Source organism: Gymnodraco acuticeps, unplaced genomic scaffold (assembly GCF_902827175.1).
Source record: "Gymnodraco acuticeps unplaced genomic scaffold, fGymAcu1.1, whole genome shotgun sequence".
Classification (NCBI taxonomy): domain Eukaryota; kingdom Metazoa; phylum Chordata; class Actinopteri; order Perciformes; family Bathydraconidae; genus Gymnodraco; species Gymnodraco acuticeps.
Window position 1 is genome coordinate 727,725 of NW_022992289.1, and position 142,718 is coordinate 870,442.

General features: G+C 41.5%; 3 protein-coding genes across 3 annotated transcripts in view; 1 reads left to right on the forward strand and 2 right to left on the reverse strand.

Annotated features, from left to right (window-relative positions):
* The window catches only part of ak5 (adenylate kinase 5), a 71,546-nt gene extending 61,023 nt beyond the window's left edge, over window positions 1-10,523 (reverse strand). Inside the window, 4 exon segments of the mRNA XM_034207727.1 lie at window positions 3,019-3,191; window positions 6,452-6,619; window positions 8,687-8,873; window positions 10,098-10,523. Coding sequence (XP_034063618.1) covers window positions 3,019-3,191; window positions 6,452-6,619; window positions 8,687-8,873; window positions 10,098-10,157 — 588 coding nt within the window. The 5' untranslated portion in view covers window positions 10,158-10,523.
* Window positions 10,524-13,207: 2,684 nt separating this feature from the next.
* Window positions 13,208-53,720, forward strand: pigk (phosphatidylinositol glycan anchor biosynthesis, class K). Its single transcript, XM_034207728.1, has 11 exons — window positions 13,208-13,366; window positions 13,554-13,607; window positions 13,724-13,815; window positions 14,787-14,922; window positions 15,841-15,952; window positions 18,376-18,472; window positions 20,532-20,649; window positions 21,766-21,876; window positions 25,462-25,634; window positions 38,562-38,637; window positions 52,352-53,720. Exons 1-11 carry the CDS (start codon window positions 13,301-13,303, stop codon window positions 52,466-52,468), a joined length of 1,152 nt encoding a protein of 383 aa, XP_034063619.1. The 5' UTR covers window positions 13,208-13,300; the 3' UTR covers window positions 52,469-53,720.
* A 6,020-nt stretch (window positions 53,721-59,740) lies between these two features.
* Window positions 59,741-106,953, reverse strand: st6galnac5a (ST6 (alpha-N-acetyl-neuraminyl-2,3-beta-galactosyl-1,3)-N-acetylgalactosaminide alpha-2,6-sialyltransferase 5a). Its single transcript, XM_034207822.1, has 4 exons — window positions 106,903-106,953; window positions 101,183-101,595; window positions 70,859-70,966; window positions 59,741-62,583 (listed from the first exon to the last, which is right to left on the reverse strand). The coding sequence occupies exons 2-4, from the start codon at window positions 101,584-101,586 to the stop codon at window positions 62,325-62,327; spliced, it is 771 nt and encodes a 256-aa protein (XP_034063713.1). The 5' UTR covers window positions 101,587-101,595; window positions 106,903-106,953; the 3' UTR covers window positions 59,741-62,324.
* Window positions 106,954-142,718: the final 35,765 nt, after the last annotated feature.

Genomic DNA, 142,718 nt, shown 5'->3' on the forward strand with positions numbered 1-142,718 from the left:
CCTTTTAAATTGCCATACATTAAAGATTGGTCTTTATCTGATTTGATGAGTAAATCCAGTGGCAGTGCATCCTGCTAAACTATCTTAACATGAACATTTTTAAAGTCTGTAATCGTAGCCCAGACTGTCAAACATCCAAGATTGTTATTATGTGGACATCTGTTTGATTTCTGAGGGAACGGAAGTTCAGATAAATGCTGAGTCATGTGACCTTGCAGCGACTCACAGAGAAACAGCAGGAAGGGCTGAGAGTCTGTGATGTTCTTTGAAGCATTTGCAGAATTCAAGGAGTTTCACTGTAACTTTTCGGGGCATTTACATATTCCTTAGATGGTCCGATTTACCGAGCAGGGACGCTGTAAAGAAGATTTGTGAAGGCTATTTTTTTCAACCTTCTCTAGAGTGAGCCATGAAAATCTCTGTCAATATTTTCACTGACTTTTTGTATTTCGAGAGCATGAAGAGAACTCATTTGCATTTATTTGTATTCCAACACTAAATCCATGTAGCACAAAGACCTCTCAATAGTAATGTTAAGGGGGAAAAAGTGTATCCATGTCATAATTTGAATACCCTTCATACCTCTAATGGGTTATTACTTTCCTCATTTTATGAAAATCAAGCTAGTGGGTTATTTTTGATCATGCTTACAGACTAAAAGACAAACTGACGGCCCCCTTGGTGAAGCTGTGAATCAGTAATACACCAATCAACACATCACAAAACAATATCTAAACAAGCACCACTATCATCAAGGCTCCTGTTAGTGTGACAACCATACCCAAGAGTTTCTCATCAGTACACGGAACAATAATCAAGAAACCCAATTTCCTCTGCTCTGCTGGACTAATCATGGCAGGAAAAAAGAAAAACCTAACAGCAACAGAAGTCACTTCATCATAACGAACATGTCTGCAGCTTAGCCGACTTTGCTGTTTATCTCTATCTTTCCTGGGCTGAGATCTGGGGATCGGCCAGATGGAAGATGAGATGTGTGCCAGACGCCGCACAGAAGATGAATGATGAGGTGGGCAGCTATTGAAGATAATTCACGAGGGGACGCGAGCTCAGAACTGCCAGTCACGAATCAGGCGGGGGACGATATACAGCCTAGCTGCATCGCTAATGCATCACAGGGCCCATGTTGACAGTAAAGACCCCTCTCAAGTGTTTTAATAATGCTAATTTAAAATGTGCCCAGACAACCAGAATCACTTAGGTTGTTTAACACCTTTTTATCCGTTATAGATGCTTTTAACCCACGACTTCCTGTTGAAATGTCATTCGCTACCACAGCGGTGTACTTTGAAGAGGCCCTTTCCTGTAGTGTGTTATATAGGTTTTGGTGCATGTGGGTCAAACTCTCAAAAAAATGGGTACTAGTCGAGGGCCGGACTGGTTCAATGTTCATTGCAAAACTTATTGAAATGAACTTCTTGCACATATTAAACCTGGAACTAACAAAGCTTAAATTATTGCCTATAAAAACAACATGAAACATTAAATAATCAGTTGCATTCATTTCTTATGGATCTATCTGCAGCTTTTCCGGAGTCATTTCTTATGAGTATATTTTTCCACAGGCCAACAACAGCTTCAATAAAACTATTTCACTCAAAGAACAAACCAAACATGCCCTGTTGTCGTGAGAGACAAAGTGCAGAAGGAAACATCCATGTAAACTCAGTGTGCTGCTCTGTGATGCTAGTTCAAGCCAGATACTTGGCATCTCGTCTTGGGTGCAAGTTCATCAATGTTTGGGGTCAGGCTCTGAGCGGAGGAGACCCTCAGGATGGAGTGAAGGTGTGCGTGCAATATACCGGCGGGCCAGATCTAATAGTAATTAAAAATGATCCTGTGAGCCGAAATTAAATCCACCAAGGGCCTGATTTGGCCCCCGGGCCTTGAGTTTGACACATGTGATGTAGATGGTAGGCAAAAATCCCAGTTTTCTCTCCCATACACTTCTGGAACATAATCACTATGCAACACTTGCGCTCCTATTGGCTAGCGCTCCAACACATTGTACGTGAAAGGCTAAGGGGCGGGACATCTACAAGTGGTTGACCAATCACAACAGAGTCGGCCAGCTAACCAATCAGAGCAGACTGGGCTCTGGTTTCAGACAGAGGGTGAAAAGAGGTGCTGCAGCACAGGCAGTATGAGACAAATAAAGAGCTTTTTGAACATTAAAGCATGGAAACTCACTATAACTATATACTCACTATAAACTTGAGGTTAATTTACTGGCTATTTCAAGAGCTTTTTGTTGGAATCAGAGCATTTTCAGTAAATATAATTGATAAAGTGTCATCTGAGATAAAGTTTGGAAATGCTATGCTCATCCAATGCCAAAGAATATTCTTAAAAGCTCCACTACTGACCAGGCCTTGAGAGGCAGTCATACCACTATGCATATAACCGCACCAATCATCTTTCTTTGGAAAAAGGGCTAAAGGCAATGAAAATGTCTTGGAAATCCAGTCCCTTTTATCTCTATCTCCATTTAGATCTCTATCTAAATGGCCTTGTATCAATGGCTGGAATAGATTCTTAGAAAATACACTTAAAAAATGATTTCTGCTTATTTGTAATCATCCCTCTGTCGTTGAATCTGTACATTTAAACCATAACCCTAATAATCATCGTTGTCATCTTAATTTCATGGAAGTATAAAGTGTTTCGTACAATGTTTGAATTAATGCGCAAACATCCACGGGGGGTCTGTGCCCATGTATTTTCCCATCTTGAGTAATTACCTCTGCAAACAAGGATGCTCATAAGACAGATAAGAATCCCTCTAATGAGGCCCTTTGCTCATGCTCACTGTGATAATGACCTGCGCGTGACTGGACACACTTCCTCTCATAATCTCCCTGTTAGGAACACACACACACACACACACACACACACACACACACACACACACACACACACACACACACACACACACACACACACACACACACACACACACACACACACACACACACACACCACTCTCTGTTTGTGTGCTACCTGTGGTGCCAGCTCTCCGTTGGTGATGATTTTAGCGATCAGACTCCACTTTCTGTTGCTGGTGGCATTGTGGATCATCTTCTTCCTCAGCAGCTCGCCCACAGACACGTACTGGAAGCCGTAGCGCTCGGCGATCTTCAGACTCTGTGTTCCTTTGCCACTGCCAGGGCCACCTAGACACAGAGGGAGAGTGTTGATGTTTTGGGAGAGATTTTGTGTCTGAAATGTGTCTGTGTGAGTGTGAAACATTGTGTGTGTGGGTGTGTTAGCGGAGGCTGTATTAGTGAGAGAAGCCCAGACTATGTGAGAGTTAGTTTGCGGTGTGTGTGTGCGTGTGCGCATGACTCTGCTTCTGTTGGATCATTTGTGACAGTGTGTGTCTCACTGCGTGACTGTGTGTGTTTTTGCGGGGGAGAAGGGCATGTGGGGGGGGTGGATGGTAGCAAACAGGTATGTGTGAACCTCCTACATTTGCTACCAAATCCTCTTTTTTATCTTTAAATTTCAATTGGAAGAAGGATGTGCAAAGTAACGACAGCAGGAGAAGACAGCTCCCAGCTCTATGGATAGTTTAGAAGACATCCTTATCAATATTTGTCGTGATAGCGTTTGTTTTAACATCTCAAGATGAAAAGGTTCAAAGGTTTTATTGTCATATGCACAGTAGCTACAGTGTAGTGTGGCCCAGGCTCCTCCAACAATGCAACATAAATACATATAAGACATAAAACTATCAAAATAGTAAGTAGAAGTACATGGATGTAAAACAGGACTCAACGCAACACAATGTTACATATAAAATAATCAGAATTCATTCTAAAGTATAAACGGCAAGACAAAAGCATATTTAGTTACATACACGCTGTCAGAAAGTGAAAGCCTTCTATGCATTTCTGCAAAAGCCATCTAACAAATGGAAAGCTGCTTTTACTGCCTGTCATTCCAGGATTTTAGAGAGGCTCCTGTTTCCACAGAAATGTCAACCGCTCCAAAATGGCTGCTAGTATAAAGCCAGGGCTGATCAAAAGTGAAATTATGTGGACGACAAAGTCGCTAGGCCATTTATCCCATCATGGTGTCACTGTCAGAAATGATTTGTATAGTGAAGAGGAGAAGAGTGTGCAGAAAATCATTACAAATCAGTGATTGCTCATAAATGATTCTGTTAATACAGTATAGACAACCTGATTTCATTATTGTGATGCAGTGTTTCCCCTAGGTTTACTGCTTTGGGGGGGTGCTGCCTGAGCGGGGGAGGTGGCATTGGGATATATATGTTTTAAATCCTCTGGAGCAGAGAGAGGAGCTGTGGATTATTGTTATTGATTAGTGCATCAGAGTTTCTTAGGGTCAAAAACACTAAACTCACAACTTCAAATGAAAACGTTTAGTTTATTTAATAAAAGAGCACATGTTCAATGTGAAAAGTGACAGTATATATAGATTGGTTGCAATTTGGTGCTATATATATATACAAAAAAAGATATTTAAAAAAAAAAGATTATTTTTTATTTATTTTTTTTATTTCAGGGGGGGCGCGGGGCTCCGTTGGCGGGGCGCAGCGCCCCTCCACGACAATGGTAGGGGAAACACTGTGTTCTCAGACTGAATCCTGAGGGATAATGATTGATGTAAATTCTGTATCGATGTTTGTCCCAATCTTACCGATGGAGTCAATAATCTGACATTTCGACAACAAATCTTATTATCAATGGATCAGTTCAGTTTAGACAGACTATTAGTTACCCGCAAATTATAAATTCATACATTTCCTTTTACCTGTTTTGATTTGAATCATCGTATTGGTGTGAGTTGCATAATGTTATCTAATATATTGGCTGCAGAAATGCTTGCCTTTTCTTCAATAAAATGAATCCAGTTGGTTCTTTACTTTTGGTGCTCAAAACGTCAATAAACATTTAAAAACCTCAACGGCAATCAATCAATGAATCAATAGGATACGGCTAACCCCTTTTAGTCGCTCATAATATCACTGTTCTTTATATGCTATGGATGCTGGCAATAGTCACACATGTTTTGCCTCTTTGAGCACCACAAGCCCAGTGCTATCTATTTTTATTCCATTATATTCGTGAGAAGGTAGACATTACGGACAATATCTCTGACACTCAACAGCTCACACCAAAGAAATAAGGGGATGAATTGTCCCTGAAGTGTCATTAAAGTGCACTACCTGTTTGATTTTTAATATAAAAGGCCCATGGATTTAGTCAAATATGAATGTCACACATAATAAAGAAGAACAAGTGAAAGTTTGAAAGCGTTAGAGAGGTAATCTAAAAATAAAAAGTGCGTATCCAAAAGAAAGTGCACTTTTATCTCACATCTGAGAGTTTCGCAATGTTCGACCCAGCTTCATCCTGAACGTGTCTTTGTCAGTCCGTCTCTCTCTCTGCAAACCTGACAAACTATTGGCACGACCATCCAAAGAGATGACAGCTGCTGCCATCTTCATTTCCTTAAAAAAAAAATAGGGCACAATGTGCTCACAAAGACGAGATAGGAACTGGCTTTTGTGCTGCGAGGACAAATAACAATCATCCACACTTCAGGGAAACTGAACAGCCAGGTCCAAACAAAAAATCAAAACATGCCGCAGCAGAGGGCTGTCGGGAGGTTTTAAAAAGCTCCAACAGACACCCAAGTCCTTTTCTTGCTTATTTAAAAACCTAAATATACTTTTTTTTAAGAGGGTTTATAAATAGCAGCTTTTTTTCGGTCCAGCTCATCCAGTGTCATGACTCTCATTGTGCAGCTGCCATGCTTAATTTATAAGATTAATGAAAGAGTTTGAGAGGTTAATGCAGGCCCAAGAAGGAAATCTGATTAGGAGAGCGTGAGCGTGAGCGTCGAACACAGGAAGTGACATGCAACGAGATCCCCCCCCCCGCTGATAGCAACACAGAGAGGCGGGGCCAAGTTCCAAATACCGTACCAGGAAAGATTCACACGTACACATACACGTACACACACACACACACACACACACACACACACACACACACACACACACACACACACACACACACACACACACACACACACACACACACACACACACACACACACACACACACACACACACACACACGTACACACACTGTCCGTCCTGGGAGAGGGATCCCTCCTCTGTTGCTCTCCCTGAGGTTTCTCCCATTTTTCCCCCTTCAACTGTGGGTTTTCTCTGGAAGTTGTTCCTTGTACGATGTGAGGGTCTTAGGACAGAGGGTGTCGTTTTTCTCATACTGATATTCTGAACAATCTGTGCTGTTGTATTTGCTGTAAAGTGTCTCTACTGTAGGCTATTTTTATTTTATATACAGCACTTTGGCTCGACCAAAAATCGCTTATAAATGTGCTATATAAATAAAACTTGATTTGATTTGATAATGTGTGTGTGCTGGTGCTGTACCGATGACGAGGATGACTTTGGGTCGCGGTCTGGATGGATCGAACACCTCGTACTCCTCTATGAGCTCCGCCGTCTCCGACAGGTCCGAGTCGCTCTCGATGGAAAACTGGCTGATGGGAGGGAGGCGGTCATACCTTCTGTAGGGAAAATTGGGACTGTCGGGCAACACTGTAACACACACACACACACACACACACACACACACACACACACACACACACACACACACACACACACACACACACACACACACACACACACACACACACACACACACACACACACACACACACACACAAGTATTGATAAGAAAATGTTTTCCAAGCTCACCGTTATCTTAATTATTGTAGTTTTGTGCTTATTCACATTGTATAAAACGATGCAAAGCCCTATTCAGAACAAAATATAAAAAACCATCAGCTTTACCAACAGATGAAGCTGATGTTCGATCCGTTTGGCACAGCTGTCTCTTGTGAATGAGGCATAGATAATAACATATTTACCAGAAAGAGAATCCATTTTGCATGCTTTCCGAGAGTTGCTATATATTTACATGCAGAACCAATGTTATCTTTTTACACTGTATTATAACAATGAGGATGGTATTGAAAATTTTACTGATGACGGAACATGTGCCAGAGATAGATGGAGATATTTTTAAATCTTCAGAGAACAAAAAAGGTTGAGAATAACTGAAGCCTGAAACCCACTTGCCTGAGTCTAAACTTTAGGCTCTTTTTACTTTTTGCACGTTTCTAACAGATTGAACAGTCAATGGCGCAGAGTACGGAATCATTCAAGAAGCGAGACCAGATTTTTCTTCCAGCAAACGTTTGAAACATGGCACGGCTTCGGCTTTCTGCCTAGAGGGGAACCGCAGGACACGTGAATCTCTGATCAGGCTTAATTTCCCAGCAAATAAACGCTGCAGCTGGCATCTTTTTCAGATATTTGAAAGGGATAACTAACTTTATTCAAGCCGTCCGTCCTCAACACATCTTGACTGTCAAGTTCTTTTGTGAAGGAGATGTCAGCCAAAATATGCAAAAGCATGTTTTATTCACTAACAACTTTTCTTGATTCTCATGGCCTTTGTACATTGCTGCCATGCTTGACACGCACCGTCAAACAAAGAAGTGATTGTTGGAATTAAAAAAATGTTTTTGCATATCATACAAATTCAAAACAAGCTTTGCATCTTCCTGCCAGGAAAGCTGTATTACAGTAATGACTCACTGCAGACACTCATCTGTCTTTTCCTGCCACAGGTCAGTGAATGCATCAAAGACATGACGAGAGCTGTGATCTGCATACAGGATTCTGTTTTCTAACATGTTTGGAAGCAGCAGCAGTGGTTTCTTCTAACCTTTGTGTTTTGTTTTGTTTGTGGGCGCTTCGATGCCTCAGAGAGACACTTCTATCGATTTTGGCCCACCAAATCTATCAGGAATGATTGATGCACACGGCTGTGCTTCACAACATGCCTGGAAAAAAGACTCCAAGTGTTTCAACAAGTCATCTACAAAAGGGCTCATGAGGGTTACAGTACAAATGTCGACACCCATTCCTGCGCAAACAGTGAGCCAGTTTTTATTGTGTGGGAGAGGAAGCTGTTTTTCTGCCAGATACATTGGAGAGAAGTCAAATATATGACATTTTGGCTCTTATAGTAGCATGTAATCAACAATTGAAGAAGCTTCAATGTGTGTGATTTGATTCTGGTGTGTAACTTGTGATTTATTGATAAATCAGAAGAACTATTTTGCTTACTCAAAGATAATATAGTCAGATTCTAGTGATATTTTTCATCCGCAACAACAGTCTTTAACCTAAAGAAAGTACAAGCTATAAAGATGGCCACCAGATCTAAACGTTAGCAGGATTTAATTGACAGAATGAATTGGCTAAATTAAATGTTGTCAACTTTCTCCTTAAGATTTGTGTCTGTGCTACCTTTTTAGCTTTTCGTTTTCAACACTGGATATTTTTTTACAAACAAACACTGTGGTGCATCCTCTTAAAGACCTGGAACCACTGTCTACTTTAAAAAACGTGATCTTATTTCAAAGGCAGAAACCAGCATTGTTTTGTCTTCTTCCCCCTTGAACATACCTTGAACAATTAATCGCTTATCAAAAATTGTTGCATAAGAATTTTCTGTTAATCAAATAATCGATTGGCTGATTCATGTTTGAGCTCTAAAGTGCTTCTGTACAATCAGTATTTACTGCTCACCATTTCTGAAGAGGGACCTGCGTGATTGGCCGCCATTCAGGGGGGGAAGGGACTTCTTCTCCTGGCCCACGAAGGTATCCCACCGCACTTTTTCTGGTCCTCCGAGCTCCTTGGCTTTCTTCAGACAGCCCTCCAAGTAGTCGATGGGGTCGTCGGGTCGGTAGTACATCAGACCTGTCAGCAGGCTCTGGAGAAAATAATGAAGGAGGAGGAGGAGGACTTGTTGAGGGATAATGAGATGTTTGTTCAGGCATCATGACACCTTTGTGATCTTGTGTTGCTCTGTGACAGCGACAGCTGCCTTTTATAATGAGGAGAAGTTCTGAAGTGCAGATCATGGTTGCATTGGCTGGTCTCCAACAGGGGAAACAAAACCACCCCTTTTGTCAGAAGCCCATGTAATTGAGCTCAGGTCATCAGGACTCTGTGTTGATTTGTCAGGCTGTTATTGTCGAGAAGCCACAGTGATGAATGTGAGAAAATGAACCGCGCTCCAAAACACAAGTGAATGTTTGTGTGACATTTGCTCCCCCGACCATGAATGTTTTAAAACAATACTTTCCTCTGGGACTTCCTTCCTCATCCCCACCCTCCTCTCTAACAACTCACTCATGAACACACACAGCTTCTCCCCACTGAAAGCCATCCACTGTGCTCATATCTGATAGCTTATAATGAAGATCAGTAACATTACAGTGCAGTTTTGATGATTTGTCACTTCACTCCTCAGTGTAATTTGAACTGGCTGTAAATAAACATGCAGTGATTGCTTGCATTAGCTGCACTGCACATGGGATTGAGTCTAATTAAGTGGATGAGACAATTTACAGTTGAAAATAAATACCTCATTATTATATTTTTCCTCAGAGTGTAATGCTGTCTTTATTGTTCTTGATTGCATTTGACCTCTAATGGTATAATAATCCTGTAGAGACTTCTTTCATATTAAATTGGATAGTTACTTAATAGTATTTTCGTTCTGTATACAATATGGCTAATATTATAATAAATCAGATCATGATACTATTTTCTGCAATAATTGCAATACATGTATTTTTAATGGTATTTTACTATTAATTTGTCATTCAAATGGAATTCAGTCTGCCTCTGAAAATAGATTATTACCGAAATCATTCTTCATCTAGATTCTTAAATCAGTCAAAGAAAAATAAATCTGTTTGGTTCGGTTACAATTTGTGTAATTATCATACATTTCACCATAAAACACAGCGTTCCCCTTCTTCAAACCATTATTTATAATCAATAAGTAAGGACAGTCATCGCCAATCCATCAGCCATAACAACATGTATTGAGGTGTTTGCCATCACTCTCTCATGCAGCGATGAGTCTTTGTGTAAGAATCATACAGCACAATCTTCACATATCATCTCATGTTTCAGAATATCTCACCTCAAATAGTTGAGGTATCTCCCGCCGCGCGAGATACTCCTTGGCATCGTTAGTATTCATTTCCAGTCGGATTTCCTCTGAAATCACAACTTGTCCGGAGCGGTTCTTTGTTTATGTTTTCTTCTCCCGGTGTCTCGGTTCCGTTAGGGTTGATCTCTGTTAACAGCGGACCTCCAGGCAGTTTCCCTTCAGCGCATTTTAGCCTCGTGTGTGGACTTTACAACTGGATTCCTGCAGGCGATGCCACCGCGCCACCTTCCTCGGTGATGCGATGCGTCTCCCCTCCTACAGCTCCTGCCTCAGCGCGCACAGTGTGCCTCCTGACGTTGGCACAGAGGTCGCGCGCTGTGCCAAATAGCGCACGCACCGCCTCAACGTGGCGTTTTTCACACCGGCTACAGTCAGCCCCCAAACTTGTTGGAGAGAAAGATACAGTAATGAACAGAAAGAAAATACACCAATGATTACATATATGGCGGTAATGGTCCAGTCGGAGGTGCCTTTAACCCTCCTGCCGTGTTCGTTTCGCGCCCCTTACTTTGGTTTTCCCGGTCAAATCAGTCTGTTTTAACTGCTCTTTAATTAACACAAAAAACCTGAATCATCACCAAATTGTAAACAATGTCTCAGATTACTGGTTTGCATGAATTACTGCAATGAATATATCCAAAGAATAGACACTTGAAATGTTTTTCAAAATGAACATGTTGATTTGTGGGTGTATCTGATGAATGAACATAATCCATCCCAGGGGCCAGCCATTCAATGAGAGAGGCACAACATTTTAGGGTAAACATTTTTATTTGATTTCTTAATATTTATTGGTATTAACCATGGTATTAACAGAAGAGTCAAATTGTAAGAGATACGGGAGTTAATGGTCCCCAGTAGGTGCTTTTAATTTTGTTTTGGGTATAGAAAACATGTTATTGTTGTTTTCCTCATGTGCTCAGATAGCAAGAAGGACAGAGTTTCACCTTAACCTGTTTGTAACACAAACACAAGGTCCACTTCACAAGCTTTTAATTAAATCTAATTCCTTCCTGGGCATATATTTGTAACCCTTTTGTCTTTTGTCAAGCTATTTACCAAATCCAGAGTAGGTCTTCAAGCTCAATGCACTGGCTCTATTTTAGAAGGTTTTGTCATATAATAAAGCTAATGACACTTAAATCCTGTTATCAGAGATGGGATAAGTCTAGTAGGTAAATATTGTTCAATAACTCTTTTGTCCTTGTGTGAGACCATTGCTTTGTACCTGATATTTTCCAAATGTAATGGCAAAAGCATTCCAACCCAAAATATTTAAGATATAGTACAATTCCTTACGTGTATTTTTTTAATTTGCAACACGAGAAATAAAAAAACAATAAAAAACATGGTTAAATTGTTTGGCTTATTGAAAGCTATTGCACTTGTAGGATTTTAGCTGTTCGGGTTTGCACCCTGGTTGATTGTTCTTATTGTAAGTCTCTTTGGATAAAAGCATCAGCTTAATGTAATGTTATGTAATGTAATGAATTATCTGGACAGAAAATATGTCAGGGATCAAAACATTTGACATCAGGGAAACATGGTCCATTAAATGCATCGCTTCACCACCAAGCGTCATTGATATAAACAGAGATCGTGTCCTCTTGAGTATATATACATATTTGACCAAGACTGGCACGAGCCTCCAGTGCAGCAGCGTGCAAGTGTTTAGCTCCAGGTCGATCACCACTTAACCTGCATACCAATGTTTATGTCTAGTTTAGGTTAAGCATATAAACAAGGGTTCAAAAGTCAAATTCCACTGGATCAAGTCTTCTTTAGGCAACACGAATAGGCCACTGGTTTGCTCCATAGGATTTGATGCTTGGAGGCCACTAATCCTCTGGACAGCTGACTATGTCACCTTGTTGTGTCAGAGAACAACTTTAGATCAGTTGAGCAGCCTCAGTGTGTTGAATCTGAATGACATTGGAAGCATGAGTGAGAATATGTCACTAGTGAGGAGTAATAAATGCTAATTATGGGTTGAATATGGCATAGTGATTAGATTTATGCAACCACAATCTGTTTTGTTGGCGCACTATCCTTGCTTTTTCATTTTCTACTGTGATGTATTTGAAGGAGGGCATTACTATATGATGATATCGATGCAGGCAAAGACTGATGCTGCAGGTGAAAAAGCAGCAGAAGCAAGAGACGTCGGCTGTATTGAAGTGGTTATCAGACCCGTAAAGGCTTTCCACGGTTTCTCAATCTGATTTTGATGCTGCTTTTCAAGAAGACCTTGAACTTGCTGCATTGTAATGTTACATTAAAATTGCATGAAGGATATGTTTTTTTCATAGCTTTATCTTGTACTGCAGGGCTGCCAGACTGAGGCTTCTTCAGCAGAGACGTGACCCGCCTTCTGACATCTGCTGCATGTGATATACAGTACATGTCACTTCTCATTATGAATTCCCTCAGCAATTAGCTGGATAGGCATTTGAATACGAAGCTGTCAACATTACTTGACTTCTAATCTTCTTTTTTCCATCTGCCACATATGACTGAATTATGATTAGCTGAATTAGACATGCAGTCATCTGTGTATAATGCTAACCCCCTTAAGTGTACTTAAAAATGAATTGACACATGAAAAACAACTCCAAGAAACCACAAAACCAAACAAATCCTTACAATACCAAAGTGAAATAACATAAAAGTATTTTTTCCTGAATTCATTTACAACTAGCATGTCATCTGTTTGTGATTTGCACATTCTGTATATGTTTGTATTTCTATGCGGAAAAAGGTTGGAAAAAGCTATAACTTTTTTTGTATTTAGGGCACACATTATTTCAATGAGCACGTCCTGTATAGTAGAACAAAAGAAAACAACAACATTTTCCTGGCACATACTCCATTGTATTTGAAGTTTATCAAAAGCTAAATGGTTAATCACAAAGTGTCTAAACTAAAGTGTCTGACTAGAGATGATGTACCAGCTAACTGTCAACATAACATCTCTTAACAATTAACCATGAAAAAGAGCAGCTATCTTAGACGTTAACTTTATTCTTTCAGTAAAATAATGCATATATTTCTTTCTCCTTCCACATGCTCCATGCCTGCGCTTTTATTTTTGAAAGGAGTTCTACCGGAAGCACTTACTGGGCTGAGTCGCCGGTTTTCACTTCCTTGATGCCCACAGCTAACAGGGCTGCACAATGAAAATACTCACTTTATTCAGCTTATTTGTCACCTATTCATCAGGAAACAGCATCAACATCGAGGTGAGTCTGTATTATTTCACATGCAGCTATTATTATCCCGCAAATTAGTTTGTTTTAGGTTGAATTTCACCTGAAACGCCGTTCCCATGTTAGCTCTCTCTGCTGTCATGCTAGATGTTGTGAGTCTGATTGCTCGTATGAGACGAAACTAATACAATTATTTATTAATTTCCCCTACATTTCTTAGGAAAACGCAGGGCAGTTCTTTAGCAGTGGTCATACAAACAACTGGGCTGTTCTGGTGAGTATTGATTGATTTAAACATTTCATTTGTAGCTAATTGACTTTCTGCATTAATGATGGCAGCAGCGGAAACATGTTTGTGAAATCTGCTTTTCTTATTTGTTTGATGCTCAGGTGTGTACATCCAGATTCTGGTTCAACTACCGTCATGTGGCAAACACTTTATCCGTCTACAGGAGTGTTAAGAGGCTGGGCATTCCTGACAGGTAACTTTAATAACATTTCTGTATTGAAAATGTCTAATTTCATATCATATCTTTGGATACGTAACCGTGATCTTGTGGTTATCTAGAACAGAGACAGATTTAGATGATTAGTCTATTAATCTAAACACTCATCAAAACAACCATCAGATTAATGAGCTATAAAAATGATAATCGATCACAACACTATGGCCAACATTTTGAAAATGTGCAACAATGTAAATACTTAGGTACAGTTCTGGACTCCCATTTGAGCCTCTCTGAAATGACACTGTATATTTATAAGAAATCCTCACAACCATTGTATCTCGCTGTAAGTCAAGACATTTTTTTAATCAGTGTAAAATACTACTATGACAAATGTTTCACTTTCCTCTTCCTGCCTGGCATGGTCAGCTAAACTGTAGAAATACACTTTCTATGATTGTATACATGGCAAGCTAAAAAGTTGGCAAGCACTAAAAGACATTCGATCATACTTTTAAAAAGTAAGAAAGTGACGAGTATCCTGGCAGAAGCCTCATCCTTTATTCTGTCATTTAAAATCTTGAGCTTCTGCCAACTGAAAATGTATTTAAGACATACTTCATCACAAGTGCCATCAGTATTCTTAACTGCATAATGTCTCAGAAGATCCAAGCCACAGATATTAATTCATGATATGAACTGTTGTGAGGCATAATATTTGTTTAACTAACTGCTTGCCTGATTTATTATTTAAACTTCCACCCAAGTAGACATTAAATAAATTATATTATTTAGAGACAGACAGGCATTCAATATATCATCCTTTGTGTGTATGTGAAAAAAGTCTCTTTTTATAAAAAGCATCTGAAAACCAAACCTGATTAAATTGATCAGTACACAAATGTTATTTAACGACACACTGAACCTGTGTTTAGGACAAATGCAGCATTACCTTGTTTTCTAATGTCGTCATGTTTAATGGTCTCTGTTGTTTTCTCGTTCTCCAGCCACATAGTTCTCATGCTGGCTGATGACATGGCTTGTAACCACAGAAACCCCAAGCCTGCCACCGTGTTCAGCCACAAGAACATGGAGCTGAACGTGTACGGTGACGACGTGGAGGTGGACTACAGAGGATATGAGGTCTGTTTGCATTGCAGTCAGAAGGTTATTCACACAAGCAAGCCAGTTCCCCTTTTTACAATCTGTTTCGAAGTCTAATAGCACATGTCTGTCTCTCGAAGGCTAAAAAACCAGATTACTCCACATCTCAAAATTCATACATTTGTTTGAAATATATTCTTACCCCTTTGGCGAGAGTTTTAACCGACATATTCTCTTTTAAACATCAGGCACAGTTAGTACATGTTTGCATATGTTTTCTATTTTATGACATTCATAAAAAGTTTAAAATCTGAAATGTTTGACTTCCAAATCTTGCCGAATGCAAGGTGGATGTATCCATGTAGTGTTTAACCAGCTTTATAGTAACTAAATACTGATATATAATATCACTTGTAGGTAAATATTATACAGGTGCAGTCAGGAACTGGAGGGTGTTAATGTCAACACTGTGAGTCCAGTGTTTGCTCCTTCGTTTGGGCCGGAAATTATTTTATATAATTTGCGTTCTCCAATAGAGTCGCCTCTAGGTGTTGTGTTTGTTGCCACAAGGCAGAGTTCCCTGTAGCGTATCGACTCTTTATCACAGTTTGTTTTTGATTATTTACCCTGCTTCGTGTCCTTTAAATATGAACAAATACCGCGCGACCGATCAATGTTTGCTGTCAAACGGTAATTACAGGCAAGAAAAGCAGATAAAATATCAAGAGGGGGAACAAAGAAGAAAATAATACAAGGTTGATTTTCACAGTTTAATTAAAAGATAGAGCAGTTACCTTATACTGACCCCACTGATGCAGGTGTCCAGTTTTTAAATGTGTGTGTCACTGCTCACTGTTATACAAAGCCTCATTGGATGTGTGTTGAATTAGAAGACGCACATTACATAATATATCACCTCTGACTCATGCATGAATATTGTATCTGTATCCTCCTCAGGTGACCGTGGAGAACTTCCTGCGTGTTTTGACGGGCCGGCTGCCGCCCAGCACGCCTCGCTCCAAACGCCTCCTCTCTGACGACCGGAGCAACATCCTCATATATCTGACAGGTAACTAAAGGACAGATCCACCCTCTCAAACTCCACTGACACTCTCTACTAGGGCTGCACGATATTGGAAAAAACTCACATTGCGATTTTTCCCCCCCTGCGATATGAAAACATACAGGAATTGAAGAAAATACAGTTTTTTGTCCGCAAACCATCCTTTCTTGAACTTTAATGCAATACAATTGGTATTTTTTTAACTATATTTAACCGGATGAAGGATTTTAGTCACGGACGTCTGGATCTTAAGTTATCAGAGCAACAAGCTGAGCTAGCTCGGTTAGCAGCGCCGAACTGCCCTGGAGAAACACATGAAACTACTTTTACCTTTAATCTCCGGGTCCGTTTGCTTTGGAGGTTTGGTTGTGATTGGTGGTTTGCTGTGCATGCAGAGCCAGCATGTCACTCACTCAAGTATCCCTGCGGACATGAGAGCCGCGCGAGTTTTCCTTTTGTAGCAAGCAGCAAAATAATTGTAACATGACGTGTTTGAGTTAATTTGCCTACTTAATATCGCACGTCCTAAAGAAAATAAAATAAAAAAATCGCACGTCCTGCGATGTGAATATCGCGCATGCGTATATCGCGATTATCGTCAAGACACGATATATCATGCAGCCCTACTCTCTATATTTAATTATGATGTAATGCTCAATCAGCTGTTATGGTTAAAGAAGTGTAAATATTCCTTTTACAGTGTCTACAACCCTGCTTTAGCTAAAGAGAAACTACAATGTTTCAGAGAGGGATGTGAGAAAGAACTCCTTATGGTTGTCAGTAAAGTACATGTAGGTAGTTTGTAGCTTATTCAGGGGATTTCCTTAAGAAGCATGCGAGTGGGCCTCTAGTCTAGGGTCCTGAACATACAAATACAATACAGACATACAATAAAATAACAACTTAAATCAAGTTGTTTTTATAAATCACATTTAAAAACGATTTTTGGGCAAGCCAAAGTGCTGTCCATGTAAGAAAAGCACACTACAATAACATAATAACAAAAAGACAGAAAGGACACAAATTTACAGCAGAAATATAAAGACAAAACACAGAGAAATGTCAGGTGTCATGCTCAGCTCTGACTAGAAGGCCAGAGAGAAGTGTCTTCAGTGAAGATTTCAACTTAAGATATATAAAGAATCGTAGCTCATCAGATTCACAGATGTGAGAAATATATAGTAGTAACAGTCTTAGCAGTACAATTAAATATAAAAACAGAGAGAGAGACCCCCAACAGTACATGCCGGCGCAGAGCATTATATTATAGCCAGGTATTGATCAGTATATAATGTAACCAAACTTTCCAGATCTTCATGTAGTTTGTCTTTAATTAATTTATACCTTTAGTAGATGACAGACTCATAGCAGCAACACTCATTAAATATATGGCATATGTTGTCGTTTTTCTAACCCTAATTGTTTCTCGCGGGTTAAGGTTAATATCAGTTAATTCAGTGTTATGATTATATTAAAGATTTGTTTTTCAGGTGAGGTATAGCACCTCCTCTAATTTACATTTCAGTAAAGCTTCAAATAGTTTTTCGACAGAACTGTGTTAGTTCACATCGTGTTTGCTGCTATGAAATACAGTATATTAACATGAGTTCAGGTTGTCTGTGTTCGATCTTTACTGCATCGATGGTTAAAGCTGGGTAGGTCATTCACTTCAGAAACACTTTGTTATATTCCATGGAATGCTCTTAACATCCCGATAGCAATGAATACATGAAATGCTTTGACAATAAATACATTCAAAAATCTCATCTCTGGAAGCCGTGGCGCTGTAAAAAGCACGACCAATCATCTGAGCCGGCCCGGCTAAAGTAACTGGATGGCCTACCTGCCTGTCAGCCTTCCATCCGTGCACAAACTTATCTCGTGCCCTCATTGGTCATGTGCGCGTTCGTGTGTGTTGGAGGAGGGGCTCTGTAAGGAAGTCTGAAGGAAGGGGCAGATTTTTTTTCCGTTGTGTATTTTCAAATTCTAGCGCACTCGAGCTGGTTTCTCCATTCTTACCTACCCTACCTTTAATTAAACCATCCACAAAGCAATTAAGTTGGTCCAGAAGGTAAAATCATTAAGAAGTTGACACTATTAAGTTGTTCGACGGAAAGGTTCTTACAATACGGGAGCTGAAAATTCAATATTCGCAACACTGAGGATTATCTACCCCTTAAAAGGCATGTCACATCATGTGAGTCGTGTTTCTAAACTCTTGAGATTTGTTTTTATAGATATATGTTTGAAAGAGTCTGTTTTTATTTCTTTACATTATTAATCTGTGGCTGCATGCAGGAGAGTTTCAGTTGTTTCTCCCCCACAGCTGCCAGCCGGTTTTATTTTCAGCTTGTTATTTTCTATTCTTTATCTTCTATTTTTAGCAATATGAATCAGAGAGGAATGAATAATATGTGTTTGTCTAACAGGCCATGGTGGAAACGGCTTTCTGAAGTTCCAGGACTCTGAGGAGATCAGCAACGTGGAGCTGGCCGACGCCTTTGAGCAGATGTGGCAGAAGAGAAGGTAAATAAAGCGGAAAATCACATAAAAGTGTGATGGGCCTCGTGCGGAAACATCGAACACTGTGTTCCCTCTGTTGTAAGTCCTCTTCACAATTTCCTTAATTCCCCTGAGGGCCAATTATCTAGGAAGCAAGTCAACACTCATTTAATGACATGTTATATATATATCTCGTCTTTAGGAGCGACTCAGGAAGAGATTGGCTGCTTTATAAGTAGTAATATTTTCTTGAAATGCAGGGCTCTATACAAAATACACATTTTACAGTGTCACAGACTTTGCTCATACACTACCTTGATTATTAATCAGTGTTTAAATGCATTGTGTTTGTCAATGTTTTGGTGCTAGAAGGTGTAGATTTTCAGGAGTAATTTAACTCGAGCTCAAAAATATTGTTTTTAAATACCTCCAGTAGACTTCATTCGGAAACAGTAACGTATTGGTGAAATACGTGCAGCTCCATGTCACTGCAACATTAATATTGTGAAACAGAACTTTTCAAGATGTTTACTTATCATTACGTTCGATCAGTGGCGAACCGTGTCTATCACAACTGGACCTTCTGTAGACACAGAAACCCCTAGATCCTCTGCCTCGAGCCAGTTAACTAGCGGGCCTTCTAGAATACTCTGGAACCGAGGGGAACTCTGGAAGAACACGCCCATTGGCTACAAATCAATATATGATTGGTTGATCAAACTGTCAGTTCAAACGTACGCTCTCATTCAGTGCAACGGCCAGGGCATTCTATCAAGGATGTAGAATACCTTGTTGAAGGATATTCTACCCAGAGACCCAGAACAAGATCTGATTGGTTGCTTTCTTTTCTAACACAAAACCACTGACATGCGTAGTGCATGGTCGGAGAAGGACAAACAAATCAACGTAACACTGTAATATTACAGATCAACAACACAGATACGATTCTCATTTAATATACATTTTATTAAATTGTATTTATATAATTAAATTGATTTTTTGTTTGTTTTATCTGAGTGTTCCAGATGTGAATACCTTGAAGGCCCTGACGGTTCGCCACTGCGTTCGATATATTTAGTTTGCAATTAACTTCCTGATGAATGAGTACATTCCTTAGGTGGAGAAATTCAAATGAGTTTCATCTCACCTGCCATCATCATAAATCATTAAGCATACATGAAGGATAACTGAGTTTTTATTTCCTGTTTTTGTTTTAATCAGGCTCTACTTCTCTCTTCTCTCTTCGCGTCACTAATGCGATGATATTCACAAAAATCCCGACAATAGATAGTTACAATAATCCGCTTATTGTTGTGTTTTTAATCTAGATCCGCTGTCTGTATATTCTCCTCCCTAGAAGCCCAACCTTTTAGACTAATGAAAGCATCACATGAACAGCAAGTGAATAACCATAATACAAATGATTACAAAACCTCTTATGAAGGAAAGGCTGTGTGTGTGTGTGTGTGTGTGTGTGTGTGTGTGTGTGTGTGTGGTGTGTGTGTGGTGTGTGTGTGTGTGTGTGTGTGTGTGTGTGTGTGTGTGTGTGTGTGTGTGTGTGTGGTGTGTGTGTAGCTGTGTGTGTGCTGTGTGGGTGTGTGTGTGTGTGTGTGTGTGTGTGTGTGTGCTGAGTGTGTGGTGTGTGTGTGTGTGTGTGCTGTGTGTGTGTGTGGGTGTGTGTGTGTGTGTGTGTGTGTGTGTGTGTGTGTGTGGTGTGTGTGTGGTGTGTGTGTGTGGTGTGTGTGTTGTGCTGTGTGTGTGTGTGTGTGTGTGTGTGTGTGTGTGTGTGTGTTAAGGGTAGGATAAGTCTCCAGGAAATGCATCTAAGTCAATGTAATGTCCCCTGAAGTGATGTATACATGGTTGGTGTGTTGGTTTTTTCTTGGTTACCATGGCAACTGCATTATGTAAGATGGTTTTGGAGGTTTGTGTAGTGCCAGGTTTTTTTTTTTATTGGAGCAAATGGATGAGAGATATGCCAACTGTGTTATTTCTCATCAGTCCTGTTTGAGAATGTAAATGATCCTGTGTGTGTGTGTGTGTGTGTGTGTGTGTGTGTGTGTGTGTGTGTGTGTGTCTCCAGGTATAACGAGCTGCTCTTCATCATTGACACCTGTCAGGGCGCCTCCATGTACGAGCGGTTTTACTCCCCAAACCTCATGGCTCTGGCCAGCAGTCAGGTCGGAGAGGACTCTCTGTCGGTGAGTTACCTGCCCTCACACGATTAACATTACATTAAAAATCATCCATCAGTTTGTCAGGTTTTCTAATAAGCAGCGTGGTTTCATAACACATTGCAACTCAAGACTAGGACAGAGCAACGTGTTCATACACACTCTCCCCTTAATACAATCTCAAGTGTAAAGAATTGCTTTGCTAAAGGCACAATTAGTCATATCTTTCCAAAAATACTTTATAAACAAAAATGAATCCTTCTGAATAATTTGTTATGACCCGTTAAGTGTGTGTTGAGATGTCTGTATGTGCTGCCCTCTGCTGCACAATCAAACACATCAACCATTACAATGTTGGCTTTCTTACAATTCAACTAACATGATTATCTAACCAAAAAGCGTGGTTTTGGAAAACCTTCGTGAATGTTTTGTATGCAGTTCAGTGTAGAAGAGTAATTTACAGCGTAGATAAGAAAGGCAAAATAAAAATGCACTGATTTCAGGTGAATAACAAACTTCTTATTTTGATCTGTACATAATCAGGAATGTAGCACAACATGGAAGTGAAGCAAATTATGTTTAATTAAATGTGAAAGTGCATTAAAAAAATGTTGTTGACAATGAATGAATGAATTAAGGTTATTTCATTTTGAATATCAAATATTTTACACCCATATCTGCAATACCACAGTGTAGTTGAAGGTGTTGGAAGTCAGTCAATATGGCCGACTGCCAGCACTAGCGAGTTATTTAATTCATACCATACATTAAAATGAAGTGCAGTTGTGAGGAGTACTTATATTTGATCTGCAGTGATCATACAGCGTATTCATTCACAATGCCAAACTTCGCTTATCGGACTTCGAAAGTACATAATTACACACGACGTCAATCCATAACACTTTTTTCGCACATTAAAACAAAGTGGCATGTTTTAGTCCTGATGTATCCTGAGGGTAAAGAGTTATTTGTGGTGGATGAGACATGACTGGGATTTATTTGCTCATCCAAAGGAAATATAATCTTGTTCCCAGTATTGGGCAAAGAAGGATTTCTGAGCCAAAAGTAAAAAACGCATCCAATCACCTAAAGTGTTGTTAGACAATGAATATACAAATGTTTTTTCTTTTTGTCCTCCCACAGCATCAGCCAGATTTGGCCATCGGAGTCCATCTGATGGACCGCTACACCTTCTACCTGCTGGAGTTCCTGGAAGACATCCACCCTGCAAGCAAATCCAACATGAACGACTTGGTGAGTGTGACTTTAACTAATGTCAGAGAGAACAAACGTACCGTAGAGCAGACATTTGGGTTGATTCGCATTTTCTATTCATTCAATATTTTCAAGTGTTTTGTAAACTTACAGTCGAAAACCAAAAGTATTCAATTTGATAAGTGATATTTACTAATCGACTAAGCAATTCACCACTTGTGAACCATGCACACTTATGAAGATATCAGATCAGCATTTTCTCCAGGTGTCGACACACTGATTAAACATTCAGTCTAATTGGTAAACTAAGGCTGCATCTACACGGAGACGAAAAACGAAAAATAACCAAATTCGATATAAAAAAAGTCTTCCGTCCACACGGTATCGGCTCAAGAAACGTGTCTGTCCACACAAGACCGCTCGACCCGCTGGAGACGCTGTAGTACATATGCCGGGCCTGTAAATGGCGCTGTACTTCCGCCACAAAATACACCAAAAGCAGCGAAGAAGACCCCCCGAGCATGGTTGCCATGGTTGCCTGGTTGCCCTTCTGTTTATTCTCCGCGGTGGATTTAGCAACATGTAGTTCATGTAGTTCTCCATGTCCACTTGTTGCTGATGGTTGTGGTAGAGAAGCTGTAGATTTTGCACTAACATCTGTAGCATGGTCAGTAGCAGTACTGACCATAGACTGTTATATATAAATGGACGTAGTGTCCGTGACGTCACCCATAGGATTCTGCAGAGTTGCCGAGAAGCCCTTAAAATAACCAAATTCGATATAAAAAAAGTCTTCCGTCCACACGGTATCGGCTCAAGAAACGTGTCTGTCCACACAAGACCGCTCGACCCGCTGGAGACGCTGTAGTACATATGCCGGGCCTGTAAATGGCGCTGTACTTCCGCCACAAAATACACCAAAAGCAGCGAAGAAGACCCCCCGAGCATGGTTGCCATGGTTGCCTGGTTGCCCTTCTGTTTATTCTCCGCGGTGGATTTAGCAACATGTAGTTCATGTAGTTCTCCATGTCCACTTGTTGCTGATGGTTGTGGTAGAGAAGCTGTAGATTTTGCACTAACATCTGTAGCATGGTCAGTAGCAGTACTGACCATAGACTGTTATATATAAATGGACGTAGTGTCCGTGACGTCACCCATAGGATTCTGCAGAGTTGCCGAGAAGCCCTTAGTAGGCGGAGTCGGCCACTAACGGCTCGACTGTGACGTCAGAGTCTAATCCCGCCTGCTCCAAATAAGGGCAAAGAGGCGGAGCCGAGGCGGGACCTGCTGCCTCCGAACTGGAAGTAAACAGAGCTAGCTCAGGCTAAGAAGCTAAGCTAACATGAAATACATGCATACCAAGTTACTGCTTACAGTGTAGTTCCCCTATATAAACGTTACATTCATAATCAAATGAGACAATCTGCAAGAGAATTAGCTATATTTTGTTATTAATGCTTGTCATTCACACGTTAAGAAAATAAGTACCGATACATAGCAGAACAATTATGGCGATGTTCAGCTTAATAAGCCTTATTAAACATAATTTATTTAGCTAATACTACAGCAAGCGAACCAAGTTTGCGTTTCGCTGCATTCCTTGATCTCCAGTTATAACGACGGACTCCACCGCCCGGACCTAACGGAGCCGCAGTGGGCTAATAATAATAATTCCTTACATTTATTATAGCGCTTTTCCAGATGCTCAAAGCGCTTTTACAAATACACATTACACATATTTTTTATACATGCAATGGTCACTGTGGACAATACCCACAGGAGCAAGTTCAGGTGAAGTGTCTTGCCCAAGGACACAACGGCTTTACAGACGCAGCAGCGGCGGGTTTCACCCCTTGATCTGATGATCATTGCACAGCGCACTGCGCCACACCGTCCATCTTCACGCCTCAAAGTCATCGAGGCGCTTTTACAAGTACACATTGATATCATACATGTACTGTGGACATTACCCACAGGAGCAAATCCGGGTGAAGTGTCTTGCCCAAGGACACAACGGCCTGACGCAGTGCTCCGGGACGCCGGCTGGAGCTAGCCCCCTGCTAATTGGGTCCCCTATTAACATTTGCTCCCGTTTAGCATTATGGGCGTCATAACCATAGACTATAAAAGTCTTACCCAAGGCTGAATCATAAACTAAAATGTATGTATGAAGGGTTACGTCCTTAGCTGGCTAATAAGTAGCAAGCTAAGCTACCAAGCACACAAACACCTGCGAACGGGGTTAACATGTATAATATTATCATTTTAGACTTCTTGGAAGTTCTGTTAGTACATTCAAGCGCACAGCACGACATTTTAATTGTCTGGTATTTGTAACAATATTCCCTAAAAGGCACAATCACCACGAACACGGCTAAAGCTAAAGGGTCAAGTACAGTACTATGACTAACTAACTTTGTAGCCTAGCAGAGTGGACAAGTTGCTGTTAGCTGACAGTGAGGCATGTACGTGTCCATCAAAGTGACCACGCCCTAATTTATGCGAAAACTTTAAGACCTAATATTAATAAAAGGGTCGTGTTGGAAAACAATTCACTCACAGATTCATAATCATGAAGGTGGAATCTAACTATATCGATAATAATATTTATTGCATCCAGGGGTAGAAACATGTTTTTTTCTGCTGTAAAGTTGGGCATTTTAACATGGGGGTCTATGGAAATTGCTCCTTTCTGCAGTCAGTCAATTTAAGTCCTGAGAAAATGGAGTGTTCCTTTTGTTGTTAAGGATGTATTGGTTAACTGAAATAAGTTAATATTTAGAAAATAATTGTGGCAGATTTAACAGAGGATGCAGGATCCACTTTGTGTGACTGTGGCAGGTAAATGCAGTTCATGTGAAAACATTGAGCCAGTTTCCCTCCTCTTCCTCCTCTGCCTGCTGTTTGTGGTCCTAAAGGAGATGAAAGTCACACAGCACTTGAAGCAGAATGTCTGATACTGTGTTTAGGGTTTTTGGCCTTTCACACATGACGGAGGTGATGGGAGAACACGCTGCTTCAGGCCATGGCCGCCCTTTTTATCTTCCACAGTCCTGCAGAGATCCACTGCCTCCTCACCAGGAGTTACAATCAACTCCCCTGAAATCCTCTCCCTGCACTCAGCGCCAGCTAAATCAATGCTCTCTGACTAACGCTTATTATTCTCTCCAATCTTCCTTTTTCTGGAGATGCACTCTTTGTTCTCCAGCTATTTTGTGGATTTAAGGATCGATATTATGGATTTCCCGGAAGAGCCCTCTGTTGTTGTTTTTAATCCAGTCTGCAGAGGCTTGCCCTTTGATGAATCAGAAATTGCCTCCACCTTCTCAACAAAATCCTCCTCCAATTATGTGTTTTCCAATTCTCGTTTGTCTGATAGAGAAAACGCTAACCTCGGTTTAATGATTTTATTTTTTCATTTCATTTAAAATGAAGAGACCAGTCAGACAAAACACTGATGAATCACACACTTGAGAGGATTAACCCACAAGTGGTGACACACCATTACATTACATTGCATTTAGCTGACGCTTTTATCCAAAGCGACTTACAATAAGTGCATTCGACCAAGAAGATACAAACTTGAAGAAAACTTTAATATTTCTGCTTGTGTTTTTTCCCCAGTTCAAAGTGTGTCCCAAGAGTCAGTGTGTGTCCACTCCGGGCCACCGTACTGACCTCTTCCTGAGGGACCCAGGAAGTGTCCTCATCACTGATTTCTTTGGCAGCGTGCGCAAAATCGAGATCACCATGGAAACCATCAACTTGACCGACCCCATCCAACAGGTGGAGCTGAGGTAAGCAGAGTTATTTTCATTTGTGAAGTGTTTGATCTAAACTTAATTTGTTTTTCAATATGGCAATGATTATAATATGTATGGCAAGGGAGATAGAAAAATACATAATGACAATGACTTTATTAGCTGGGTCTTTAAAACGTTAACTTAATTTATTGGACGCCATCTGAAGCAATCGGCCACTCCCAAGGCTCGATCAATACGTCTATACCTAAACCTATTTTGTTTTTATTATAACCCCTCTCTTTGACAAATTCTCAATGTAATTTCTCACCGCCTGATAATGTTCTGTTTATATAGTTGTTCCATTATCGGTGGTATAAGTTTGCTCTGTTTTACAAGTGGTTCAAAGATAATGAAATCATTATTTATTTTGTTTTAATCTTTTTTACAAGTGTATTTACGTTGTGTAAGTCGACCCAAATCAACTAACAAGACTAAACAAATAATATTTTAAAGATAAAACATATTCAGCAATAGAATATATAATAGAAACTAATCCGTATGAACCCTTGTGTTCCCCATACCTCTAAAGGGAAGTGATATTCAAGGTGGATAGTGGACAACCTTTATGTATAAACACGTGAATTGAGGTCTCTTTGCTTTAATTGAAGTGCTGCGGGCAACATTCGTTTTACGTTTGTTTCTCAACCTACTAGACCTTTGATTTCTCTTCGGTCTCTTATTAGCTATATTGACTTCTCTACTAATGACGTGAGTTGCTATGACTACCCTGTAGGTGATTTAAGACCTGCTACGGTTGACCAGGTTGTATGAGGTTAATACAGCTCAATCAGATGGTACTTATAATCAGTTGGTACTTATAATCAGTTCCTGCACTTTCGCAACAAAGTGAGGATCATAATTGGACAGCCTGTGTAGTCTATAAATCAGTAACTCTTCATCAGTGGCACTGAGTGAGCAGCGGTGCTTCTGATTGGTTGAATGTGGCGCCACCCTGTGAGGAATTTGACCGAATCCATCCAAATTGAATTCAGTTCATTCTCTCATTGCATCAAGTCGAGACATGATGTGAGAAATATATTCAGCCACTAGATGTCTGTAGAGAGCTGTCAAACTCCTCTGTGTGAAATATTGGTAACTTTCTCATATTAGTTCCCAGACCCACTAATCCCCTGGAGTTTTTGGAAACGCTCAGCTAATGCACCAAAATACAATCACTCCTCCTTATTTTGGCTCATTAGGCTGAAGGTAAGGAATAGATTATAGTGCTCTACAAACAGATGTGATGGAAATTAAAACTTTATTACACTCACTATTCTATTAATTCCATTAAGATGGGATTTAATTGAACCACTGGGAGGTGTTATAGTGAAAGGACCTCATGTGGTTGGCTGCTAATTAGTAATTAAGAGGTAATTGCCAAACTGATTTTAGTCATCAGCTGTTTTGGCTCTAGGCTAGTTAGTCATTGCACACAACTTCCCCTATTAGTTTATTATTGATTAGAGCCTGACTCTAGGTCTGCTGATCTCATACAACAAAGAAACACAGCAGCGGTGTATCGAGCTGCCTGTTGCCCTCATTCAGTCCTAGAGAGACGTTGCATCTACCATTCTGATGTAAGAACCAGCAATCCCCATTCATTTGATGTTTAACGGAGCTCAGTTTACTGATGCAGCAAAGCACTAGCGGCGTCTTTCTACTTTTAGGGATGATAGAAAACACTATCGTAAAAAGTTTAAAGATGTTAAGGAGGCTTACAGCACTTTCTGTCACAAGTTTTTTGTTAAAGGGGACACTTGTATGCTAATTGTCATGCCTGTACTGTGACATGTTTTGATGCTTTAATGCCATACTGCCTGTGCTGCAGCTCCTCTTTTCACCATCAAAATCAGTCTGCTCTGATTGGTTTGCTGGTTGGCTCTGTTGTGATTGGTCAACCGCTTATGGCGCTTTTCCACTGCGGCACGGTTTAAGCGTGCCTTACCAAACCCGGCCCGTATTTTTTTGCTTTTCCACTAGAGGTAGTTCCGGCTCAGGGCTACTTTTTCAACTTTTTTCTGGCCCCGCAAAATCGAGGTTCTTACCGGGCCAACAACCGGGCTGAATATGCTAAACTAGTCACGTAAACACTCTCGACTGCTGAATGGTCAGAGAGAATCGCTGGCAAGGGGGCTACAACTACAACAAAATGAACACATTTTACCGTGATTTAATTGTAATACACGTTTCAAAATGATGCCGAAGTAATAACATACTGATACAAGTCTGCAGACAGACAGCAGGCGAAAAGCCTTTTAAAATGCGTGTTTTCAGAATGGAGATCGGATCGCTAACGTTATATATGCTTCGTCCACACTCACAACAACGGCCTATACAGACGTAAATAAACCAGCGACTGTATTCGCCATGACACAGACAGTCTGTGGTTTGTACTTGTGTCTAGTTTCTGAACAGATATGAGGAGCTGTGAGCTCTGAGTGCTAACTGCTAACGGCTGATGTTTTGGTTTTGTGGTTCGCATTGAAGATGACGTCACGGCAGTTTTACGCAGGGTCGCTCCGCCTACACTGCGTTACTATAGTTACTGCTCCAGCTACTAAACTGTAATGGAAATGCAGCATAAAGTGAGCCTAGCCTACCAAGGCCTAAGCCGTGCTTGGTCCTGCAGTGGAAAAGCGCCATTAGAGATGTCCCGCCCCTTAACCTACAATGTGTTGGAGTGCTGGCCAATAGAAGTACGAGTGTTACATAGTGATGTCTTTATGTTATACAAGGAGTCCAATGGATTCAGGCATGCTTAAAAAAGCACAATAGGTCCCCTCTAACATGTTGGTGAGATTAATATTCCATTGTGAGTTGGGTGATGGAATATTCTCTGGCAAATTGTTAAAGGAGGTTAGGTATACAAGGATGTTTTACAGAGAATAAAAACATGATTTGAATCACCAGTATGATTATCAAATTGTGTCATGTATTGTAATAGAAATGGGATAGTTTCAAGGTGACTGTATTGCCAGTGTAAACATGTGCAGCTTGCCACACAAAATAACAGAAGGCTAAACAAAGGCATGTTATCCACGGCACGATCACGTACAAAATAGAAATACAGTAGCTCTTTAGTATTCTTGCAGGGTCTTGTATGTAACATATATGTTTTCCCCCTTATTTTTTCTTGGTTACAGAAAATCCAGCTTGATGCACAGAAACACAGAAAAACAAGTGTCTCTCTCTAGATGCTTAAATGATGGGAAAGACCAGATTTACAGTAGGAAATTGGTACTGGGACTATTAACGGAGTATTGATTGGATCAAGTCGAAATAAATGAACCATTAATACAGAATCCAGCTTCTCAGAGACTTGCTGCTTTTCTTTATTATATAGAACTGGATATCTTGTTACAGGCACATTCAAATGTATCTCCTCAGGGTTTAAATCAACATTTATTTGCACTTTATAGGTTATCGGTTAATTAGGCAAAATAACAGATTTACAGTAGCATAAATAAGGATTTGTTGCAGCTCTACTTACAGACATCATCCAACCTCCCCCTAAAATAAAAACCTCTAATATAAATGTGTTTCTAAATCCAGACTGGGCTTGGTTCAACTATTTTTTTTCACTATCTGGATCGTGTCAAAAAAGCAATCACGGAAATTGATCATTATGAGACCTGTGTCCGGCACCACAGGTTAAATTACATAATAGCGTTTCCGAAAGACCTGAACATGGATTGTAGTGAGCTGTGTGTTCCCAGGGAGAAAATATCACAGATGTCTTCTGTAAAAAGCTGTTCTTAAATATAGTGCAGCCTCTCCGACGAGTGCAGCAGGATATTTAGAGAAGATGGGTACATGCGTGTCAAAGTGTGTAAGTCTTTTTCTTTTCTGTTGCTCACTCATCCCTCCCTTATCCTCTCTTCTCCTCCCACACATTTTCTAAACGGCCGCTTCTGCCTCAGAACAAGCTCTTCCATTAAAGTGAATTGCTCTTGATGCAGAGGACATTTGAATGGACCCCACGATTATTTTCATTATTTTCGCGTTCACACCAAGTACTTTTCCTACAATAGTTCATGAGAACTCTTTTAGTTCTGATGAACTAAAGCAGATCGCGTTCAGGTTCACACCGCAATGAGTTCCTGGGGGTGGATTAGGCAAATGAAGCCGCTGACGTCACTTCTTCTTCTGCTTTGGGTTTACTGGCAGGCCGCAAACCACTTCACCACGTATACTGCCACCCGGAGTCCCCGGCCGGAAGTCTCCGGAATTGGGGACCGGCTCATGGAGCTTCAGTAGAAGCTGTTGGGAGCCTTCCGAGTAAATCGCCAGAACGCCGACACCTCCTCATCTCCACCGCTCCCATGTTTTATTTTGTGTTGCCATAAGTTAGTCTCTCTGCATTTGTGCGCTGGACTAATGCTAATAATGCTAATGCGAGGATAATAAAATTGCGGCTTCACAAAACTTTTTGGGAGTTTTACGGGGCGTGGTTTGCAATCCGCCCAGCCAATCAGACATAGGAACCTTTTTCTCCCACGAGTTCCTGGGGCTTTTTGGTGTGAACGCAAATATATCGGTGTGAACGCGGCTATTATACATGAGCTTAACAGTGTAATGTAGTTACTTAGCCATAGGTGCTTATTGACCAAAACATGTCATCTTGTGGGGTCACAAAGCTCCAAAGATTATCATATTAAAGCCAAATTAATCTCCCCCTTTTGAGTAATAAAGTGCATTTAATGTCATTTGTGAGACTGCACCACCTCTTTCCCCCCTCTGGGTGTTTCTCAATGTCGAGGAGGCTTCCTTGTTAGCACATGTACCTCAGAGTCAGTTGCTTCAGAAGCGAGGCAAGAATCCTTCCTAGCCTCGGAAAACGAAGAATGGTGGAACAGGTGTGCAGGTGTGCGTCATATGCGAGGCCCCGCCTTAAATGGAGCACGTTTTCCGCCAAAGATTTTGGAAATTGGTCTGTGCATTGTGGGGATTTCAAAGATCAGAACTAAAGGTCCCATGTCATGCTTTTCCGGTTATTACCCGTCCCCTTTTTAGGCATGTAAACGGTGTGCAGAGTCAAACCCCTCAAAGTACACCCTGTAGCGAGTAAAACTCTAACACCGAAAATACCTCCCCCTCGTTGAAGATACGTCATTGTCCATTGTTTACTTCCTGGGTATCGTGACGTAGGAATGGCCAGTAGCCGCGCCCAGAGCTATGACGCGATACGGTCATGCGTTACCCGGAACCAAATGGACCAATCAGTGGAGCCGTTACGTTACGTCCGCGGAGCCGTTACATTAAGCCCCCGCTGATTGGTCCAAATTGACCAATCCACGGACTTCCTCACACACATTCTCACAGCGTTTATCAACCTTTTTCTTTTTCTAAAAAAAGAATAAAGTGTAAAAGGGTGATTTGTAAAATATCCATAAAGAAAAAGTAAATCTGTTTACAGTTCAGTTTCATCTGGGTGTTGAGAGAGGTTTCCATAGATCTCTTCATGTTGCTCTCAAAGTGCACCAGATTGATGCTTTTAACTTCAATATTTAAAAATAAATCTTCCCGGGGGAGCTTGCCCCCGGACCCCCCTATGTGAGGTCCACACACCACCTATAAAAATAGCACTTGACCCCTGCTTACACCTATATGCCGTGAGCTGATTATCGTGCCTTCATTGTAACAGTCGCGGGTACACTGTGTGTATGCGTGGGGAGTGTTGCAGTAGAACATTCCACTGTAGCGCTGGTACATTAATGGGAAACCCTAAATGTTTGAGCACCCTCTATGAAACGTCAAGCTACCCCACAGCACCCCCAAAAGAAATCTCTGGCGCCGCCACTGAGCCTGACTATTTGTGTTGGGGGGGCCCAACTTTTTTTTCTCTCCAAAGGGGGGGCCTGACAGAAAAAGTTTGAGAACCACTGCGTTAAAGGCAGAGAGTGAAATTCAGTGAATACACGTACTTTACAGAGATGCTGTGAGAAACCAATGTGAGTTTGGAAAATTGCACAATATAAATCTATTCCAGTAGACCTCAACAATGGAATTATGATCAGTGGAAATGGCCATGACATGTGACCTTTAAGACTGCGGAGTCTACACATGTGCAGCCTCGAAATTTCCCACAACGAAGTACGCCGGCCTCGGTAGAATTCCAAGCATCCTGGACATTGGAACAGTCCTTCGGCGGGACTCGATGACATAGTATCCTTGAAATAGTGGCTCTGGAGCAGCCTTCCTCGACATTGAGAAACACCCTCTGATTGAAACCAGAGCCCAGTCTGCTCTGTTTGGTTAGCTGTCCGGCTCTGTTGTGATTGGTCAATTGCTTATAGATGTCCCGCCCCTTAGCGTATCACGTACAATGTGTTGGAGCCCTATCCAATAGAAGCACAAGTGTTACAGCGATGTCACTATGTTACAGAAGTAAACAAAGGAGTCCAATGGAGGCAAAGGAGAGAAACTCCCCCTGGATGGAGCATTGGGATTGTAACCATTGCAGACCATTTACATCAGGGGGGTCAAACTCAAATACACAGTGGGCCAAAATAAAAAAATGGGTACTAGTCGAGGGCCGGACTGGTTCAATGTTTATTGCACAACTTATTGAAATGAACTTATTGCACATATTAAACCTGGAACTAACAAAGCTTCAATTATTGCCTATAAAAACAACATGAAACATTAAATAATCAGTTGCATTCATTTCTTATGGCTCTATCTGCAGCTTTTCCGGAGTCATTTCTTATTTCTGCTGGAGTAATACAGGAGCTGTAAGTGGGGAGGGCCGGTCACATCGGTTAGAATCAGCTAAGTGCATTGGAACATCATCTCCAAAAACATCTCTCTTTACATGGAAAGTGGTCTGAATTGAATGAGAGTATTTCTTGTGCTCACTGAAAAAGGGTGAAACAGCGGTGAGTCCTCGGTGACACATTTTAGAGACATATTTCCTGTAGCAGAGAGAGCTGGCAGCTCACAGGGGGCTCAGCGCGGGGTCGTCTCCGACCAGTTTCCTTCTGTCTCTGTTCCTGTCTATCAAAGCTTCTCCTGCTCTGCTGCACAGACATGGGGAGAAGAGAGACATGCAGAGAAATGGGTTAAAATGAAACGGATGAAGACCGGAACAAAGGAGGAATGACATTCTTCAATTTTTTATTAATAAAGTCACTTCAACTAGGACTCATATCACTGCTCCATCAAAAGACACCTCTGTCTCTGCCCCCTGCTTTGCTGTTTTGGACCGTTTTGAGCCTATGACTCTGTCCTCTGTGCAGGAGATTGTCTCCAAAATAAAACCCTCTGGTTCTCCAATCGACCCTGTCCCTCCTCGATTTTTTAAAGAGGTATTCCTCACTATAGGACCTTTTGTTCTTCACGTTTTTAACAGCAGTCTGCTCACAGGGGTTGTTCCGGAAAATTGGAAACATGCCGTTGTACAACCACTTATTAAGAAACCTAGTCTGGATCCCACAGTTCTTGCAAACTTTAGGCCCATTTCCAAATGACCTTTTATGTCAAAAATCCTAGAGAAGATTGTATACAGTCAACTTCTCGCTTTTCTGGAAGAGCACAAGGTACTCGAGGTCTTCCAATCTGGTTTTAAAACCTTGCACAGCACGGAATCAGCTCTTTTAAGAGTTTTTAATGATATCCTTTTAGCAACAGACTCAGGTGAATGCATTATCCTTTTACTCCTTGATCTAACGGCCGCTTTTGATACAGTGGACCATGAGATCCTGATAGCTCGTTTGGAGCAGTGGGTGGGCATTAGGGGCAAAGCCCTCGAATGGTTTAGGTCGTATCTGACTGGTAGGACTTTCTGCATCAGCCTTGGGGACTCTGAGTCCTCGTTTGCTCCTCTTCTTTGTGGGGTTCCACAGGGTTCAGTGTTAGGCCCCCTGTTGTTCTCCCTGTATTTGCTCCCTCTTGGGTCCATTCTTAGGAAGCACGGTATCGCTTTCCATTGCTATGCAGACGATTGCCAAATATATGTGCCACTTAAAAAGAACGACTTATTTTCAATTAAACCGCTGTTAAACTGCCTTGAAGACATTAAATCCTGGATGTCATGCAACTTTTTTAAATTAAATGATGACAAAACCGAAGTGATGGTTTTTGGTGCCCCTCGGACCACTCCGATAGACCTAGGATCCCTGGGCCACTCCACCAGGCCTACCATCACAAATCTTGGCATAAAGATGGACCCTGAACTCAAGCTTGACAGCCAGATCAAGGCAGTTGTATATAGCTAACAGCTTCTTCCACCTCAGGCAGCTAGCCAAAATAAAGCCTTTTTTAAGTAGTGACCTTTTTGAAACGGTAATCCATGCCTTCGTCACCTCCCGCTTGGATTATTGTAATGCACTATATATGGGGATAAGTGCATCCTCCCTTGCTCGCCTGCAGATGGTGCAAAATGCAGCAGCACGGCTACTAACTGGCACACGCAAATACGAGCACATTTCCCCCATTTTATCTTCACTCCACTGGCTGCCCGTTCATTTGAGGATTCATTTTAAAACTCTTTTATTTACTTTTAAAGCCCTCAATGGCCTGGCCCGCCCTACCTCTCTGAGCTGTTACACAGCTACACGCCCACTCGCACTCTCAGGTCAGCTGATCAGTAGCGTAGAGGGGACCGTGCTTTCCCTGCTGCCGCCCCTAAACTGTGGAACGACCTGCCCTTGCTCATCAGACAGGCTCCCACACTGACTGCTTTTAAATCTCGTCTTAAAACCCACCTCTTCTCCTTGGCATTCAGAAACAAGTAGATTGTTGCTTTTATTTGCTTTCAGTGGTCTATTGTTTTTTATTATATGGCTGTTATTTATTTTTTAATTATTACGTTTATTCTGGTTTGTTTTGTGTTTGTATTTTAAATGTATTTATATTATGTTGTGTGAGCTTATCTCTCTGTTCAGCACTTTGGTCTGAAGGTTTTTAAAGTGCTATATAAATAAAGTTGGATTGGATGAGCCAAAAAGTCAGAAATAATTTGAGCAATAACTCAGTGGGTGAGAAAGTAAAGAAAAAGCAGAACCGGTTGCTTCACACAGCGAGCGGTGGCTCTCTGGGGGATTTTGCCCACTTTGTCAGCAGCTGTCTGACCTGAACTTTCTTTGATTGGACAAAAAAAGGCCACTCTGTCAAACCTCCAGTCGACTGTGACCTTTAGCTGAGAGTCTGCTTTCTGACTCATGACTGTGATGTTACAGAAAAACAGACGAAAGAGAGATGAGTGGAGGCACATACATATGTCAAAACTAGCTCATTTCAATTGTGTTGTATTGGTGCATACAGATCATTGAATGGGTTTGACAAGTGTACAAACCTGTAGGTGTTTCTTTGCCTTTTATGATCTTTGCAATATGTTTTAAATAACTATATCAGTGCTCTTATCGTTGACACAGTTGGATGTTTCTGTTTCTCATAAATTCAAACAAAGTAAACCCATAAGAGTTTAATTACCAGTGTGCACAATACAACTAATTACCCTGAAATGAGATAAAAGGGACCCTTTATTATCGAAACTGAAAAAGAAAACATGGCAATATAGCTTTAATGGATTCGGCTGGCCTGTGTTTTTCTTCATTACTGTCAACAAACCCCCCGTCACAAATATCAAGCTGCACAAATGCAGATTAATTGAGCCCATTACAACTGAGTTTTGTAGTGTAGAGCAAAATGAAACGAGAGTAAATGTTGTTTTTGTTTGAGGTAACTATCCTCAGACATGGATTCTGTTGCTCCACTGAGTCCTTACATCAGTAGGATGCTTAATGTGGGGTTGACACAAAGTAAACGGCTGCACCTGTGTTTGCTGTGATGATGCAACATGTAAGCCAGTGTGGCTCATTAATGCTTTTTTAATAGGTTTTACACCGAGATGGAAGCAGAGCGCTCTGTGGCTGGATAACCAGCGCTGAGTCGCAAAGGTCGCAGGTGTAATGTATCTTGTCTAATAGTAACTAATGAATATCCAGCAACTGGCTTGAAGCGAACTTTTTTTCGTTGTCCTTGAGCAAGACCCTTAACTTACTCCATTTATATAAGTCTCTATGAATAAAATATAGGAATGCATGGCTCTAAATACAACTGGTTTTATTCCTAACTCTCAATGCACGGATGCTTTACGGTCAGGAAGGATTAATAGGCGCTGAGGAGTCTCTCTTTTTACTTTGAGTAGTTTTGCCTTTTTATCCTGATATGGTCTTTGTGTGGATACGAGGATACGGTACTTCTTTATTTGAAACCATGCAGATAAAAGGCATTCAGTCTTGCTGGAGGTCTTTTAGTTAAAGGTGGGGTAGGTAATTTAGGAGAGACCAGCTTGAGTGCGCTAGAATTTGAAAATACACAACCGGAACAAATCTGCCACTTCCTTACAGAGCCCCTCCTCCAACACACACGAACGCACACATGACCAATGAGGGCACGAGATAAGTTTGTGCACAGATGGAAGGCTGACAGGCAGGTAGGCCATCCAGTTACTTTAGCCGGGCCGGCTCAGATGATTGGTCGTGCTTTTTACAGCACCACGGCTTCCACAGATGACATTTTTTTATGTATTTTTTGTCAAAGCATTTAAGATATTCATTGCTATCGGGATGTTAAAAGCATTCCATGGAATATAACAAAAAGTGTATCTCGAGCCGGTTTCTCAAACTTACCTACCCCACCTTTAACATAAAAAAGTAATTAAACAAATCTTTCAACATTTGCACTTTAAACATTCCTTTTATGTCATTAACTTGTAAAAAATAAAGCATAGAACTACAACTCTTATATCAATTAATCAACTTCTTCCTCAACCCAATAGTTTTTTGTTGAGCGAGCGAAAGATATCACAAATGAACAACTTTAAGAAATACTTTTTTTATGTTACACATCAAAGTGTTTGCTAAATGTCTTAAAGAAAGTCTAAAACCTATCGTTCATGCTGCCTGAAGTGGTGTTATATAATAACACATTCATATTGGATATTAAATGATCTGTTTCCTGTACGGTACGTCCACACAGCAGCTTTTCAAAAATCTTGAAAATCTTGGAGCTGGGCGTGTCTGAAAGCTTGGGGATTTTTTGCGAGCAACGCGACCAACAACCAATCATATGAATCTCCCGCCCCCGACATACAAAGCAAAAAACCCCGGGGATTTTATGCGAGCAATATATATATATATATATATATATATATATATATAAACTCCCCAAACAGGCGAAAACCTACCAGTTTCACCCACTGTCTCTGCCACCTCCCTCCATGCCTGGTTCCTCCGGTTTGTATCCCGTTAATAGTTCTGGTCGTAAAGAACCGGGTGATTTGCTACCGTAATTTCTCGTTTGGAATATGAGGAAATGAACTGCGGTCTGGTTCTCCCTGCTTACACGCGGTTTGATTGGCTAGCGCTTCTACTGTCAGAATTGCATAAACGGGATTTGATTGGCTGACGCTTCCAGCTCAGCTTCAAAAGTAGAACATTGCTCAACTTTTGAATCCTGGAAATCTTCGCTTCGCTCCCCCACAATGCAGTTCGGCGAAAAGCGAGGCAAAGTGACGTCATCCCCATTCAAAGTCAATGGGCAGAGAAGCGTTGGAAGATTTGTTTAAAGCTGCTGTGTGGACGTACCGAGCTTCTTTTAGAAGTTTTTTTTCATTCTTCATTTCATTTAAATTTTTCATGTAATCGTCTATTTGAATAGGGACAATGCACATTACATCTTCTTTTCTGTGAAATGGTACTGGATGTTTTATGTCCTTTGTGTGTGCTTATTTCATTATTTAAAGAATTCTTAAGGAAAATAATTACACTATAAAATGGGGAATTATAAGCTTTTTCCAGAGCTCTTTTGGGATGCTGGTTATTTAAAGGTGGGGTAGGTAATTTTGGAGAAACCAGCTCGAGTGCGCTAGAATTTGAAAATACACAGCCGGAAGAAATCTGCTACTTCCTCACAGAGCCCCTCCTCCAACACACACGAACGCGCACATGACCAATGAGGGCACGAGATAAGTTTGTGCCCCGATGGAAGGCTGACAGGCAGTTAGGCCATCCAGTTACTTTAGCCGGGCCGGCTCAGATGATTGGTCGTGCTTTTTACAGCGCCACGGCTTCCACAGATGACTTTTTTTAATGTATTTATTGTCAAAGCACTTAAGATATTCATTGCTATCGGGATGTTAAGAGCATTCCATGGAATACAACAAAAAGTGTATCTCGAGCCGGTTTCTCAAACTTACCTACCCCACCTTTAAGGCCTTACTGATCATGCCACACGAAAGGCCTAAAAGCTAAAGCAGAATGTTTCTTTGTAATTCCTTAAACTGGATAAGAGCTACCAAGATGATTCACCACTAGAGTACTGCTGGAGGTTTGTGAAATCTAATCAATAAGAGATCTGATGTTTGCTGTGTAGCATCAACAACAAACCACCAACACTATTTGGTTTAGCGGCTCAACATTGATTTCGTCATTGATGTTGACTCAGAGTTAAAAGCTAACCAGAGTTAACCTTGTTCATTTGGAGCTCAACTAACGCCTCTAACATTTGACATTAAAAAGGTTGCGTGGGTTGCTTGGTAAAACAGACTTTACATATAGTATCACATACAAAATGATTTCCTGTAGTATTTTTACCATCTGTCTTCTGTAGTGATATACATAGGATGAACTTAATAAGATGATTTGCTCTCTCTACAAGGAGACTTATCAAGAGGAAAACATGGATTTACTTGCATTCATTTGCACTGCATGTCATTGACTCAGCTCTTAAATGGTGTGTTAATCACACACACCTCCTCTAAACACACACTGCCAACAGAAACGCTCAGGTTCGTTCCTCTTCCCGACAGCTTTTATTCATTTCTGAATAATGGCGTCCCATTTAACAAAAGCTTAAGTGCAATTAACTTCAGGTAAAGGCTAACAGAGTCCGTTTTGTGTGTGTTTTGTCTTGCAGTCCTGTCAATGAAGAGCTTCAGATAGAGAAGTACTCCTATGCAGACCAGCTGCCGGTGTCTGAGATCATCCATCAGGTAAGAGACGCACACACACACGCGCACACACTCTTCAGGGTCATTAGGGGTGGGACACTCAAAACAACAAAAAAAAGGTCCTCGATGATATGATCCCGAAATATTTCTTATTACTTGCAATTTCTATTTTTCATTATAATAGCCAAACACACAAATGCATATTATATTCCCCCCCATTGCTCTTTCCTCACCTCGTGTAACCCCAAGAAGAAGAGGGGTACACAATCATTCATAAATCAGTCAAAGTTCAAAGGCTTTGTTTGTCATATGCACAATAGAAACATTAACCAGTGGCGGAGGAAGTACTCCGATTTTAAATAAAAGTATCCATACTTAATTGTAAAAGTACTCTGTCACAAGTAAAAGACCTGCATTCAAAACCTTATCTTGAAATACAAAAGTATTGCTCTAAAATAAACTTGAAGTTCCACGTGTAAAAGTATTTATGTGTAATGGCACATTTCAGAATCGTGTATATATATATGAGGTCGCATTCACACCAGTCTTGTATAGTCCGGTTGAATCGAACCCTGGTGCGGTTCGTTTGGGTCGGTGTGAACGCAGTCCGAGACCTCTGAAGTGAACTAAACAACCGGACTCTGGTCCGCCTAAAAGAGGTGGTCTTGCTAGTGATCTCTGGAGCGGTTCATCGCTGGTGTGAATGCAGTCCGCACCAAAACATAGGAAGCGTAGTATTTACGTGTCACAAGAACGCGGATGTCTTCAAAATCGTTAGCGAAAGAGTGAATCAGAATGAAGTGTTGAACAGTGTCGTGTAAAGTAAAAACAACTATCAAACTAAAATACATAAAAGTCAGAGCCACCTGCCGTCGGTGAAACCCCCTCCTTACGTGCAGAACGTCTCATTATATGTGTTATAATGTTTTGTATCGCACGTTGTCTGATTATATAATCATATGTGCCGTCCACCATAGTCTGTTGATATGCTCTTCAGATTAACAACAGCATGAAAATAACCTGCCGATGCTCCATGGCGGAGGCTCCGGTAGAAATGGCCGGGATTTGCGTTTGTACCCCCTTAATGTCTGACCAATGGTTGAACAGCATTTCCGAGCACATGACTTGTGTTTAAAGTTTATAGCCCGTTTGAATTTTGCCCGTGTGAACGCAAACCGAACCTTCTGAAAAATGAAACAATGTAACAAACTGTGGTCTGGTGCGCACTAGGGCTGCACAGTTTTGGGAAAAAATCTAATTGCGATTTTTCTGACAAATATTGCGATTGCGATTCGAATTGCGATATTTGTTTTTAAGCGTAAGTTTATTGTAAAATGTGGCCATAACTCCGGCTAGGAAGGTCGTATTCCCGTCTCTAGCGCCCCCGCAGCCCGAGCTACGAGTGAAAGAACTAAACTTACATGAAACTTCCGTTGGGTTGCTTTAAAGTCAAGCTTCAGTTTAAGACTCACCCTGTAATAGAAACATGTGATGGAGCATCACTAACCTGACTCAGATGGTTGGTTTCACCAAAGCATCTAAAGCTCCATTGGAAGCCATTTGGAAAGGGCAGGCACTTTCAGAAGCACTTGGCAGGTGATTGGATCAATCTGTCTATCACCTTCTATCATGGGCCACTTCTGATTGATTAACAATGGATGGTACATGTGGAGCACAGCACTTCTGATTGATTAACAATGGATGGTACATGTGGAGCACAGCACTTCTGATTGGTGTGGATGACTGACACACAAGAAAAAAAAAAAAATTGTAAAAAAAAAAAATGTTAAAACAAATTGCAGGCTTTGCGATTTGATAATCGCATCATTTAAAATCGCGATTTCGATTTAAAATCGATTAATCGTTCAGCCCTAGTGCGCATCAGAGAAGCGGACTATTAGGTGTGAATGCGACCGGATTACTGGATTTTCATGCACACAAATCGCCAAACACTACAGGAGAGGTAAACCCCCCAAACAGCATGATAGGGCCTCTTTAACATAACAGTAAAATAAGTATAAATGGTGCAATAGACAAAATGACTCAAATGGGTTGCATACTGTGGATTTGTATAAATAGAAATATACAAAGATCCTCATTACAGATGAACCCTTTTAAGAACATAAAAACATCAAGCTGACTATACATCGTTCTTCGATTCGCCCTTATCTGTGCTCTGGTATATAACCTTCCCAACTTTCTTTCTGTTCTTTCACAGTTCTTATATGATGACATTTTTTCAAATTCAGCAACCTTTTCCTTTTCCGTTTCCCCGACCCTGAATAGCAGGTATTTCTTGAGAACATTTTGCCACCCTATCATTACTGCTGTCTGGGTCCATTTCTCTATACATTGAGAAAGTGCAAACCCAAACCTCCAATTACCTCTCAGGAAAAAAAAGATTTGGACAGAATTCGAAATGTGGACCTATGACATTTATGAGTTAGCTGTTCCTCCAGATGTTTCAGATGTTTGGGCACAACCATCACAACACCTTGTCTCTGAATCCTTTAATTACATGTGAGCACATTCATCTTCATCAAATGAAACACACAAATCTTTCTCCCAAACACTTCTCAGAGTTGCCAGCATCGGTGGAAGAAGTATTTAGGTCTTATACTTGAGCAAAAGTACCAATACATGTCAAAATACTCCATTACCAGTAAAGGTCCTGCAATTAAAATCTCACTTATGTAAAAGTACTGAAGTATTATCATAAAAATGTGCTTAAAATATTAAAAGTAAGAGTCAATCCGCAGAAAAAGTGCCTCAATATGTAATATATTATTAATACATGACATTTAATTGTTAAAATGGTTGCATTGAGTAGTATTTTACTTTATTTATACAGTCTGTGCATCTGATACACAAATTATTTATGTTTACGACTTTCTTTGTTCATTTCTTTTGTCGAAAATTTGATATTTTAACCCGTTTGTACCTCAAGCGATTATTTTTTATGGTTTAATCTTTAGCGATGCATTTTGTTGAAAGTTCATCAGACGTTTTTAATGCTAGATCTTCATCTTTGAATCGTCTCTAAAAGCTGTAAGATAAGAATAGTGAAGTTACCTATGAGATGTAGAAGTATAAAGTAGCATTGAATGGAAATACTTAAATAAATGATAAGTAACTCAACATTGTTCCTATATAGAGCACTTGAGTAACATCACTGGTAGCCAGATATTTACAGTATCTCCCCTAAACACAAACATTTAATAATATTGGCATACCTCATGTCATTCAGCAAACTACCTTCAAGATGTTCTGATCGCGAAAAAAAATTAACACCCATTTTATTTGTGGTGAATCGTCAAATGTCTTTTGTGGGTTCACATGTTTTTTTCAAGACACCTGTTGCTGTTTTTGTATATCGTAGCGTGTCCACACATTCGTCCTCAATTTGGACACAGAACAGAAAGTTATCGGCAACAGATGTCTTTGTGTCGTTTCCATGGTGACGGCTCTTAAGTGAAATGCAAGTGCCTCCTAGTGTCGGTGTGAAGGGGCCACCGTGAAATCCAGCAGAATGGATAGGTAGGATTGTGGCGAGAAATTGTGCATTCAGCCCATTCCCAAATGGATTGTGCCTTTCAATGGAGCCGACCTTCACAAATGAACACCTATTCCTCCTCATTCCACCTTTTGAACGTGTGCTCGGCATTCAAAACACACAGTCTGTGATCTTCCATTAAGAGCCTTTAAAATATACTATTTCTATACTTCTCCTTCAACTCGTGCTGCAGAAAAGTAACAAAGTCACATTCATCTTTGCCACCGGCAAGAGCAGACATTTACGTGGAGCTTACATTTGGGGTTCAGCTGCCTCTGAAAACCCATATTTAAAAACATTAACACGACCATCCTCACAGTATTATCCAATGCTATATCCTAACAGAGATGGATAAATGGTATATCCATTCTGTAGCAGTATTTGATTTCACCTTGACAGCTTCAGTAAGTGACAGTGAAAGCTACATCTTGGCAGGATTTATTTCAGAGCTTTCTTAATGGGTTGCCTGCCCTGCTTATGTACACATGGGCTTTAACCAAATCAAAATATAATCATCAACTTAATGGATAAATCACATCCCTCTTGTATTCACTATCCTCATGATTAGCTTCTGTAATCAATATTTTTATTTTAAAAAGGTGTTTTGGGTATCTGGAGTGCCTCGAAACCCACCAACTAAAGTGCTTCAAGGATACAAATGATTTTAAACTAATTAAAAGGACCCTTTTTTTTTTTTTACCAAAGAGCTCCATCTAGGCTTCTGTCTGTATTCAAGCTAATTGCGTACCTACCCTTCAGCTAGTTGGAGCACCTTGTCATTTCAACAAAGCTATCTTTTTATTTTAATATTTCAAAGTCAGCTTTATTGTCTACATGTGTTATACATACAGAAATCTTGAAATACCGTTTCTCGCAGTCCCACAGTGTGACATATATACATAGAACAAGATACAAAAAGGGCCTAGATAAACGGGGTATAAGACTAAGTAATAGTACATTACAGGTCCCTTGTTAGACGCTTTTATCCAAAGCGACTTACATACATTCAGTACTGTGGGCAATCCCCACAGGAGCAATGTGGGGTGAAGCGTCTTGCCCAGGGACACAACGACATGCTGGCTGCAGTGGGGTTTGAACCTGTGACCCCCTGATTTGAAGTCCAGCACACTATCCACTGAGCCACAGCCTCCCTAGTAGTATTAAGTACTTTTTTTTTTTTTTTAAGACAATCCACAGAACATGAATTAATATTTACAACTTCCATGCAGTAAGTTTGAGCTATAAGCATTCTGTCTAAAACCCCTTGGGATGTCATATTGCAATCTTACATAGGGATAATGAGTAATGACTTCAAATTAAGAACAAATCCAGATTTTTCAAAGGATGTTTTTGCTGAGGATAAATGGAACAATTCAGCTATTGTGTTTCCCACATTAATGCTTAAAAGTCATTTTTCGAAACTAATGCCAATCGTCAAACCTGGCCTTGTGATTTTTAAAGCCACAGCTGCTTTCTGGTTGGTTTCATAAGAACACAATTACCACTTCTCCAAAAAGACATAACATGATACCGTGGCTGTTTTTAATTAGTATGCAGATACTGAGGCATCTAATTATAAATCTGCAAAACAGAAAAGACTCGGTTGGTGAGGATAGATCTGTGGAAATGCTCTTGGTTCTGTAGTTTCTCTTACAAACCTACAGTCGAGGAGGAGTTGCTGACATTTGAATTAACTCTGATGTTCTTCTCCTCTACAATGACTGTTTATACTAAAGGTCAGGTCCAGCTGACCAGCTAAGTTTTAAAAAAAATCGTAGAAGAAGTCTCCGGTTCTGCTGCTGTTAGTCTTTAAAAGGAGTCGCAGTCATTTGGCCCAGAGAAATGAAGCTGCACGGGCCGGAGCACTGTCGGACGCTTATTGAGTATCGAGATGGGAAGCAGGAGGGGTCTCTGCGCCCGGCAGGAAATTGATCTCTGAGAATTGCCTGGAAAATACATTCTGGCCTCAGATCGGCTTCCCACTGCTCACATAAGAAACAACCTCGTCAATAATGTTCTCAACACAGAAGCCATCACACTATTAAAGGTTATTAAAGCCATTTACTCTCCGCCGGCTTCATATATTTTTTGTCTCCATAAATTTCTTTTTGTCTACCCCTACTCGTCTTTCAAATGCACCCGCACGAACAACGCAGAAACAAACTCATCGACCCGGCGAGCCCTGTCAGAGATTTTGATTATCGGCTAGCTCTCCTGCTGGGTGGAGGATGGGAGCCCTGACAGACTGAGTCACCTCTCCCCCCTTCATCATAATCCATCTGCACTGCTGCAGAATGACCAATGTCCAGAAAGCCTTTTGAGGGCTCTCCTCTTTTTGATTAGCTGTCATATTGTGTGCGCCACTCCTCGAGATATCTTTGTTTTCGTGCCACCGTGGCAGCATCTGTTGTTGTCGCTGATCAGATGCACTCATCTGAAGGACCCGATGTGATTGAATCTCATAAGATTTGATGTCTAAAGTATTCCCAAGTGGTGCAATTTCAGCTGTGCCTCCAACAAAAAAACGAATCTTCTCACTGTGTTTATCTTCAAAGAAAACCATTTTTCCATTTCAATTTTTGCCAGTAGACCAGGCGACGGCTTGTAAATAGAAAAGTCATCACAGTGACTGACAGCGGGAATATAAGCCTGTGCTGTATGGAGTCTGTACAAACTTTCCGCGTGTGTGTGTGTGTGTGTGTGTGATTAATGCCCTGTCAATGTTGTCAGCTCGCTCTTGGTGACAGGTTGAGTCCCCTCTTCCCGACACCTTCCCTTCTCACCGCACACATCTCATCATGTTGCCAACACCTGATCACAATATATTCAGCGCTGGAAATAACGAGTAGGAGCTCCTTTTTTCACTCTTGTGTATTCTGCTTTTCTTTTTCATGCCTCGCTGCTGTGAGTTCTGGTCTCTGGCGTCAAATTGTTATTTGTTCTTTTACCAGCTTGACGCCACACCATATGGCTTCAGAGAATTGAAAGTGGAAACACTGAAAATTAATACTTTGCCTCCCTTCAATCCTACGCCAAATCAACACTCTCTAAAAGTGGATGTAGGGATTGTGTGGATCACACGCCAAACCCACTCCGACAAGCTTTTCCTGTGAATGAAAACATTATATCCTCTTGAAAAGCAAAACATGCTTTATGAGAGAATAATACACCCACTGCTTTGTCTGTCCAAGCACTCAAATGTCCGGGTAATACAGTGGAGTGTCCTGGCAGAGAAGAAAGGCTCCTGCCCCCTCATCAACATAAATTTGCTGCAGTTTTCACCTTGACTGTTTGGCAGGGCGTCTCAGACCTCCCTCAACGGCCATTAGCATCCTGGATGACCATGTTAATTAGCTCCAATCAATCAGATGGGTAGCTGTTAATTGATTTTACTTGTGAATTGAATACGCAACACAAAGCGTGTGTAATGGAGGCGTGCTGCTTGAAGTCCTTGAGATGTGAATGGTTCCCTCAGTGAAGGTCAGGTTTGTTCTCTAATTTCTGTGCTTAATATTTTTCTTCAGCCTCCCGTCTTTTTCTTAAGAAGCTGCATCTTTTGAATGTGTGGTAGTGAGAGAAATCTCATACAGAGTAGGCTTGTTTGTTTCATTCCGTGGTCGTGGCTATCCACATTTAATATTCAAAGTAGGTTTTGAATAAGTTATTGAATTTAGGGCTGTAGCATTTAGTCATTTAAGCAATTAGTTTGCCGACAGATATTGAGCAATTTTAATAACAGATTATACGTTGAAGTCATTTATCAAGCAAAAGCTCCTAACATTGCTGGTTCCAGCTTCACAAATCTGTTTCCTGCTTCTCTGTTATAAATATATAAGTATTTCATGTTAAAATAACCGTGTGGGTTTCTGGCTGCAGTTGAGACAAAAGGAGAAATCAAAGATGTGACCTTGGACTTATAAAAGCCTTTCTTTCACATATTACATTAGAGCCTGACCAATACATCGTGTTATAGTTATACGGGGAGAACAGTATGTGTAGATCTGTAATTTTTGAAATTAGTGTGGTATGTTCGGAGGCAGAACAAAAAGTGACCAAACATCGTGACGAAAATGGCATATTAATTACTTAAGTGTATTGGTGAATTTTGTCTGCATATATTGATCACTATTCTGTAAAGAGGACATATTATGCTCAGAAACTCCCTCTGTAGGGAACTTATATCAAACAATACAGGAAAGGGAAAACCCGCAAAAAAGCCTAATCTTTAATAACCAAATACATATTTATTTACTAAATAAATACATTGGGCTGGCTACATTGCATGTACTAAACAAATGATCAATTAAGTAGTTGATTTATTTGTACTAGTTGGAAATGTGTAGTTATCACTCTTGTCCACTGACTTTCTCTCTTTGCTCTTGACATATGCTCCTCTCTCTGCCGGCGGTGCTGACTTGGCTTCCTGTCGCAATTCATCCATCTCCTTTTGCTCTTCCTTACCCGAGAGGCTTGCACTTACATACCCATATATAAATACACACACACACACAGTCACGCACACGTCTTCCTTGCATTGTCACGGAGGTCAACTGCCCCCAATGGCCGCCTACTCCCAGTCGACTCCTATCAACATCGTCTGCTTTGTCCAAGGTTCAAGGTTCTTTATTAGTCATACAACCATAGCTACAAAGTAGTTATGTCGATGAAAATCTTAGGTCACAGGCTTCTCCAACAGTGCAGAAGCCTGTGACCTAAGATTTTCAAACGTCCTCCAGATGTTTAACCCTCAGCTGCTCTTCCTGTCTTCCCGCCGGAACCCTTTGTCTCCAAGGCTGTAGCTGAGAGTGTCTCAACTCACTTTTTATTTTGTAACACTGATCTGATGCATGTAGTGTGGTGAGAAAAGACGTTGAAAATGTATTTTGGACCACATTTGTTTAAAATGAGTGTCGCCTGAACTGTCAGGTCAGTATTCATGTTATTATGTCAGTCTTAGTGGGACAGATCACTGCTGTCATAGCGCTGCGTCTCTTAGACTGTAAAACATGGAGGACGAACACTCAAGCATGCTGTCAAATTGAATTGGGATTTGGGGAGTTCCAGCTAAACAGACGGGTCAAAATCGACAAGCGTTCAACGTAGTGCGAGGAAAATGAGATGCTTCAAAGCCGAACTGCAACCATGGCTGCTTTTTACAGTGAATATAACCATGATTTAGACACTAAATAATTACCTTCATCCTTAAATGTTATATAAGGTCATGCAAATATCAGGGCTTGTAATATAAAGATTGTGTACAGTACTTTTTAAAGAGCTGTTTCACTGCTGCTGCTGAAAAGTGACGCAAAGAGAGAGACACTCGGACAGAATGATATAATAATAACTCACCATAAGACCGAGGGGAACTTAAAAATCAGTTATTTTCTGTGGTTTCATCACTACGAGTGAACCCTTTCAAATTGTCTTTTGATTATTTTTCCTAGAAATATATTGACTGTAGCATCTTTAGGTATCCATTACTAAATGTGCATCAAGTAAACATGAAGAAAAGACCCCTAAACATGAATGTACTTCAAATATCATGGTTCATGTCCATTTCTTTATTAAGAATGAACACTCAACAGCTCTTCTATCTTCCTCTCTGGCGCTCCGTAGGTGCCAAATGAATGGATCAGATTTTAAATATCTCATGTGAAAAGACTAAAACTGTTCTAACTTTGGCAGAAATGACTGTTTTCACCATTCATATTATAGTTAGAAGTGTGAAAATAGAAATTCAGTTCCTTTTTCTAACAAAGGGCTATTTCTGTACCCGGCTCTTACTTTGACGTCAGACAAATTAAACCAAAATGTCTGAGATTTGTTTCTGTAGTTTCTCTTACAAAGCGCTGTTGAATCAGACGCTGAAAATATCCCTTTATAGTCAGAGCTTCATTGTTGCTGCTACTCACTGAAATTTGGTCGAAACGCTCAGTTTTTTCCACCAAATAACCTTCAGCTCAGTATTTGTCAGACACTATCCGCTAGATAAAGTTGATATAGTGAATGAATGGTGTTAGTGAAGGTGCCTTTGACTGGGGGATTGGCCCTTAAAGGTCCCATGTCATGGCCATATTGAAAATAGATTTATATTGTGCAATTTTCCAAACTCACATTGGTTTCTCACAGCATCTCTGTATAGTATGTGAATTCACTCTCTGTCCTACACGGCTTGTTGGAGCTCCTGCCCCCCCCTCCCTGTGAGCCCAGTGTGTTCCGATTGGTCGAGAAGCTGACAGGCTCGTTGCTGCTCGCACACACACAGACACACACACACACTGCTGCTGCAGGAGCAGACAGGCTTGGCGATACAGCGAGAACAAGCGAAACTCATCCTGAGCACACACAAACACTCGCAGCCGAAGTAAAAACAATAAGTGTGTAATATTGAGTAAGAAAAAGGTTTATAACGCTGTGAGCATGGGTCTGCGGAGAGCATTTCTCCGCGATCCCAACTTAGCAGCCCGAAAAACGTTTACCCATTTAAACAGTCGTGGTAGATACCTTGTTTGTTTTAAACATCATAAATACACAAACAACAATGAATACTTACAGGTTCTGTACCCGATTTGGGGAGGTCTTTTCTGTGTTAGTTTTACTCGCTACAGGGTGTACTTTACATGCCGTTTACATGCATACAAACCTTCATAAGACACAAGGGGACGGGTAATAACCGGAAAAGCATGACATGGGACCTTTAAATAAAAGACAACTGGACATTACTTCAAATTAAACCATAATATTACACCATCATTTATTTATTGAAGTACATTTTGTATCAATAACATATGCATAGTAGCTAAATACCAAAACTGTAAAATGGCCATTCAATACATTTGCCTACAAAATGTAGCCAAATTTAACAGCAGACATTTCTTCAGCATGACTTTCAGTTAAAGAGTCTCTCTTATGCTTTTTGGGGTTTCCCCTTTTTTGTAATGTGTTATATACGTCGTTTCTTGAGCATTTAAACGGTCTGCAAAGGCTTTCATCTCCAACTTCCCTCCTTGATTGGACTCGATGCCGTTTCTACATGTGCTGTAACAAGAAAATGTCCCAATGTTGTGTCAAAAAGAAAAGAAAATCTAATCTAATATCCTACAGCTCCTCTCAAAATCACAATATAACATCAGTCCTGTTTTTAAACTCTGATTTTGTTTGAAATAGGATTATTGCTGTTCGTTGTTTGCCAGTAAAACCTGAATGGAAGCAGAAAGTCTTCACCCTGAATGCATCTCTGATCACTCACTGTTTGCGCTTTAGCATTCTGGATGGCAGTGGAGCGTTATTGATTTCTTTCTTGATTGAGCTGTTAAATAAATTTCAAGTCTGCCGTAATCCAATTTTACTCCTGTCCCAGTCTTTCCATGTCTGGAATTGGCAGCGCTGTTGCGTCCTCATGTAGTTTGTAGTGAAAAGAGCAGCTTTAAAGGCCCCCAGAGGCAGGACTACACTCAATGAAACTCACTCTTCGCCTCACATACCAGGAGCCGTAAAAGTAATGAGAAATTACAATAATTTCAACCAGCCTGACTAGTTTATATTCATTACTCTAAGGAAAAACATAATGATGCCTGCTATAAATGATATTTCATGAATAAAATCAGGTGCGATGTGTTATTTAAGACTCGCTGTGTTATGCATCGGGTCAAGTTCATCATCACTGCCTCTCCATTAGCTAACGAGAGACATGTTCTTTGTGTAGCAGGAGCGTTACGGTCAGTCATTAAAAAGCCGTTGTTTTTGTTTCAAACTGACTGGCTGTCTCTCAGAAAGGAGATAAACAGGAAACTGAATATAACTGAAGTGTTCGATGTTCTCAGCCAGTTCTGGGAGCATTTCAGGCGCCAGAAACACATTTTACTGGCATTTGGTGCTCAGTGGGTGGTGATTTCAGTGCTGCACATATTTAACACTTCAGTATATGCCAGTCTCTTTTATGCACCAGTGCTGTCCACTGCACATATGCCAATTCAGCAGTTTTCAACCTCTCATAGAAAGTGTAAGTCAGCAGAAATGTCTACTTGAGTTGTTCAGGTCAATTCACCTCTAAGCGGCAATTAGACGGTTTCAACACCCAAATGCCATCAGTCATCAAAAATTTGATAAAAACGATTCTGTCTGCACTGCAATTGAGTCACTAAACGTTTCAAACGCAATTTCAGATTTTTTAGGTCAACATTATTATTATAAGTCGTATTTCTGGTTCTCATGTAATTCTCTGGCTTGTTATCATGGGCATTTCTTTTGATTCTTTTATTTGTGTTTGTCACTGAAAAAACAATACTATCAATTATTTTTTAGACAAATAATTATTACATCATTTTCCCAAAAGCTATTTTTTCATTTAACCACAGGCTTTTCAACTTTCTTTAAATGTTGTCTGAACTAAAGTAGCTACACAACCTTTCCCACAAATAACATCACCCAAAGATTGTCTCAATTCTGATTTAAAATGCTCTTAAGAGAATAAGTAGAGGACAAATAACACCAGACTTTAATGGCAGAGGTCATTTGAACGTGTGTTCGATACTGAAACATCGATCAGAACAATATTCACTACCCTTTTAGCTCTGTGATGGTTTGTTTCCCGACTCTTCAGAAAAGTAGCCCAGACTGCTGAATGCTGCCTATAGGAGCGCTGTGACGCTAAACCATTACATATGCTGTAAAACCAAATAGAGAGGCGAAGTCCCTCCCTTTCCGGGGGGGCTCCATGGGACCTTATTTCGGAAGAATCATGTATTGAAGTCAATGGAGAGAGAAAGATTATCTTTCGATCCCGTTTGAATTGTGCCACGAATTACACACATGATGTTTGTCAATTGAAAAAATAATTTTGCAAGTCAAAAAAATATAAATGTGTCGTAAAACTGTGAAGTAACACTTTTTTTTGTGAAACCGCTCAATGAACTACATCTCCCATCTCGCACCACACACCAAGACGGCCGTCACGTTGGAACATCTCACTTCTTTCTTTCAGAATGAGGCGAAAAGTATTAAAAGAGGTGAAAATCACTACGAGTCTGGAAACGTTGAGAGCTGTGCATACACACAAGGGGAGTTAGTCGGTTCCGTAAGAGCCAGCATGCAGGACCGGGATTCTGGGATTTGTAGTCTTTCTAGTTGCGTATTTTTCATAGTCTTATATTTCAACAGTTTTACGACAAACTGTGAGTTTTTTGACACGGAAATTATTTTTTTAAATTGACAAACATCATATGTGTAATTCATGGCACAATTCAAACGGGATCGAAAGATAATCTTTCTCTCTCCATTGACTTCAATACATACTTTTTCCGAAATAAGGTCCCTAGTAGATGGGCGGGACTTTGCCTCTCTATCAGTGAGCTTAAAAAAAAAAATCTTCAAGCCTGTAGAATGGGATCGATGTAAGTATAGTGACAATTCCCCATATTATAAACATCTCTTTTCTTATTGTCACTATCTTGTTTTACAATGGCTAGTAATAATGCCCCGATACTAAGCTTTAATGGCGTGGCTCCATATCTTGCTGACACTGTTGGATGGACTTCAGAGAGGCTGAATGGACCCTAGCGCTCATCCCAGATAGAGGAATCCCATCTCCTACGTATTGATGTCGCAGCTTTACTGTATGTTATGAGAGTGTGGCTACTCTTGGTGCTTTGGGTTATGCCTTTTCTGACTGCTGCTTCCTTGCCTCCCTGGATAAAGGCAGCATGTATAGCGAGGGATAACAGAAATCTCTTAAGTGCGTCTTTGCACCCTGTCTATAGCTTTGTCGCCAGTGGAGGAGTTAGGAAGACTTTTTAGAGGTTAAATCTCATCTCTCCGCAGAATATTTCAAATGCATTAGCATATAAATGTGCTCCTTGTGAGATGCATGTTTAATACGGAGGAGATCTAAAAGTATAATCATACACAAAGTGATGATGTGGCAGTGAATGGGACAAACACAAGACAGGGGGGGGGGTGCTGATGAGAATTACCACCCGCTCTTTGTATGAACCATTGTGTGTGTGAGACGGAAGATAGTGTACATAAAGTGTGTGTGTGTGTGTGTGTGTGTGTGTGTCTGCCTGTGTGAATGACAGAATAATCAGCGGTGGCCTTAACAGGAGAAATATACACACCACAGCTAACCTGCAATCTCCCCCCCGCTCCTCTCCACTTTCCTCCCTCATCATCCACACCTTACCTCACCCCTTTTTCTCCCTTCAGAAACCAAAGCAGAGAGACTGGCACCCCCCTGATGGCTTCATCCTGGGCCTGTGGACTCTAATCCTCCTGGTGTTTTTCAAGACGTACGGCATGAAGCACCTCAAGCACATCTTCTGAGGCCTCAGCATTCACACCGCTGGATATCAGAGGACACAAAGTTGCAGATATGGAGCTGAAGGGATATTAGAGGAAAAGGTGTGGGGTGTGACAGGCTTATTTTTCCTGTACAGTGGAAAGGGATGTTGAGCACCACAAATGCTTTTCCAGGAACTGTGTGTTGCAGCTGGTGCCCTTTTTTAGTTTTCTTTTGGGTGATTTCTTTCCGTTGATGAAATGTAAGCATGTGTGTATTTTTCCAAATGTGACCAGGGACAAACACTTCAAAGTCATGCATTGTATGTGCAGTTCCTCAATACCCCGGACATTTTACATGTTGTGTTTTTCTTGGATTTGTATTTATTTATTTTGGTGTGGAAAGTGTGTTTTGAGCCATTCCATTGTAAGTCGGTACAAAAAATGCACTGAATTTAGTCAGCAGATAATTTAATGTATTTCTGAAAGCGCGCTGCTCTACATATTTCAGTAGTGGCGAAAAGCTTTATTGTTTAAGTGCTACTCAGTGTCTGCTCGGTCAGGAGAAGGAAAGTGTGTGATGAGGGCGGCTGATTGGCTGTGAGTGGGCTGTGAAGAGATTACTATTTAATGTCTCTTGTCTATATACATTACACCCCTTGACTGTCATATCACGCTCTTGAAGGATAACAATCGCACGTAATCCCATCTCGCCCGATGGACCCATCCACTTTCCCATTCACCAAATTGCCCCTCCCTGTGGAAACATCCATTAGCTCCCCAGCCGGGTACTCCGCTGATTGTATTCTGGATGATGGACGGCTATTTCGCCGGCCATTCCACGCCCGGCGCTACAGCAGCGATAAGTGAGTGATAACCTAGTAAGCTGCCGGCCGTCCTAAATGAATCTCCTCGGTGCTGTTTACCTCCTTTTGCCCCTCTCGCTTCCCCTGCATGTGTAACTCCTCTGCATTAGGCTCATTGTTGGACTGATTCTCAAAGCATACGGATTGAACCTGCGGTAGTTTGTCTTTGCTCCTCGGTGCGAGGATCATCCACTGTAACTGTGCTCTGCAGCTGAAGCAGAAAATAGATGGGATTGGAAATGAAACCATATGTATCAGAGGGCAGCTGCTGCGTCAGCCACCAAATACCTTTTCTTATGCATTATGTATGCGATGCTTATTTCTTCTTCCTCTCTGCGTATAATTTCCTGTAATCTCATTCTGCCTGGTCCCCTCTCCTAGAGAGCAAGATAATTGTCATACCCTGATTAAAGATGAAACACTAAATTAAATGAATGCTTTTGTTGTTGTTTTCCTTCCATTATTAATCTTTATAGATAACTACCCTTTTAAAGGTGGGGTAGGTACGTTTGAGAAACCGTCTCGAGATACACTTTTTGTTATATTCCATGGAATGCTCTTAACATCCCGATAGCAATGAATATCTGAAGTGCTTTGACAACAAATCCATAAAAAAATGTCATCTGTGGAAGCCGTGGCGCTGTAAACAGCTAGAGTCCAGGGGTCGGCAACAGGCGGACCGCGGTCCGGATCCGGACCCGGACCCGGACCCAGACGCCGACCTATACGGACCCGGAGCTATAATCAATACATTAATAGGGGATTTTTCGGCACCTCCCGCTTTTTTAACGCTGATTTGGGTGACTTGTGTAATTCGTGGAGAACCGAAGAGTTTTCGTTTTGGGGGTGGGGATTCCGTCCGTCCGTCAGTCCGACTGACAGACAACTTCTCACTTCAAAAAAGAAAAAATCTAGACCGCAAATCAATTAAACAAGCGAGTACCTGTTTTTCCTGGCCAAGGACAGGTTACTCACAACACGAGCGTAACGTGTCTTCACGTGGTATATGTCTCGTCTGAAAGGAGTGCTGACAGAGCACCGGAACGCCGCTCCAGCCCTTCAAATATTGCAGTACCCATAAGGAGCCGTACACATGCCGCAGTGTTTGCGTGGCTGTGTCTTTAGTTGTAAGCACAGTGGCGATCTGTTGTTATTAGCATCTGGTTAGCTAGCTATGCTATCGAATTTAAAGAGCTTTTCTACAACCAGGTGGAAGAGAGGCTCAAATAACCTCAGCTCAGTGAGGTTAAGGCACACCTTGATATGATCATTATAGTTATTAATGAGACTAAATGAAAAACAGGTATAAAATACTATATGACAGTGACGAACAAGTTGTTAAAAACAACAAGAGTTTAAAAGGGGAGTGATTTGTAAAATATCCAAAAAGAAAAATCTGCTTACAGTTCTGTTTCATATGGGTGTTGAGAGATGTATCCATAGATCTCTTCATGTTGCTCTCAAAGTGCACCAGATTGATGCTTTTAACTTCAATATTTAAAAAAACATCTTCCCGAGGGAACATGCCCCCGGACCCCCCTAGAGGAGGTTAGGTCCCCCCCAGACACTTAAATCATGTTCACATGGATAGGATACTAAATACATTTGCACACATCTTGTGTCCATATCTTTCTGTTTTGGTGGTCATGCCACACCGTGCACGTGCATGCATACGTGAGTCATGGTGAGATATCTGGATTGGTTGCTTTTTATTTGCACAGCATGAAAGAAAGGTGAAATGAATGGGCTGTGATTTTAGTTTTTTTAAGCAGAGGTTGAGTTCAATAATTTGTACGACCCTCGGAGGATGTTGTAAAAATTGTAAATAATAATAAAACCCCTTGATTTATAACTTAACATCTCTGTCTCCTATTGATCAGAGTATATTATAAAGAATAGCAGTTAATTGAAGCATTATAGCACAGATGGTATATTACGCTGTTTTTTTTCTGCTTCGAATAGTTCTCTTTTTTCACCTACCTGTGTTTGCATCACTGTAACCAATGAGCACCTGCATGTGTGTATGAGAATAGCCCTGACACCATTTCAGCCCAGATCTAAACTCCTGGCAGGACAAGCTCCAGCTCAATTCTCGCACTGAATTTAAAAAAAGCGAGTGAGGGACTGCAATATAAGAGGGAAATGTATGGCGCGTTTCCACTGCAGCGGGGTAGCCCCGTTTAAGCGTCCCTAAGCGTCCTCGCTCAGGCCTCGGGCTGCCTCGCTGGCCGTCCCAGGCCGTGGCGCATTTCCATTACAGTTTAGGACCTGGGGTAGCAACGCAGTGTAGGCGGGGCGATCAGCTTTGTTTTTGTTCACATTTCGAGTTGTTCCGTCGAGCTCCCGCTGGATTTTATCATCCCCAATGAGATGAAGGAACGTCGTCACCTCCTCGGTCGACCACGGTGTGCTTTTCTTATTAGACGTAGCCATTTTTGTAGCTCATCCGTTTACAAAATGCTGTTTATAAAAATGCTGCAAGCTTGCTTCTAAATATATATGCGACGCTAGGGATGAACTTGCGCGCGATCTTGTGACGATTCTCTCTGACCAATCAGCAGTCGAGAGTGTTGACGTCACTAGTTCAGCCCTGGCCCTGGTCTGAGGGAACCACGATTTTATGAGGCCGGAAAAAGAGGGAAAAAGTACCCGCTGGCCGGTACTAGGCTATATGGAAACGCCACCAAAAACCGGCCTGGCCGCTTGAGGACGGTTAAGGACGCTTAAACGGGGCTACCCGCTGCAGTGGAAACGCGCCAAAAGAGAAACTTTAAAATTGTTATGATGTTTAAAGACTGATATTGTTCTATAATCGTCTGAAACTGTTAAGTCATGATGTGAAACGGTTAACAAAAAAAAAGGGAAACTTTATTTTATTTATCTAAAATTAAGCACTTTTAAGATGCACATATTTTCAAAAGCTATTTTATTTATTTTCTCTATTTTATTTTTAAATGCAGCCAGAGAGGAACATTACACATATCCACAGTATTACTGTATATCTGTATAGTTCAATGCTAATTGACAATAAATATTGTTTTTTAATTGTACTTTCTTTATTTGATTGGCAGTCAGTTGTTGATTACATGCAGACGTTAAGCTGCAGGCTACTTCAATATATATCACACTAATTCATAAAGCAAGTTAGACATTTTGATGTTCCGGACCTTTGCACATTTTCTCTAACTGGACCTCGTTGAATATTAGTTGAATACCCCTGAGCACGACCAATCATCTGAGCCGGCCGGCTAAAATAACTGGATGGCCTACCTGCCTGTCAGCCTTCACAAACTTATCTCGTGCCCTCATTGGTCATGTGCGCGTTCGTGTGTGTTGGAGGAGGGGCTCTGTAAGGAAGTCTGAAGGAAGTGGCAGATTTTTTCCAGCTGTGTATTTTCAAATTCTAGCGCACTCAAGCTGGTTTCTCCAAAATGACCTACCCCATCTTTAAGGTATGCCCAGCTCAGTCTAAACTTATTTTAAATCACATATAAACTTAACATCTGTAAACTTTAAATTGACATACAGCTTGTAAATAATCCCCAGTTGCGCTTTTAAAATGTAGTTTCTTTGTGTTGCAGTCTCGTATTTCACAAGACATTGGACCCCAGCCTCTATACACAATCTTAAACAATACGGTGGCAGAAGATGCAATAAATAAATTAGAGCTGACCTATCTCAGATGGATTTGTTTGTTCTTAAACCCACTTCAAAATCAACTCAATTTCCTCTGCGCCTCTCGTTGCTCCTTCAGCACTCGCAGACGGAATTGAATATATTCTCCTTTCAGCCCGGTGATGTATTCTCCTGTCTCCTCTGTCACTATAGATTCAAAATGCTAATAAAGATCTGTGTCTGTTTTCCTTCACACCTGATTTAGTTGGGAGAAAACCCAGTGACAGGACAATATCAGAGCAGCCACCTCCAAAGAGACGCAGAGACTGAGCAGTGGAAGCAGGATGCTCTGAATGTGTCACACAGGTTGTTCAAACGACAAGCTCTATCACCAGTGAACACACACACACACACACACACACTTTGCTTGTTGTCTTTAATGCTGAACAACATTGACATTAGTCCCATGTGGCAGCCTGCTATATTTAATGATTCACGCACTAACACACAGAAGCACACGTGCTGTTTGGAGACGGTGTGCGCCTGACAGGTTGTCCAATTCACAGAACAACTCTGGATTTCCAACTGCTCTCCTGTCAGCCAGCCTTTGAAGTGTCAATCATTCCCAGCAGTGATGATAGTAATTTCAGCAGTCAGAGATTCTCCTTCTCATCAGCAACAATAGCGGTGGCATATATAAAATGCTCTGTGGCTCTTCCAGTGTGGGTTTGAATTTAAATATTTGCTTAGCTCAAACTTGAGAACAGAAATAAAGAACAGGAGAGAGTTCCACATTTCAGTGAAGCCCGGATATGAACAGCTTTATGTTCCTAGTCCAGATTGCATTGTTTTATTTATGCAAACTCAATTTTACACCAAGAACTAACTAAGAAAGCAAAGAAGATCCAGCTGACACAAACAAAATGTGTTTTTTTTAAGCACACAGTAGGAAGTCATTTTGTTATGCTGGAATGCCACGATGAATATTAAAATGCATGAGATCTAAAGTTTATGTTTGGCCTTGAAGACAGTAAAATAGACTTTTATTAATCCCCGTGGGGAAATTGTTGCTCTGCATTTGACCCATCCTGTGTTAGGAGCAGTGTGCTGCCATTTTGAACGCTGCACGGGGAGTCTTGCCGGGACTTGAACTGGTGACCTTCCAGTTGCCAAGCCAAGTCCCTATCGACTTCGCCACCACCACCACCCCAGCAGTTTTAGTAACGGTGCTATATAGCAAAAATCTACGTTCGGTCTCAAAAGGAAGATTTTACGATACGATTTAAAAGCTCCAGAACAACTCACCTTGAGGTGAGTCAATTAAAACACATTTTTATTTTATCGACTTTGCATGGCAAAACAAATCCTTTTTTTTCTTCAGTGAGATATCTCATGGTCTTCATACACCTGTTGTCACATGACCAAAGTTCCATACTGGTACTTACTAGCTGAAAACAGAAAAGCTGCTGTTCAAGACTGAGACCTGGTTAAAAGCTCCAGTAAGTGCACCTTGACTTAAATTGAAGATGTAAAAAATAAAACGCCTACATTTTCATCTCTGTTCATAAGTCTTATGATATTATACTTTATAATGAGAAATCAATCCTCCTTAATGCACGTTAAGAACATTTTATTGATCTGTCTCCCTATTGAATTGTTTATCATCCCCTGATGTTTGCTTGATCTATGTTACCCTCAGTTTATGAGGCTGTACTTTTTCAAACACAAAAGAGAGATGGTCCAGCACTCGGCCATGAAGTCGGTCAGATATGTGTTTTTAGCTCGTGGGAATAATGGCCTTGTGACGCCGCATGTCTTTCATTATTATTTCAGTGTGACTGATGAGTCTGATGTCACGAGCAGACAGGGAGACAGAGATTGAAAAGTAAGAATCACAGCTGCCGTCAGTGGAGGGTGAAGGTGAGTCACTGGCCTCCCCTCCATGTTTCATCTTCATGTCTGAGGGCTAACACACACACACACACACACACACACACACACACACACACACACACACACACACACACACACACACACACACACACACACACACACACACACACACCAGGATTTCCGCTAAGATATTTTCTCGCCGGTCAAATGTCCAGACAGAATTTATTTTACCGGACAAATTTGAAACTTAACGGTCATGTTTCAATAATAATAATAAGAATTGTGTAGCAGAGTTTCCGTTAGCAGGTAATTACCGGATTAGGACCGGATATGCTGATGTTTAAAACTCAGTTAATGGGAGTCATTTTTATATTGCTTCAGTTTATAATCGTAACAGATGGGAAAAATTCAGATTAATTTTTCAATAAATGATTCCGCAAACAACATAATTATTACATTCAAATAAACTACTTGTAGTAGATGAAGTACATTATTCAAAAGTTTACATTAACTTTGAATAATAACACGGGAGAAACGGATCCTCTCTTTTCCCCTCTCCCTCCCTCTCTCTCCTGACAGCCCGTCAGTTCCTCATGCAGCTCACTAAACAGTGGGCGGGGCTTCAGGTGATTATGCAGCAGCTGATCTGATCTCTCGCGTCCTGCGTTTATGTCCTTATCGATCAGATCCAGCTCTCCTGATCGGCCTTTATAGAGAGCACAGATCAAACTATTAAGAGTGAATATCGGCCGATAATGATCGGCGGCCAATCGATAGGAGCATCGGACATTTTGACCGGCAGGTTTTGAATTTACCGATTTTTATTACATTTTACCAGCTAAAAACCGGTAATTACCGGCTAACGGAAACCCTGACACACACACACACACACACGCTTTTACCTTGTTTTTGTTATCTATAGAAAAACTACTGAATGCAGTACTGTTGGTAAACATCTTTTATTGAGTGGAATGACACATTTCCATCATGTGCAAACAAATCCTATTAACAACATCAGTGCTAAATTATTAGTCAATTAGTCCTTCAAAAGGAAATACATTTTTAACAGTTGAGTAACCCTTTGAAAGGCATGTTCGACATGATAAATGGGACTTCTTCTGAGAGTACAGATTGATACCACTGTCATGTCTGTACAGTAAATATGCAGCTGAGTCTGCAGCTGGTTAGCTTAGCATAGAAACAGAAATGAGAGCCAGGCAGTGGTGGAAGACGGATTAAAATCCTATATCAGTTCAAATATAAAATAGTCCTAAAAATACTCAAATAAATGTTCAGAATTCAAGATGTTACTTAACTAGTTTTATCAGCAACATCTACCTAAAGTATCAGAAGGAAAAGACAGCGATCTGCATGATGGCTCCTCTCAATGCGGTAGGATTTTATATAATTCTGTTTTTATAACATACAACATACACGAGACAGTATTTAAGGGATTCATCAATGAAGAGCCAAATTGAGATAAGCGTCAAATAACTTTTCCCTCCTTGGAATATAAGCAGAAAGTAGTATAACAGAGGAATACTCTAGTACAAGTTTGACATACTTGTACTTTACTTATGACAGTACTTAGTTAATATACTTGGTTATATTACACCACCATCCAAAGATCACTAGGTAGTACATTATATTTTAAGTTTTCTTCTATAAAACACAGGTTGATGTTTTATCTTTAGTGCTTTTGGCTGGGACTAAAAGTAGTCAGGCATGTAAGCCCCCGGTAAAACAGCCAATGGTCTTGTCTTTCAATTTTCACTTCATGCTAAGCTACTGTAAGCATCTGCTGGCTTCAGCTACATTGTTACTGTACAGATATGAGAGATAAGTCAAACTGAATATCTGCATGAAGAGAGTAATACCAAACCTTATCCATGAAGCATGAAACATAGTGTTCACTGGTGTCACCTTGTTGATTGTGAGGCTTTTCTCTGTTATACAGTTATACCAATTTAATATCTTTGTCTGTTGTTTGTTCAAAAGCAGCAGTCTGAAAATGTCACCTTGGGCTCCGGGAAATGGTGACTAATTTCTGACATTCAACAATTAATCTAAAATGAAAATAGCTTGCAGCCCAAAAAGACAAGCTGAGTGTGTGTATCACTCCGCTGATAAACACTGCTGTGCACACAGATGAGTAAACCAACACATCTCTGTGTCTCTCCTCGAGCAGCAGGACTCTCAGTACAGTAGCATCACTCCTGCAGCTCTTTGTGATGGATGAAAAGTAATCGCCGCGTCTACGATGTGTGAGCGCCTCTGTGTCTGACCCACGGCATTCCTCCTCTCATTACTTACATTACAGAGATGAGGGGGAAATCAATACGGACTTGGGACCAGAATCATTAAGATAAGCACAGGTCTCTACACTTTCTGCAGACACCTGATTCTTATTCATGGAGGAGAAAATAGAGGATCTCAGATAGAGGAAGGGCTAGTCTACAAGCCGCATACACTCCATCAAATGAGAGGAGAGTGCTATACAACACAATCAAGAGACGAGAAGACGGACACATCACATACTCATCAGTTTAACAAAAAACTGCAATTTTCCTGCGAGGAGATACAGGCGCTGTAGAGTAGGATGGATGGCGCCGCTGCATCCCTGCTCTCCATTTTAATCTCCCACTTGTCTTGTGTGACATGGCTGTGTATTTACATGGAAATCTGGCTTGTAGCTTTATAAATTGCACTATTAGGTGCTGACAGGAGCCCACAAGGCCTTATGATACATACGTACGGGCCAGGAGGCACACACACACGAGATAAAAACTTTCCAGTATGTCACTCAGGCGCGGTGCAAAGTTTGACTTGTTTGACACTTGTGAGTTTACAATGCGCACATCTGAAAGGTAGTCAAAATGAAAGTCAGAAAAGTGATTCATACCGGATTTGTTGCACGGCACAAAGAATCGGATCCAACTTGACCTCTTCACATTTTGAGTACAGAGAGAATTATGGTGATGAATCATACTTGGACTTTAACTACACTATTATAGTTATTCATGTGGCACTGTCTCCAGCACCACATTGTTAGATTAGGTACATTGCAATGGTATTTTTCTTTCAGAGCACTGTGAGCCTTGAATTCTGCAAAGGTCCTTCATCCAGCAGAGGCTTTGTGGAGAGCCCAAACTCAAGTTAGTATCCGCTGCGATCCCTCAGGTACACACACACACCCACAGATACACACACACGAGGAGGATCCACAGTAAGACACTGCATGCATTGAGAGTGTGTAATGATGTTTCTCTTTGTATAAAATCACTTTACAAAGTTGTACGATGGATGTTCAACTTTGAACTCAGTAAACCGAACACACTGCTGGAGCTGGAGAAATGTTCGCACCAAACATCCAGCAGGATTCTTCTTCTGTGGTAACTATATCTTGCCTTCTTCATGTTTCATCCTTCTCTGATAAGTGTCCAGCAGCCTTCAATGCAAACACTTCCCCATCTTTAGTCTTTTTCCTAGATGAATCTCTAAAGTACTTTTCTCCCTCCCAACACAGGTCACGTCTTCTGGGGTACCAGGGGCGCCGCGGTGGCTGTGGCTTCTAGAGTCTGGTTGGCTGGGAGCGGAGGGGGTGTCCAGTCGGGCTGGTAGAAGTGGATGTCAAAAGTCCGAGCCCACTTAGCAAAGACCCTCTTCTCTGTGATGAAGCGGTGGTGGCTGCCCCTCCGCCCGCGCTCATGGGAGATGTACATGGCGCACTCGTCTGGACCCCGCGGCTCGTAGTAGTGGTACGGGACGGAGTGTTGCTGCGGCTCCCTGCAGAAATACAGAATAATTATAATACGTTTATTTAGTGTTGGGAAAATACTGAATGTACTCTCCCAATATCAGAGTCCACATGGTAACAAAGGTATCCCAACTGTAGCTGTGTACATGACAATAGTTGTACCAAATGCTCTGTACTGTATGTGATGACTACTTCCATTCTTGCAAGGATAATAAATACATGTATCCTGATTATTGAAGCTCAAGCTGGTGACGAGTGAACATTTAGTATAGCACCTTTCACAGAAATAGAATTCACAAGCCTTCTACAGAGACAGCAGAGCGGGTGTCAATAGGGGGGGGGCTCCGTAGTGTGGAGCACCACTTGAAAGATACGGTCACCTTTAGTAGCAGAGGGGGTTGACATTTAAAAACGCTTTGAGTCACTTCAGCTTCAGTGTTTTTTATGTATTGTTTAAAGAGGTGGACTGATTCATTTATTTGTTCGTCTCTGCATGGATTACTTAACCACATTTAATAGCTTTTTAAATGCCACCTGCAGCTCATGACTAAATGAAAAAGACAAATGAAGAAACAAAGTTTAAGCATGAATAATGAAAGTTATGACAAAAGAGCCTCCATTCAAAGGGCACGAACAGCCAGCGTTTTATATTCACACGTTACATTATCACATCATGTATGAGTTCTCTTCTTACATCGGGTGGTCTATACAAAGATGTGTTACTAATTGCTGCCTGATTTCAAATATGTAAATCCCACTCCCCGGGATACTTATCATGCACAAACTCTACAACTATAAATGTGGCTTTTATTCTGTTGTTAATCTAGGTATAGATGACTATTTCTTATCAATGTTGATTCAGTAAAACATGTTTAATGAGGATTCAAAAATGTACCTCGTTGGATTTTTTTGGAATGTGATTATGCTTTTTTCCAACCAGAATATGCACCGCACATGCATACACAACAACAAGTCACAGTATAGTAAGTTAAAACATGTCTAAAATGATGGGAAATGTCATTATATACATGTCAAAAAAAGTTTCATAGTATTGTAGGTCGAAAACAAATGTCATAATATAGTATGTCATAAAAAGAAATAAAAAAGGTATCGTAATAAAAGAAAATGTAATATTGGTGATTGGATTTAGTTTACAAAAAGTCAAAGTAAAGTGTCTGAGAAAAGTAAAAAGGTCAGTATAGTTTTCAGATTGGAAGCTACAGTAAGCTAACCCAGCTAGACCTCAGGCTATTCCACTACCCAGCATGCACCAGGCTGATGTGCTCTTCTGTCCGACCGCTGGAAGAAGCACAGACTTAAAGGTCACCTATTATACTGTTTTTCATCAATATATTATAGGTCTCAGATATATACAAACATGTCTCTGAAGTGTTTGGCTCCAAACACCAAACAGATCATTGCATTACCCATAATCCCCTCTGTTTCAGCCCTTCTTCAAAAGTGCTGATTCTCTGTCTGTTACTTTAGATGAAAATAAGGAGCCGCTCCCCACGCCCCTCTGAGAGAGATTTGGTTAAAAAGAACACAATGGTGCTCTAGGAGGAGATTCAGGAGATAAGGTGGGGGGGGGGGGGGGGGGGGGTACCATGGTTGCTGATTGGCTAATGGTTACTCAAGCCAAAACATCGTTATGACATCATAAAGTGGGCAAAATCTGATAAGCTCATTTTCAGACAGGTTTTTATAGAAATGGATCAAAAAGAGAGAGAATCTTTTTTCCTGAAACTTTCAGAGTCTCTTTCCACAGAGGGGACACATGTTGATGTAGAAGAGACATGAAGAAGAGGGGACACATGTTGATGTAGAAGAGACATGAAGAAGAGGGGACACATGTTGATGTAGAAGAGACATGAAGAAGAGGGGACACATGTTGATGTAGAAGAGACATGAAGAAGAGGGGACACATGGTGATGAAGAAGAGACATGAAGAAGAGGGGACACATGTTGATGTAGAAGAGACATGAAGAAGAGGGGACACATGGTGATGTAGAAGAGACATGAAGAAGAGGGGACACATGTTGATGTAGAAGAGACATGAAGAAGAGGGGACACATGTTGATGTAGAAGAGACATGAAGAAGAGGGGACACATGTTGATGTAGAAGAGACATGAAGAAGAGGGGACACATGTTGATGTAGAAGAGACATGAAGAAGAGGGGACACATGTTGATGAAGAAGAGACATGAAGAAAAGAGGACACATGGTGATGTAGAAGAGACATGAAGAAGAGGGGACACATGTTGATGAAGAAGAGACATGAAGAAGAGGGGACACATGGTGATGTAGAAGAGACATGAAGAAGAGGGGACACATGGTGATGTAGAAGAGACATGAAGAAGAGGGGACACATGTTGATGTAGAAGAGACATGAAGAAGAGGGGACACATGTTGATGAAGAAGATACATGAAGAAGAGGGGACACATGGTGATGTAGAAGAGACATGAAGAAGAGGGGACACATGTTGATGTAGAAGAGACATGAAGAAGAGGGGACACATGGTGATGTAGAAGAGACATGAAGAAGAGGGGACACATGGTGATGTAGAAGAGACATGAAGAAGAGGGGACACATGGTGATGTAGAAGAGACATGAAGAAGAGGGGACACATGGTGATGTAGAAGAGACATGAAGAAGAGGGGACACATGGTGATGTAGAAGAGACATGAAGAAGAGGGGACACATGTTGATGTAGAAGAGACATGAAGAAGAGGGGACACATGTTGATGTAGAAGAGACATGAAGAAGAGGGGACACATGTTGATGTAGAAGAGACATGAAGAAGAGGGGACACATGTTGATGTAGAAGAGACATGAAGAAGAGGGGACACATGTTGATGTAGAAGAGACATGAAGAAGAGGGGACACATGTTGATGAAGAAGAGACATGAAGAAAAGAGGACACATGGTGATGTAGAAGAGACATGAAGAAGAGGGGACACATGTTGATGAAGAAGAGACATGAAGAAGAGGGGACACATGGTGATGTAGAAGAGACATGAAGAAGAGGGGACACATGGTGATGTAGAAGAGACATGAAGAAGAGGGGACACATGTTGATGTAGAAGAGACATGAAGAAGAGGGGACACATGTTGATGAAGAAGATACATGAAGAAGAGGGGACACATGTTGATGTAGAAGAGACATGAAGAAGAGGGGACACATGGTGATGTAGAAGAGACATGAAGAAGAGGGGACACATGGTGATGTAGAAGAGACATGAAGAAGAGGGGACACATGGTGATGTAGAAGAGACATGAAGAAGAGGGGACACATGGTGATGTAGAAGAGACATGAAGAAGAGGGGACACATGGTGATGTAGAAGAGACATGAAGAAGAGGGGACACATGGTGATGTAGAAGAGACATGAAGAAGAGGGGACACATGTTGATGTAGAAGAGACATGAAGAAGAGGGGACACATGTTGATGTAGAAGAGACATGAAGAAGAGGGGACACATGTTGATGTAGAAGAGACATGAAGAAGAGGGGACACATGGTGATGTAGAAGAGACATGAAGAAGAGGGGACACATGTTGATGTAGAAGAGACATGAAGAAGAGGGGACACATGATGATGTAGAAGAGACATGAAGAAGAGGGGAAACATGTTGATGTAGAAGAGACATGAAGAAGAGGGGACACATGTTGATGAAGAAGAGACATGAAGAAGAGGGGACACATGGTGATGTAGAAGAGACATGAAGAAGAGGGGACACATGGTGATGTAGAAGAGACACGAAGAAGAGGGGACACATGGTGATGTAGAAGAGACACGAAGAAGAGGGGACACATGTTGATTTAGAAGAGACACGAAGAAGAGGGGACACATGTTGATGTAGAAGAGACACGAAGAAGAGGGGACACATGTTGATGAAGAAGAGACACGAAGAAGAGGGGACACATGGTGATGTAGAAGAGACACGAAGAAGAGGGGACACATGGTGATGTAGAGGAGACACGAAGAAGAGGGGACACATGGTGATGTAGAAGAGACATGAAGAAGAGGGGACACATGTTGATGTAGAAGAGACATGAAGAAGAGGGGACACATGGTGATGTAGAAGAGACATGAAGAAGAGGGGACACATGTTGATGTAGAAGAGACATGAAGAAGAGGGGACACATGTTGATGTAGAAGAGACATGAAGAAGAGGGGACACATGGTGATGTAGAAGAGACATGAAGAAGAGGGGACACATGTTGATGTAGAAGAGACATGAAGAAGAGGGGACACATGTTGATGAAGAAGAGACATGAAGAAGAGGGGACACATGGTGATGTAGAAGAGACATGAAGAAGAGGGGACACATGGTGATGTAGAAGAGACATGATGAAGAGGGGACACATGGTGATGTAGAAGAGACATGAAGAAGAGGGGACACATGTTGATGTAGAAGAGACATGAAGAAGAGGGGACACATGTTGATGTAGAAGAGACATGAAGAAGAGGGGACACATGTTGATGTAGAAGAGACATGAAGAAGAGGGGACACATGTTGATGAAGAAGAGACATGAAGAAGAGGGGACACATGTTGATGTAGAGGAGACATGGAGAAGAGGGGACACATGTTGATGTAGAAGAGACATGAAGAAGAGGGGACACATGTTGATGTAGAAGAGACATGGAGAAGAGGGGACACATGTTGATGAAGAAGAGACATGAAGAAGAGGGGACACATGTTGATGTAGAGGAGACATGGAGAAGAGGGGACACATGTTGATGTAGAGGAGACATGGAGAAGAGGGGACACATGTTGATGTAGAAGAGACATGAAGAAGAGGGGACACATGTTGATGTAGAAGAGACATGGAGAAGAGGGGACACATGTTGATGTAGAGGAGACATGGAGAAGAGGGGACACATGTTGATGTAGAAGAGACATGAAGAAGAGGGGACACATGGTGATGTAGAAGAGACATGAAGAAGAGGGGACACATGTTGATGTAGAAGAGACATGAAGAAGAAGGGACACATGGTGATGTAGAGGAGACATGAAGAAGAGGGGACACATGTTGATGTAGAAGAGACATGAAGAAGAGGGGACACATGTTGATGTAGAAGAGACATGAAGAAGAAGGGACACATGGTGATGTAGAGGAGACATGAAGAAGAGGGGACACATGGTGATGTAGAAGAGACATGAAGAAGAAGGGACACATGGTGATGTAGAGGAGACATGAAGAAGAGGGGACACATGTTGATGTAGAAGAGACATGAAGAAGAGGGGACACATGTTGATGTAGAAGAGACATGAAGAAGAGGGGACACATGTTGATGTAGAGAGACATGAAGAAGAGGGGACACATGTTGATGTAGAAGAGACATGAAGAAGAAGGGACACATGTTGATGTAGAAGAGACATGAAGAAGAGGGGACACATGTTGATGTAGAAGAGACATGAAGAAGAGGGGACACATGTTGATGTAGAAGAGACATGAAGAAGAGGGGACACATGTTGATGTAGAAGAGACATGAAGAAGAGGGGACACATGTTGATGTAGAAGAGACATGAAGAAGAGGGGACACATGTTGATGTAGAAGAGACATGAAGAAGAGGGGACACATGGTGATGTAGAAGAGACATGAAGAAGAGGGGACACATGGTGATGTAGAAGAGACATGAAGAAGAGGGGACACATGGTGATGTAGAAGAGACATGAAGAAGAGGGGACACATGTTGATGTAGAAGAGACATGAAGAAGAGGGGACACATGTTGATGTAGAAGAGACATGAAGAAGAGGGGACACATGGTGATGTAGAAGAGACATGAAGAAGAGGGGACACATGGTGATGTAGAAGAGACATGGAGAAGAGGGGACACATGGTGATGTAGAAGAGACATGAAGAAGAGGGGACACATGTTGATGTAGAGGAGACATGAAGAAGAGGGGACACATGGTGATGTAGAAGAGACATGAAGAAGAGGGGACACATGGTGATGTAGAAGAGACATGGAGAAGAGGGGACACATGGTGATGTAGAAGAGACATGAAGAAGAGGGGACACATGGTGATGTAGAGGAGACATGAAGAAGAGGATTTTGCATAACAGGTCCCCTTTAAGGAATACTACAGTTTTTATTTTGCCTTGTTTGTTTTTCAGCATTTAACGAAAAACTGCATTTCATTGTGCAATCCTGTGTTGCAGAATGACAGGAAATGATCCCTGTACTAAAGTCGTGGTAGAGTATGTCATAAAGTAATGTAATTCAAATGTTATGCTGTAGTATGTCATTAAAAGTCATGCTACATTAATAAACATACTTAGCAGAAAGTCACTGTCTACCCTTCATTAAGAATTTAAATAATGTAAAATGTCGACAAAACACATTATGATTGTCAGTTGGATCACATCCAGTAACATCTGCAGACTTCACTTGTAACGACTTATAGTGATTGCCAAATATGAGCTTAGACAACCATTTGTTCAAAGAAATGAACCGACATCTCTCTCCTCATTATAAGATTGGACTTGTGCCTATACCCAAAATGATTTAATCAATCAGCAGCGGGAACACAGATATACTGAGCATTTTACAGTTTGTTCTTTTTTATTGAGAAATATAATAAGATTTGTTCCTTGTCCAATCAAATCCCCCAATTAAAGCGTTGGCTGAGATGAGCTGTAATTTCAAACCATCAAACTCGACTAATGAGACGCTTGTTGAGTTTGTTGCTATAGGAGCAGGACAGTCCCCCTCAGCTATGTATCCCATAATCCTTTGCATGTGTGCTAAAGGGGAGCAGTGTCATGGTCATGTTATTTTAAACTGCTCAGTGAAAAGAGAGGGAAATATTATTGTGTTCTGAGATTTATGAAAGGTAAAAAATCCCCTTTTCTTTTTTCAAAATACTCAGTGGGAAAAATATCAGTGGGTCTGACCTTGGATTATTTAACCTGGATTTTGGTTTTGTGTTCACTCTGTTTTAAAGTAAGTTCCATTTTGTTTGTAATTGTCTGATTATTTCCATTTCCTCCACATGGCCCGTACTATTATTTTTTCAACCTGAAAGAATCCTAATGTGTCCTTGAAAAGTTGAAATAAAGAAAAGGAAAAAGGATTCCAGTTGCCCCTCAAGCCTCTCAAATGGGCAAACACTCAAATAAATGCCAAAAACCCAGAGAACTTGACAATACTTATCAGAATAAAAGTATGTTAAATAACACTGCTACCGAGTTAATAACTCTACTTTACTCAGTGGAGGCTCGTCCATTGAGGAGAGGGAGGACCATCCTCCCTACAATTTCAGAGAAAAATAAACTTTGAAGAGAACAATAAATACACCTCAATTTAAAAGATAAGTCTGTTAAAATACAGATAATAGCCCTGGCTTTGGGACTGAAATGGGGCTAGAGAGGACGAGCCTGGGCGGGTTTAGCCAGAGGCTCTGGATTGGGCGCCTATATCATCAGTGAACCAATCAGCGGATCTGACTGCGCATCAGAGTGTTGATGGGGAGGGTCATCAGCGATATCAGAGTTTTTTTTAACCGGGGAACAGGGGCGCTGCGCCCTCTTACCAAAATCAATTCCTTGAATTAGGCTTTGATTATGTTCTGGCCCGCCATCTTGCGGCTCAGCAAAAATATTGGCCCAAGGCCAAACTTACTTGCCTACCCCTGCTGTACAGTATGTTGAACAAAGCTTCTTCACACACTGTGCAATGATGTGGCCATACAGAGGAGCAGAGTGAGAGCCCTGCTCTCTCTTTTATCTCACATGCACACAAATACTAAAACTGTGTGAGAAGAATTATTCTTCATTTTTACTAATCTTCAGGCAATTTAAGCAATCAGAAATCATCTCCAGTCACAGTGACATTTTATCTATCAGCTGCCTGAATACATTTAGTTTGAATCTTTCTTATCAGGGCGATGTGCTGCTATGAATTTCTATCCACTTAGAGCGACTGCATTTACACCTCTGCTCAGAGATGGCAAAAGTACACACATCCTTTACTCAAGTAGAAGTACAGATACACGTGTTTAAAAATACTCTGGTAAAAGTAGAAGTATTGACTAAACTTCTTTACTCAAGTAAAAGTAAAGAGGGCTTTGAAATGTACTTCAGTAAAAAGTACCCATAACTAGCAGCTGTTTTAAAGAGTACCTGACCTCCCTTTATATTAATAGAACAATAATGTCATTGTTAGCTAATGAATGTTTCCATGCTGAACAACGGCAACAAGACAACGTTTTCATTGGTCCCTCTTCTTTAGAGAAGCCTCAGTGATGGAGTTAGAGAGCTGATGGTGTTTCACATGCAGCTCCACAGCTCACCTGCAGAAGTCGGGGGCCACCATGCCGTACACGTTGATCCGGTCACACAGCTCCAGGGCGATGGTCATCGTGAACCAGCCGGTGCTCAGCCAGGAGTTAGAGACTCTTCTGCAGAGGAGAGAGGATCAGGCAGTTAGATGGATTTCATGCGTGGGAGATCACGAGGATTAAAAATGTACCTCGTTGGATTTGTATGGAATGTGATAAACTGGGATAGATATTTAGAAAATCTCACATTGGCATATTATGGCAGAATAAAGATTTATCTCGATCCAGAGGTCGATTTTTCAGACTGCAAGATCATTCTTCGCAGCTTCATTAAAATACAAATCTATCCTACGTATCGATGGATACAAATGAACCCTATAAAATAATCAAACCCTCAATCAGAGAGCAGTCTTGGTTTGCATGTGGTGCACAAAGTAGAGAAGACAAAGCTTCAGCTGCAGAACCATCTGCTTCACACTGGAGAGTTTTCAGTCTAGCCCCGAAGAACTGAGCAGAGTTTTCTGAGAAATGCTATTACGAAAGAAATATGAAATTATTTTTACATTGCATTAGATAGTCTCTCTACATTTAAATGCCCATCAGAGAGACCCGTCTCATAGGGTTTCTGTCAGATGAAGTAACATAACAGCCTGACTATCATGCATTTTTCAAGAATCCCTTGTTGGTTTTGAATAGATTAATGCCCCGGCCACACGAGGACGAAAACGGTCGTTTGCGTTAGTGTTTAGTGTCATATAGAACGTTCGGCCACACGAGGACGACCGAATACGGCACTAAACGACTGCGGAAACGATAACGGGTCCCAAGGTGGATTGAACGGCATATGCAACGCTCTGGGGGGTCCAACGGCTCCGTGTGTACGCCCTATACGATCATTTTCTGATAATGATGAGGCAATAGCCCCGCCTCTCCCCACCTCTGCTGCTCACCCCCTCGTCAAAGTAAACTGCACACTGAATTCAGATTATTTATCTTTCTCTCGATATGGACCTAAACGCGAGTGAAGTCTAATCTGACAGGACGGAGACACCTCTCAAACTACCTAAACTAGTTATAAATATGTTTATTTTTACTGTCGGCCGGGTCACTCATTACTGGATCAGCTGCTGCATGAGACAGACACTGACGCTGTCCGAAGAGAGGGAGGAAAAAGAGAGGCTCCGTGTATTTTATTATTATATTATATAGAGTCGTTATTCATTTGTTTTAAAGCTCAATAAATAACAAAGAAGACCTTTGACCGGCACTTTTATAATTTTGTCGGAAGATTTCAACTTTAATACACGTTGACTGGCGAAAAACTCTGCCCGGTTCCCTCGGCCCCCACCGCGGAGAATAAACAGAAGGGCAACCATGACAACCATGCTTCTTCGCTGCTTTTGTGGAAGAAGTTACAGCGCGACGTACAGGCTCCTGCATATGTACTGCAGCTTCTCCAGCGGTTGGAGCTAAACGGAGCGGTCTCGTATGGACAGACACTATCCGGATGACTATTGCGTGTGGACGGAAGCTTTTTTGCGATTGCGTTTGTGCTAATCCTATGCGTTTAGCCGTTTTCGTCCTCGTGTGGCCGGGGCATTAATGGGCTCCAGTCATAAAACTTCAAACACCACTCCTAAAAGGACTAAAAAAACATTCAGTTCAAAGTAAAATACTCAAACTAACATTAAACAAAATAACCAAAACTTTGATTCTGGGGATTTGACAGAAAAATGAATAAATAAGCCCTAATCAAAGTTAGCTGAAAAACGCAGACATAAGAACATGTTGAAATATAAAAGCACACTGTTTATCAGAAGCTTCTGTTATTCAGGCTGTGGAATAAAAACACTTTCTCTTAAAGTCGCCTTGAGAGGGTTTTCAAGTTAACTTTCTCACATTTGGGACAAGCCAATGTATTTCGGGTGTGTTTTGCAGAACTGATGATTAACCGACTGCAAATTGCCTTAATGGCCTGAATGGACAGCTAAAATGTTTTCGTTATTCCGTCAACTACTTTAGTCCAGACTGAAATATATTTACTTTTAAACAGATTTCCATGAAACGTTAGGCAGATATTCATGATCCTCAGGGGATGAACCCTGACAAACTTGTGGCTCACATTTAGGTTTTGGGTGAAAACACTTCATACATATTGAATGTGTGACCATGACATTTAACAATGGATATGATGGATAATCAATGACCATAGAGAAGAAAGTGTATCTTTCATTGGTGAACTCAAGATCTCTTATCTAGCGCCATCATCAGGTTCAAACTTAGATGTTTCCCAAATCTTTGGTTTGTGACCAAATAGCTGCAAAACCAATGACATTCCCAAACGTTTCAGCCATACAGCTATACAGTTAAGATTTAAACCATAAACTGTAATCATATTGTTTTGCTCGCAGACAATCACTGCAAGCGTTCTTCAATTAAATGCGACTTGTAATTGGAGTTAAAGTTGAACGCTTTCTGCAGAGTTGGGAGATCAGTGTCCCAAGATGCCTCCAAAATATGTCAAAGTATGGCTGTAGCACGGGGTAGCAAACCATCAGCATGATGACATTACTATGAGCATGTTAACATTTAGCTCAAAGCAGAGCATGGCATCTAGATCCTGTCTCACAAAGCAGTTGGGAGGAAAACTTGATGCTGGTCGGCTCGAAGCCACATCTGTAATCGCTGCCAAGCAGTGTGCGAACTATACCACGGTCTCCGGGGGAGCCGGGATTTATTTTTTTGCGGGGGGGGGGGGGGGGGTAAATGCTGATCCGTGCATTAATAGCAACAGCACAGACATAGGCCTATTATAAAGAGAAAATCTGTTGCACACGGGGTGGTGCCACAGGTCTACATTTACATGAAACGTCCCGATGGATCATGTTCATGTCAACAGATTTCCCGAGCATGTATGGGCTACGCAAACTTCAATCAACTTGATAATAAATAATCCACGGACCATCAATGTAACGTTTGACTGTTTAATTAAATCAACTTAAAATGACTCAAAAACAGGCTACATTGTTTCACATGGGCTATAGCCTATTATGGCTGTAGCCCACACAGAGCCGAACACACGCGATAAGAGCAGCCAGCGGCACCAACCATGAACAATATTAAATAGTAAAACCAGTGTGAACAAAATAAAAGCACTCATACCAGAAATAAAAGGACACATGAGAGAAAAAGGAAAGGCCTCACGTGTGCAAACTCATTTAGAGAAATTAATTCAACTGGGTGAAAAAGCCATTATTTCACATGAAATGTTGATTCCTTTACTCCCAGAGGATTAACTGAAGAAACAAAAGGAATGGTTTGCCAGTATCTTGGAATACAGTGAAAGCTTTCAGAGAGACATTAAACAGTGGTTAAAAGAGCCACAAGAGGATTTTACCACAATAACTGCTGCTGTGCTGGATATTCCAACAACAGATGACATGCAAGAGGATGTACAACCAAGTGACAGTGTGTCAAACGTGGAAATCGGAAGAAGAGCAACCCGATCACAAAATTCTGCTTTGGGGAAAAAGTCTGCAACTTCTACTGCTTCGTCTGCATGCCTTAAAACAGAGGCTGACTTGGCAGCTTTAATGGCAAGAAATAAACGATTAAAGGACAAACATGAACTGGAGGAAGAGGAGGAGCGAATAAGGAGCAAACTTCAGATGAGGAGGAACGAATAAGGAGGAGAAAGGAGCAACTTCAGATGGAGGAGGATATTGCAGCACACATTGCTAAATTAGATGTGTTGCAAACAGGGAGCATCCTAAGTGGGAAAAGTTCAAAGACAAGGCATTCGGATGGAATGAACTCTTACATTGAACAAAGAAACATTAAACCACAAGTCCTCTACACTGCTAAGGACAATATAAATGCTCCACAAATGTTGCTAAACCAAAGGGAGGCTAGCATTGACTTCTTCGATCCAACAACACGGCCTAATAAGAACATTTCACCTTGGTTCCTTTCCTCAGAGCCAGTATCCCAGAAAAAATCCACTTTGAAAACACAAATGAATTATGGAGATAGCTTGAACGCAAGTGAAGATCAAAACAACATACTGGGCATTATGAGAAAACAAAATGAAATAACCACACTGTTAATACAACAGCAATGCCTTTCATCCTTGCCAAAGAGAGAGATTCCAGTTTTTGATGGCGACCCGTTAAAATATCACACATTTATGAAGGCTTTTGAGAATGGTGTTGAGAAAAACACAAACAGCTACAGTGACCAACTCTACTTTCTGGAGCAGTACGCTCGGGGTCATCCCAAAGGACTTGTTGGAAGTTGCCAGCACATGGATCCAGAGAGGGGATACATCAAGGCTAAAGCTCTAATCCAGGAGCAGTTTGGAAATGAGCAGAAAGTGGCATCTGCTTATTTGCAAAAGGCTCTTTCATGGCCTCCTATAAGAACAGACGATGTTAAGGCTCTGCAAGACCACAGCTTCTTCCTTAGAGCGTGTGCAAACGCAATGGAAGAGGTGCAGTATTTGCATGAGCTTGACATGGCTGCGAATATGATGATCATAATAAGAAAGTTACCTTACCATTTCAGAGACAAGTGGAGAACTGTAGCCTGTGAGCTGCAGGAGAGGAACAGCCGCAGAGCAACATTCTTTGACATCACACACTTCATTGAGAGACAAGTTAAAATCTTAACTGACCCAGTATTTGGAAACATTCAAGATGCTCCCTTCATAACAACAAATACTGCTTTAAACAGATCACAGCCTCGCTCACATTTCGTAGGAACTAGCTTTGCCACCACTGTAGCTCTTGTAGAAAAAGAAACCCAGACAGATACTGAAGGGAAGGAACACATTCTGACAAGATGGAGGACATGTTTGTGCTGCGGAGGAGGTCACACCTTGGACTCGTGCCATCAGCTTGAAAAAGGAACACACAAAGAGAAGATAGGCTTCTTGATGGAAAAAGGTGTCTGTTTCGGCTGTTTGTGTGTGGGGCACATTAGCAGAAATTGCAATAAGCGAATTTCCTGTTCAAAATGTGGCTTCAAACATCCAACCATACTTCACATCCCTTCCAATGAAGCAAGACACAATCCTGCTCAAGCCAAGAATACATCAGAGCTATCAGTGGACAGCGCACTGGTTTCAAGTGGCCTTACAGGGGCTGGTGATGACAATTGTAAACTTCCCATAGTTCCAGTGCAAGTCAAGTCAACGAAGGGCAGCAAGATTGTCACCACCTATGCTTTCTTGGACCCAGGAAGTACAGCAGTGTTTGGTACAGAGGATTTGATGCACGAGCTCGGCCTAACTGGAAAGAAGGCGCAGATTAGTTTACGAACCATGGGCCAAGAAAGGGTCGTACAGTAAATAGCCATATTGTGTTCGGACTAGAGGTGGCTGGCTTAAAAAATGACAATTTCTGTGAACTGCCACAAAGCTACACCCAAGAGTGCATGCCTGCCAGCAGTGGGAACATTCCTAGACAAGCGGACCTACAGAGATGGCCTCATCTGAAATTTTTTAATTTGCCTGAAATAAATGCAGGGATTGGACTGTTGATAGGAACCAATGTTGCTAAGGCCATGGAACCATTGGAAGTCATATGCAGTGTGGATGATGGACCCTATGCAAGCAGGACAATCCTGGGCTGGACAGTGAATGGACCACTTAAAGGAGTGAGTGGGAATGCAATGGACTTTGACAAACCAGAAGTATCTGTGAACAGAATCTCAGTTGTGAATTTGGATGGACCTTGGCAACAGCAGTTCAGCGCAGACTTCCCTGAATGCAGATTGGAGGAACAAGCTGGAATGTCAAGAGAGGATCCCAAGTTTAAGAAGTTTGCAAGGAGAGTGTTTTTTCAGTAAGAGTCGAAGAGGAAGTGTAAAAAGAAAAGTTTTAAAGATGAGAAGAAGCCTCATCTCAAATCCCAACAAAAGCCCTCTCCTTCAACGGCTGCTCAGAAAGGCCCCCGCTGCAAACAAAGAAATGGAGAACAGGATGAAGTGGACCAACGTGCTCTACAAGGCCGAAGGACTCAAAATCAAAGACAACGAGGACATGCTGAGCTCCTCGTTAAAGGAGTGGGGCGATCAAAGCGAGAATATCGTGTAGAAGATGCAGAAACGGCAGGAAGATACGGAAGAACATCCGACATCAGTGACATCTTTTCCACAGTATTGACTCTTTTCGACTGACAGACTTAAATGACACTAAGGATTATCTTTAACTGAGCCAAGGTGGTGGTACCTTTTGGCCTAACTGACTTGTGACTCGTACACAGAAAAGAAGAAGGAAAACTACACATACATGAACTGCAACTGCATGGACTTGATTACTAAGTTATAATCGTCACATGTCTCCCATTTGAATTGTTAGTAATTATTATGTATACTATCCTAATAATTAGAGGCTGGTGTGTAGGAGCCATGATCGCTGTTGATTGGTTGGCTTGGGTCACATGGGTATGGGTGGCACTCATTATAATCCTGTTCACCTGTGTGAGTGTGTGGAAGACAGGGTGACACGGGGCCGTTGTACTTTTTTGTTGACCGCAAGATTATAATTGCTTCGATTATAACAATGTATATGTCTGAGAACAGAGTGTTTTCATTAAACTACCATACTACGAAACAGAGCTTTGGATATCAGCAAGTACTTTTTTAGCGTGTCATACAACAGCAAACAGGCCCGGCCTCAGCCTCTCAGCGACTTAGTTTGTTTCCTGCTGTCGCTACAATTAATAATACAGCTATAGCACAACACAACCCTCTCACTGCCTGGAGAGACGAGACGCGACGCCACACACACACAACTGTTGTGAGTTTTCATAGTATGTTTAATACTTAAAAACGAAAGTTAGTTATAATCAAATATAATAAATTATATTCTTGTATAACCCACAATGAAAATGCTTCATATTTTAGGTTTTCTATAGTTACAGTATAAACAAAACAAAGTGGTATGTTTAGGTTGAGTTTTCTTCCTCTCCTCTGGCAGCAGTCCACAGAGGGGGGGGGGGGGGGGGGCTTCACACTAAGGGGAGAAACATTAGAGGCCAAAGAGAGTTCATGTCCTTTTTACCTCATATGAAAGGGTGTCTTATCCCATAACAGCTATGGAACATGTTGAGGCATGTTCAGCCTTGTACATTATAGGACATGCGCAGTTCTTCACAAATGGGTGAAGAGGAGGAGTTTGTTTTTTTGGGTTTAGGATCCAGTTTTTTTAGCATAAAGAGACTGGTTTTTTGAGAGAGCGCGAGAGAGGGGGGTTGACCCCTGGTAGACTCTCTCCCGGTAGGCTGTGTGCTTCAGAGCTGGGTTAATAGCTCTCGGTAAGGTCCTTCTAGACGGGGTAAATATCTCTCGAATTTATTGGTTGTTGGCTGAGTGGAATGATTTGATGAGAGATGTGTGTATGAACCTTTATAAATACCGCGACCTGTGGGGAAAATCTGGTCCCCCGAATTTTGCGGACAGGTATGGGTTTTTGAGTGTTAATCCGCCGTCTGTGTCGGAAAAAGTGTATGAACCTTTATAAATACCGCGACCTGTGGGGAAAATCTGGTCCCCCGAATTTTGCGGACAGGTATGGGTTTTTGAGTGTTAATCCGCCGTCTGTGTCGGAAAAAACGGTATGAAACAGATGTGAATAAATTGGTGAATGGAAAGTTGAATGCGCTTTTTATTGTCACCGGTCTTTTTACGAGGAAATACCTCTAAATTCTATCGGGAGAATTTTAAAATGTCACAACTGAAATGGGCAGTTGAAATTAAAACATTTTGGTAATAAATGTAAGACTGTGAATTAAAGTTTCATTTGAACATGATCACAGCACCAGGTTTTTAGTATGATTATAATGTTGTAAAGAGAGAAGGTAAAAACCCTGCATTAGTTTGGACCTATTTTTCTTCAAATAAACTGAATCCCACCTGTTGGATTGGGATCCTTTAAAAGACACCTGTGCCCTCCTCTCCTGCTTCCAAGGTAAGATTGCACCCTGCCACACACACTTAGGTAGGAGCACACTCCATTTACTGATATCAAAATCCTTCGGGATCGCTTAAACAGATTAAAAAAGAGTTGTCTGAATTGAAACAGCAGTTAATTGAACCTGGTTCTTCGGGGGGGTTAGGAAGAGGTGAGATCTTGCTGACGTTGGTGGATCTGAGCCAAGCAGCAAACTTACATAGACTCAATCATCTTCGGAAAGGTCAATTAGGAGGTCAGAGTAATTTACCGGAATAAATTATCAGGACCTCTCAAAACTCTAAACATGGCGCCCAACGTGGGGCTCTGTGAAAAGTAATATTTTTACAGAGTCAAAATACAAGAACCAAAACGACCTAGTGAAAAAAGTCGAGGAATACAAATCAGCGAAATACAGGCTGAAAGTCTTGTTAAAATACCTACCCCAAATCCTAGAATATATATAATTAAACCTGAAAGTGTAGTAATTTAAGTTAATACTATTGCACCGGACTGAGGGTTATATTATATCGGATATAGCTGTCTGATTAAAGAAGCTAAAGAAGGTTCATTTTCCCCTAGTCAAATTGAGAAGCCTGTGGTCCCTTTAACACAGGTTTAGGTGGCTAAAGTGAAGTCAGCCGTAGGAGCACTGCTCAGTACTTGTCCAATTACTTTGAAACTTATAGGTAGGACTTGACCAGGAGCTGCGGTTTGAACTTTTGCGTTAAAACATAACGTGGGGAAGAGTTAATAGGAGATTTAATAAAGATAAACATAGGTCTAAAGGTACCTATGCTGTTTAAAAAATTCGAAGCTCAGTACATAACACTCTTAGCTGAGGTACCCGCATGTACTAACTGAATCCAGAAAGAGAACTTAGAACCAAGTGACGGTATAGTCGGACTGATCACCCGTCGAGAGTAAAGCCTAGGAACTTGCATGTGTATAAAAGAGTGAACTTGAACCCTTTAATACATTTTTGTGTTGTTTTTTAAACAAACAAACAAAAATAAATGGCGGACGAGGTTAGAACGCAGTTTTTAATGACTCGGAGCCAACCACACAGGGGGGATACACAGAAGCAAAATCCGGAGCTTCTGCCCGCCCTGGTCAGCTTAGCCCAGACCCACGGGCGTACCGCGACCAAAATACTTTCCTGTCAGACTACCGTTTGACAGAGAGCAACAAGCAGGTGGTATAATGTTTGAGACCCTATCTCCACCATACAGGGATAAAAGCTCAAAAAATGCCATTTAGGAGTATCCCATCTACTACTCCTAGAAAGAAAAAGGAATGTTGGAAATAAATAATGTCAAATATTGAAAATCCTAAAAACTGGATCAACAAACCATGTTAATAAACCCTGCTAATAGGAAGCTAAAACATGCAGGAGAAATAGCAGTAGCTCTGGCAAAGAGAATAGGTCCTAGCATGCAATAACAGTGTGATAATATGATAAGGACTATTAAACTGTCAGAAGGCGATGTGGTGATCAGATGACCCACAAATACCGGTTGTTTTGAATGTACTTTTAAGAAAAAACCTATGTGGGAACTATCAGCAGATAATCAAGCCCCAAAAATATCTTCAAAACTAATATGAGAAAGTTTTTGCGAAGCTAAAGCTCAAATACTTTATGAAAATCAACTAAAGCATTTACTTTTGACCCCTGTTTGGGAATGGGATTTTCCGTTACACAACGGAAAACTCAATTCAAGCCTTAAAGAACGCTTTAAAGACAAGTCAATGAGAGTTAAATGTGGTGCTATTTTTCTCATGAAGGAGAATGCACTTTTGGAAAAAAGGTTTCCTCTTTTCTCTGCTCCCGAGGTGCTGCAGAAAACACGCAGCACACAGGGTCAAAGACAGGCGTGACCTCTGGAGGGGAAGAAAATTTGAGCAGACCACGAAAGACCATTAAAAGTTTTATGGCCTCAGCACAGAGGAAGATCTGGAGATTTTAAGGAACTCTACCAGGCTACCCACCCCCACCCCAGCACAAGGGAAATAGTGTTCCTCTCACCAATGAATAAATCAACTCTTAACCAAGTCGGATCTAAAATAGACATAGCTCCAGTTGTTAAGAAAAGAGGGAGATTCAAAAAATTATCTTAACACCAGAACAATAATATCAAATATCAAAAACCAAAATAGTATGTTGAGACCCATTCTCAGAAACTAACAATGTGGAGATAAGGAACCAGGGTGATAGAAAATCTGTGTTATTCATGTCCATGACTTGATCAGGAACAGAGGAAAAATTATCACCTGAAGAGAAGCATCTTGCACTTGCATTAAAAATGTATCCAGCCCTGAGGAAAATGTCTCAAGGTACCAAGATGTGCATATACACTCTTTATTTTTCAATATCTGAAGCTACTAAACAAACTGTTCAGGGAGCAAAAACAATGATGAGTAGATGAAGAAAATGGAAGATGATAATGTCTGATCCAGATGTGGGGTGCAGAGGACCTCAGGAAGTAAGCCACAAAGGGAAACATTGAAACCCTTACAGAAAACCGCTACTCCACAGATAACACTGTTTACAGATGGGAGTATGCGAAAAGGTGACCAAGCAGCCACTTGGGCCTTTATAAAGAAAACTAATTCAGGTGAAGTACTTTGCAAGCAAAAGGGTGCAATACCAGGTACAGCCTGCTGAGGAAAAGGCCATTTGTTGAGGGACTTCCTTTTGCTAAAAAAGGAAAAATAGCACACATCCGTATTATTACTGATAGTGATTATTATTAAAAAGCGGGTAAAGAAGAGCTTAATAATTGGAAACAAAGGCAGTTCAAAAATGTGAAAGGTGAAACGCTGACACATGCCCATCTATTGAGGGTCTTATTGCAGAGTTAAAGGCAGGCATGTAGAATGGAATCATGTCCGTAGTCATACAGATAAGATCAAATTTAACTATCAGGGTAATAGAGAAGTTTTACCTTGCTTAAAGCACGGGACGAGTTAACCACCTGACTGCCATATTCCCTAGAATATGGAAAAAGGGTGGAAGCATTCACGTACCACCTGAAGAAGCTCCTTAGGTTGTGCGTGAATTACACAGCAGTTTAGGCCATGTGGGCCTATTTCAGATGAGGAAATATTGTCTCCACAATAAAATCCTCTTACCAAAACTGCGATTGCACCTACAACACACATGGTCAACATGTCTTCAATGTGTAGAGGTAGATGGGTTTAAGAAAGTTCATCCTGAGCATCTTAAAATAATAGAGGAAGGACCACTAACCATTTTTAGTGCTGACATAAGCAGGTCCTTTTCTGACCCGCACTCCCAGTGGGAATAAGTATTTCCTTGTGACCTTTGATAAATGGAGGGAGTCATAAACATGTTTATCCTCTGACCAGAGTAACTGGAACACAGTGTCTGCTAAAATGGCGGAACATATAAGTATTTTTCCTAAAAACTGAGAAAATAGGAATGGATAATGTCACTCACTTTAAAAATGAGAAAGTTTTTGTCACCCTTGCAGGATAAAGAAATCACACCTATCTGGTCTTTACCATATAAGTATCAGGCATTAGAGCCAAAGAGTGGACTATAAAATACTGTAAGACAAATTGGGACATTCCAATCAATTTGACAAGGCTGAATATATTCCTATAAGTATGGAAAAGCTACCTAGGGCAAAGATCAGGTCATATATAACTATCACACCTTTTCCGTTTAAGTTCAGAAATCGTGTATGGGTGACCAGAAAGGGGCGAAGTCCAGAGAAGGGTTAGCTTAAAACTAAATCAGAAAGTTTGGATACAGTGAAGTCAATTTTCTGGGAAAGTAGTTTCACTCCAGAGGAGAGGACCGGTTCACCCAAGCCAACTGAGTTTAGAATCCAGATAGGAATATGACTGCGGCCTACCCATCCACTATTGATGCTATCAGTCTCACATCACATGACATGTTTTGCACACACACGTGGCAGTTAATGTGTTTTCTTCCACAGGAGAGGATGGCTTTTTGTGGGATCTTCCCGCAATAAGTTAGAATTTGTCTTGGTGAATTCTGTACCAAGGGATATTTTATAGAGCAAAAGAGGGAATTTAAATCTGAGTAACAAGCAATAGCTCCAATGCAAAGGATTTAGCAGTAGAACTGTTAGAATCTATAGTGAATTATGCAAAGAAAGATGGCAAGACGAAACTTTGTCTATTAGCATATGGATCATTAGAGCTTGAATGGAGAATACCTCAGTATCAAAGAGAAAATGGAAAATAACCTTTATATTATTTTTCTCATTGTTTTTTAACTTTACACTATTAGTTTTCTTTTCAATTATTTTTAATTGATATACGCTTACACCCTAAAAAGAGTATTCATTTAAATTAGATTTTTTGAGCACATCTCTCCTTCTTTTTTGCTGGTTCTCACACAGCATGAAGGTGTAGGGCTGTCAGGTCGTTAAACTGATAAGAGTAAATTATGGCCCAGTGCTTTCTGCCATTAGAGGCCAACTGAGTAAGAGGAGAAACAATCACCTTGCTGTATATAGAAATTCCAGAGCAAAATGGAATACACGACCCTCTTGAGAAAACCCTTGGGGAAGTTTTTATTTTAACTGAAACAACTTTTTATGGATCAGAGAAATGATTTAAACTTGATTTTAGCTATATTGTTGAGATGAATACCTCAGCAATCTACCAAGAGGATTTGAACCTGCCTAGCGGGGAAACTTCAGTCACAGTGCCTCAAGTGAAGCCAAGTAGGCTACTGGACCCAGGAAACCTGTGCAGAAGGACCGGAAGGGGCAAGCGGTGAAAAGGAGGAGACTCGTAAGAGAAAAAAGTGATCTGATTCAGAGGTCTCCCCGGGTGCCCAAGCCAAAAATATGTCCTTGCTGTCAATAGACATTCCAGAGGAACATGGAGTACCAGACCCCTTGGAAGGATTCCTGGGGGAAATTGTTTCAATTGAAACAATTATTAATGGATCAGCGGCTGAGTCACCTATGACCCCGCCAGAGAAGGAGGATGATTCTTCCAGCTCTGTGGGACAGGCTGCATCTCTACCCGCTGAGCCACTCAGATCGCAGTGGATTTCCCAGAAAAGGATGACGACTACCTGATAACTGCATGGTCAGATATCAGACGCCAGGTAGCAGCAACCCTACCTACCCCCTGCCACTGGTCCAGTTCACCATCTCCAACCCGGTGACTTCGTGCTGGAAAGAGCTGGAAATCCAACCGTTGGCAAGGTCCCTACCAGGTGCTTCTCATCACCCAGACAGCGGTCAAGGTCACCGAGAGAGCCACGTGGGTCCACGCCAGCCACTGCAAGGTCGTAGTCACAGGCCAGGAGAGACGGTAGAAACAGACGACAACAAGTGATGTGTCCTAGTCACCAACGAAAGACGACAACAAGTACCACCAGCACCACACTGGCACCACATACACCTAATCTCACACTGCACACACAGGATGTCATGAGCGAGTGCCAGCTAAGCTGTTTCATATGCCTCTGGTTCCTCGTTTGTGCTATCATTGTGTGGGGACTCATTGACCTTGTCACAAAGTCATGAGCGATTATTTACGAGGTCTAAAAAATCCATAACAACTGTCGACCGAGTTATCTGGTTTTTCGTTTGGAGATGTCGTCCAGCGAAAAACTGCAACCCCTCCATGGTCAGGGTCAAGGATATACATCAAATAGCAACATGGATTTAGGAGTCTACAACAGATGGGCCCCTCGCCCAAGGACATTCCTGTACGGTACTATGTTTTCGGTGTTTTTTCACACCCGGTTCATCAAAAGGTCGTCCTGATTACACATACTGAAGAACTTTTCATGATATTGATGCGTGGAGTTTTACGGATGTAATATGTATGTGTTTTTACGATTTTATCTGTTGCCAGTTTGATAAACTTTGCGTTTGAAAAGAGGGTGTTGAGATCTTCATATGAAGTGAATACTTAAAACGAAAGTTAATTGAGATCATGGTATGAAGTGAATACTTAAAAAACGAAAGTTAATTATAAATCATACATGATCAATCATATTCTTGTATAAACCCATAATGAGAATGCTTCTTGACGGTTTTTGAATATGTATCTATGCTTACAATTTTTTCTGTTGCTATTTTGATAACTTTGCGTTTTGAAAAGAGGGTGTTGTGAGTTTTCATAGTATGTTTAATACTTAAAAACGAAAGTTAGTTATAATTAAATATAATAAATTATATTCTTGTATAACCCACAATGAAAATGCTTCATATTTTAGGTTTTCTATAGTTACAGTATAAACAAAACAAAGTGGTATGTTTAGGTTGAGTTTTCTTCCTCTCCTCTGGCAGCAGTCCACAGAGGGGGGGGGGGGGGGGCTTCACACTAAGGTGGAGAAACATTAGAGGCCAAAGAGAGTTCATGTCCTTTTTACCTCATATGAAAGGGTGTCTTATCCCATAACAGCTATGGAACATGTTGAGGCATGTTCAGCCTTGTACATTATAGGACATGCGCAGTTCTTCACAAATGGGTGAAGAGGAGGAGTTTGTTTTTTTTGGGTTTAGGATCCAGTTTTTTTAGCATAAAGAGACTGGTTTTTTGAGAGAGCGCGAGAGAGGGGGGTTGACCCCTGGTAGACTCTCTCCCGGTAGGCTGTGTGCTTCAGAGCTGGGTTAATAGCTCTCGGTAAGGTCCTTCTAGACGGGGTAAATATCTCTCGAATGTATTGGTTGTTGGCTGAGTGGAATGATTTGATGAGAGATGTGTGTATGAACCTTTATAAATACCGCGACCTGTGGGGAAAATCTGGTCCCCCGAATTTTGCGGACAGGTATGGGTTTTTGAGTGTTAATCCGCCGTCTGTGTCGGAAAAAGTGTATGAACCTTTATAAATACCGCGACCTGTGGGGAAAATCTGGTCCCCCGAATTTTGCGGACAGGTATGGGTTTTTGAGTGTTAATCCGCCGTCTGTGTCGGAAAAAAGTGTATGAACCTTTATAAATACCGCGACCTGTGGGGAAATCTGGTCCCCCGAATTTTGCGGACAGGTATGGGTTTTTGAGTGTTAATCCGCCGTCTGTGTCGGAAAAAAACGGTATGAAACAGATGTGAATAAATTGGTGAATGGAAAGTTGAATGCGCTTTTTATTGTCACCGGTCTTTTTACGAGGAAATACCTCTAAATTCTATCGGGAGAATTTTAAAATGTCACAACTGAAATGGGCAGTTGAAATTAAAACATTTTGGTAATAAATGTAAGACTGTGAATTAAAGTTTCATTTGAACATGATCACAGCACGGTTTTTTTGTTAGTATGATTATAATGTTGTGAGAGAGAAGGTAAAAACCCTGTATTAGTTTGGACCTATTTTTCTTCAAATAAACTGAATCCCACCTGTTGGATTGGGATCCTTTAAAAGACACCTGTGCTCTCCTCTCCTGCATCAAAGGTAAGATTGCACCCTGCCACACACACTTAGGTAGGAGCACACTCCATTTACTGATATCAAAATCCTTCGGGATCGCTTAAACAGATTAAAAAAGAGTTGTCTGAATTGAAACAGCAGTTAATTGAACCTGGTTCTTCGGGGGGGTTAGGAAGAGGTGAGATCTTGCTGACGTTGGTGGATCTGAGCCAAGCAGCAAACTTACATAGACTCAATAATCTTCGGAAAGGTCAATTAGGAGGTCAGAGTAATTTACCGGAATAAATTATCAGGACCTCTCAAAACTCTAAACACAACACAACGGCTCGTCTTCTTGTGTCTCTTCAGCCCCCAAGTTAACGTTAGCTGTCAAGTTAGCAGTTAGCACTAGCACTGACGTTAGCTCCCTCCTCTCTCGGTTCTGTTGTAGCAGCAGTCACAACGTACGATGTGCTACCACCAGCTACATTCGGTTGGTCTTCTTGATCAGGTTGTTTGGCCGTCTTTTTAAAGAAATTACCCAAGGTAAGTTGTTTATTTCTTTTCGACATGTCAGCAGCAGCAACAATGCCTGGTAAACATGCAGTGCTAACTAAACGAGCTTGTGAGTGAGTGGGTAGTGGGTGGATCTGCGGGCAGCGTGTAAGCAGGCGACACTTTTTTCATGAATCCTAAACTCTAAATATAATTTTATTTCACTTATTTTACACCTTTGAAAACAAAAACATGCCCAAAATGGAATTTATTTGGTCATCATATCAGTATTTTAGAGAGCTCCCCCCAAATTTCACAAACCATGTTCCCAGGGGAGCTCATGTCACCACTAGGGGAGCTATAGCTCCCCCTGCTCCCCTCCAGTTCGCACCCTGCCGCCAAGCACAGTCATGCAGGAGGTTTAGCTGCTGTGCACTTTTGGAACAATCAGCATTCATTAAATACATTTATAATTTCCAAAAATGAATCACAACTGCTCTTGTTCTCTCACCCACAGTGTGACATATTAAAAGTATGAGCTGATATAACAGCATTCAGCAGGGATGAGTTTGAATCCTTCAGCTGAGTCAGCCCAGCTGTGGTCCTGTCACGCTCAAACAAACCTCACTGGGACTATGCCAGGGGACCAGTGGAGGTGTTCCGCTATCAGGTGTATTTTAAGATGGCCTCTTTGGAAACGTCCTTACAAAAACAAATATAAGTAATGCCTGCAGCCTTTACTTGAAATGCTGCAACAGATTCATATATCCGATCAAAGTTAAATAACAATGAAGGAGGAACGAAATGTGTTCTACTTAAAGCACATCATTTATATTATGTGATCTTCCTCATCAAATATTTAAAGAGGTAGCAGGACCACCTATAGCACACTGAGTCATTTCTGAACGTAATTATAAGATTGGTACGATGAATATTTGTTCTAAATGTCACGGAGAACAAGTGATGAACAAAAAAAAAAGACCAAACGATAAATAAAGCCAAGTGTCAATCAAAAGTTATTTTTCATCCTACCTTTGCTTTAAACACATTAAAGGTCCCATGGCATGGCCATTTCTACTGATCATAATTCCATTGTTGAGGTCTACTAGAATAGATTTATATTGTGCAATTTTCCAAACTCACATTGGTTTCTCATACAGCATCTATGTATAGTATGTGTATTCACTCTCTGTCCTAAACGGCTTGTTGGAGCTCCTACCGCCCCCCCCCCCCCTCCCTGTGAGCCCAGTGTGCTCTGATTGGTCGGGACGTTGCGAGGCTCGTTGCTGCGAAACTCATCCTGAGCACACACAAACACTCACAGCCGAAGTAAAAACAATACGTGTGGCTTGATATTGAGTAAGAAAAAGGTTTCTAACGCTGTGAGAATGGATCTGCGGAGAGCTTTTCTCCGCAGACCCAACTCGTCTATTACCAGCGTTCAGGGAGCTCTATGCAAGTCAATGGGACTCCCTGTTAGTTAGCCAACTGTGTGTGTGAGGTGCTCCGTGGATTTGTCCATTTGGGCCAATCCGGTCATGTGTTGTTGATTTGGGTATTCACACGTCACAGAACCAAGGAAGAAAACAATGGAAAAAGATAAATCCCCAACGAGATGTTCTGATGTTCATAGACAGGTATTTTCTGTGTTAGAGTTTTACTCGCTACAGGGTGTACTTTGAGGGTTTTTGACTCTGCAGAACGTTCACATGCATAAAAACCTTCATAACACACAAAGAGACGGGTAATAACCAGAAAAGCATGACATGGGCCCTTTAAACATGCGTTACAATAAGCTTTCCGGGTCATCATTTGTTTTTGAATGCTGTAAAGAGCAGCGAGGAGGCAGAAGATGAAGTGCAGTTTGACAGATCTGCCGTTCTCTCGACCACCTCGTCCCCCCGCTGCTTTCAGAGCAACACACTCTCACTTCATAATCGTCCAGGAGCGACGTTTGGTCAGTGTCCGTGGCGTGCAGTTGTGACGCTCCTAGGCTCCTTCAGCTTCATAAAGGGACGCAAATAGCTTTCAACTGATTGCAATGTATTCCCATCTGCGGCGGGATTTGACGCTCATGGAAGCACGGCATTCGTTTGTGTCGGCTGCCCTTAAAGGCAATGTGAGCGTCCATTCCCATTGGATAACGGAGAATTGTACACCCGGAAGTAAGTATTCCCCTTACTGTTGATTGATTTTACAGTGATATATGCACTACTCATCGACTAAAAAACACCAGATTATCCTTGTTAATTACACAACATTGATTGGTTTAAATTGTGTGCAATGCTTTTCTATTTTTCCCCTTCGATTCGGAGAAACAAATATTTTTTCGGAGTAAAGGATGGCAGAAAACACTACACTACCCAGAATCCCCAGCTATCGTTTGGACTACACCATGTGCTCTGTTTGACAAACCCTGTTTTTTTTCACCATTCATTCCAATGGCTGGCGTCTATGTCACGTGATCTTCACATTTCTCCCTGCAGAAAAAAAAAACATGGCCGAACTTCGTTTTATTCTCGGTGTAAAATGCCTATTTTACATTACATTATTACATTACATTACATTGCATTTAGCTGACGCTTTTGTCCAAAGCGACTTACAATAAGTACATTCGACCAGGAAGACACAACCTTGAAGAAAACAGAATCATATAAGTACATCAGGTTTCATAGAGCCAAACATTTCAAGTGCTACTCAACTGGCTTTAGGTAATCCAGTCCTTTATTGGTATAAAAGTGCTTCGTTAATCGTTCTAACGCTCGAAGTGGAGTCGAAAGAGATGAGTTTTCAGTTTGCGCCGGAAGATGTGCAAGCTATCTGCCGTCCTGATGTCAATGGGGAGCTCATTCCACCATCTTGGAGCCAGGATAGCAAACCCACGTGTTTTCGCCGATGGGAACTTGGGTCCCCCTCGCAGCGAGGGCGCAACGAGTCGTTTGGCTGATGCAGAGCGTAGTGCACGCGCTGGGGTGTACGGTTTAACCATGTCCTGGATGTAGGAAGGGCCAGATCCATTCGCAGCACGGTAAGCAAGTACCAGTGTCTTGAAGTGGATTCTAGCAGTTACCGGAAGCCAGTGAAGGGAGCGGAGGAGCGGAGTGGTGTGGGAGAATTTAGGAAGGTTGAAAACCAGACGAGCCGCTGCATTCTGGATTTTAAAGTTAGTTTGGCCATTAAAATGCGTTTTGATGTCATTTGATGCGAGAAATATGAGTTGTTATTTCAGATTATGTGTGCAGTGGATGTACATGATCTTTAGTTTGCTAGTTATTACGAAGATTACTTCAGGAAATTGCGTCCATAGAACGTTTTCATTGTTACCAAGGTGGTTGCTAGGGATGCTGCTATCGATATTATTTCTGTTATGTTGTGTAACTGTTTAATGGTGTTATCTTTATTGCTACCCCCTTCCCCGTCAATGTATAGTGTTGGTCCACAGCGCAAACATATTAGTTTAACAAAATCCGCATCTAAAGATAGCCTACGTTATTTTCCCCTGTGCAATTCCAGTCTCACATCTCACAGCACATCGTCATTAACAAATACCGGAAACAGACCGAAAACATTTAAAAAAAAAAAAATAATACTTTATTCCGAGTGTGCTTGCTTTTCTCTTTGAAAGTCATCACATAACGGCATTGTAATACACGGTTCGGCTGCATTAAATATTACATATCTGCCGTAGTTCTGTATTTATAGAGCCCTGATGAGAAGACTTCTAGACAAACATGAGGAACTGAAAACGTGACATGGATCATAAATATATCAGCCATTAAACAACATCTGGACCTGTTCAAATCCAGTTTTGGACAGTCTGCCGTGGTTCCATCCCATTTCAAGTGCTGTTTGAGGCTCGGCGTAACCCTCGGAGCACACTCTCCAATCACAGAGCTTGAGGACTATCACGGGGTTTGTCAAACAGAGCACATGGTGTAGTCCTAAACGATAGCTGGGGATTCTGGGTAGTGTAGTGTCTTCTGCCATCCTTTACTCCGAAAAAATATTTGTTTCTCCGAATCGAAGGGGTAAAATACAAAAGCATTGCACACAATTTAAACCAATCAATGTTGAGTAATTAACAAGGATAATCTGGTGTTTTTTAGTCGATGAGTAGTGCAGATATCACTGTAAAATCAATCGACAGTAAGGGGAATACTTACTTCCGGGTGTACAATTCTCCGTTATCCAATGAGAAGGAGCCTAGGAGCGTCACAACTGGACGCCACGGACACTGACCAAACGTCGCTCCTGGACGATTATGGAGTGAGAGTGTGTTGTTCAGAGAGCTTGCTACCGCTCCTGGTCTGTTCCCACACACACTCTCCACACACACTCTCAGCATCCACAGCAACTCAGAGAAACGAAGCTCGGCTTGATAAGAAAAGTGTTGACAAGAACAACCAGGCAGCCTTCTCCTCACTCGGTTGATGAGGGTGACACATTCTGAGTGGAGGGTTAGCCTGGCTGCTTGTGAGCTGTTTCTCTTATTTCTCACAGAGGCAGCAGCGTGGGGACAGACAGACAGAAAGCTTTTAAATAGAAAGCCATTTGAATTCTGAGCATTTCCCCCTGCCTAAGGAGAGTGGAATAAAAACCACATCTTCCTGGGACACTTTAGAGGAGGTAAGGAAAGCTTTTAAGAGCTTTTTTTAAAACAGATATAAAGAAGGACTTTGGTAACAGACATACTAACAGTCCACTACCTTTCCAAATATGACTATAATCTGAATATGATACAGGACAGGTAAACAGTATCATCTTAATATGATACAGGACAGGTAAACAGTATCATCTGTGAGGATGTTCTGAATAAAGCCTAAAACACATGATTTAGATGAGGGCTGTGTTGATATTAATTAGATTTCAAGAGCATTCTTTGAACTTGAACAAAGTGCATTCAGAATATGAAACTGAATTTGGCTCTTTAGCAACAGTTTGCAATAATGCAGTGAATATCCAGTAGGCGCATTCACACCGCAGTACTTTTCCCACAAAGGTTCATGAGAACTTAGTTCATGAACTCTTTAGTTCTCATGAACTAAGTACAGATCGCGTTCACACCGGAATAAGTCCCTGGGGGAGGATTAGACAAACGAAGCCGCTGACGTCACTTCTTCTTCTTCTGCTTTGGGTTTACTGGCAGGCCGCAAACCACTTCACGGCGTATACTGCCGCCCAAAGTCCCCGGAGTTGGGGACTGGCTTCAGTAGAAGCTGCTGGGACTCCCAGCAGCTTCTACTGAAGCCTTCCGAGTAAAGCGCCAGAACGCCGATACCTCCTCATCTCCACGGCTCCCATGTTTTCTTTTGTGTTGCCATAAGTTAGTCTCTCTGCGTTTCTGCGCTGGGCTAATGCTAATGCTAATAATGCTAATGCAAGGATAATAAAATGGCGGCTTCACAAAACTTTTTGGGAGTTTTACGGGGCGTGGTTTGCAATCCTTCCAGCCAATCAGACATAGGAACCTTTTTCTCCCACGAAAGTCCCTGCTCTAGCAGGGACGGAAAAGGGGGTGAAAAGGTTCTCATGAACTCATTTTAGTTCCGGCTCTTTTTGGTGTGAACGCAACATTTCGGAACTATATCGGAACTAAAGTGGGAAAAGTACTGCGGTGTGAACGCGCCTATAGAGATGCATGGTTAAAGACAGTCTAAACGTCTGGTCGGAAAGAAAGACAACTGCTTAAACATTACGAAATACTTCATAATCATTGTTGTTCCATATTTGCACATTTTGCATATAGAAGGTTGTGTCCAGTGGTGATCATTACTGGTGTGAAAATGTAATCTTGATCAGAGTATACACGGCTGCATAGAAAAGAGACATTTAGTGGGAATATTGCCTTGTTAAAACTGGTATATTTATGTTATTTTCAATACCTCTGTGCTTTCAAGTTAATAGTATGAGAGAAATTATGCTAAAAAATGTATTAAACATGTGTCCTACATTTGTATCACTGTTTAGCATAATATTTTAATAGAAGATCATTTTAGGTTTTCACAATACAGTAGCTTTCATGTCATCGGGTCCAATTACTATGAATCAATGCAGCATTATATAACTATACTGGATGAGTAGGACACACCTGTTTATGCAAATAGTGTTTGGAACATCTGTGGCTAAATCAATGCAGCATTTATCAACTGGTCGAGTAGGACACACCTCTTTTTAGTGGATTCTAAAGCCTCTTCTATTTTATATGGATTTTTTTATGTAAAATTCAGTAACAAGACCAGAGTGAATGTCAAATATCAGATAAGATAAGACTTTATTCATCCCGAAGGAAATTGTTGTGCCAGAGTAACAAAATACAGCAGCAAAACTGTACACTAAAAGTGCAGCAAAAAGAGCAATTAAACATCCACAGACAACATGAAATGTAGAAACATAGAAACATAGATGGTCACACAATCAATGCAATTATTATTAGCAGTATTTAGTAGTTAGTAGTGCAAAAATTAAAACGTAAAACTAACTGATATGTTCCATTGTGGCAGTTTTTGAGGGAGTATTTAATCAGAATACATTTCTGAAACATTCGGACACTGAACAAAGCAGATCGTGAATAGAGTGCACTGTGTAGGAGTTGGGGAGCGATTTGAGACACATCCTAAGTTTTGTTCTTTTTCAGCAGTCAAGCAAACAATAATCGTCTTCCTCTATCGCCCCACTCCGACCTTTAATACAACAACATTGTGTTTGCTGGAGAACAATATCTCCAAATGGACACATCCTGCTGTTTTACCATGTTGCCAAACAACACCAAAACCCTCTGATGCTCTGCACTGAGTGATGAATAGTGACACCACACTTTTGTCTGATATTCATCTTTATTAACGTCTGTGCTGGGGACAAACAACAGTGTCTGACCAAAGTGATGCTATCGCTGCCCAAGCACAGACTTCTCATTTTCATTTCATTACGACAGGACCCAGGTTGTCTGGAACATGTTGATTTGTTTTGATATGCTAACACAGCCCTGTGGCTTTACCACACACACACACACACACACACACACACACACACACACACACACACACACACACACACACACACACACACACACACACACACACACACACACACACACACACACACACACACACACACACACACACCAAATTAGAAAACTTCCAAAGTTCAAAGGGCAACATATTGTCACCAAGCCGTCTTTGGTGGATGCGTGGAGGTCTTAGTCAGGAGGCGTGCAGCTAATCTTCCTTAAGAAGTCTTCCTCATTTCCTTGTTTATGAACATGCTGATGAATAATGTGGTGTGAAATGTCAAGCTCTTAGCTTCAATGGCTGTCTTTAAAAAGGACTGGAAGCTAACTGTGAGTGGGAAGAAGGATTTATCCCGGCGAAGGAAAACGTCTCCTCGTGTTTACACAGTTCTGAAAGTCTAGCAAAAGTACCCCGTTAATTAGTTTAACTGTAGTCTGATCCTTGGGTGTTCAAATCGTATTTCTATTAAAAGAGCGAGAAAAGAGTGCTCGTATCTAATAAAGGAGATGGCTGTTTTCATAATATTGACGCTGAAGTTGATTTGCAACAACACCCAGGAGGCATATTGTCATTTACTTTGAGAAAAATAATCTAACAGAATCAAATGAGTCAAGAAGTGTAAATCTTTCTAATTATGAAGCTGACGAGAGAAAGAGAATCGTGCTGCTCTTTGGTTATTCTGTTGTTGTATTGTGATCATTTCTAAAGAGCAGGTGTAGTTTACTATAATGGTGTTTATGTTACCGCTGAGAGGTAAAGGTCAAACCAAGGAGTTGAAGCTGAATACCTGTCATCATAATAAATGCACCCCGGACACCGAGCTTAACATTAGTTTAGAAAAGCAGATTCTTCGTTGTGAAAGGTCTTCTCGCATTAGAAGAAGGCATAGGCACAGTTTATTCTCTAATGACTGCAGTGATTAGAAGCAGGTTGGTGTTGATTACTGATTTATGGTACTTCACTTCTGTATCTACGTGACTCTCAGCTCCCGTTATGTTGCATTGCTCAGGCGTGAAAGCGTCAAGAATAAAGCTTACATTTCTTTTCTTTTGCAATCACTTCTCACACAGTGTTTTTGTACTTCTTAGCCAATACAACCATATTTATTTGTATTTATTTTCTAATGTGTCTTGCTTTACTTAGCTGCAGACTTTCCTGCTCCTGGAATGCTTTGTTTTATTAAAATATACATATATTACAGTCTACTTTTTGTTCTTTACAAGTCATGAATTGCTTCAGGAAAGATGTGTAACTAAAAATCTCCCTTTTATTCCAAAAGATGGTCGATATATATTCCTACATGCTCTGCACCTGTGCTCAGAAGGTGCATCCACACAGGTAATGTATATTCTTTGGGCTGATTAGATGTTTTTTTGTAGTCGTTTCCTTCAAATTGTAGCAAAATTCCAGAGCAGAATCTCCAATTTACTTTTATACTACTTTAATAAAAAAGAAGGACCTTTAAAGGTTACTCTTACACTTTGTTGAAACAAGAAATTATGTCTTTTGAAAAATGTGTCATGTTCTTCAACTTTTAGAAGATACCTATTCATAATTGACTCTGTAGAGTCTTCTCAGTTTAATTAAAGAAGCCCTGTTCTACTTTTTGGGGTTTTCCCTTCTCTGTAGTTTGTTACATACGTTTGTGTGGATGGTCTACAAAGGCTACATTCCCTGACTTTCTCTCCCATACACTCTTCCACTGCCTGAAACACCTCCATTGGACTCCTATGTTTACTTCTGCAACATAATGACATCACTATGTTACACTCACGCTTCTATTGGCTAGCGTTCCAACACATTAGAGGTTTCTCAATACTCTAATTTCCCCTCCTCGACTCCTCGGTCCTCCGGTAGTGACCCGGAAATGGATTTCAGCGCGCCATGTTGAAGGACATCTAATTTCTCTAAATGCACACCGAGGATCGAGCATCGAGGAGGCTCTCTGGAGGAGCTCTAACCGAGGATACACTGATGGTTCCTCCACGGCTCCTCCGCGGATGCATTTCCGGGAACGGTGGAGGCGTGACGCACGGCCGGACTTATCTCAGCCAATGACAGCTCTGCATGCATCCCCTGGATATTATTTTAGAAACTGCTTTCATCGCGTTGCGATGTTTCCAGAGAGAACAGCTGTGAGGTCCGTGCAGAAAGCAGAGCAGTGTGTATAATATATATCACTCAGTATAACAGGCCTACTCTCTTTATTTGCTGTAGTTTAGTAGATATCTACAAACAAAGAGTCCATATTTTTCTAAGACCATTTAGTGCTTCACATAATAAAATACACAACGGCTGTAGCCTGATTATGCTTTAGGAGCTGTAGGTGTGTGTGGTACAGTGTGTAGGTGTGTGTGTGTTGTACAGTGTGTAGGTGTGTGTGTGTTGTACAGTGCGTAGATGCGGCGGACAGACGGGTCTCAGTTGGTTTGGTGTCCTCTGCTTACTTTTAATACTTGTAAATACAACTTTTGGACCGTAATTTCAATTCCCCATTTCAGCGACCAGAGAGAGGGGGGGATATATCCAGTCTCTGATTGTGTTACGTTATTATGAGAGTGCTCTCATACTTGTTTGATTCTGAAATTGTATATATTTATATAAATATGTGTGTGTGTGTGTGTCCGCATCTGTAGCCTGTTATTGTCTCATTATACCGCACTGTGAATGAATCAAAGTAAATATATAAGTGGTCATGAACACATCTGTCCATCAGACAGAGGGCTGCTGTGCCTCCTGTCATCATCAATGGACGTCTCTTTAAAATGACCGCTCAGAGGAGAGGAGTTCTCATTTCTCTAACCGCCTGCTGCTTCCCCTCCTCAGTCCTCCGCTCGCATCTCCTGTGGGCGGGACTAAGTATCGAGGAGGGGAGTCGAGGAGGGGACATTTAAGAATTGAGAAACCTCTATTATACGTGATAGGCTTTTTGAACATTAAAGCATGGAGACATGTCACAGTAAGGGCACAGCATATACATATGAACCTGATTTGTAAATGTAAACTCTACAGTCTATTGTTCTCTGTTGAATACGAGGCCTTCTGTTGCTGCTCTCTTTCTCCTTTTTGACCTTCAAAGTCAGCCCAGTTTAGTTTTGCAGGACTGTCAATGCTTTAGCTTCATCTTCTTTTCAGCATTTAGGTTTACTTTTAAAAGGGTCAAACTGTCTTTTGGTAACTGAATGAACCTGACACCTACACACTTTGTTCCAGCACTAAGCTACTTTTCCCAAATGAATCAAGTAGAAACCTTACAGTAAAACACAGTAAGACTGTAAGTGATTAGAACAAAGCATTATGGGAGCATACAATTATGTATATAAATAAAAAGGGATAACAAGTTATTAAAAAAGCTAATTTGCCTTTAATCATCGGTTGAGGCTCATTCAGGCATGGCAATTGAACACGGAGGATGCAGAGGGACACCTGTTTTTAATTTCTCCTCTGCCAGCTTTATTAAAATGGGTGGATGTGACACCATCCCACACCGTCTTAATTACCTTTACTGAAACGGCATAACCCATAATTACAATTACTGGCTTGCCGGGTTGCCGATCGCACAGTTGATTACCCAGAAACTCTGCTATTACTGCAGCTCACACAGCTTCACAGTCCTGGAAAAAACTATAGGATTCATTCTATAAATGCGTTCAAATGTTGTTATTTCATGCCAAAAGCTTCCTTTAAACTTTTATCCATCATTAAAATGATGTAAAATCATTGAGGCTCTCTTCCCACGCTCCACAGAACTGAAATGACCTCAAATAAGCCCCACGGATATTAATGCCAAATGCTATAAAAAAGATAACAGTACATCAGAAGCCGCTTGCTCCCTGTAAACATTTAAACACTTAACATGAATGAAGACATAGATCCTGAAGGAGGTCTTGGCCATTCAACAAATCCTCAACATTTTCTCCCTGACATCTGTCTAAACGCTGGAGTCAGATTCAGTCTCCAGCAACACTCCGGACAAAAGGAGAGAGACTAACTGTGTGTGTGTGTGTGTGTGTGTGTGTGTGTGTGTGTGTGTGTGTGTGTGTGTGTGTGTGTGTGTGTGTGTGTGTGTGTGTGTGTGTGTGTGTGTGTGTGTGTGTGTGTGTGTGTGTGTGTGTGTGTTATAGCATTTTCATTAAGTGTTATTGGCCTCAAGACTGAGGACTCAGCTAGGACTCATTACATCTGAGCCCTCTAACACTGCTTGAGAAAAGACGCTGCAGAAACTCAAAAGACTTTCTAAATCATTGATCACACGTAAACAAAACATTATTTCTTCTTTTCATTGCAAGTATATTTTACATTTACTCTGAAACATTTCCCTCGGTGAAGTCCCAGCAGGAAACATTAACTCGATACACTTTCATTACCCAATGATGCCTTTCTAATTTGATTTTCAAAAACAAAAGACAGATGGTGATGCACCGGCGTGTTTTGCAGCACCTCTTTTCTCCCTCTGTCTGAAACCAGGGCTGTTGTGATTGGTTATCTGCTTAGAGAAGTCTCACCCTTTGTCTATCTCGTATAATGTGTTGGAGCCAATAGAAGCGCCAGTGTTACATAGTGATGTCATTATGTTGCAGATGTAAACAATGGAGCTGTTTCAGGCGGGGGCGGGGGGGGGGGGGGGGGGGGGGGGGGGAGTGTGTAGGAGAGAAACTCTGGGGTTTTAGTCTTTGCACCATTGACCATTGCCATGCACAAAAAGCCTATACAACACACTACAGCAGGGGTTCCCAACCTTTATTGTGCCAAGGACCGGCAGATCCAATAAAAAAAAAATCGCGGACCGGTTGTCAATTTGAACTGATTTTAATATTTACTCACCAGCAGGCAGCAACAGAGGCTAATTGTATGTAACAGCCTGAACAAATACTAGAATAATCTGCATCCAAAACATATTAACAACGTTTAAAAAAGAACCGGTGTCGTTTTTAGTTTTTTCAGAAAAACGGAAAACCAAAAAATCGACGTTATTCAGTTTTTAAACCAAAACGGGAAAACAGATAAATCAACGTTTTGGTTTTGTTTGTATGATTTACGGATAATCCAGTGATGGCAAAACGAGGAGAAGGCGCATTATGAAGGAGATGTCCGGTCGTGTGTGTGTGTGTGTGTGTGTGTGTGTGTGTGTGTGTGTGTGTGTGTGTGTGTGGTGTGTGTGTGTGTGTGTGTGTGTGTGTGTGTGTGTGTGTGTGTGTGTGTGTGTGTGTGTGTGTGTGTGTGTGTGTGTGTGTGTGTGTGTGTGTGTGTGTGTGTGTGTGTGACACTGGCATTTGTTTTCAGAAGATATTATGATAGTGACGTTCGTTCCGGTGCACTCCGACAGCATTTAGCACTACATAGAGATTAAGATTAAACTAACTTCCTATAGGAACACCCGCATATACCTATGGAGTTAGCCAGATGTGTGTAAATTACTGTTCATGGTCATTTGAAAACAAATGCCGGTGTCCGACAGATGCAAACACACAGAGCTGAGCAGAGCACACACACACACACACACGCTGTTCTGAAGGTAAACACAGCGAAGGCGGTGCGTAAAAAGGCACACATCTTTACCCGCTGGTGCTGCTCTTCTCAGAGGCGGAGTTACACGTCCCGCTGCCTCCTAATGCGGCAGCCATTTCATGAAGTGAAGGAGGTTTTCCTTCTATAAGGAGCTGCGGGCAGCAGATACCGTGAGAGTCCCGGACATGAATTCATAGATCAAGGCAGACTGGTTTACTCTCCTGTTTTGCCAATCCGGTACTTAAACAAATAGCTCTACACCCCTGGCCGACATGTCCTTAAATTGAAGTCCGAGTTTGAAATATATCTCAAATAATGTATGCACTGTATTTCCCCACATAAACATAACGGTCTGCAATTAAACGGTTGTCTCCTGTGCGCTCCTCTTCCTACTTGGCGCACCGGTAACTTTCTCGTGCGCACGAGAGGCTGAGCCGCCGAATCCCTCGGAACATCATAAAAGCCATTTTCAACGGTTTCCTGGTGAAAGATTAACTAGGCTACTGGATGAAATAATATGACTGGTATAGGTGCGAAAATTAAACACTTTAAAAAAAAAATATTATGATAATTTTTTTATATGTTTATAATTCTCAAATATTACGATAAACTCACAGCTATTTCGCGGCCCGGCAGTAACACCTCCGTGGCCCGGTACCAGTCTGCGGCCCAGTACCGGACCGGGGATTGGGAACCCCTGCACTACAGGACATGGGACAACCCCACAAAGCAGAATAGGCCCTCTTGTGATCTAATGGCAGGACAGTATAAGATGTGTTTCCCTGATGTCAGGCGATGATTTGTTTGTCACATAATATCACTGGTTTTAAATAGAAACCTATCCTTGCGTTCTATATGCGAAGCTGCCTCTAAAGTTTTATGTTAGCAGGCTTGCATGTTGCACTTTAAGTGTTTCTTTACCATGGGGCGAAAAGTGAAACCATTACATTCAAACCATGAAGACTGACCACTTCAAGAAAGACTTCTGGAGCCCTGAGGAGAAACTCTTATCACACAGCCTTCCAACTGGACTAATATCAAACCAGCCTGTGAACCTCACGCTGCGGCACATTTCTGCCTCCTCTAGCAGGTTATCTGAGCAGGAGCTATTTGGCCAAATCATTTCCATAAATGCATCATAAAAGTAAGGTCATTTAATAAAGAATTGTGGCACTGAGAAATATTTACTGGTAACCAGATAGACAGAAATCTAACTGTGCTTCGAGCACTGATTATATATATTAATAGGCTTGAAAATGCTACACAAGATGCTCTTATACCCAAAAGCATTACCATACCATATAACCATGTCACTGTTATTCAAGTCTCCTAAGATTCAATTAATTATCAGTTCATCTGTACGAAAATACTTTCAAGGTCACAATACTTCAATACTTCAATGCCATCTTTCACTAAGTTTACTGAAATGACTGCGTATTATTTTTCGCCATGGTTGTATATTTTATTACTGTGTACTTTACTTTTTTATTATTTCACATTTCATTTCATTTATTTTCTTACCTGCTATTCAACTTTAGCTGAAACATGGTAAATGCCCTCGCTGTGGGACTAATAAAGGATTTCTGATTCAGTAGTATTTTATTTATTTTCAATTGAGGGATTATTCTGTAAAGTAAAAAAACACATTTTCCCAAAGCCCTAAGTGAAATTGCCAAATAACATTTATTCCAAAGACTCCCAAATCACATTAGTCAAATAAAAGGCAGCAAATGCTCACACTTGAGAATCTTGTACCAACAGATGTTTGAAATATTTTCTTGACATGTTGCTTATCCTCTTACTTGGAAAATGAGGACTGATTTTATCGAATCATTATTCAAACACGCTGTCCACAAAAACTGAATGCATTCCTGTATGTGACATATCACTTGAGCTCATCATGTTAATGTCGCAGTTTTAGCCTTAAAGGGTGATGTGCAATATGTGCAATATATATATATATACACCTGGCTGCTAATAAAGGTATTCTGATTCTGAACTCTCCCTCACCTGTCCTTGCCGGTCTCCTTCTTGAAGAGCTCGTCGAACTGCAGCATCTTCTGCCAGGAGATGATGTAGACTTTGAGTTTGGGCAGCACCTGGTTCATCAGCCTCAGGTTGTTGTACACCAGGCCCTTCCCGTCGCGCCGCATGTAGCTGCTGGGGCCCCAGAAGATGAACACGGTGTCCTGGCTGGCGTTCAGCAGCTCGTGGCGGCTCCTCAGGACGCGCTGCATGCTGGAGTGAGCGACCACGCGCAGGGACGTGCGCCGGCCCACGTCTCGGGCGAAACCCCGGGCGGTGGGAGCGTCGTTCATCCGGATGACACACTCTGATTGGTCGATCTCTTCCCCCCGACCTCCTCCAATCAGGTGACCCGAACTCGTGACCAGGGCGCAGGTCTTGCAGTGCATCCTGGGAGGCTGGAGAGGGAAGAAAAACAAGATTGAAGCAAACAAGCATGCTCATTTCTGACGTGGAGCTAATCTGAAGTAAACATTGAATACTGCTTTGAACCGGTATTCCTCCATCTTGTGACTGTGTAACTCCCTCTCTTGTATGTCAGCATGTGGAGGACACTGTTCAGGAACTAGTTGTACCAAATGCTCTGTATGTGATGACTACTTCTTCTTGCAAGGATAATAAATACATGTGTCCTGATTATTGAAGCTCAAGCGGGTGACGAGTGATATTTTTCTAACATTAAACATTCCAAAATGTAAACATCTCAATAGAAATAAAATAGCATTAGAATAAAAAGTTGAAAATATACATGTTGAATTACAAATGTACAGTAATAGAACTTTCTTTTGCAAATATGATGTTCTGTGAATTGAAATGTGTGGCCTCTTTATTCCCGGTGAAAGCACTCGCAGCACTGACAGCTGAATTTTAAGTTTGTTCTCCATATTTTCAGTTTTTCTTCCAGAAGTCACAATTGCTCTGAAATGTGTGTTTAGCCCCGGTTTATACAGAAATATGCAAAGCAGACAGGAAAGCACACCTAGGGGGAGTGTGGTAAAAAGCCTCGCTGTGTGTTTGAGGAAGAAAATGCTTTGTTGACAAATGGGTAGTGGCAGAGCCTCCTGGGGATGTGTAGCTTGTCATATTGCTTTTGCGATAGGTAGAAACCCCGGGGTCTTACAAAGGATCCACCTTACATCTTTCTCCCACTCACACACTACAGAGGAATGTGTGTTTACCTCAAAACAACAGGCCGGGTGCACAAAACGCACGTTGAATTCTTATCAAATATCAACCTAAAGTACTCAGCATATTATATCAAACTCAGCAACTCTAGAGGAATATTGTGGAAGATGTTACTGATAATTATGTGATGTTATGAACTGAATATCTTCTGGTTTCAGAGTCTTGTTAGCTAAGAAAGCAAGCATTTTAAATGTAGCATAATGTTTAATGTCCTGTCACATTTGTTCTGGACTCCATCCACAAAAGATAAAATCTGATAACTATAACAATATAGAAGTATTGAATTGTGGATATTATGACATGTTTCACTATTTCCTGACAACAAGAGTAAAGTTTACACATTGAGCAATAATAAGAACAAAGTATCAGCGCATCATCAGAAGAGTCATTTTATTTGTTTCATTTTATTAAACACATTTTATTTGTTTTTTATAAGGACATCTTGAGTGCTTTGTTGGATTATATGACTATAAAGTATTACAAAAATACAGTACAGTTACTGTATATGTCATCATGTTGTTGTTAAAGACCCAGCCACAGATTAAACTACACTGGAAGTCATGCTTCTGCACACATGTATGTATTATTAAGAATGTGCCTTTTTCTCTCTGTGCATGAACATTAATCATGACCATAAATCTATTTATGTAAAGCTGCTCTACATGTTGTTAGAGTGTTAGTGTGTGTGTGATGTTATTCCTCATGTACTTTTATGCATGTGGGTGTGTCTCTGATTTCCCCCCCTTGCACTGAGCAGCAATGATATGCAAACCAGGCCCTGCAGAGCCCTTTAATGCACCCTGAACTATCTCCCCAGCAGAAGTATGATGGTTATTTACATTCTTATAGCCATAACACATTTACATTTCCATGGCATTAACAAGAACGATTATAGCTGGATGTGAGTGTGAGTGGGAAATGCGCCGTTATCACCCTCATCTGCTGACTTTGACTTAGTGTCAGATCACCAGACGAACGGCCTCATCTGGCTAATGAGACCTGGAGGAGCGGCGGCACAGAGAGGAAGGTGTGAAAGAGAGTGAAGTAAAGCGATAAAAAGAAAGTGGAAGAAAGTCTGGCTTAAGAGAAACAGATATATGGAGGCAGTGAGAGCCACCCTGGTGCCGTAGTGTTTGATGAAATGTCGAGCTAATGAGGTCCTAGCGGTCTACACCATCACCAGCAGCAGCATCCATCCATTCCTCCCATCTTCCTCCCATCTTCTACCCCCTCCTTCTCCCACCTGGCAGCCAATCTGGCCACAGAGCTGCGGCACCAGTGGAGCAGGTCAGAAATCCCATTTTCACCCGGGGGCTTTTAAGTGGCTCCGCAGACGCTATTCTCTCTTCCTCTGTCTCACGGAGAATTTAAGTGGGGCTTCGCTGGCCAGAATTGGCCTCTTCAGGGAGCTCCGCCAGGCTATTACTGAGAAATAGGCTGGATGTCTGGACAAGACTCCCTATTTTAGCCGGAATTACGTGACCCATCCAATATGGAGGATTGGTGTGAGGCGATTGAGTCGATGTAGTTTCTCGTTCATTGCCGGTGCACAAGAGAATACTAAAGATCGGATCAAATGTCTGTTCAAATAAAAATCAAATCAAATATTATTTATAGAGCCCATTCTCACAAAACCCATCTCAGAGGGCTTTGCAGAGCAACAAACATGACTGAAAATTCAAAAGATATGATAAAGTTACAAGATGGAATGTAAAATACAAACAAAAACAGTCAAATAAAACACAATATCTAAGGCCCAGGAGGATTACATTGCATTTAGCTGACGCTTTTATCCAAAGCGACTTACAATAAGTGCATTCGACCAGGAAGATACAACCTTGAAGAAAACAGAATCATATAAGTACATCAGGCTTCATAGAGCTAAAACATTTCAAGTGCTACTCAACTGGCTTTAGATAAGCCAGTCCTTTATTAGTATATAAGTGCTTTGTTAGTAATTCTATCGCTCGAGGTGGAGTCGAAAGAGATGAGTTTTCAGTCTGCGCCGGAAGGTGTGCAAGCTATCTGCTGTCCTGATGTCAATGGGGAGCTCATTCCACCATCTTGGAGCCAGGACAGCAAACCCACGTGTTTTTGCTGATGGGAACTTGGGTCCCCCTCGCAGCGCGGGTGCAACGAGCTGTTTGGCTGATGCAGAGCGGAGTGCACGTGCTGGGGTGTACGGTTTAACCATGTCCTGGATGTAGGAAGGGCCAGATCCATTCGCAGCATGGTACGGATGTTAGTAGGTTGAAACCAGCCCTAACCGCATGCTTTATTAAAAAGGAAGGTTTTCACCATTAAATAGCATCTTCATTTTTAATTGTAATGAACGGTGTCTGTGTGCGTACAGTTAATCTTGTTATTTTTGGCTTGATGATAACTGAAAGGATGATCATTTTGTTTTTTACTTCCATACTTAATTGTTAATGACATGAGATGAGCTGTTTAATTCTGTGTCGTGTGTTTATTGTGTGTAAATATGTGTTTGGGCGGCAGGTAGAATTGCCAATGCTAATGGTATTCATGCTAATGCTAATAGCTGGTGCTTATGGGGATTCATGCTAATGCTAATAGCTGGTGCTTATGGGGATTCATGCTAATGCTAATAGCTGGTGCTTATGGGGATTCATGCTAATGCTAATAGCTGGTGCTTATGGGGATTCATGCTAATGCTAATAGCTGGTGCTTATGGGGATTCATGCTAATGCTAATAGCTGGTGCTTATGGGGATTCATGCTAATGCTAATAGCTGGTGCTTATGGGGATTCTAATAAAGACATGCTGCCCATCGTTCCTAGAAACTGGACATTTCATCCAGATTGATTTCATCCTCGACAAAACAGCAATGAAATCTGTGCTCAATTATTCATGTGATAAATGGTTCATAATTCACATGTATCATTAATGTGTTTTGAAATCGCTGGCTTTGTTCTTTAATTCACAACAAACTACATTTGATCCTTTTTATGAGATTAAAACTGCAGGTGTTTGGGTTTTCAAACTACAAAACTACAGGCAGCAACGTCACACAAATGAATATCCAATCAAAATTCATTCGGATTAACATTAGGCTAGACTGGAGGTATAAAAATAGACATAAGAAAGAAGAAAACATTTTGTCAGCTTTGCTCAAAAACAAAGATTTATCAGTGATAAAAGCAAGTCAAAGTAGTTTAGCATCATCTAGTAAGTGGCTGCCATCCCCGTTAAAAAGAGGCAGTTATTAATGTAACAGACAGTACAACTAGACCTTTTAAGAAGCATAAATAATTCAGCATTGATGCATGTACGGCACAAATGTATAAGTCAACCGTACCCTCGTGTGAGGCTGAGGCTCTCCTTCAGGGACGATCAATATCCATCTTTAATCTGATGCATTGTAGAGGAGCAGAACACATGAAGATCAAATATCAGAACCAGAATCCGGTTTATTTAGCCAAGTAGTCTAACACATCCAAGGAACTTGATTTGGTGTGTAGCGGATACATGAATACAATAAGAGGAATTAAGTGGAAAAATTAAAGAACAAATATTTTACTATTTTTTAAAAGCTTTTAAAAAAACTATTTTAAATGTCAACAATGATAAAAAAAAATGTTGACAAGAATAGAAATAAACAAAAAAGTGAGTAAAAGAAGGAAATGACAATTGAGCTGAAAAGAAAAATATGTCCATTATATCAGTTCATAATTTAAACAATATTTGATCGTTGTGAAGCTGCTACTCAGATGACTTTGTTGATTAGTTAATACATTGTTAGTTTTTTAAGTTTAGGGTTAGGGTTAAACTCAGCGTTTCCACCAGGGGGGCGTCTTGCCGTCATTTGACGCTCTTATTCAGCTCGGAAAGCCCTGAACTCGAGCCGAGGGCGTCCAAAAAAATAAATAATTCAATAGAAGATCAAGTTTTTATCGCTTGAAATGACGAAAAGGAAAAAGGACAAGGACATCCCTCTGTTGGAGGGGCAAAGGAGTCTGGTGGGATTATTTTCGCCGCCAGCAAAGCGTGTTCCTGTGACGGAAAGTGTACTCCAGGCGAGCCTTGACGGGGGTGCTAGTGGAGAACGCGCGTGAACTGCGAGCTTCGGAGCCTCGCAGCGGCGAAACTGAGGCTCCGTGGTAAACTGTGGTAAACTGAAGAGCCGTTTAGGAGCCGAAAGAGTCTTAGTGAGCCGAGCCAAATGATCCGGCTCACTAAAAAGAGCCGCAATTCCCATCACTAATACGTAAAGAGATAGTGGCCGTTTCTCAATCGCGAGGATGCTGGCTTGGTAGTCGCGTACTTCCAAGTCACTTCCTTCAGAAACGAAGCAGGTATACTTCCAAGCCACGGCTTTGGAACACGAAGAAGAATGGAACAGGCTAACAAGTGTGCCACTCTCTCTAACGGTTTCAACATAAACTGTACCGATGTCTATTATGAACTTGCTTTACTTTCACGGAACACATTTATGGTGGTAACAAATGTAACAAAGTAACATATTTACCAACACATTTTCTACGCCACTCCATACTTACATTTAAATGTGTGCTGCGTCGGTTCAGCCATTCTCCGCAAGGGTTTTTGAAATTGGTCCGTGCGCAAAGCATTGTGGGGATTTTAAGGACGCGAAGTCTACACATGTGCAGCCTCGAAATTTCCCCCAAAACAAGGACGCGGCCTCGGTGGAATTCCAAGTATGCTGGAGATTGGAACAGTACTTCGGCGGCACTCGATGACGTAGCATCCTTGACATATTGGCTTGGAAGCCAGTATCCTCGAGATTGAGAAACGGCCACTATCGGCTCAAATCAAAATTCAAGTCACGTGACACGACGTGACGTCACACACCCCCCCTCTCAGCCCTGGTCTGGCGGAAACACTGGTTAAGCTCATGGCTAAGCTACTCTTTTCCAGCTATTGTTTTGCCCAAAACTTAATTTTAAATCATAGCAAATAGAGAAATGCAGTATATTGTCACATTTGAGAATCCTGACCCAGTGAGCTCACTCCTCACAAAGCGACATCATATTTTTTTTTCGTTTCATAATGAGTCTTCTTGCCTAATAGTGTAACCTTGTCCTACTTGGTGCAAACACCGCGAGCCTGCCCTGGTTTCAATAAACAGCACATCCATCCACAGCGTCCTAGTGAAGGTACAAAGACACCGACAGACAACAGTCACACGAGATACAGGGTCCCGCGATTCAATGAAGTCAGACTGAAGCACTCCTTTGTGCTCCAGTCAATCCTCACAGTAAACACAGAGCTGAATCCCAGATCAAACTTCAGACTTGATCATTAAAGTATCGTACATATCTCCGCTCCGCCCTCCTCTGTTTCCTCTTTCTGCCCGGCGACGCCTCGCTCACAGGGAAACGTCTCTGACCCGAGGAGAACATGGCTGTCAGAGCGGAGGGGATTAACCTTGAGAAGGATGGAGGATGAGAGGATGGGAAAGAGAGAGAAAGCTCTGGTCCTGGACCACCTGGGGAGGCAGAATCTCTGAGAGCAGAGGGAGACGGGGGACCAAAGACAATGTTCTGATCTCACATGTGTGTTCCAGTGTTAATAGGTTTGTTCTGGATAGGGCTGCACCATTAATCAACATGTGAAAAAGTGACTTACTATTAGCTAATACAAGAGGTGGGAGAACTATGCAGATCTTGTACTTAAGTAAAAGTAAAAGTACCAAAGTGTAGGAATACTCAAATGTGACTCAAGTAAAAGTATTGGCATCTAAATATACTTTAAGTACCAACAATTAAAAGAACTCATTCTGCAGATTTGAATGTAGCTCTACCTTTACCAGTCATCAATAGTCATAATGAAGTCAATTGAAATTTGCCATTACGAGTATTTTCCTTTATGCTACTTTTGTATTATTTGATGCCAATACTTTTGTACTTTTATCAAAGTAAGATTTGTAAATGCAAGACTTTTACTTTTAACAGAGTCTTTATGAAAATGTAGTATTAAAGTCAAAAGGATTTGAGTTATTTTTCCTGCACTGGTGCTCAGGGCCCTTCGCTGCCCATGGGTAACACAGACAATAATTAGTGGTTAAAACTCACATGGGTCTTAAGGGGGCATGAAATCAGCTTTAATTCCTCACCCGAATCCCCCCCCCCCCCCCTCTCTCCCCCAACTCAGCTGCGTCCCCAGAGGAAAATACACACTTACACTGCAGTGAACCATTACGCTTGACGTGAGCCATACCCCCTCGGAGCGGAGAAATGGCATTGGAGTGTTGTTATTGATTTTGTGTTGGTGAATGCAGTGGGGAGGGGGATTGAGCGAGGGCTTAAAGGATGTGAAATGGAGGATATGGACGGTAAATGCTGGCGCTGAGAGACGGCAATCATGCAGCCCAGCAGGACGCCGTCTGGCTGTCTCGTGTTCAGAGATACACAACAACAAAACAGAACATTTTCAGCCTCCTCAGGGCCCCCGGCCTGACATTTAGGCTCCTCAAAGACGCTTCGGTTTCTGCTGCTCCCTCAGAGGAATGCCTTCAAACCCACAGTCAGAAAGTAATGGTGGCTGGAGGCAAAAATGCTCTTGTGAGTTGTGAAAAAGAAAGCGAAAAGGGGGAAATTCTGAGCCGAATATACATATACGAATCTGTTGTTGTAGATTCGTTGCTCATGTGTTGCAAACGGGGCGGTGGATGTCCTTCATGGCCCATGGGTTACATTCTCCAGTGTCGTATGTGTGACGAAACCAAATAGAATACATGGAGATGAAGGAAACAGCAGTACAAAATGTTAGCACCACTCAGAGCTTCCAGGATGAAGGGTCCCTATTATGCTTTCCCCTTTGCTGTAGTGATATGTTGTTGTGCATGTAAGTGGTCTGCAGAGGGAGTTTCTCTCCCACACACACAAAGTGCTTTTTGAAGAGCAAAGCATGGAAACATGTCACTGAGTGGGGGCACAAAATACTTATATATTACCAGATCAACCTTTTTGATAATCACTTGATTGTTTTTTAAAGCAACAAATGGCAGAAAAGGCTGTTAGAGGCCAATTAAATATGGAGAAGTTGTGCTTCTTATCTGCTTTATATCATATTCCATCTGGTAGATGTTCTGCTATTTAAACTTGACAAATAAAAACTTGATGTTGAAATATTCCCAATAGACTGACCAACTATTCCCTCCCTGCAGCTAAAACTGCTGAACAGCAAACAGCTGCATAAAAGAACCAATATGATGAAAAAATAAATAAATCTTCAAACACCAACAAAGCGAAGGAGGACAGGCTGGTTGGGGAACATTGCATCACAACACTCTGAACATCCAGCTGTTCCTAACAGGGCGGTGAAGTTACAGCAAATCTCTCAGGGCTGGATCCAGCTGATATTTGCAATGCTAATGGTTGTTTCATCATTCAGTAACGTTGCCTTTGAAAAGGGCCATAAAAAAGCTCTGAAAATCAGATAAAATGGGACAAAAATGCCCTGAGTAATAAGCTAACTTCTGATTGGTTCCTGCTGTGAGAGCCAACATGTGCAATATGAGATGGGAGGGGAGGAAGAAGGGGGAAATGGGAGGATAAAGAAAATAAATAGACGGTGTAGAGAGTGAATGAATGTAGAGATAACAAAACAGAGAAACAAAACGGCATTTAGAGTTGGAAGCTGCGCGGGAGGAGCGGATGTGAGAAGGCGGGACGAGTGCAGTTACCAATTAGAGTCAAAACTGAACAGCTGGAGGCAACAACAGAGCGGAGGAACAAGTGAGTAAAAGCAGCTTTATTTAGAGGAGCTGCAGGGCACAGGGAAGGCTGTGTGTCCGGCAGCACGTTGAACGCTCATTAGAGAGGGCTGAGAGAAGAGCGAGCGCTAGTGAGAACTAATGAACACGAGGAGGGGAGGAGGAAGAGGAGGAAGAGGAGGGAGAGAAGGGGAGAGAAAGGGAGATATCGAAACAGGGGCAATTAGAGATCCAGTGATGGGCGGAGGAACTCCAGGTTGACAGCTCGACCCTCTGGTCTTAATTAGGGCAGAGCTTTTTTGTGAGCACCTTCCAAAAGAAGACATCTTTGATGGAGGGCAATTATCTACTTCACTGTTTTTCTTTCCAGCATCTGGCCTAAAAAGAGAGTAATAGAAGTTCATAGATGGAGGTAGAGAGTGTTTTGATCATCTAAAGGGGGCTATAGTTGAAACGAGAGCTGAGTCCATCCACAGCAGAGCGGCCGAGCTCTGATCTTCAAAGCAAGCAAGAGCGTAAAGAGGGCTCTTCACTGAGTGGGGTCTGTGTGTGTGTGTGTGTGTGTGTGTGTGTGTGTGTGTGTGTGTATGTGTGTGTGTGTGTGTGTGTGTGTGTGTGTGTGTGTGTGTGTGTGTGTGTGTGTGTGTGTGTGTGTGCACCTGTGCACATGTTTGTGATCAAAGTCAAAGTGTTCGGCCAATGGAAAGGGAAACAGTTTACAGAACATCAAACCGTCCCTGTCACACACACACACACACACACACACACACCCACACACACACACACACACACACACACACACACACACACACACACACACACACACACACACACACACACACACACACACACCACTTTTGAAGCAAAAACTGCCATCAAACTAACAACCAGAAACATTAAAAAACAACAACAAACGCAAGCAACATTGCAGCAGACTGTGAAAGGTAATCAGGCTGTCTGTTCAGTTATTATAGAATAATCTTGTAGCCTGATAGGGAGAGAAACATTAATTAAGATAATGTTTAAAATTATGTGTAATACAAAAACCGTTGCAATGCAGCCGTCACTAAACGCACATTTAATCGATAAATGATTTTGTCATTGAGTAAAGTTACCCATTATTTTATTAGTAGGCAGTTAAATCCATTTAATAAAAGCAACTAACCAGTTAAAATACATCTTGGACAAACTAATGATACAACATTTCCTCTCATGTGCTCTTTTATTGAGTAAAGCTGACTATTTTTGCTCCTGTCAGATGTGATTGAATTTAAAATACTAAAGATGAATGTTGTTTTGGAAACGTAGCATTAGTAGTTTTCCTACAGGAAGAAGAAAGAATAGACAACGTGTTGGACTGTATTCAATAGAATAGAATAATAGCTTTGAGAGTCTGGAAACTACAGATCATAGATAGATTCAACTTATTGTCATTACGTAGTACAGGTACCATGTAACGAACCGGTTTCTCTGCATTTGACCCATCCTAGTGTTAGGAGCAGTGGGCTGCCATTTTGAACGGCGCCCGGGGAGCAGTGTAGGGAACGGTGCCTTGCTCAGGGACACCTCGGTAGCACTTGGTCTTTCCGGGATTTGAACTGGTGACCTTCCAGTTGCCAAGCCAAGTCCCTATTGACTTCGCCACCACCGCCCGTGTCATGTGTTGAGGTCAACATGTTGTGGTCATGCACACAACAATTACATATGTTTTATGTTCAGGAGCAAAGATAAAGATAGTGTGAGTTCTTCCTCCAGCTACAGGAAGTCTCCTGGTTCAGTCACATCACACCTGCCAGTATTCGCTCCATCTCTTATTCATTTTCACCAAGGCCCTTACAATGACAAATTCATTTTGAGAGTTCTCTGTTTCAGTATGCTCTGTGGCAGACTTGCAAATCAGAGTTTGGCAGCCAGAACCCGGATGAATTGTGTTTGGAAGTTATTGTTGTAACAACAACACTGTTTTGCACAATATCACTCAACAAGACAACAAGCTGCAGAATGGCTCTGATGCAATGTTTACAGTCAGTCGCTGTGCTCAACATTTATTTATTAGTCACAACAGAACCATAAAACTTCCTTTTTTATGGCCGAGTGTGGGACTATTTCATAGGGAGAAAACCGACCAAACCAACTGTCCACATTGGTTTGTTGAAGACAATGTTTACATGACCACACTTTCCTTCACTGGCTTCGTGAGAAGATTCCTGAGGTAAGAAATATAAAAACAGTTCTAATGCAAAACTTTAAAGAGGACATACGATGCTCATGTTCAGGTTTGTGATATGTCTCCATGCTTTAATGTTCAAAAAGCTCTTTATTTTTCTTATACTGCCTGTGCTGCAGCACCTCTAGCCACGTACAATGTGTTGGAGCACTAGCCAATAGGAGCGCAAGTGGTACATTGATCTCACTATGTTCTCGAGGTAACCGGCCGTCTGTGGCTCAGTGGATAGTGTGCTGGACTTCAAATCAGGAGGTAGCAAGTTTGAGTCCCACTGCAGTCAGCATGTCGTTGTGTCCCTGGGCAAGACACTTCACCCCAAATGGCTCCAGTGGGGATTGTCCACAGTACTGAATGTATGTAAGTCGCTTTGGATAAAAGCATCCAACAAGTGACATGTAATGTAACCAAAAGAGTCCAACACAGGGATGTTAGCCTTTGCAGACTCTTTACATAGGGCCTCTCAGTAAACGTATCTTGTGGAAATGTAAATTGTATTGTGCACAACTTTGTAGAAATCTTACTTAAATCAAGAGCTCGCAAGAAGACATTCCTTCATACTAAGAGGTCAAACAATTGGGAACTGCAGTTGCAGGGTATAACAGGCAGTAGATTGACAAAAAAACACACATAGAATATAATACAAATCAAAGAACACCAAATATGATGTCGTCAAAACTGACCACAAAGTTGTAGCATCATCTCTGTGCACTGTGTCAACAAAGCTTGACCACAGTGCTTCTACTATACTGGCCTGTATTTTATTGTTTATTATACAGGTCTTACTAAAGTTAGGTTTTACTATGGCTGTGTCCACCCACACTGAGTCCACGTCTTCGTTTCCTTCTCAGTCTACTCCCTAATCTAAAATGTATCTGAAGCCTCTGCAGGTCACGTGCAGCCCGACTCTGCCCTGAAGGCAACGATGTGTCATTAAACCTTAACTCTCCTCACCACCTTCGCAGAAAAGGTGAAAAGAAGAATGTTGCATCTCGTTTCTTGCTCTCTCTGGATAAAACGTGATTCCTCCTCCTCTTCCTCTTCTTCACCTCGTCAGGTAAGGTTGACCCGGGGCTTGCTGTGAGTTTCTATTAGTCTGAGCTGCTGGAGAGAGACTATCGAAGGCAGCTCAACGTACAACACACACTTTCTTTCCCTTAATGGGCTCTATATCAGCCTGGTGCAATCGGTACATTGCAGCCACTGCTTGTCTCCACACAGAACGAGGGGCTTCTGTGAGGGCCACCCTGTAGGAATGATTGCCTTGGCATGAATACAAAAGATGAGGTGCAATTCACTAAAGAATCTCCCTCCCTTGCCTCCTGTATTCTCACTCTGAAATTGCAGCAGGAGGAGAAGACGGAGGAGGGGAAAGCAAGTAGGGAAATGACAGAGGGACAGGGAGATGGGTGGAAAAGACAAAAAGCGTGAGGGAGGAGGTGACAGACGGAGGCGGGCTGAGGAGGGAGAGAAAGGAGTGGCTGTCAGAGAATGAAGCACTTTGGAGACCAAGAAATGTAGGGCAAGGCCTACGGAGAGATAAAAGAGATTTCAGGGGCATCCTTTGATGATGGAAAAGTAAGAAACGCATACTCGTTGCTTCACAGCAGCGCGGCATGATGATATCTGATGAGGTCATGATGTTAGTGTAAAACAGCCGACTCAGGAACTTCATTAAAACAAGAGCTGCACGACTTATTAAATGGTGTAATGTTTTTCTTTTGAAACATTATTTACATTATCATTTAAAATGTATTGAATTAAGCATTGGTTCATTTTTAGGAGGATCTGTACAAAATAAGGATTCCTTTTTGAGTCTGTAGAACCGGCTTCTCTACGACTCCACAACAATTCATTGAGATGTCTTCCCATATGTTGCCTTTACAAAGCTCTTACTGAAATGTGGATATTGCACAGGTCCATAATGCGATATCAATTCAATTACAAATCATTGGAACCCCTCATTAAAACATCTGCAGGATCTCTCCTCCCAAGCGAGTCAGACAGTAAAGGTTCTAAGGACGGTTTCACAAGTGAGCTCGCCTTCATCAACACCACATTTAGTTTGATTATGAGAAAATTAAACATTATGTTTATGATGAGGTAGAAGGCTTGGGTGTTGCTTGCATTTAACCAAATACGGTTCACATTTTCGGTTCTGCTTAAAGAATCTGGTTCTTATCGGTTCTCCTTTTTTGTAAGGGTTCAAAAGAGGTTACATGCTTATTTCACATTAAAAAAACATTTAGCCTACATAGCTGAACTTAAGACACTAAGTTAGGAAGAAAGGGGGGACTATGAATGTATGTTTTTTTGTTTTTTTTATATATACATGTATGTGTACGTGTATGTATGTATATGTGTATGTAAATGTGTGGGTATGGGTGTAGGTATATATATATATATATATATATATATATATATATATATATATATGTGTAAATACAGTGGGGCAAAAAAGTATTTAGTCAGCCACCAATTGTGCAAGTTCTCCCACTTAAAAAGATGAGGCCTGTAATTGTCATCCTAGGTACACTTCAACTATGAGAGACAGAATTGGGGGAAAGAATCCAGGAAATCACATTGTTGGATTTTTAATGAATTAATTGGTAAATTCCTCTGTAAAATAAGTATTTGGTCACCTACAAACAAACAAGATTTCTGGCTCTCACAGACCTGTAACTTCTTCTTTAAGAGCCTCCTCTGTCCTCCACTCGTTAACTGTATTAATGGCACTTGTTTGAACTCGTTATCAGTATAAAAGACACCTGTCCACAACCTCAAACAGTCACACTCCAAACTCCACTATGGCCAAGACCAAAGAGCTGTCAAAGGACACCAGAAACAAAATTGTAAGGCAAGGCAAGGCAAGTTTATTTATATAGCACTTTTCAACACAAGGCAATTCAAAGTGCTTTACAAAAAATGAAAGAGATTAAGAAAATGACATTTAAAATCAGTCATTAAAAAGAAAAGCTAATAAAATAAACATTAAAAGAAAAAAAACATGGATAAAAGTTACAGTGCAGTCTAAGATATGAATAGTTCAATTAAAAGCAGCGACAAAAAGAAAAGTCTTCAGCCTGGATTTAAAAGTAGTCAGAGTTGCAGCGGACCTGCAGGTTTCTGGGAGTTTGTTCCAGATATTTGGAGCATAATAACTGAACGCTGCTTTACCATGTTTAGTTCTGACTCTGGGGACAGAAAGCTGACCAGTCTCTGAAGACCTGAGAGATCTGGATGGTTCATAATTTAGCAGGAGGTCAGAAATGTATTTTGGGCCTAAACCATTCAATGCTTTATAAACCAGCAGCAGTATTTTGAAATCTATTCTTTGACACACAGGAAGCCAGTGTAAAGACTTCAGAACTGGAGTGATGTGATCCACTTTCTTAGTGTTAGTGAGGACTCGAGCAGCGGCGTTCTGAATCAGCTGCAGCTTCCTAATATATTTTTTAGTGAGACCTGTGAAGACACCATTGCAGTAGTCGAGTCTACTGAAGATAAAAGCATGGACAAGTTTTTCCAAATCCTGCTGTGACATTAGTCTTTTAATCCTAGATATATTCTTTAGGTGATAGTAGGCTGATTTAGTAACTGTTTTAATGTGACTGTTGAAACTCAGGTCAGAGTCCATGACTACACCTAGATTTCTGGCTTTATCTGTTGTTTTGAACATTGCAGGACTGAAGCTCAGCGCTAACTTTTATACAGTTCTGCCTTGGCTCCAAAAACCATTACCTCAGTTTTATCTTTGTTTAATTGGAGAAAGTTCTGACACATCCAGTCATTGATTTGTTCAATGCACTTACTCAGTGTTTGAATTGGAGCATAGTCTCCTGGTGAAATTGTTACGTAAATTTGTGTGTCATCTGCATAGCTATGGTAACTTATTTTGTTGTTTTTCATTATCTGAGCCAGTGGTAGCATGTAGATGTTAAACAGAAGAGGCCCCAAGATGGAGCCTTGAGGAACCCCACATGTCATATTTGTCAACTCAGATGTGTATTTACCTATAGAAACAAAGTTGTTTCTGTCCTTTAAGTAGGATTCAAACCAATTCAGAACTGTTTCCGAAAGTCCCACCCAGTTTTCCAGTCGGTCTAGTAATATGCTGTGGTCAACAGTGTCAAACGCAGCACTGAGATCTAATAATACTAACACTGAAGTTCTGCCACTGTCTGTGTTTAAGTGGATGTCATTGAAGACCTTAACAAGAGCAGTCTCAGTGCTGTGGTTTGGACGAAAGCCTGACTGGAACACATCAAAACAGTTATTTAAATGCAAGAAATTACTCAACTGTTGAAAGACTACTTTTTCAATGATTTTACCTAGAAATGGCAGGTTTGATATGGGCCTGTAATTGTTCATTACTGAAGCATCTAGATTATTATTTTTTAAGAGCGGTTTAATGACTGCAGTTTTCAGGGCCTGTGGAAAAATACCTGAGTGAAGAGATTTGTTTACTATATGAAGTAGATCTGAGGCCATGCAAGGCAAAACATCTTTGAAAAATCCTGTTGGAATAATATCAAGGCAGCAGGAGGAGGATTTCAGAAGTTGAATAATGTCCTCTAGGTTTTTATCATTAATCTGATGGAATTGTGTCATGGTGTTTGAATTGATGTTAAGTGGAGATAGGGACAACACATTTGCTGTTCCTGATGCAGAGGCACTGACTGCTTGTCTGATTTTCTGAATTTTGTCAGTGAAAAAGGAGACAAAATCATTGCACGCCCTGGTGGATAGAAATTCAGAGGCTACTGACACTGGGGGGTTAGTTAGTCTGTCGACGGTAGCAAACAAGGCACGTGCGTTGATTTTGGTAATGATGTCAGAGAAGAACGATTGTCGTGCGTTTTTCAATTCCAAATTATAAAGGCCAAGTCTCTCTTTATAGATTTCAAAGTGAACCTGGAGATTTGTTTTTCGCCACCTGCGTTCAGCTTTTCGACATTCTCTTTTTTCTGTTTTCACGGTCATGGCCTTTCTCCATGGAGATATTTTCTTCCCAGTCACTTCCTTTACCTTAGTTGGAGCAATGGCATCTATAACATTTTTAATTTTTGAATTAAAATGATCTACTAGCTCATTTACTGAGATGTTAGCAGGGGCAAGTGTGGAAGAAAAATTCTGAGTAAACATTTCCCTAGTATTTTCAGTTAAATATCGCTTTGTGGTTACCTCTTTTTGAACATTTTTGTGAACAGAAATAGAGCTCTCAAAGAAAACACAGGAATGGTCAGAGAGTGCAACATCAGTCACCACAACCTTAGAGATATTCAGACCCTTTGAGATAATTAAGTCCAGAGTGTGCCCCTTATTGTACGTGGGCTCCGTCACATGCTGAGTCAGTCCATAGCTATCAAGAACACAAAACAGTTCTTTAGCCCCTCTGTCCTGGGGGTTGTCAACATGGATGTTAAAATCATCAACAATGACTAGACGGTCAAAGTCAATACACACTATAGACAGCAGTTCAGTAAAGTCATCAAAAAAGCTTGCACAGTATTTGGGTGGTCTATAGATATTTAGGAACAGAGCTCGAGAGGAGCATTTCAGCCGAAGGGCCACATATTCAAAAGAATCAAAGTTTCCATACGATGTCTTCCTGCATTGAAGGGAATCATTGAACAGAATAGCAACTCCACCTCCTTTCTTATGCATTCTTTCCTGACTCATAAAACTAAAGTTGGGAGGGGTTGATTCGATAAGAACAGCTGCACTGTTATTTTGTTCAATCCAAGTTTCTGTTAAAACATAAAATCGAGATTGTGCTCAGTGATAAAATCATTGATTAAAAATGTTTTTCCTGCCAAAGACCTGACATTTAATAAAGCTAGTTTAAGTTTGTTAAACACACTATCAGTCATGTTTTTTGTAACAAGCTGTGGCTGACATGGAATCACTGCTAAATTAGATAAACTCACACAAACGTTTGAGCGCTTCCTGTTTCTATGATTCACCGCTCTTAATCTATTACCTATCAACACAGATATCGGCAAAGCTACTGGCAGGCAGGGCCCCGACATGTCCTGGAAAGAGTTGAGCGTGCCATACGCCCTTGAGCCTGGACCCATCACATATCTGTATTTGTAGACCTGCACCAGGCTGGGAAGACTGAATCTGCAATAGGTAAGCAGCTTGGTGTGAAGAAATCAACTGTGGGAGCAATTATTAGAAAATGGAAGACATACAAGACCACTGATAATCTCCCTCGATCTGGGGCTCCACGCAAGATCTCACCCCGTGGGGTCAAAATGATCACAAGAACGGTGAGCAAAAATCCCAGAACCACACGGGGGGACCGTCAATGACCTGCAGAGAGCTGGGACCAAAGTAACAAAGGCTACCATCAGTAACACACTACGCCGCCAGGGACTAAAATCCTGCAGTGCCAGACGTGTCCCCCTGCTTAAGCCAGTACATGTCCAGGCCCGTCTGAAGTTTGCTAGAGAGCATTTAGATGATCCAGAAGAGGATTGGGAGAATGTCATATGGTCAGATGAAACCAAAATAGAACTTTTTGGTAAAAACTCAACTAGACGTGTTTGGAGGAGAAAGAATGCTGAGTTGCATCCAAAGAACACCATAACTACTGTGAAACATGGGAGTGGAAACATCATGCTTTGGGGCTGTTTTTCTGCAAAGGGACCAGGACGACTGATCCGTGTAAAGGAAAGAATGAATGGGGCCATGTATCGTGAGATTTTGAGTGACAACCTCCTTCCATCAGCAAGGGCATTGAAGATGAAACGTGGCTGGGTCTTTCAGCATGACAATGATCCCAAACACACCGCCCGGGCAACAAAGGAGTGGCTTCGTAAGAAGCATTTCAAGGTCCTGGAGTGGCCTAGCCAGTCTCCAGATCTCAACCCCATAGAAAACCTTTGGAGGGAGTTGAAAGTCTGTGTTGCCCAGCGACAGCCCCAAAACATCACTGCTCTAGAGGAGATCTGCATGGAGGAATGGGCCAAAATACCAGCAACAGTGTGTGAAAACCTTATAAAGACTTACAGAAAACATTTGACCTCTGTTATTGCCAACAAAGGGTATATAACAAAGTATTGAGATGAACTTTTGTTATTGACCAAATACTTATTTTCCACCATAATTTGCAAATAAATTATTTAAAAATCCGACAATGTGATTTTCAGGATTTGTTTTTCTTCTCATTTTGTCTCTCATAGTTGAGGTATACCTAGGATGAAAATTACAGGCCTCTCTCATCTTTTTAAGTGGGAGAACTTGCACAATTGGTGGCTGACTAAATACTTGTTTGCCCCACTGTACATACTGTATAATAATAATAATAATAATAATACATTTATTTTGGGGGGCGCCTTTCATAACACCCAAGGACACCTTACAGGGTTACAGATTTACAATGTACATTTACAATTTTACCTTAGAAATTAAAACAGTGGATTTAGTGAAGTATCAGCCGGGGTAAGACAAGACAAACAGGAAATTGACTACAAAAGGACACAGGGTACAGATTATAGAGAGTATGTGTATGAGTATTGTATGTGAGTATATGGGTACATGTATTATTTTTATTATCTATTTCCTTATCTATTACATTTTTTTTAATTATCTTTTACTATATAGTAGGGGAAGGAAAAATATAGAATATATGAAACCTTTACTCAAATTTATATTCGTTTTCACAATTGACTCTAAACTGTAGTTTATGAAACTGAGTTGCATTCAGTTTAATTTGGTTGCTGTTATTAAATAAAATGATTAAATAACAATCTTTTCATTATTTCTGCATTCACAAGTTGATTTTGAATCTTCCTATAATGCCATGTTTAGGAACCAGAACACTGAAACAAGAATTTTCGGCCTTTTGGATTTGATTATTCCTTGGACCTGGTTATTGGGTCCCAACCCCTCTGTGGTGGGCTGATATGTTCCCATAATCCTCTAAGATCAGTTGCAAGGACTCGTGGTCATGGTTATCACTCGTAAACATTGGACTGAATCGATACTAGAAGATGATCTTATTAAGAGTTTGGCGAGAGGAATGATTCGGAGAGGTCTGAGCAAAAAGGTGCGAGACATTATTTCACATCACGTCCACTGCAAAAGACTAATTTCTACACGAGATGGAAATAAAACTGAAAGATAGAAGGTGCAGTATATTTCTGGCTTAAAAGGGTACATATATGTGTGTGTAGGGACAGCGGGAGTGTGTCTAAATATGGAACCGTTAACCGTCAAAGTTGAGATGGCACGTTTGATATGAACAAGGGAAAACAGGCAATTTTCCACCAACTTCTTCCTCTTTCTTCCGGCTGTTAAATGGAGTGCAAGTGTAATAAATCCCATTGATGGAGATCCCAAAGGAGCAATTACTGTTGTGTTCTCGCAATATAACAACAAGCCCAAGAAAAACAAAAAGAAGACATCAATAAAACATTGCTAACACTACAGTCCTGCGGAGAAAAGATTGGCTTCCCTTCGACAACACTTTAAGTACACAATATTCTAGTTGGAGTTTGTCCATTGTGTGCTGGAGCAGAAGATAATGAGAGACAGTTACCAAGAAGAAGGGTGTGTGTGTGTGTGTGTGTGTGTGTGTGTGTGTGTGTGTGTGTGTGTGTGTGTGTGTGTGTGTGTGTGTGTGTGTGTGTGTGTGTGTATGTTAAACACCAGCTGCCAGTGACAACACTCGTCAGCAGAAAGAGTCTCTTGGGAGGCGACAGATTTCATATTTGCAAGCAGGACGCGTGGGAGTCTTTCAACATCCACAGTGCAAAAAAAAAAGTACATTTACTGAAGTACAATACTTAAGTACTATTTGACATAGTTATACTTTACTGAGAATACACAATCCATGGTACTTTACAAATGACTTCATTTACATTACTACATTTTTCTCCCAGCTGTAGTACTGTAACTTTACCGATCAAGTCTTTATAAAAACATTACAAGCTTTAAGAAAACAATTCAACATTATAGATCGAGTCAGTGGTTTCTAAATCTTCTTACAAAAAAGTAGTGCCTGATCAAGGTCCTTTTTCAGATATGTGTATCCATTGTAGAGTTATATTTGTATTTATTCATGTTAGCAAACTATGGATAAGCTTAAAATGGGAATAATTTGGGTAAAACTGTGAGCTGGATATGGGGCCTGTTGACATGTGTTTTTTGAGGACAAAGGAAGATGGGAGAAGGTGAGAGCATGTCCTGATTTGCATTCAACTTAGAACGAGCTACAGTGGTTGTGATATTAAGAGAGGTCCCTTGGGTTTCTCTGGTGGTTATCAATAGTAGCAGTTAAGTGAATACTGTTCAAACAATACCTGTGTTTGTGTTTTATATTGATTTCTCTGTTTTATCCTTTCATAAATGTAAGGACTACAAATGGCTATAAACATTCTGGGCTGGTTGGAGTAAACAGGGTTTTATTGCTCTGTGGGGGAGGTGTAGGTATGCAGGCCTTGAGACCTTTTGTTGTAAAGTGAGCCTGTTTGGTTTCCTGCTGGCCAGCGTTGCGTCTCCCAATGAGATGACCTGAAAAGATGACCAGCTGACCTAAACCCTAACCCCTCCTTCTTGCTCTGGTATATATCCGGTGGATCCCTGGCATTCGGTCTCTCTTCACATGCTGCCTCGAGCGAAAGGATCTCCGTAGCACGCGAACCAGGGCAGGAGTAAGCCGGCATTACTCCTTAAGCATTACAATATAACTGTAATATATCATGTTGTATTGTAATGATTGTATTGCATTGTCATATTGCCATTAAAGTAGATTATTGTTAACGGTTACTTTGTAGATATGGATTCCTTCCTGTATTATAACCAGCTTCATAGGAACGCGCGGAGATTTGAAAAGCGGACCAGTTATCCCTCCAAATCTCCAACACCATCCACCTGTTTTTAGGTGCACTTACCATGTGTTGAAATGGAGGAAATCTGCAGTTCAACCTAAATATAGTCAGACAAGAACTACTAGAGATAAGGAACAATGAAAGGATGAGATTAAAGTAAAGCCAAAGCACAGAAACGATGTTTAGTTCAAAGAGGGTTACTGCACTCAACATATAATTTAAAGACAGGGCAGAGGTTGAAGATATAAAGCTATTCCTGAAGAGCAGCGGTCGTATGTTTTAACGTGATCTTGGTGTGGTTGGGGATTCATTCCTATTTATCAGTCTTTCTTTTACATGAACAGTGACTTGAGGAATAATCTGTTCAACTATTTAGTTTGATAACACTGATTTCTTTGGGTTGTCTGCTCATGTGGCCATCTTGGTTGTCATTTGTTTTTGTCATTATAGTGTTTAAAAATAAGATAAGATACTAAAGGAAAAGAAAAGACGGACAACTAATACATTACTGTAATGCTGTCCTGCTAAATCTTTGTACTGATACTTTTACTTAAAAGGTAGGGTATGTAATTTTGGAGAAACTAGCTCGAGTGCGCTAGAATTTGAAAGTACACAACCATAAAAAATCTGCCCCTTCCTTCAGACTTCCTTACAGAGCCCCTCCTCCAACACACACGAACGCGCACATGACCAATGAGGGCACGAGATAAGTTTTTGCACAGATGGAAGGCTGACAGGTAGGTAGGCCATCCAGTTACTTTAGCCGGGCCGGCTCAGATGATTGGTCGTGCTTTTTACAGTACTACGGCTTCCACAGATGAAATGTATGTATTTATTGTCAAAGCATTTAATATATTCATTGCTATCGGGATGTTAAGAGCATTCCATGGAATATAACAAGTGTTTCTGAAATCAATTACATACCCCACCTTTAAGTGAAAGGGACCTGAATACATCCTCCGTCGCTAAGAATGCAAATGACTAATTAATATGAATATGAATCAGCATTATTATCAATTTATAATAATGCTCCCATCTGTATGATAAAACGTGAGGTCTCAATGTGACCGAGTGGAACTTATTTTATTTTGCAATCCCAGAGACTCAGTACTTTAACAGGAAAACACTAATATAATGAATCACAACACTAATGTTTATTGCCACGGTAATGCCTATTCATTTGCTTAATGGGTGCGCTCCTGAGATGTGATAATAGCCAAACTGGTGATGAGGAACTTGTCAAATGACCGACACACTCTCACATGTTCCTCACGTCAGTAAATGGCTGCGAGGAGGTAGTTTGCCTCAGTTTTTCAGCTCGATGATGATCCTCCCACACACACACCGGGCTCATTAGTCTAATCCTGAGTGGATTCTGCCTCGCAGGAATTCACAACAACACAAACAATGTGTGCATGTAAGCCTTCTGTCGGGAGCGGCTCCCACGACTTTTTATCTCCTAACGAGTCCTGATCAGCGCTCTCACGTTACTGCGCGCTGAAGGAAAGGTGAGCCTCACACAGATGCAGAACTCAGGTCCTTCCCTTCAGCAGAAGAACCAAAACAACAATATAACAAGACATGACCTCACTATGTAACACTCTCACTTTTCTATCGGCTAGCGCTCCGACACATTGTATGTAATAGGCTAAGGGGCGGGACATCTCTAAGTGGTTGACCAATCACAACAGAGCCGGGCAGCTAACCAATCAGAAGAGACTGGGCTCTGGTTTCAGACAGAGGGTGAAAAGAGGTGATGTAGCACAGGCAGTATGAGAACAATAAAGAGCTTTTTGAACATTAAAGCATGGAGACATGTCAGAGTAGAGACACTAAATACTGATATGAAGTCAGGTTCATACATGGGCGTCGGTGGTGGTGAAGTGATCATTATTTATTGAGCAGTATACTCTTTCACATTGAATCATAACAAGTCATACTGAATGTAAATAAAACTGACTCTAAAGTAAGTCCCAGTCTGTGACATTGGACATTTTGAAGACTCAAAGTCCCAAGCAGTAGGTAGAATATTAGCTAGTCTGTAATGTGCACAGAAAATAAACAGTTAACTGAATACTGGGATGGAAATGGCCTATAAGCACTCAGTAAAACATAAACACACACAAAAAGCTTCTGAATGATAAAAAGTATAATTAAAACATAATGCACATTACCATTTTGAGAGAGAGTACCTAAGTTAACGAACTCTTATCTCTTATCGAACTGAGGCTCCAGTAAAACACACTGACTGCGCCTCTACAGTACATCATGGTGTTTACATGAGCACAGAGAGATCGGGTTATTCATGTTCCCTGTTTACATGATAAAAACTAGTAACCTGGCATTTCGATGCCTTTTCTCATCTAAACTATTCACTATTTGTATCTCTCTATCATAACATAAAGACGAAACTCCTCTCCAGAAGTGAGACGCTTTTGCCGCCGCCGCCATCACTGTTAACTGATTAACTGCTACCAGCTGAAGACTTACTTTCCTATTCTTTGAAAAAAATGTTCTTATGTCCATGTTGTCTGGGGGAGAAAACATATCAAACCAAGAGATCGTCAGCTTTGATTTTCGCTGTATTAACAATGTCCTGAACATTTGGTGTGTGTGCCTTACCTCCGCTACCGGCATCGCGTCATACAACAGATCTGAGCTGTCCAACTATGGCAACACTCCTTGAACATGCGCGCTATGGGAGAATCTGCCTTGGTACGAAGTAGCAGTGAAAACATGGTACGGAGTTTCATTGATGATTTGAGCATTCTCTCAATAAGCAAGTGGAATGGATTTGATAGTGAAGCACTGACACAGCGCTCTACAAAGTGCGGCGAGTGGAGAGACCGATTCACGGACTTTCCACATGGTAAAAGTGCGGGGGTCTAAACTAATCATTTGAAAAAGTGGGGGGGGACTTGTCCCACCCTGATATAATGGCTGCGACGCCCATGCCTGACAATGAGCAGAAATGGGCTCCTTCAAAGTAAAGCACAAGTTACTCTCATGTTTAAAAGCATTAAATGCTCGTATTAATGCACGTGCGGTCGCTATACTGTTCCTCTCAGTTATTAGCCGAGCATCTGATGCTATTATCATCATCATCATCATCATCATCATCAAGGCTTCTGCTGCATTGTTAACTAGATAATGATGGAGGATGGAATTAACACTGTGATTATGAGCCGGGGAAATTGAGTCATCTACGGCTCATAAACAGACATTGCATTTCTGAAACGAGCCTCTGCATCTGTTGAATGCGTTTATTTTCCTTAGCTTTAGCCAGCTGTCTTTACCTCATTCTTCATCACTGTAACAAAAACAAAACATAGTGTTTACAGTGTCAAACCTTTTGCCAGCTCAGTGTTGATCTTTAGAAACTTAGCTTGTGGAGTTTCAAAGCGTCAACAGTGTTTGTAGAGGAAATACAGGTGTTTAGGGACCACTTCAGAACGCCTATTAACCAAAGCAGAGCAAGGCTTCGAAACAATTGAAGGATAAAAAGCGCTAAAGCAGCCTCTCTCATCGTTACTGCTGTTTATCTTGACTGCAAATAACTGCAGATAGAGAAAAGGCAACGTTTTAAGCTCCTTCATAAGTAAACACTAAAACTCTGCTGCAATGATCAGAAATAGACTATTTCAACATCTTCAATAAGGACCTTTTGATGAGATTGTTTGCATTTACTCAAACGATGCTTTATTAAAACATTGCTTCTGGCTGAGGATGAACACGAGTCCCACTTGTTATTGAGCTCATTACATTATATTACATTTAGCTGACGCTTTTATCCAAAGCGACTTACAATAAGTGCGTTCGACCAACAAAATACAAACTTGAAGAAAACAGAATCATATAAGTACATCAGGCTTCATAGAGCAAACACATTTCAAGTGCTACTCAACTGGCTTTAGATAAGCCAGCCCTTTATTAGTATACAAGTGCTTTGTTAATAGTTCTATCGCTCGAAGTGGAGTCGAAAGAGATGAGTTTTCAGTCTGCGCCGGAAGGTGTGTAAGCTATCTGCTGTCCTGATGTCAATGGGGAGCTCATTCCACCATTTTGGAGCCAGGATAGCAAACCCACGTGTTTTTGCTGATGGGAACTTGGGTCCCCTTCGCAGCGAGGGTGCAGCGAGCCGTTTGGTTGATGCAGAGCGGAGTGCACGTGCTGGGGTGTACGGTTTATCCATGTCCTGGATGTAGGAAGGGCCAGATCCATTCGCAGCATGGTACGCAAGTACCATTGTCTTGAAGTGGATTCTAGCAGTTATCGGAAGCCAGTGAAGGGAGCGGAGGAGCGGAGCGGAGTGGTGTGGGAGAATTTAGGAAGGTTGAAGACCAGGCGAGCAGCTGCATTCTGGATGAGCTGCAGAGGTCGGATGGCACATGCAGGTAGACCAGCCAGGAGGGAGTTGCAGTAGTCTAGGCGTGAGATGACGAGAGCCTGGACCAGAACCTGCGTCGCTTTCTGGGTCAGCTGGGGACGCATCCTCCTGATGTTGTAAAGCGTGTATCTGCAGCAGCGGGTTGTAGCAGCTATGTTTGCAGTGAAGGACAGGTTGTTATCTAGGGTCACACCCAGATTCCTTGCAGTCTGAGTTGGGGAAACAACAGAGGTGCCAATGTTGATTGTTAGGTCAAGAGTGAGACAATCTTTTCCCGGAAGGAAGAGCAGTTCAGTCTTGTCAAGGTTGAGCTTGAGGTGATGAGCAGACATCCACTGAGAGATGTCAGCTAGACAAGCAGAGATGCGTGCGACGACCTGGGTCTCTGAGCGGGGAAAGGACAGAATTAATTGGGTGTCGTCAGCGTAGCAGTGGTATGAAAAACCATGCGGGCTAATGACTGATCCGAGCGAGTTTGTGTACAAGGAGAAGAGGAGGGGACCAAGAACAGAGCCCTGAGGGACCCCTGTAGTTAATTGACAAGGGTCGGACTCGGACCCTCTCCAAGTAACCCTGTAGGTGTGGTCTTTGAGGTATGAGGTGAGGAGGGAAAGTGCAGAGCCTGAAACTCCAAGTGCTTGGAGAGTGCGAAGGAGGATCTGATGATTCACCGTGTTGAATGCAGCAGACAGGTCCAAAAGGATGATGACAGAGGAGAGGGAGGCTGCTTTAGCAGTGTGCAGTTCCTCAGTGACAGCAAGGAGGGCAGTTTTTGTGGAGTGACCTGCCTTGAAACCAGACTGGTGCGGATCCAGAAGGTTGTTCTGATGGAGATAGCAGGAGAGTTGTCTAAAGACAGCGCGTTCAAGTGTTTTAGACAGGAACGGGAGTAGAGAGACAGGCCTGTAGTTTATAACATCAGACGGGTTGAGAGTGGGTTTCTTTAGGAGAGGGTTTACTCTTGCCTCCTTGAGACTGTTTGGAAAGTGACCAGAAGTTAGAGAAGTGTTGATGAAATGGGTGAGAAACGGTAGAATATCAGGAGCGATAGTCTGAAGGAGGTTTGAAGGGATAGGGTCCAGAGGACAGGTGGTAGGGCGGGCAGAGGTAATGAGGGTAAGAACCTCACTTGGAGAGAGAGGGGAAAAGGAGGTCAGTGTGTGGGTGAAAGGAGGGTCTGGTGACCCAGCGCTGAGTAGAGGTGAGTCAGAAAAAGAAGAGCGAATATCATCAACCTTTTTTTCAAAGTGGTTAACAAAGTCGCTTGACAGAAGGGAGGAGGGGGAAGGGGCTTTGGGGGGGTCCAGGAGGGAGGAGAAGATGGAAAATAGTTTTTTGGGATTGGAATAGGAAGATTGGATCTTATCTTGAAAGAAAGTGCTTTTTGCCTGAGAGATCGAAGCAGAGAAAGAGGAGAGGAGAGCCTGATAGGTTAGGAGGTCGTCACGGTGTTTGGATTTCCACCATTAACGCTCTGCTGCCCGAAGGACGGTTCTATTAGCACGCAGTGCATAATTTAGCCAGGGAGCAGGAGGGGACTGACGAGCCTGTCGAGATGTGAGAGGACAGAGAGAGTCCAGAGAGAGTCCAGAGAGGATGAGAGAGTAGAGAGGAGAGTTTCTGCAGCAGAGTTTGGAGGCAGGAGTTGGAAAGAGTCAGAGGAAGGGAGGGCTGAGAGCACCGATGAGGCAAGGGGAGAGGGGGAGAGGGAACGAAGGTTACGGCGGACAGGTGCAGGATGGGAAGAGATTAGTTTGTTATGTTTGGAACGGGGTAGAGAGAATGAAATGAAGAAGTGATCGGATGTGTGGAGCGGGTTTACAGTGAGGTTAGAAGTAGTGCAGTTCCTTGAGAATATGAGATCAAGGACATTGCCAGCTTTATGAGTTGGTGGGGACGGAGACAGTGAGAAAGCAAAGGCGGTTAACAGAGATGTTAGTTCGTCTATCTTCCCCGTCTGGAGGTTGAAGTCTCCGAGAAGTACAGCGGGAGGACCAGTTTCAGGGATGTGTGAGAGGAGATGATCTAATTCATCCAAGAAGTCCCCCAAGGCGCCTGGTGGACGGTAGAGAACAACAATGGTTAATTGTATAGGATGGGTTACTGTGACGGCATGGAATTCAAAGGTGGAAGGAGTGAAGTTAGGTAGCTTGAAGAGGGAAAAGCTCCATTTGGGAGAGAGCAGGAGACCAGTGCCACCTCCTCTGCCAGTGGGTCTAGGTGTATGGGAGAAGGAATATGCTGTGGAGAGAGCTGCTGGGGTGGATGTGTTGGATGGAGTAATCCACGTCTCAGTGAGAGCAAGGAAATCCAGAGACTGCAGGGAAGCGTAGCCAGAGATGAAGTCAGCCTTAGGAACAGCTGACTGGCAATTCCACAGGCCACCTGAAACTAGATGTTGGATCTCAGTGGAGCATGTGGGATAGACGAGAGCAGGCCGGTTATATCGATTACGAGATATACGGGGCCAGTGATAATTGCGAGAAGACACATGAACAGGAATGGAGAAAATACACATGATTATAGCATGAGGGGCTAAACAACCAAAGAAAATAAAACACCAGCGATACTTAGCTCAATCAGAGTAGGATTTGCCTCCTCTTTGCCTCCCTCGTGACTCCTGCAGGACTCTAATGTCTTTGCCAGTCTTTGACTCCTGCAGGACTCTAATGTCTATGCCAGTCTTTGACTCCTGCAGGACTCTAATGTCTATGCCAGTCTTTGACTCCTGCAGGACTCTAATGTCTTTGCCAGTCTTTGACTCCTGCAGGACTCTAATGTCTTTGCCAGTCTTTGACTCCTGCAGGACTCTAATGTCTTAGCCTGTCTGACCCTCCAGGAAAGTGCTACCTAAAATGGACACCTGATTGCTGAGTTCTCACAGCTGTGGGGCAACGTCCCTTTAATTAGTTAACTCTCTGCAGCTGGTGGCCCTCAAAAGGAAATCTAGACTGGCTTCCTCCTGATTTGTTATTGTCTTTTAAGTCAATTACATTAAACCCTAAGTTATAAAGTTATGAGTTTAACCCTTAATACAGTTACACCTACTCAATAAAGCTCTTAGTATTCTACAAATGTTTAAATCAAAGTTAACCCTAGCAGTCAGTTAGTTCACTTTTAAGGTTTCAGTCAAATTACTTGTTCCCAAGTTTCTGCCTGACAGATACTGTAGCGGTTTTGAGATTTAAAATCACAATTCCAGTCAGATCAACTACAGAGCATTGATACAGAGTACACACACTGAAACAGAGAAGTCTAAAAACAGAATGATACTCACACAATTGTAGAAGTCTCCAGTAGCTTTCCTGTAAAAATCGAGTTGCACACTGGCAGGTCAGTGATTAGGATGAGATTTAAATACAATACCTCAAATAATTGATTCTACAAACACTGTTAACGCTTTGAAATTCTTTACTAGTAAAAACATATCTCTTTGCCGCTGCTTTTAATTGAGATGATCATATTCGAACTACAGTATGCCTTTTAAACATGTATTGTATACCTGTGGTGTTTATTTTTATTATTTTATTATCTTTGCTTTGTAATGCCTGTTGTAAAATGCCATTATATAATGTGTTTTTACTGTTTTTACTTATTCCTAAAAAGTCTTTTAATTTGTTTTGTAAAGCACTTTGAATTGTCACGTACAGAAAAGTGCTATATAAATAAACTTGCCTTGCCTTTAAAGAAGCTGTCGGGCTGTAATTTATTTGTTTGTTGTTGCATTTGTTATTTGTTCAGCGCAGGTTTATTTTGTTCTGCAAGAGCACAACAGAGGATAAAGAATCACTTTTTCTTTGGTCATATATTTTATTGCAGACATGAAATACCTGCTGAATGCAGATTATAATAAGAACCTCTGTTTTCTGATCTGTAAAGACGATACGTTTCACTATCATTTGATGAAGGATTTGCCCTTTTTAGAGGGGTTTAGACATTGGGCTTCTCCAAGTGCCGCTGTGTTGTGTGTTAGTTTTTACCTTAGGGTTAAGCAGAACTTCAACTGTTGCTTTTAATATTGTGTTTTAGGGTAAAAACAAGAACCAGAACTGAGCAGAATATTTTTTGTAGTTACTGCATGTGTCCTCTGGCTGTGTCAAGTACTCAAACTTACCTTCATTTTCATAGCACTTCAGAGAAGAAGTGGATGCATCTGTGTTACTTTATCTGATTGTGTGTTTAATGCAACTTGGATTTTAGGAGATTTTCTGGTTTCTCTGATAAAACTTTGAACAAAGAAACAACGTTTAAAAAATGAACACGGCTTAATACCCTCCTTGTTGGATCATCGCTAGAAACATATCTGGTTATTTGATAAAAAAGTTGTAGGTGAAAACATGGAAATGAGCCATCATTGTAGTTATTTCCTGGTCTCAAAGGCAATTGTTTTTGAATGACTGTTTGGTGAGATGCCTGAAACAGGTCTGTAGTTAAGACAAGCTGAAGAGATGCACATTAGCCGCCTTAAGCCTAGCAGTGAAGTGGTGTGTTTAACGATAGCTTTTTTCACTTTTTTGCCACCACTTCTGGCCATTGGTTTGCGCTTCAAAGTGGTTTTAATATGTGGAGATTATCCTGCTGAATAAAACGTGTAAGTCTCATCAACTTTTGTTTGGGAAAAATCCCATTGCAATTTGGTCGAGGGAGCTCTTGCCATGCTAACTTCCGACTCGGACTACAAAAATACGTCATCACTGAACCACTCTATTTTAGAAAGAAAACAATGAAATAAGAATAACACATAATGGGAAAAATAACCTCTGGGACCAGCCTTTTCTCCTTCTCCACATATCTATATTCTATTTTTTTGACTGCAGGAAAATTGAGAGCTCTTTTAATGAGATTGTGTTGAGCCACCACAACGATACCCCCCGCCTCCCCCACTAAAATCTATTTAGTCGTACTGACAATCATAGACACTTCCTCTGTTGACCTACATGTCACTGTGACCCAATTGCATCTGCTGAGGCTTGTCAAAGATCTGAATGAAGTTCAAATCTGAGGCAAACACTGCGCTGCATACAAAACCTCAAATCTCTAGGAAAACAGAGCCGGGGTGAGAGGTGCTGTAACTGCAGGGTGACATATTTTCAGAAAACAAACAAACCACAACTCACATGTACTTCCCACAGTGAAGCGGTGTGAGGACGCTGTACAATATCTTCTTGTTTAATCCTTTGGTCTGTAAAATGTCAGGAAATAAAGAAATACGTCCACCCCGGTTTCTCAAAGTACAAGGAGATGTCTTTTAATGTCTTGTCTTGTCAGTGGAAAACTGAAAGACATTCATTATAGATATTCACTTTAATATGTAATAAAATATGGAAAAGCGAGACATCTCCTAATTGGGAGGATGAAACAGTATTTTCTTTCATTTTTGCATGAAAATTATGATAAGGATCAATCCATCAAAACGTTTGTTGCTATTTTTCTGCTTTTAATCATCTAATCGCTGCGGCTATATTGCACACCACACAAGGAGATGTTTAATTTATTCTGATGCCAGCTCATCGATATTTTGTACCAACGACTACTTGGGTTTTATCATCCCTCGCTCAATATGCTGACCAGCTTTTTGTTGCATTATCATAGCTGCTCTACAAGCGGACACACAGGCATCAAGAAAGTGTTTTATTCTGCCATCAAGTCATATCAGAGTTATCGTTTTTACGAGATATGGACTTGTAAACAGTGTGAATGTCAACATCAACACACATTTACAAGGGTTTTTCTGAAGGCTCCGATATATCCAATATTGCAGGTACGGAAGTGTCTGACAAAAAAAAGGAAATGTTGATACCTAACATTAGCTTACATCTACTGTAGGATTGTGAGCAGATCACGAAAACACTAGAAGAAGAATAACTTGTGAAGTTTAGCATATCAAAAAAATGTGAATAATAACTCTTAACGGAATACAGGCGAGACAAAAGGTTTAGAATGTCTTTACAGGCTTTCACTCACACTCTTTACATAACCATAAAACTCAGCAACAGGGGTTCACCTTTATTAAATGCTTTCTTTTTCAATGGTGAGAACAATGGCTGATTGCAGTGCACCTCAGCTGACATGATTACAGTGTCTGCAAGAGGCTTCCTGAAAAAACGGCCTCTTTTGTCTGTACATTTATGTATTACTGCACATTTGCAAATGTGTCTCTACCGCTCCTTACTGACATAATCTCACTAGAGCCTCTGAAGCTAACTGGAGGAACTCTTCCTGCAAAACATTTTGATGCAGAGCAACATGTCACGCTATAATCTCCCATGGGTGTTCAACTGGGTTGAGATCTGGTGACTTTGAAGGCCACAGCATATGAACCACAAACTCATTTTCATACTCATTAAACCATCCAGCGAGCCTCTTTTTTTCTTTCTGTGCATGCATCTGCTTTACACTAATTTATTCTGATTTCTTTCTTGAATTTGTTGCCGTTTGTTTGTCAAATGTGACCTTTTCCAGTGCAGGGGACGATGCATCAGCTGAAATAGCCCTGAGAGAGAATAAGGAGTATTTACGGTATCTGTTTTACACTATAGAGTCGTGGTCCCGTGAAAGACCCTGCTGTTGATGTAACTTGAATTCATGTGGAGTCCCTCGAGCAGTGCGGGAGGAAGAGGAGGCGGAAGAAGCTTTGTACAACGTCCAGGAAGAAATGCTTACTCCGACATCACTGGAGACCAAAATATCTTCAATGAGTAACCATGACAGGGTCTCCTCAATGAGGGGGGGGATATATATCAAAGTCTTCCCTGTAATTGGGACTGTTTCTATTGAAGGCAGACATCGGGGTGCAACGACTTAATGTCACATCAGCAAAACACTTCAACGCTAATTCTTTCTTTTAATGTTTCCTGCATGGTTTCTTGTTTTACAAAAGTGTTTCCAAACTCTAAACACAGCTCCTATGCTCTATTGTTTGGCAAAGACACCAACCAACAAGCCCCAGGCCTCCGTAATTAATGACCTTGGTATCCAATATGTTTCTAATCTGGGGAGTTTTGGGGGACGCTCACGGCATACAGAAAGCGATTACGCCAAAAATAAAAGTAAGGGTTTGATCATCCCTCTCCCCCACCATGGAGGACACGCTCATTAATCACGTCTAAAGAGCTGAGTAATGTAGCCTGTCGTAGGTCTGGGGAGCCAGAGGAAGGCAAAGCAAAGAAATTGGGTTTTATTGCCGAGCTTCCTGCCAGCCGTCTCTTTGCATTTGCCCTCAACGATGCAGAAGCCAGCGGCGGCTCATCATCTCTCTCCTGATGTTGTGCCAAAAGGTATCATCCATTTATCATAGTTTAACCTTTTCAGATCCTTTACAGGTCTCTCAGGGGCCAAATGAGGAGAGAGCCCCACAGGCCGCCGCTTACAAGCACCAAAGGTTAAAACACGCAGAAGCATGAAATCACCATTCAGCTCATGACACACGTCTCAGGAAATCTCCCTCCACTTCCTTTTTGTTGAAAAATGTACGACTTCACCAGCGACTCCCAAACCACAGAATGCCAAAAGGCATCAAGTGTGAGATTACTCCGTCGAGGGAATGCTTATCGAGACGTGCCCCCCCCCTCCACCCTCCCACTCCTCATTCATAATTGCTTTCCAAGCCAGCATTGGAAAGACCCTGAAGCCTTGTTATGTTTAGCGGGAGCAGAATGCACTGGAGATACGTTGAAATCCAAGACTGTGGCCCAATTGGGAGCGCTGTAGAGAGAAATCACTATTCTCTTCAGTCGCAACGGAGCATTTTTATTATATTAACAAAGCTCTGAAAGGTAGAAAACACACACACACACACACACACACACACTTCTCAAACCGTTAGTTTACATAAAGGGACGGTGCAGTCCTTAGCCATAACAGCCTAATTGGAGTTTTATTTTCCACTATCCAGCTGGCACATTGCACAGGAACATCCTAATGAACGGTGAAAAATGATTTTGTTGCTTGGAGAAAACAGAAGATGTGGCTGCCTGAGATGAAATATTGAACATCTCACTCCTCCAGCTGTCACTAAAGCAGTGGTCGGGAGAGGGATGCCTTGTCATGTCTTCATTGGCACAGATGGCTTTGTTCTCCGTTGGCTCGGAGTGAAGCAGGTCGTAAAAGACGGTCCAGAGTTTGGGCAGAAAAACCTGCTTTGTAAATCTTTTTTGTCGTCATTTTGATCCAACTCTACAAAATCTCCTGGAGCTGGACCACTTTTTATGGCAAAAACTATTGGATGGATTGTTACTGAAATGTAGGGGAAACATTAATTGTTCCCAAAAAAAATCATGCTTTTTATGGTGATTTTTTTTATCAGCACGTTTCACACATTTCACATTTGTTGAAAAATCTCAAGATATACTAAACGAGTTTGACATTTGAAATTTGGTTCAAACTTTCACCGTCCTCACAGGGTAAGTCCTAAAGACACTCCTGATCCACGGACTTCTCAATTTGGTTTTGTGTCAAATATATCATAGATGAATAGTCATAACATTTTGCACAGATATATTCATGTCCCCCATTAGGACCCGTTTTAATGACTTGGCTAATTTCTTTAACTTGCCATCTAGTACTATGATCAAAAGGTCAACATTTCAATATTTACAATTGGATCAAAAACCAGTTCAAGATTTTGAAGATGGTAAACCTACTTTCTTCACATCCGCATGTAAGAATTGACAATATGGAAGACTTGGAACAAAAAGAGAAAAATGTTATCGTCTTTTTTTTAACTATCCATCGTGATCGTGACATTGTTAGAGGAGAGCAATAAATCTTCCGGGTACTCTCTTAAGCAGACTCTTTAGCCGCGTTCACACCGCAGTACTTTTCCCACTTTAGTTCCGATATAGTTCCAAAATGTCGCGTTCACACCAAAAAGATCAGAACCTTTTTTACCCCCTTTTCCGTCCCTGCTAGAGAGCAGGTAGTTTCGTGGGAGAAAAAGGTTCCTATGTCTGATTGGCTGGGAAGAATGCAAACCACGCCCCGTAAAACTCCAAATAAAGGTTTTGTGAAGCCGCTGGGAGTCCCAGCAGCTTCTACTGAAGCCAGTCCCCAACTCCGGGCACTTTGGGTGGCAGTATACACCGTGAAGTGGTTTGCGGCCTGCCAGTAAACCCAAAGCAGAAGAAGAAGAAGTGACGTCAGCGGCGTCATTTGACTAAACCCAGGAACTTATTCCGGTGTGAAGGTTCATGAGAACTAAAGAGTTCTCATGAACCTTTGTGGGAAAGTACTGCGGTGTGAATGCGCCCTTTGTCTTGTTTGTCAGGAAGCTGAAGGGTTTGACTTTAAATCATATGAAAACATCTTGTGTCTTAGCAGGAAGAGTCGGCCTGGTTCTCCCTGTTCCCCCGTGACATCAGGGCGTCCCTCGTGTTTGACAAGACTCCTCGTCTGCACCAGAATCTCCTCCATTACTTCTCCCCTGTCTGACAGGATATCAGTTGGAGAATCTGCATGATAGTGGTTTCAGAGAGGCAATCAGAGGGAGGCGTAGCGCTGCCTTGTCCTCCCATCTCCCACAAGAGACGGGCAAGACTGGTTTCCTGTCCTCCTCCTTATCCTCCTCACTGACGGAATCAAATGTAAGATACTGCTAGAAGAAAGGAAACCCCTCGGCATCTTTCTATCGGTCGCTCTTGGTTTCTGCCTCCTTCACTCACTTGTCTTTTTCTCGTAGGCTGAACCTTTCCCGGCTCCTATATTCTCTTTTATCAATCTCCACTCCTTCTTACTTTTGTCTTCTTCTCTTGTTCTGTTGGACCTTAGTCTTCAAGAGTCATTTCCTTCTTATTTCCATCCCAACTTCCTTTCTTTGCTTCCTTATTCCTTCCGTCCCTATCCTCAATGCAAACGGTCTGCCAACCAATGACACTAGATCCCATCAGCATTAACACATACTGGTACACAGGGTTTTAATGGATTTCTGTTGCATAAATAGTGTATGTAAGATACAAACAAATATCTGTCATAAGTATCGGTTCCCAAAAAAGAAAGATTTGCAATGTTCTTCAAATGTTTAGAAATCTTGGCAAGAAAGTGTACAGAAAACGTAAAGGCTTCAAGTTGTGTTTTCTCAGGGTTGTGATGAGTTTGATACTCTGGTGGAAGATAAAGTGAAATGGTCAAAGGCTGGCTGGCTATGCACCGAGCGCATGCCTGCTGGTATCTTGGAGAGATCAATATGGCAGAGAGGTCAGCAAGCAAAGATGAAGAAGACAAATGTTCATGTCAGAGGAGTTTTTCCAAACACCACTCATTCAGCAGTGCAGAAGAACTAATGTGAGGCAAGGTCAATCATTTCTTAAATTCTCCATATGTACAGAGAAAGCTCATCTGTGAAGTCAAACCGCCGGCAGAACAAAATGTCTCGAAAAACTGAACGTAATGTGTTTGAAAGTTGGCCACTTCCACATGCTGTAGTAGCAGAGTGCATTTGAATCAGAGTATTGATTGCAGCTTGCAGTGGAACAATGTGAAGGGTGATATAATAGCAGCTTTAGAAAAAGCATGAATGATGTTCAGTGGAGCCTTGGCCCTAATTGATGTCCCTTGTCGCTAAAATGTCAATAAGTTTATTGCCAAGAGAACAAAATAAATTGCCGGTTTACTTAGGATGCTCGGCTGCTCCCGTCAGAGCGGGAAAATCAATTCCCATCCAAAGCTGAGTTTACTGACGCATTACAAGCAAATCCTCGTCAAATCAAAACCAAAACTGCCACTGAATATTGGTATTTCAGGCCTTGAGAAAAAAAGAAAAGAAATTCTGTCAGCACTCATTATATTCATTTTGAATTCAAGACCAAACACTAATACAGCCTCTGGCATATTGACCACAACGAATATTAACTGGATTCTAATGTCCTGTCTCACAGCATGTCCATCATCCACATCCCACTTATAAACAGAGTCACAACATTAAAAAGTTTACACACTTTAATGAAGATTCTAAAAACAAGTTAAAGTACTACGATCTCAAGGAAGCAACTGAACTAAACACAGTTCGAGTCCTTAAATACATCTTTAGGGACAAACAGGGTGTGCAAAAACATCAGCTTTAACCAAATAATCTAAAGTAAAAGATGAATGCCTGTGAAAAGTTATTCAGAATTGTCCATTCAATGAAACAAAATGTCTTTCGAGGACCATATAGAGCAGATATCCTCAACAACGGACACAGAAACAGACAGCTGAGGTTCATGTATTTTTTGCTTAAAGGTCCCATGTCATGGCCATTTCCACTGATCATAATTCCATTGTTGAGGTCTACTAGAATAGATTTATACTGTGCAATTTTCCAAACTCACATTGTTTCGCATACAGCATCTCTGTAAACTACGTGTATTCACTCTCTCCACTAAACGGCTCGTTGCAGCTCTTGCCCCCCCCTCCCTGTGAGCCCAGTGTGCTCCGATTGGTCGGGACCAGTCGGGACGTTGTGAATCAGGCTGAGCTCCGTGGAGGTGTGATTTCCTTGTTTAGCGATACACAGCGAAACACAGCCAAACTCACCCTGAGCACACACAAAGTCGCAGCCGAAGTAAAAACAATAAGTGTGGCTTCATATTGAGTAAGAAAAAGGTTGATAAACGCTGTGAGAATGGGTCTGCAGAGAGAATTTTGCCGCGATCCCAACTGTCTGTTATCAGCCAGGGAGGAGAGATCAGCAGAGCTGCCTGCACTGAGTGTGTGAGGAAGTCTGTGGATTGGTCAATTTGGACCAATCAGCGGGGGCTTAACGTAACGGCTCCGCAGACGTAACGTAACGGCTCCACGGATTGGTCCATTTCGTTCCGGGTACGACATGACATCAGATGTCCCCGGAAGAATCAAATGGATGATGACGTTTCACCAACGAGGCGTTTTGGGGAGGTATTTTCTGTTTTAGAGTTTACTCGCTACATGGTGTACTTTGAGGGTTTTGACTCTGCACACCGTTTACATGCATAAAAACCTTCATAACACACAAGGGGACGGGTAATAACCGGAAAAGCATGACATCCACTCAAATTGTTGGGGTTTTCCCTTTCTTGTAGTGTTCCTGTTATAGGATGTGAATGGTCTGCTAAGGCTAAAATCTCGCAGTTCCATCCAGCGGGAGTTTCTCTCCCACTCCACCCCAATCACAACGGACCTTTTTGAACATTAAAGCATGGAAATATGTCACAGAGTACAAAATACAAACATGAACCTGAAAATAAGTATAATATGTCACCTTTCAACCAGTGGCGTTTTCTCCCGGAGGCCAAGGGAAGCCAGGCTTCCCCTGTTTTTTCGGATTGTAGTTATAATTTAAATAAATAAATAAAAACACTTTGTTTTGTTTCGATAATTCTCCTTTGCTGTGTGTTGCTGCCGGCCGGTCTCTCCCCCATTCTCATTGAGTATTTTACAAAGAGTGAAACAAACAGCGCCCCTCTAGATGTTATGGTGAAACAGTAGATTGCACTCACTGTTGCGAGAGGAGGCTAGCCGAATCTGGCTTCCCTTGGTGACAAAAAATGGAGGGATTGACCAATCAGATGAGGCCCACGTGATGCCCCTGCCAACCTGTGATTGGTCAGGGCCATGCCAAGGGAAGCCAGCCGCCTCTTGCTTCCCTTCAGAGGCGGCTGGCGGCTGGCGATTTGATTGGACACTGCCATCCAATCAAATCACATCAACATCAGTTTTAATACTGTAACTGTCATCACCGCTGTTAGAAATTATCAAGAAAATGAAGCATTATGGAGGGTGGAGATTTGGCGTACTTAATCAAACATAACTTTACTAAACTTCCGCTACAGCAGCAACTGAAAATTAAATCAGATGACAGGCCAATGCCCGCACTCGAGCTGTGTGTACGCAGAGGAAAAAGGGAGAGAATCGGACGTTCAATGAGGACAATTATGTCCGCACAGAGTGGCTAACTGGAAGCGCTAAACTTCAGCGTCTATTTGGCTGGCCATGTCTTCTTTTTGACAAGGATTCGTGCTCCCTGAACAATCCTTGGGCAACTTCAGGATTCATCGACCTGTCACGGGCAATTGAGAGGCACGGTAAATCCAAAAATCACATAGATTGTGTTATTGTCTGCATACATTAATAAGGAGAGAGTTTCAGCTGGAGAGTGCGTGCGGACCTTTCGGTTAAATAACAGGCGTGTGCAAGTCCTGCATCTGTGTGATACAAATGTGTGTAAAATGATACCGGGCGCTGTAATCACTCATCTGGTTACGTTATTGACCACCCCCCCCACCCAAAAAATGGGCTTCCCCTACATTTTTCCCCACGCCACGCTACTGCTTTCAACTCCATTGGATATCTGCCCGAGGAGCCATGCTCCCACATCATTGTTGGCATGGTGATTAATGTCATGCTGTATGAGAGGCGGCCCATGTAGATGTTCATGGACATCCAAAAACTGAAAGTAACCTTCAAAGCTTTATGCCTTACCCAAACTAAACTACAAAAGTAAGACATAATTAAATAGAGTCGTGGTGCTTATTTATCTTTGGCTCAAAGCACCAACCATGAAACACAACGTCCTCGATATAAAGGCTGAAATGCGTGTAAGAAAATTATATATTTTGTCCATTATATAAGGAGGTCAAAGTTCTGAAATAGAAGCTCACAAACAGCATTTGCTCTGTTTTTTTGTCACATTTGCAAGCGTGAACACTACAGACAACCTTAAATATTTTTCAAGCTGCGAGAGCTACTTCCTTTTCTTTCAGTATCCATTAACGAACTTTTGTAAAGCTTACAAAGACGAAAATACGTTCAAATACATTTATACATACAGAGAGATGCTTCCTGTAATCTTTGGACACCCAGACAGACAGTCATATAGAGATTTAATAATCATCACTGAGTCACAGGAGAATGCATCCCATTAATACAATATGTATATTTTAATTTCATTGTAACCCTTTGAAAAGGTTCCTTAGAAATAGGTTGAAAATGGTTGCCTCATTCTGCTCACATAGATATTAAGTCACCATGACTACATGCAGTTGGGCACAGTATGTCATACATAAAGTGAACTGTGAATTCACGGTTCACACCATCTCCAGCGTGCATTCCCTGTAGAGCCGAGTGACTCAAAGGGGAATTTTAAGTAGCCAGACGAGCAGCATTTCTCCCGAGAAAACTCTGCCAGCTGAACCTTTCACAGCCATCGAAATTAGAGGCTTCTGCACTTGTTGGTTTCCGCACCAATGGGATTTATTTGAATGAATAATAGTTCTACCTTCTGTTGCCAACCTGCAGTGCTTTTTCACAAGATTAAGTGACCCTTCAGAGCCCCTGGTGTTTGATTTAGCAAAAGTTCATTTCCCTACCAGGCTACTTTTTCTGACATTTACGAACAATGTGTTTACTTCCAAATCTGTCCGGCTGATACATGTACACGCTGCCTATTTGTCAAAGCAACAGCCTCTTCTGAGAGCAGAGGGGAGGCTGTGCAATTACTCATATGCAAATCAACCTGTGACATAAATCTGATGATTTAAAGCAGTTTTGCAGCAGCCAACATATCATTTTCTTTAGAGAACGATGGCAACACTAATTAGCTCTGTCACTCAAAGTGTCATCCATCCTGCCACGGAGAGATACTCCCGGACACAGGCCCTCAGGGCTCTGGTCGAAGTGACTATTAACCTTTGTTGGCGGAAAGTCAATCAAATCGACAACAAAGACACACAAACTTCTACAGGGAGGGAAAACAAATACAACTAGAGACCATGTTGTAACGGGATCACTCAAGCCATGACAATAAATCATGTCAGAAGAGTAAAGCAGGGAGATAAAGTGCTCCCTTCTGCCACCCCTGTCAGGCTGCATGATCTTCATTTTGTCATCAACTGTAAAGTAAACCTGTAAAGTTTAGTGTCTGGGTCTTGCACTGTTGCAGCTCTATCACCGTGACAACATCTGCTCACATCCGTATAGACATCAAACACCTGGCATAAGGCTCTGTTGTAGTTCCAACCACAAAAGGCATTTTGCAAGAAAACACATAGAAATGCACATGAGCTGAAAACAATACCTGACAAAGAGCCCCAAATTGATTTCTGCGTGTTTTTCATTCGATCTATTGTCAAAACGTTCCATTCTCTAAATCTAGCATCTTAAATCCAAACGGGTTGGAGAACAGTTGCATAGATCATTACTCTCAGAGTTGCACACCGCCCACCATCAACCAAATTGCCTGCAGAGAAGCTGCCATGTATGTTGCTTAAAAAAGAGAAAGCCTTTACAAGGTGATTAGGTCTGCTTAACTTGCAGGGGCTTCGCTCCCAGGTACTCACATTGATTGTTTTCTCCTGGCTTGGTAAATAGATGGAAGTCAATACACACTCCTGCTGTGACGTCAGGGTTCACCTAGCTGCAGGTCTCCTGGGTTTACCAATTAGAGAGCAAGAATGCAGTCAAGAATTTCATTTGTAGCCTAAGCTGTTATTAGTAACGACAGGTGGGTATTGAGTGTGGCGCTACACTGTGCTGGAGAAAATTGTGATAAATGACAGAGGGGTGAGGCGTTCCTTCTCTAAAGAGCTGTGCGGATAGATGACTGCTGGCCATTAGACATGGGGTTGTGTGTGTGTGTGTGTGTGTGTGTGTGTGTGTGTGTGTGTGTGTGTGTGTGTGTGTGTGTGTGTGTGTGTGTGTGTGTGTGTGTGTGTGTGTGTGTGTGTGTGTGTGTGTGTGTGTGTGTGTGTGTGTGTGTGTGTGTGTGCAGGGTTTCCCACACATAGACTATACCTGGGCGGGCCGCCCAGGTATATTAACGGCCGCCCAAGTATATTTCGCGACCCATTTAGGTTTTTTTTTGTTTTTATAATTTTTGTTTTCTTTTTTCGTCCGTGACCACGACGCCATCTGCAATCGATTAACTTGTGGACAATGATCCCTCGCTCCCTTGCTCTAATCTCGCCTCCTTCTGGCCTGTTAAGTGGCCTGCCTCACACAGGGTGACTGGCTGTCAACATGATGTGGCCTGCCGACATGGCCACTGTCATACAGATCATACATCAAAGCCCTTGATTGGTCTCTGTGTGTCTTTCAAGCTCGGGATAACCTCAGCTCAGGTGAGGTAAAGGACTCTGAGTGTTTAGACAGTTAACTTAGTCTAAGTACTCAGTGGGTCTCAAACGGTGTGGTCACCATTATGTAAACACATATTTCCATTTGAAAGGGTAGTGGTGTCT

Coding starts and splice junctions, on each gene's coding strand:
- st6galnac5a (XM_034207822.1), bottom strand. CDS start 101,586: ATGCACTGCAAGACCTGCGCCCTGGTCACGAGTTCGGGTCACCTGATT. Junction 70,967..101,182: donor AAGGAGACCGGCAAGGACAG/GTGAGGGAGAGT, acceptor TCTCCTCTGCAG/AAGAGTCTCTAACTCCTGGC. Junction 62,584..70,858: donor GTGGCCCCCGACTTCTGCAG/GTGAGCTGTGGA, acceptor GTATTTCTGCAG/GGAGCCGCAGCAACACTCCG.
- pigk (XM_034207728.1), top strand. CDS start 13,301: ATGAAAATACTCACTTTATTCAGCTTATTTGTCACCTATTCATCAGGA. Junction 13,367..13,553: donor GAAACAGCATCAACATCGAG/GTGAGTCTGTAT, acceptor TACATTTCTTAG/GAAAACGCAGGGCAGTTCTT. Junction 13,608..13,723: donor CAAACAACTGGGCTGTTCTG/GTGAGTATTGAT, acceptor TTTGATGCTCAG/GTGTGTACATCCAGATTCTG.